The sequence below is a fragment of the Engystomops pustulosus genome, chromosome 7 (assembly GCF_040894005.1).
Source record: "Engystomops pustulosus chromosome 7, aEngPut4.maternal, whole genome shotgun sequence".
NCBI classification, from domain to species: Eukaryota; Metazoa; Chordata; class Amphibia; order Anura; family Leptodactylidae; genus Engystomops; species Engystomops pustulosus.
The window spans coordinates 141,766,280-141,908,959 of NC_092417.1; the positions used below are offsets into that span (position 1 = coordinate 141,766,280).

Genomic DNA, 142,680 nt, shown 5'->3' on the forward strand with positions numbered 1-142,680 from the left:
AGCAAATGCAATAGAATGCGTCAAAAACGCATAAAAAAACACGACACAACGCATAATGTGAATGCGCCCTAAGGGCCAATACTGGTCTTAGGTTCACTGCATCTGAAAATTACCAGAAGTTGTTGTTGCCTATGGAGAATATGGGGCACATTTACTTCCTAATTTCTGTCACATGGAAGCCGGCGCAGCTGCGCCACAAAAGGGCGACACAATCGCCGCGCACACAGTTCTTAAATACCTGCACAAGCCGTTTTAGCCATGAAGAATGTGCACTGTAAGGGCGGTGGCACACGTGGTGTTTTTAGGCCGTTTTAAGTCGTGCGTTTTCAGATTGTAAAAAACACATGCGTTTTTTATTAAGATAAATGGTAAAACCTTTCAAAAACGCGTGTAAAAATGTGTTTTTTTTACAATCTGAAAACGCACAACTAAAAACGCCACGTGTGCCACCACCCTAAGACAGAAGTGCATCACACAACCTGTAGTAAATGTGCCCCTGTGCCTTGAGGCCCCTGTACACCCCCTATAGCTATGCTATTCCCAGTGGCCGTCCTAAGGACAATTACTCAACATATGCTGGCGTGATTTCAGACTAGGCTGTAAGTCAGCAAGAAATCAGACAAGGACTATAGTGGACATCGCCTTTAATTAGTGCTGAGCCATTTGTATACACTCGTCAGTAATGACAGCCTTTCAGTTATAATAACAGATATAACATTGCTGCTCTCTGACACCATTTCATTAAATCTAAACAGGTTATATCTAGATGACGCAACGTGCATGCTCCATGTTACACAAACAAGTTTGTTTTGAAAGTCACGACCATGTGACCTAGCTCTCTCTGCCGCCATTTTAGTATGGGCAACATCTCTTCCAGCAACCTAATTCATGACATGTAATTACTATTGATATCATGATATTATAAGCTCTGCAAACTGATGACATTAGCTAGTTAATTTCCGTTTGATTTTTATTCCAATGATTCTGAGACAAGGTAAAGCTGCGTCGCACTGCCCTTAACAAATATGGCGACCGATTCGTTTGTCATTTGTCAGGGGGCGGGGCTGTTTCCTTGGCAGCGCTTGGGCTCGGTGACGTCACGCTTGCATATAAAGGACGGCAGGAGGCAGCTGCGTCAGACAGATCGCAGTGAGTTATAGAGATCCTTAGGGTTCCCGCTTCAACAGTGATTGGACGGAACCCGTTATAGCAGAACCATGAGCTCCCAAATCCGTCAGAACTACCACCAGGACTGTGAGGCCGCCATCAACCGCCAGGTCAACCTGGAACTGTATGCCTCCTACGTGTACCTCTCCATGGTGAGTGTCGCGTTATCTATGTCTTGCATACACAATACTCGGAGAACTACAAGTCCCAGCAGGCAGATGTGTAAGAAGGTCTCTGATTGGCTGCTGTAATCTTCTTAAAGGCCCAGTCCATCTGTGTGTGTAGTCACGTACACCTTGTGTGTGGGCGGGTCAGGAGAATCTGGATTTTCATTTTCTATTTGTTCATGAAAGGTGATGGGGTGGGGGTTCTGGGTTTAGTGGTCCCCCCCCCCCCAATTATGTTATGTATAGGGCTGGACAAGTCTGTATCCTATACACTTCAGATTAGGTCATTTGGCCCCCCCTAATTAATGTGTGTGTGGGGTTGTTCTAGCTTCACCCACCTGCAAGTGATCCTCCATTTTTGGGTTTATTTCTAGGGTTACCCTCTTGTTTACAGGCCACTGCTTGTGTGATGTTGTGATTTTCCTGGATTGTTTGGTGATTCCCATAGTGTAATTGGCAGGGTTCTTGCCCTACTACCTCACTCTAAATGATGCCCTGGTGCTGTCATGTCAGGGTGTACATTAAATGTGGGCAGCTGTGCATACACATCAGTGTTGGCATCTGGTTCTCAATGTGCAGTTCCCCGGTGATGTGTCTGGTGGGAGTTGTGGATCCAGGGGGCACCCAGTGTCTTGTCCGCCCATCACTGACGGCCTTATAATACTATAGGTGTTTTGGGTTTAACAATAAAGCTTGATCCACTCCTGTGATTTGGATTATGGGGGTAATACAATTACATAAGGTCCTCCTTGGGACACTGCACGGTCCACGATTCAGTCTGGTCATTCATCTCAAACTGCTCTAAGTGTGCCATATCTGCTAATGTAAATTTATACTGTTAGCCATAGACAGAAGAGTGATAATCTTTTGTGATGGTGCACTTTCAAGAATTCTAGTTCTCTCCATCATACATGTTATGCTGAAACATCAAGTATGAAAGCTTACCATCATATATACTTGGCTTCACTCATCTGCTACTCTCATCTTCCTTTCCTATTGCCCCTGCATCCTATATGTAGATAACATGTTCCCTTTAATGACTAAGCAGCCTTGTAAGGGTTAACTAGAGAAGAACCAGCAGATGTTCTTGAGTCGATCAAAGGTGAAGGGTGTGGACTGTTGGTGCAGCAGATGGCGACACATTAACACAGATCAATTACCTATCCATGTGCTGCATCTGTGCACAGTCCTAGGAGGCTCCTAAAAAGCACTTGTGAGATGTGAAGCTTCAGACATGTTTAGTATTGCATATAATGTGATCTTGGCCTCCCTCTAGCTGTGGAACTACATCTCCCAGCAGTGCCCTGACATGCTTTTGCTGGGATTAGTACTTTCTATAAAGGAGATTGCTGCCCCACTTGGAATCGGAGGCCTATAAATCGCCCCCGCTCTCACCAAGGATCCGAATGGCAGATATATTGGACGCCATGTTTACATGTCCTGATCAGCCGCCACGTACGAGGATTAGACTCTCCCCTTTTACCATTGCTTGATGGTAATGTGCAGTCTGATGCAGCATGTCTGAACACATCTTGCTTAACATGGCGGATGCCTGCAGCGGTGTTCTGCCCCATGTGCCCTCACCCCCTCTCTAGTGGGTACACCAGCTGCAGCAATGAAGAGGTTAAATGAGGCGCGGGCATGGTGTCTGGCATGAGATGGGAATACAAAGACGTGTTGACCTCTAAGAATGTTTTTATGTGCTTGGTGTGGGAGGAGACTTGCGCCATGTGCGGTTTATGTGTAGGGAGGGATTGTACTGCCATCTTTTGGCCACAATATATTACTACTGGAGCCTTTACATGGTGGTGTAAAGACTGGCATAACTGTAAAAGGTGATTGTACCAAAAAGAGCACAAGTCACTGTCTGGATCAATGAGTAAGTTTCCCTGATTTATCTTGATGTATTTTTGGGTGTCCCATCTAATAGACCAGTGGTTATTTGCTGTTGATAGTCGCTGTATACACCAGTCATGGTTTTGCTATAATCTGGTAAATTAAATTAGTCTGGTATAGATCTGGTCATCCAGGAATTAAAATATTGGGCAGATTCACTATCTATGTACTGGGGTCATTGTTGCCCATATTTTCTTAGACCCTTGTAATTGAGGAGTGAGACAGGAGGGAGGCTCTGGATGGGAAATGTTGATCTACTTTGGATATTGACCTTGCCAACTATTTCTTTTAGTCTTGTTACTTTGATCGTGATGACGTGGCATTGAAAAACTTTGCAAAATACTTCCTGCACCAATCCCATGAAGAGCGTGAGCACGCAGAGAAACTGATGAAGATGCAGAATCAGCGCGGAGGGCGGCTTTTTTTTCAGGACGTGAAGGTAAGAAGGTGTTAATTCGTGGTCTCATAAAATATATCATTGACAAAAGTTCAGGTCTGTGCGGTGTATATACACATACAAACCATAAAATCCTAAACATGTTGGGCATCAAAATGCCCATTCTATTAAACAAAATCTACCACCCAGGATGAAGGATTGTAAACCAAGCACACTGACATACTGGTGTTGTGCCCCCTCTGGCAGGATCTGCTCTTCTTGTAGCTTTGTATGCCTTTGTTTTTAAGAAAGAGGTTTAAAAATTATGCAGATAACTTCGGTGCTCCATTGACATCTATAGTCTGGAGCTCCTGAGGCTCATTTGCATACTTTATGAAACCTTTTTATTGTAAAAACAAGGTCCTAAGAAACTAAAAGAGCAGAACCTGCCAGAGGGGGAACTCTGTCAGTGTGCTTGGTTTACAATTCTTTATCCTGGTGGTAGATTTTCTTTAAATTATTCCTGGCCATGACATAACAGAAAAGTGTCCAACTCTACACATGCCACAAAAAAGAACTTGCATAGGGCCAACATAAAAGTATAAAAAAAATTGTTGGAAAAAATTTGGCAAATTGGAAAATTTTCTTTGTGCAAAAGATGTTATCAAAGGCATCAAGTAGATTTTAGCGTGTTAAAAAAAAAAAACCCCCACAAAGAATGAGAACAGTCTTGATAATCTTGTGATTGCAGAAGCCAGAGCGTGATGAGTGGGGCAGTGGGCTGGAAGCCCTAGAATGTGCCTTGCAGCTGGAGAAGAACGTGAACCAGTCCCTTCTGGAGCTGCACAAACTGTCCACAGATCGGAATGATCCTCATGTAAGTGACTGCTGGACATGGGCTGGTAACTAACTACAAATCTGCACCCCCCCCATCAATACAGCTGTTGTATAGTACAAGTCCTCATATATGAGCTGAGCTGCATATTAGGGAAGACTCTATTCCTGCCATTGTCTCTGGCATGTTTTATCTCCTAATGCATTGACATCACCAGTGACACCAGCTGCAAACAGACCATGGGGCAGCTTCTTGCAGTTGAGTATTGCATATGTTTGTATGCAGGTAGCCCGTGGGTTCATCAATGTGTGCAGCTCATAGAAACTTTAGTGGCATGAACCCACAGACGGTGCAGTGGACAGGAATACTTGCATTATATAAAAATATAATATGTCCAGATGTCCCCCCCCCCCCTCTTGCTGGCCAAATGGCTGTAACGCAACTGTAATAGCCAATACACTTCCAGATTGGATGTCCTTGTATAATATTCCTATATACCATATGGTCAACTTCCACAACCTGCACACTAACTTGGCCTGGGTAGACTCTATTACTCAGAACTGGTTTACAGTGTTTTGGGCAATGCTAAACACTTTTATATTTTGGGACCTTCACCTATCTTTGAAGCCAAGTAATGACTCTCAATGTCTTCCCACAGCTTTGTGATTTCTTGGAAACGCACTACCTTGATGAGCAGGTGAAATCCATGAAGGAGCTGGGTGACCATGTGACCAACCTCCGGCGTATGGGAGCCCCAAATAATGGCATGGCCGAATACCTCTTTGACAAACACACATTAGGGGAGTCCCACGACTGAGATCCCACCTGTCCTCCTTGATGTCTGCTTTCCTTTTCATGTTTGTTTCTGTGAATTTTTTTTGTTTCCTGCTATATTTTGCCACCAATAAAGCTCTTCTACTAGTATGTGTAGGTCTACAGCCCTCAATGTTGCTATATATTTAGGTCACTGCATGTCTGATTTCCTCGAGGAGCAATATTTGAGATCAGACATGTGTGGTATTGCAGTTGAGCTCTGTTTTATAGGGTTTGCCCCACGTTTTCAGGTTGTGGATAGGGGATAACAATTTATTGGGGGTCCTGTTCTCTAGTGGGTGGAGCAGAAAGGTGAGTATTTGTCCTGCTGTAACATCCACTTGTATTAGTGTTGTAGTTCTCCGCATTACAGGGTGGCACCACCCAGGAGTCAGACCCTCAGATTACCTCTTTATTCCCTATCCATGTGTATAGGGGAGATCTTGACAACCACATTAATTCAAGTTAATGCTGCAATACAAGGTGAAACCATCTGGACAGCTGGAGGAAAGTGCTACATCTGGCAGACAGATGGATTGTGCAAAGACCAGAAGACACAAAATAAACTTGTCTGACCTGTGATTAGACAAATTCTCCCAATGACATTTTGGAAAATCAAGATGCACAGATTGAAATTGGGTTTCCACACATTTCTCTTGCTGTGCATGGCTATAATGTAGTTATAGTAGGTAGCAAAATGAGTAAATTTATTTTATTTTTTTTTTTCTCCTACACTGTTTAACAATCGGCCTACTGAACCAAGGACTTCCCTGAAAGGCAACTAGTCACATCAGTTCTCCTCAGGTTGGTGTCCCATGGCACTATGTAGGTACACTGTGCTGCAATTGGTGCTCATCTGGTATGCCAATCACTAGGACTAAGTACAGGGCATGGAGCTGGGTCAGACAATGCAGGTCCTTGTTTGAGACATTTATATATTATAGGAAAGCACTCACCAGAAAACTGGTGTAGCAGTGATGAATCTCCCAGTATAAACTTGCAAAAAATTCTGAAGTATGAAATTTCCTTTTTAGATGTCTGTCCTATTTCTGATCTAAGGTTTTGGGCAAAGGGTGAGCAGGTTGCAGAGGCCCATCACACCTGCAGTGCAAAAATACCTCTGCTTTTTAGAAGCATTTCCATTACAAAATTATTTTTGTTACAACTTGCTTTACACCCTGACAAAATACTGGAGTAGTCACAGGGGTTGAGCTTTGGTTTGGGTGCATTTCAAAAAACATGTGACTTGTCTGTTACTACTTAGATTTTAGCCCCCACCTTTGTGCTCCTATATAGCTCTTCCCTCCCCTGCTCACCAGGCTGTGACCTCTGTGGACGTGGAGCTGTACAGGAGCACAAAGGTGGGGGCTAAGATCAGACAAACATTATAAAATATACAGTTCTGACTTGCATACAAATTCAACTTCCATAGGTTTGTGCATATCTTGTATGTAACCCAGGGACTGCCTGTATATAATTGCTTTCCTTCTCTTATTCCCCCTCTGATTTCCATTTTGCCAGTCACCTGTGTCCAGAACTGGTCGTGTGTACCAGCATTTGGAGCATCTTAACCTGATGCATACAATCAGCGTTTAGTCAGGAGAGAGTAGAGGACCTTAGAGTAGTGAGGACATATCATCTGCACTTGCCCCTACCTAGCCTGCACGGATGAATGCTTACATCACTTATGGAAGTTCTTGTTAGCCTCTGACCATCAGTGAGGGGAGGGCATAGCTTAACAGGCAGCACACCCCTGATTCCCCTTTTGGTTGGGATGAATGTGTGATTCACTTTATTACATGCTCAGGAGTGAAGCTCCTCTGCCATAAATCAGAGGAATTGGGCATTGGCAAGGAATCCTCACATTTGTCTCACACACTGCTAAAGTGACCAGGAAAACAGGACTGCAGAGTTAGAGAAGGGAGCTTGACTTCAGTGCTGAGCTCTTTGCCTCTGACTTTATACAACCAATTAACATCTCACTTCAAAGTTGTTTTTCTAGAAGATGGCAATTTGCTGGACAATGAAAAAAACAAGACCAAGGGGTATTCCAGGAATATGAATGTCTGACACAAAAACCCATGATCTAAATATATATGAATATAACAAAACTCAATGTCATTAGTCACAAAATGGAGCTTAAATAGTTTGATTTTATGATTTACAAAATGTTATGGTCTTTCCAAAGTATGCAGAGTTATCACCAAGATGGCCGGCACTGGAAAATACAAGTCCCATGATCCTTCAGTTCTCAGTAACTCCTCCTACCTCTTATGCTCTGCTCCCAGTGATGATGTAACGGACTGTCCTGCTCTGTTACCATAGTAATAATGTGTGTAACTGCCATCCCTGCACATCACCACAACACTGACCATACTGGATGCACTGCAACCAATCAACTACAGCCAAACTTAGTGGTGATCACATGACCTGCCCAGGCAGCTGCAGGACATGTGATGTGGACATGTTCTGTCCTGTGTCTTCTCCGTGTGAAGGAAATCAACGGACTGGTTAAAGGGCCAGTAGCATTTTGATTCTTCATTACAGTCTATGTCCACAGCATATTAGCATATTTTGAGTACCCATTTGTATATGAATTATGCTTATTCCTGGATTACCCCTTTAAGGTGCGCAACCACATTATTGTATTGTGTGCCAGCTTCTGCTGACAGGTTCCCTTTAAAGAGTTTTTACCCAGAATTAACAGAAACCTTGCATCATGAAAGTGACTGAATATTTGAACTGTTTATCATAGCAACCAATCTGCTGTAATTTGTATTTGGATTAAGGTTGGTGGGGGCCCACATTGAATGTAGACCAGGCAGGGAACCGCAATCCCCAGCAATAACTATATCCAGCCCTCCTATAATGACTATATACAGCCCCCTATAATAACTTACTATATACAGACTCCTAGTATAACTATATGGACCCCCCTACGATAACTATATACAATCCCCCTTTAATGACTATATACAGTCCTAGGTAAAATAATAGTACTTACCTTCCATCGTTACCCCGATGCGCGCCAATCTCCTTCCCTTCCCTCACGGTGTCAGGATAGTGGATATTGAAGGTGAAGCAAGATAGCGGCGCCAAGCCACCAGTGCCGCCATCTTTGTATACCTCCGATAGTCTATGGCAGAGCAGGTAACTTATTGTTCCCTCGCTCGGCCATAGACTGCCCCCCCCCCCCCCTATAATCCGGCCCTGTTTGTCACAATGGGCAAGTATAGAAAAGGATTGGCAAGAAATTACCAAAAACTTGTCATTTTGAAGTAGCTTCTGTAGGGCGCTTCCTATGGCACACATACAGGTATAACTTACCAGTTCTTTTTGGAAATTGAATCATTGTCTCGTACATCTTCTTGGATCATTTGTTCACTTGCAAAAAACTTGTGCTTGAATTATATTTCTTATGACCATGAGGCTATAGTCATACTAATTCATAATTTTAAAAAAATGCATATATTCTATGAAATGTTTAGGAGCTCTTTAATGAATCTTACAGTATACAATAAAGACTTTCATAGGAAGTCTCTGTATAATTTCATTTTGGGTTCTTACTAAGAAGTTGATTAACAAACTATGACGTTAAGACAGCAACTAGAATGTCTTCCTAAGCTGAAGAATATTGTAGCATCTTATGTGCATTCTCCATCTTTTCCTTCTTGTTGGCTTATTTTTTTAGTTAACCGCTCTTTCCTTCTTGCTGACAAGGTTCTCCAGCCTCCATGATTACTTCCATAAGTTGAGTAAAGTCTCCCTCTGTTAAGCTGATGCCAGAGTCTTTTGGAGAGGAACATTGGTGTCCATTCTGTTCTTTGTTTCCTCCTTCACAGTTTACATCTGGCTGTCCATGAGGGATTCTAGACGCCCTTTGTAAATTTGGGGAGTTCATTGGAGAGAACGAAAAAATTGATCGTGTTGCCTTGTGCCCTGGGGTGTGTAGAGCATCAGGTGAAGCCAGGGACTGAGTTCCTTGGAGTAATGAAGAGAAGCGCTGGCCTCTTGTTAACCTTCTAGGTATCTGTAAAGGACTCTGCATGGCTTGGTCACCTGTTTTAAGTGAGTGAGTACTTTCAACACTATCCATAATGGCTTCCTCTTGCTCTTCCATGCTGCCTAAAGGCCACACAAAACACTCTTTAGAACCAGGCGATAAACTGGTCGCTTCTTCTGCACTTTCAATAGATGTTCCCATCTTCTTGTTTCTTTGTGTATGACAAAGGTTTGGTGTTCCATGGGAAGGAAATCGGGGACAGTAGGTTGGACCTCCATTAAGTGGTGTTTGCGGAGCGCTATAAAACCCAGGCCTGTCATAAAATGGGGTAGACATAAAAACATTAAGATCTCGAAGGGCCTCTCCACCCCTGCTTCCCATGTCACGGTGTGAGGAATGTGAGAGACCTGGAGGAATCCCACTCCTTCTTCTCATTAGCAAGCTGAGTCTTGAGTTGGAACGAGGTGGACTTGGAGAGTGAACTCCCAGTAGACGCCCTATTGGTCCTATCAGTGGGGTAGAGTGATTGGCCTCTTCATTTTCATTTATTTGCTCAAGGGGAGGAAACTCCAAATCTTCCTTTTGTAAACTGTAGATTAAAAGTGATAACACATTCTGTAAAATGTAATTATTCATCATAACAGGTATATAATTCTATGTGGTTCCAATGAAACCTAATTACGACAACCAACCAAAGTTGTGAAGGGTGGCAATCCTGCTCCGTTATGTACAATTACATCATGGATGTTTTAAAGGGATCCTGTCACCAGGGACCTCATATTCACTAAAGGCTGGTTGCTGAAGCCCATCTCACCTGCAGTGCAAATATGTCTTTCTGCTTACTCTAAGCATTTGCATTACAATATGATTGTGTGTTTTAACTTACCTTGCACCCTGACAAAATCCTGGGGTAGTCACAGGGGCTGGGCTTCTGTTTGGATGCATTTAAAAAACAACATGTGACTTTGTGCTCCTGTACAGCTTCTCCTCCTGCTCCTTCACAGAGGTCACAACCTGGTGATATGACATCAGTGGGGGAGGGAGGAACTGTATAGGAGCACAAATATGGGGGCAGCCTGCAGCACAGACAAGTCACATGTTGTTGTTTTTTTAAATGCATCCAAACCAAAGCCCAGCCCCTGTGACTACCCCAGGATTTAGTCAGGGTGCAATACACAATTATATAGTAATGCCAATGCTTAGAAAAGGCAGAGAGGCATTTTTGCAATGCTGGTGTCATAGGCTTTTACAACCTGACAGGTTCCCTTTAAGTTGAACTGCCATAAAATTATGGTATGTACATGATGCTAGCTTAAGAAATCACTGATAAAAGCAATCAATAGCAATCTTTCACCACCATGGAAATAGTGCACTATTTTGGCCATCCATTATGATGATTCATTTTCACTTACAAAGAAATTAAATAATGTAAAATTGTAAACTTTTCAACAAACTACATAATAATACATGTAAATATGAGAAACTTTGTTAGAAATGTATCAAATGAAGGTTAAGTAAGTAAACTTACTTTGCAATTTTTTGTCAGTTTTATTGCTGTTTTTGCTCCTATCTTAGCCTAGGCTGGTCACTAAGATTCAGCAGTATGGGGCGGCACTGGCTGAGCAGACACTTCATGATTTATCTTTGCTATGAGATGCTGTGTGCTAACAATGTGCTTAGATTATCAGGGTACAGGATTTAGCTAGTCTGTAGTGCTGCATGCATCCTGCCCCTTCCCCTTCAGTATAAGAGAAGCTATTCCAGAGCAATCTGGCTGACCATAGACAGAAGTTTCTGGTCGTATCCAGGGACAACTCAAATATAAACACCAGGAGTGATAGAGACAGGTTGGAATTATATCTGTGATCCTTAATACTACTACAATAATACTATATAGGAACATGGTTGTTCAATTTCTTCTTTGTTCTCTAACAGATATAGCATAGTTTAAGGAATGGGGGAAAAAAACATTCAAATTGTACTTCCTGTTTATAAGATTTTTTTCAAACACACATACACTGGGACAAGATGTCTTTCCTATGATCGTTAGGTTCTGAACATGTACAGTATGTGTACATTGCTGAAAATGTGTTGATAGCATTACATTGAGAGCTTTTAGGTTAATAGTAACTAATCATTTATGTTTATTCTTTTGATAAAGCGTATATACAGCATAATAATAGAAATCATCCAGGAGGACTTTCTTCATCCTACAATGTGCATTGTTTAGGTTCTAAATTGTAGAACTTCCTAATTACCTTATATCAAAGGCAGATCCCATGAATGATGGTCTGCGGGTCTCTACCGTAGAAGCAGTATACGGGGGTTGGGGATCAGAATCGTTCCAATAGATATCTTTTTCCAGAGGAGGAAGATTTTGGTGCATTTCATCCACCGCAAGAAGAGACACCTGATGAAGGAGATCATTGAATAGCGGTCTAAATATTGTCACATGAATGATTTAGTAAATTACGAGGTGACTTAAAAGACAAATCCAGCTGTGGATCATAAATCATACTTATGACAGATGGTACTTCCCTATTTTTCCATGCATTCATGATTTTGGCTTAAAAAATCCAGAATGTGTTATCCCTGCCAAAATTGTGTAATTTACAGTGTGTATATTTCTATAAATCCATCTGTATAAATATACACATTTATTGGGATTTCTGATATTCTGTGCTGGAGGATATAAGAAGTTGTTACTATTTTATTTACTTCTATTTTTGGACCTTTGAGATTATGTCCTTCCATGTACCAAGCAAAGGGGTCGATCAAATTGAAAGTTACAGACTTGGAACTCCAATAGAGTACATGGCAAGAGTTTCATACAGATATTCAGATGTTTCTATAAGTGACTTTAATGGAAAGAACATTCCCGACTTGTTCTCAGCTATTTTTCTCCTGTTTCCTTGGCACAACAAAAAGAAATGAGACTTTTTGCAATATTCTTAAACTCAACTATATTTTTGTTCAGTTTTTACCTGGAAATTTCTGTCAATTAACCAATTGGTCTCAAAGTCATCATCATCTTGTCCAAAAGGGTTAATTAACTGCTCAGCCACCTAGAATACGCAGAAGGTTCTTTTTAGTCATGAGATACAGGCAGTCTCCGGGTTACGTACAAGATAGGTTCTGTAGCTCTGTTCTTAAGTTGAATTTGTATGTAAGTCAGAACTGTATATTTTATAATTGTAACGCCAGCCAATATTTTTGGTCTCTGTGACAATTGGATTTTAAAAATGTTGGGTTGTCATAATAATCAGGATTAATAATAAAGCTTCATTGCAGACACCACTGATAAATGTTACAGCTGATCATTGTAGCCTGAGGCTAACGTACATTAAATTACCAATATCCTGAGGTCCGTTTGTAACTAGGAGTTGTCTGTAAGTCAGGTGTTCTTAAGTAGGGTAGTGCCTGTATATGTCTACAAAGATGAAATACATTTACGCAATTTGTCTTTTAGAGACTTACCTTCAACCAACCAGCATAGAAAAAGAATTGTAAGAGGGTAAACACAGGGACATACAGGTCCAGGTCATGTCCAGGATATCCCCTCTGAGGGTCCAAGAACTGACGGCCAATGAGGCAAGCCAGAAAAAAGCTGTAAACAGCCACTGTCACCACCTAAGGTGGAGAATGGAAAAAAACAATATTTAGGGAATTTAAAGAGAATTTGACATGTGCATGCAGTCCTATCTGCGGCCTGCATGTTATAGAGCAGGAAGAGCTGCGCCTCAGATCCTGTGTGCAAATGCAATGTAAAATATAGGTAGTCATGTACCTGAGTGTAGACTAGAGGAATGCTGATCCAGTCATATCCAAACAATCGTCCACATTGTGTACGTAGAGAGTTCAGCTCCTGAGAAAAGAAAAAGGCAACATTGCTCAAGTAGTCAATTTGAGGTTAAAAAGACTAAGAAGCTGTGTCCATAAAGTTGTTAAAGGGGTTGGCCACTTTACCTTTGTTTTTTTGTAATTTGTGTGTAGGTTTGGAGGCAGGAAATTAGGTAATTTACCCTGCCAGCAGGTATGTAACTGGAGGTGGTGCAGAGGGCGCGGTTGCAACCGGGCCCAGGAGGCTTAGGGGGCCCATAAGGTGTCACTTTCCCAAATAAGAAGACTAGAAGTATAAACCATACATTCTATTCAGGGGTCTGACAAAGACTTTGCACTGGGGATCGTCAGCTTCAAGTTACTTCACTGCCTGCCAGGACCTTTATCTTATATTCATGAATACTATCATAAGTTCCTTTCAGGGCGATTGTTCAAGGATAGATAGAGATCACATGACCCTCCATCTGAAGCCATTTTATGGACAGGAATCTCTGGCGAATGAGGTAAAAGACCGGAGGCTTTACTTTACATATAAAGAAAGCACTGCAGAACTATTAGTAGATGTATATTGGTAAATTACCTTATATCCGGCCCCCCCCCCCCCCACACACACACTTACACACACATTACAAAAAACATGAGGTAAAGTGGGCAAACCCTTTAAATTTCACACAATTGGAAACTGCAAAACATGAACATATTAGGGAAGTTATTCTAAGCGAAAGAAACAGAATTTAGTTTAATTTTAACCAAAAAAAGTGACTTAATGTATGCCGATGTATACCAAAATTTACTCAACTGATTAATAATTTCATACTGTGGAAAATATTTATATTGTGATAAAATACATTTGAAAATTAAAGTTAGAAACCATTTAATTAATACTGAAATAACCTTGTACACTATTTGCCTAAAGCCGATGGGTGTAGAACTCAATTCACCTGGACCAAGTGTGAGCATCATGCGTTTTGCTGGTAAACAATACAAATTAAGTCTTGCTTGTTCTGGATTGCAAATGTTTAGGTCTAAATATTGCATATGCAATATAAATAGTATTACTAAACGTAATTCAACCACAGTGTGTAAAGGTAAAAAATATTTGGTATGGCTTAATCACCCCCTTACCTTAAGGATCAGAGTCAACACAACACTGTCACGTATTCTTCCCTCTGTCCTGGCCGTTACCGCTAGGTTGGCAAACCAAACACATGGAATCCAAAATTTGTTGTGAGGAGAGGAAATCAAATCAAATTTAAGTAGTTCAGCTGGGGTCATGAATCCTGTAGAGATTTAAGAGGTAAGAGTCCAAGGTGAAGCCATACATGGCAGAAGTTTGGTAGATCCTTTGTGCATATGACTAAAAAAGTAAAAGGGGTAGATCTGCCATAGATGGCAAAATATCTCAGTGACACTAGATACTGACATCCTGGTGGCCGTCACAATGATGCAATGTATGACCTGATCTTCTAACCAGCACCAAAATGGAGATTTAGCTACATTTGTTTGAGTCTCTTTGGGTAAAGATACACAATGTGGGTATCCGTGCCATTGGTGTTTTCCATTACCATTTGGATATTATTATTTGTTCTCTGGTTATAGACCACATCATTATAGGGCATCCTACTAAAGAAGGATGGATGTGCCAAAGAACACACCCGATTCTCCTCCTTCTTTGGGCTTTATGTGTCTTTATTTAGCCTGGAGACTTCTACTTTGGTTGGAGCATAAATCTTATATGACTTATAAAACAGTGTATAAGACCGATCATTATGCAGTGTCTTGTAAAAGTGATTGACATCTGCCCTGCATCTTACTTACCTGCATTGACAACATGCTGCAGAGTGGGGAATCGCTTATAAACAGCAGTACTAATTGAACGGAGGATAAGAACCCCAGAAAGACTGGCATAGCGCATAAGTGTCCGTCGCATCATCCGACCTCGTTCATCTGTGCCATGCACATTACTGGACACAAGGCACATGAGACGGTCTAACCAAGGTACACTCTCATATTGGGCCCACCATCGGGAGACCACCAATGTCACATAAAAACCTAACAAAGGGAAAAGACAAAAAGCAGAACACACCTTAAACCAGAAATAAAGAGAAAACCCAATTAAAATTATTTCTGGTACATTAGACAAATCTAAGTGATAAAATATAATGGCCAATCACATTAAAGGGATGTGTCTTTCTTTTAATGTGTTCTTGAGGATCCTCGACAAGACACCCCAAGATTCATAGCAACTCTAATTGTAAAATGTTATTCGTTACAACTTCCATTTTAATGCTTTGATTTTTGGAAAATTATAATAGGAACATATGAGACATATTGTACCACGTGTCCATATGGACACCAATCACCAGGAATGTCATTTTTAGCTGGTGACAGGTTCCAGTACTTTATAAAGATTTCTTTCACATTAGCTGGCTTCCTGTCTGTAGCATGTGGCAAGTCCCTTTGGCAGCTTGTGTCTCAGTTTCCAGTTTATACATTACTTTACTGGATGAGTGTGGATGAGAGGAGACTGAGACACAGGCTGATGCAGTTGCCCCGTCCCTTCAGACTCACCACATACTGCTCCCAGGAAGCCAGGTAATGTATAATAAAGTACTGAAATGATTCAGAATGCTGACAAAGGCATTTTTAAAATCAGCATAGCCTAAGCTATTGGAACCTGTCACCAGCTAAAAATTATATTACTGGTGACAGGAACACTTTAAGTCGCTGTGCTACTAATTGTATTTTCCCCTATTACATAGTTTATATGGTTTAAAAAAGACACAGGTCCATCAAGTTCAACCAAGGAAGGGAAGGGATTGGATGAGGAAGGGATTTAAAGGAAACAATTCTATATTATAACATAACTATCAATGTTATTTTTATGTAAAAAGGCATCTAGACCCTTCTTGAAGCTCTCTGCTGTCCCTGCTGTGACCAGCGCCTGAGGCAGGCTTTTAGTCCTTACAATATAGAAGCCTTGTCCCTCTGGTGATTAAACCTTGTTTTCTCTAGACGGAGAACCTGAATCAATTTTCTACTATATTTTTTGTATGGACCATTCATATATTTATGTAAACTAATCATGTCCCCTCTTTTGGAGACTAAATAAATCTAGTTTAATCTTTCCTTATAACTGAAACCCTCCATACCCCTTATCATTTTTGTTGCTCTTCGTTGAACCCTCTCCAGCTCCAGGGCCTCCTTTTTATGGACAGGTGCCCAGAACTGGACAGCATACTCCAGGTGAGGCCGAACCAATAGTAATATTAGATCCCTATCCCTAGAGTCCATACCACTTTTTATACATGACAAGATCTTGCTGGCTTTAAAGGCAGCTGATTGACATTGAGAGGATTGGAGATAGATATCTCATTGTTTGTGGTCCAACCCCTGAGGCCCCCAAAAACTAAAAACATGGCAATGTGAAAATACCCCTTAGTGCCGCATACGAGTGAAGGACTGGTGGCTCTGCCTGACCAGTGCTCAGTTCATTTCTATGGAACAGAAGATTCCTGCCCTGTAGAAGTAAATGTGGGACTGGTTGAGCCTGGGCATCAGTGGCCCATTCATAAAATAAAATTTAGTGCACTTTTAGGCTTTAACTGCTGGGTACGCTAGAGGAAACAAGGCTTCCTTAGCAATCATAGCCATAGTCAGCAGGGGTGCAAAAAGCAGGACATTAGGTTTTTTCCTTAGATTAAACACGGCATACAATTACAGTGGAAATTCTGTTTTTAGGGGGTTTCATTGTCGCACACATGTTGCATGATATGTGTAATAGAACATTCATTCTTTACTGGAACCAAGACATATACAAAACTCACAGTTCAGACTTGTAAATATCCTTTCTTTCAGGACAGAATTGTTGAATATAGCTAAGAACTTGTAATCTGATTATAAACTCGCTTAAACCTCTCATGCATGTGTAGGCAGTAGTGTTTACCACTGGCCATAGTTCCCTTACGCAACTGTTTAATGACTACTACATGTGTGATAAGTATAATGCATACAACAGTGGGATTAAGATGGTGATCGAAATCTATAGAGAAACAGTGATCGGGGTTAATCTGCAGCAATAATCCGTTTATAGTGAACACAGGGATCACTTGTATTCTTTTAGTGCTTACAGTAATAAGTGTGTATATACACTGAGTGTATAAGACATCCCAGTCTCGTTTTTTCTATGGGACCATTATGCAGCAAAATATACCGTAAAAATTGACTACACTATACCAACAAACATGTTTATTAGTCGCAGCGCTCTGCCCAGACCTTGTATTTGTTCTTTTATGAGACCCTATCAGGAACCTGATGCCTCACCCTTACCTCAGACTGTTCTATACGGGACTCAGTCAGTAACCTGATGCCTCACCCTTACCTCAGACTGTTCTATACAGGACTCAGTCAGTAACCTGATGCCTCACCCTTACCTCAGACTGTTCTATACGGGACTCAGTCAGTAACCTGATGCCTCACCCTTACCTCAGACTGTTCTATACGGGACTCAGTCAGTAAACTAATGCCTCACCCTTACCTCAGACTGTTCTATACGGGACTCAGTCAGTAAACTGATGCCTCACCCTTACCCCAGGACCCAGTCATTTACCTGCTCCCTCACCCTTACCTCAGGACTCTTCTATTGGGGACCCAGTCAGTAGCCTGCTGCCTCACCCTTAACTCAGACTTTTCTATATGGGACCCTGTCAGTAACTTTCTACCTCACCCTAACCTCAGGATTGCTCTATAAGGGACCCTGTCAGTAACCTACTGCCTCGTCCTTACCTCAGGATGTGCTATACGGGACCCAGTCAGTAACCCGTTCCCTTGACCTTACCTCAGGACTGTACTGTTAGGGACCCTGTCAGTAACCTGCTGACGTGCCATTGCCTTAGGCCCCATGCACACTACTGTATAGAAACGACCGTATATACGGTCATACATACGGTTAGAACACGGCCATCAATGTACATGGCTGTTTTGTCCACCGTACCGTACCATAAGTGAGCCATATAAAAATTTAGAGCATGTCCTATTTTCCACCATATTTCCATACCGTAAGGCCCATAGAAGTCAATGTGAACATATAAAATACAAACTAAATAAGTGCTGCATGCGGCTGTATATACGTGCAGTATCCTGAACCAGTGGGAGGTGCATTATGTCAGCCAGCCAATAGTCAGCCAGCCATTATTTTCCAGCCACTGTATATTATACGGATACATTGCAATTCATTGCCATAATGTTGCAATACATCTCGTATTTATGGCCAGAATACAGACGTATATACAGAACAGAAAAGACCATAAGGTCGTGTGCATGAGGCCCTTACCTCTGACTGGTTCTGATATTGGGGTCCTGCTAGTAGCCCGCGGCTTAGTCCTTATTAATGACTGTGCAGTTACGGGGCACTTCCAATCCCGCTGAGTGACTCGTGAGCTGGACTACTGCCCTTTAAATAGGAAGATACTAGATGGCTTGTATTTTCACCTAGATATAATTTCATTAACTTGATGAGATGTTGTATCCTATATTGTGCTTACTGTGGTACTGTGTGCCATGTACCACTTAAGCAGGTGGTGGGGTTTCCCTTTTAGCTCAAGGGGACCTTCTCTTCACAGGGCCCACCAGAGAATTCTGGGCTAGTCCGAGACTGTATCATGTATGATATCTTCTTCAAAAGTCACACATGCCTTACCTAGTACAAATGATACCGGGATCAGCTCTGCATAGTTGTTACAGTACAATGCCAACTTCTCAAAGTGAATTCTCTGCTGCTCATTGAGAAGGAGCCTGTGGCGCAAAGAGAGATACGTAACTGGACATTGATCCATGTTTTGACTATTACAAGCACCAAAAATCGAAATCACAAAGTTTAAAATGGTGAAAACAGTTATTTACACTACCTATACAATAGTATAATAAACTGTAGGCTGCATCCCATATTGGAGCTGTCAACGATATTTACCAAAAATATAGATCAGTAGACGACAGTTCTCCTTTAAGCCTTAATATAGGACCACTGTAGCAATGTAGTAGTGACTTAATGGGTGAGCAATGTAGTAGTGACTTAATGGGTGAGTCAATGACTGAACTTTAGAAATTGCTACAAATTTTAGAACAGATTGCTCATGTTTTTGTTATTTCACTAATCCTTATTTTTACGTCATTGCTAATTCATGCAGATCTAAAGGTTACAATACAAACAGTGTGAAGCTATCTAATACTGGCCAATTGGCCCATTGGGTCATAAAGAACAAATCCAATAGTTTTTAGTAACACACACTTGTAGATGAAACTAAGTTGCATTACTCTGCATAACTCTAAGCAGATCTATGATAGAGGAGAGCTTTTCAGTCTATTCCCTAAATGGTAATATGTAAAATTGTAAACCACAGAGTTTAGCGAAATATTTTACATTACAGGTGCGGATCCTAAAGTGACATTTAAGTTGGAGTATGATGGTGAACTTTGTCTGATCTGCAGGCAGCATGTCATAAAGCAGAAGGAGATGAGTAGATTGTACATTGTGTCCTATATGCAAGCAGCAAGTTATAGTGAAAAACCAGTGGAATGTTATAGAGCAAAAGGAGGAAAGCTCATTTTACATAGTGTCCTATCTGCAGGCACCATGTTAAAGAGCAGGAGGAACTAAGCAGATTGTAAACAGTGTCCTACACAGAGGAAATTATAGTACAGATAAGATATAATGTCCTATTTGCAGGTAGTATGTTATAGAGCAGAAGGAGCTGATCAAATTGGATATAGTATATATAGATATCAATTGGGAGTCATATCCATCTCCATGAAGGGGAGCATTATTGGAAGTCATACCTCCTCGCAGCGGTCAGGCTGTTCAACCAACAAGGCCCTGTCGGAAGTAAGCTGTGCTCACCACCTAAGCAGTCCCTGCAGGTCCCAACCACAGACTGAATACCAAACTGCTGATCAATGCTTGACTTTCTTTTTTGTCTTATTCTTATCATTTTTTCTTTTGTTCATTTATCTCTAATATTATTGTTCTGTCATTGTTCATACTGTATTCTCTCTACTTCTGTAACACTGTGAATTCTCCCAATGTGGGACTAATAACAGATTATCTTATATACTGTGTACTTTTTCCTTTTTTTTAAATTACATTTACAGCCATTTTAAAGTCCTTCTGTAGTATTGGCTGTTTGGATTCTCCTCTTTTTGTGCCATTTTCTTACTAAAAACCTTGGCTCCTATATTCTTTGTTAAATGGGTCCCATGTAGCATCTAGACTTGTACCTGTAGGTGATGCTGATGATGAAGTAGAAGCCAACAAAGATAAGAAACTCTCGGTATAGTAATTTGTAGATACTGCCTCGCCATCGGAGAAGCAACCTGGAGAAGGTCCCCAATTTGGCATCTGCCACACGATTACTGTATGTGACTGTCATGAATACGGGTGCTTCTACATCTTGTATGGAGAAAAAAAAGCAAACAATGAAAGAAATGCGAGACAGAAGTCTGACAAAATATTAAATTATTTTTTGTACGTTCAGAAAAACATGATGAAAAACTATTAGAAAGAGGACAAAGCCTTATAATAATAATATAATATCTGAGACAATCTACAAAGAAGCCTAAACTAAAATTCTTGAGAAATTTGAACGTACTGAATAGACAAATTCAGATGTTTGTCCCTCTGATGAAGGTTCTCCAGAGTCAACTAGAGTAACAGCAATGGGGTATGACTAAAGCCTTAAGAAAGGCGTTTATTGCTTTGCTGTGCCGAGGAACTGTCTATATACCTGTATACATAAAGTTTTCAACCAATAAAGAAAAACTTTTTTAAATGACGGTGGATATCGCTGGACTTTTTGTGGGAAGATTCTACTGAGTCTTTATATTTCTATAAAGCACATCTACCCTGTTTCCCCCGAAAATAAGACAGTGTCATCTATAGATGCTCTAGGTCTTATTTTCAGGGGATGTCTTATTTTTCCGTGAACAAGAATTTTCATTTATTGGTGAACAAAAAATCTACTTCTAAAACATCCTTATAACTCTCCCAACTCTGAACTATTGGAATATTTGTCCCCAATCTCTCATGTTTAGCAATAGCACTTTCCTTAAATGACCACTTCATGTCCACGTAGCTGCTTGTAGCGCATTTCTCCTGCAACCCATGTCACAACCTCTTGCAGCATCTAAAAGATCTACTAATACTAATGTATGGCGCGGGGGGAGATGTAATAATGACTGCTGCTAGTTCTTATTTTCAGGGGAGGCCTTATATTTCTAAGATGGAACAAAATTGTACTAGGTCTTATTTTCGCGGATGTCCTATTTTAGGGGAACAGGGTAATATTGAATTCAATGAAAGGTTGGAATTTCTACAGGCTCTGATCTTAGATTCTATGGTCAGTAAAATCATCAAGTTTCCATTAGGTTTACATAGCAGCAGAGTACGTTAATACATCTGCATCTTAGACCTGATAGATTACCTCTTCTTAAATAATGCTTGATATCAGCTATTTCACAAAACGATGTAAGTGATCAAAATGCTGCTATTTTTAGTCCTTTCAGGGAAAATTTAATTACGTTTCATGAAATTGAAAAAATATTAAGGAAAATATTTGTTGCATTTGAAAAATATTTTACTTCATAACCACACCTTTTTCTCTTTTGTATAAAAGCTACAAACACGGAAATAAAGTCAATCTTGCTGTCATGAAAGCTAGAGTGAAGAGCTTGCTTAAGATTAAAACCTGAATAATCTTATCTCAGATTTTATCTTGAAAATGTGCACACTTGCTCTATCTAATTTGGAGGTGACTGACTGGACCGGTTAATTGTCGATTACGACCCTGACAATTTGGCGCCCAACGTGGGGCGTGGCCTGAGCCTCTGAGCCCCCGGGGACCCGCACTAACACCCGGTGGATGACTCCTGACGCTCCCGGAGGAGATCTGATCAATCTCACAGGAACACGGTAAGTCTATGTATATAATATATATATAGTACTTATCTGTGTATCCGAGGGCGTGAGGTAGTAGTCTCCGGACTCTACGGGTCTGCGGGGTGACTGTCTGAGTGGTGGGCTCCTCTTTGTCTCAGCGCTACGCTCAGAACCGTGACACAGCAAGGAAGACGATTTAGTTTCGTTTTCAAACACCACCCCCGCTCCATCAGTCACTGATAATTTCTGCCTGGACAGTGAAGTAAATTTGTGTGTTGCCGTCTGGTTATTTAAAGTTGTATTGTGATCAGGAAAAGAATATTTAAAGACGTAACTAAGTAATGTCTAGTGACATCGGCCGTCAGAGTAGAGAAATACGCCATGACGGGTGTCTAAGCCTGAAATTAGGCGAGCTGGGGAGTATAACCCAGTAGGAACTTCTCACTAGGAGAGTTACCTGCATAGAGTACCGTAGTGGATACCGTTATTCTGGTTGGGGACCAGACCACCGTGTTAGCCTGTATATTGGTTAGGACAGAGTAACACCGTGGCGCACGTGTGGAAAGGATTTTGATTTAACGGGGATCGCTGTGTTGAGCGAGTGGCCACGCCAACATAGTACTCTATTTAGTTAGACCGAATGTTACGTCTCATGAGAAAGGAACACAGCCTCCCCCCGGGAGCACAGATGGCAACCCAGATAGTGGAGCAGAGAGAAGGAAAGAAATATGTGAAATATGCAAAAGACTTGTACAAGTTTGTAGAACAGGCAGGGAAGTCAGGGAGATTACAGCCCACACTGTGGAAGACCATCTTAGATGGTAGTAAAGGGTCCCTAGAGGACAAGGGGCTGTTAGAGTCAGCACAAGAAAGGAGAAGGTGGCAGTGAAGGGGCAGAAATGATTTACGGATATGTAAAATGTGAATCACAAAGTGTTAAAAATTGTAATGAAAAAGATGCATCTAAAATGGCCGCCGTTCCTCTTGGCTCGCCACCGCCCTATAATGGCGCCGGTTCAAGTCCGGAGGGGTGGACATGTGACGTATGTGGAATTCAGAACCCGGATGGGGTGGAGACTTGTTGTCAGTATGGTGCTCCACGCCCACATAGACACAGCCCCAAATCCAGCGGAAGTGGGGCATGCCCCTCTTCCGGTAGCAGCCATTTTAAGACAGTTTATTTTTCAGTGGCGGCCATTTTTAGTTATATTCCCTTCAAGTCCCTGAAAGTTAATTACCTATAACCCTACTATTGGCAGCCATAAACGCTGGTTGTGGGTAGCAGTGAAGCACCATTGAAGGGCCTGAACAGGGCTCAGAACGCCGGCTGAGATGATTTCATCTTATTTCAGTTCTCTGTTCAGATTATTCTTGGATGTGCAACGCTGTTCGTTTGGGTATGGTCATCTCTGATAGTTACAAATTTATTTGATCCCGACAACTGCAGAAAAATTACTATAAAAAAGTGTTGCAATGTGTCTGGTACCTGCTTTCTGGTGTTTAAGAGGTTAACGAGAGATAGATCTCGGGGGCTGTGTAGCTGCGTTTTGTTTTCTGAAGACATGTAAATGACCTTGATGCTGAAGTCCTCCAAAAAATCTACGGTTCTGCCTGAGCTGTGTTATCAGTGTGTGTTCTGTTCTGACCTTGACGCTTACAGCATAACAGACTAAGCAAGAACAAGCCCCCCGACTGTATTACAGAGCCTAGGACTGACTGTATTACAGAGCCTATGACTGACTGTATTACAGAGCCTAGGACTGACTTTTGTTCCTTTTTGATTAAAAACCAACTTAAGTGTACCTGGATTTTGTTGAGATGTTGGAGTCTGGCCAGTAGTTTATAGATAGTTAAGAGAATCCTATATGTCTGGATGAGATAAAGCAAGACGCACACGGTAATGGAAGATTTGATGACCTGAGAGTGTAGTGTACATCTGTTTTGTAATGGGTTGTTACCAAAGGTGTTAACGACTGGAGACATCTCTACCAGACTTATGTATACAGGGACTGAAAGCCAGAGGGAAACAGAGACCAGTTTCACAGACCACGGCAAAGTCAGATTGACAACGTTTCCGGAAGTCTCAACCGACCGACCCAAGTGGGCGTGTTTCGACTGTGGGGAGGAGACATTACTATAGTGAGTGGCGGAGACGGCCCCAACAGGGCAGGACAAGGGGGGTGATTACGGGCAAGGATGTCAGCAAGAACAGTCCCCCTCTTCCAAATAGAGTTAGTGCTTTTCATTGTAAAACTCTCCCCTGCTAGCCCGATGATGATTTTAACCCATTCCCGGTTAAGGAAAAGGCCCGGAAAGAACAGCTGGATACATGTAGCATGGTCCATGACCTCCAAGCTGCCAATGGGTGTACTGAAGCCCAGTGGTCCCTAGCCCAAACTGGCAGCAGTCCCTGAGAGTGACATATTATTCACTGTTATTGATTTGGCAAATGTTCTCTCTGGGCCCCTACATGAAAATTGCCAGTACCTATTTGCCTTTACCACTTCAATATTCCAGTATACCTGATGTAGATTCCCACAAGGGCGGTAAAGCTCACCCAGCCAATACCCCACGGCCCTACAGGGAGTAGACTGGCAGACTAGCCCCTTACTGGATGTTCTCCTTTTCAGTATGCGGAGGACCTACTGTTTTTGTTTGCCAGGATGCATTTATTGACCTTATGTGTTTTCTGTTCCAGAAGGGTTGCAAAGTTTCCAAAGACAAACTCCAGTACTGCCAGGAGAAAGTGGTCTTCCTAGGCCACTGCTTCTCAGCCACAGGCAGATACCTGACAGAGGAAAGAAAGCTGGCAATCCAGAATATGCCCCTCTTCCGGCAGTGGCCATCTTGGTACTCCTGCAGAGACCCGGGTGCAGCCACTGTATCCTCACTTCTTCCGGGGCCTACTACCAAGGCCCAAGCGCTTCGGAAGAAAGTTCATCTCACCTCTCACAGGCGCTAGGCCTGTTTCCAGTCCAGTATGACACCCGAGCTCACAAAAAGCGTGATCAGGATCAGCCGGCCCCTCAAGTCCAAATAACCCCTGAAATTTTGCAAGGGTCCCCACTCTACAGTCGCTTGCAAGATAGACATGCCGCTATAGCAGACAGCGGAGATGAGTGGAAAACTGACCCTCCCAAGTCCAGGGCCCGGCTCTCTACCGGACTTTCACACACCAAGGGACCGGGACCGCAGCCTCCACTGCTTACCCCACAGGCACCCCAGAGGGGGAAAGAGGAACAGTGTGGACAGCAAACTACCGAACAGTGGAGACCCTGCAGTCCCAGATGAAGAAAACCACAGTCACACCCAGTGTTCCTACACTCCCTGACCTAAACATGACTACTGTCACAGCAGAAGCTCCCCTGAAGAGCAAGACCCTCACCAGTGAACCTACTAGGTACGTGGCTTTCACACCCACGCAACTGGACACTATCATCAGTAAACTCCCAGACCCGGATAAACACCCTATGCAGTTTCTGCGGAAGTTGGAGCAGAACCGCCAGATCTATGGTGCCACCTGGAGGGATCTTTACAATATGGTTACTGTTAAAACTCCTGACACTTATCTGCAGGTCATCCTGAAGTATCTGGACGCCTCGGCAGTACCGGACCAGGACAGTTACCAGTCAGGGTTGGACTTCTGTTCCCAGATGAAGACTTGGGCACAGGAATGCCTCACCGACCAGGCAGGTTCTATCCAGGACGTCCAGCAGGAAAAAGATGAACCTATGGACGGGTACTCCTCCAGACTGTCTCAACAATTTGAGGATCTCGGATTCACCCTCCATAATAAGATCCAAGCCCACATGCTTGTAAAGGCCCTAGTGGAGGGCCTCCAAGATGAACTTAAAGAAAGTTCTTGCCACTCGTCCAGAAATCCTATCCGCAGGATTCAAGGATGCTGTAACCATAATCAAAGGATTCCAGAAAGCTCAACATAAGGAGAGAGACAAGAAGAAAAAAGGAAGTGATGCTGATGACCACCACTTCAATGGACAGTGATTCAGATGAAGAACCAGTCCCTGCTCCTATTATGGTACAGCAAGCCCCTACAGGACCACCTATGCCTGTCAACTACTACCCTCAGCCACCAGTACCCCATGCATCTCATCCGTGGCAGACACCACAACAGCAAGGACCCTTTGGATTCAACAACCAGAGACCTCGCCCTACCTGCTGGATTTGTGGAAGACAAGGCCATGTCAAAAGAGACTGCAGGTCCAGACCCAGAGATGACTACAGACCGCGCCAAAGTGGACCTAGATCTGATGACTATAGAGGGTCCCAGAATAGACCCAGACCTGATGACTATAAAGGATCACATGATGAACCCAGGTACCAGGACCAAAGATATCAAGAACCAAGACCACAGGATTGTATTGGCATTACCGGCACCACTGCTGAGTCTCCCCTCACTATTCCTGTCCCCGTTGGACCTTTCCCTGATGTCATGGCTCGCTTCCTGGTGTCAGATACCTGCCCCATCAACCTTCTAGGGGCAGACCTTCTTCAACGTCTTAGAGCTTCTATCAATTATACTCTCCAAGGTCTTCAGCTTGAATTACATGACCCCAGGTCAGAAGAGGGAACTATGGACAGATGTGTACTTAGAGCTCTCCCTCTGATGCTTCAGCAAATTCATCAACCTGATCTCTTCTATGGAGTCCCGGACCGGGTCTCAGCCCAACTCCCTTCCTCACTCTGGTCAACTGGACCTGATGACGTAGGACTTCTACCAGTCCCTCCAGTGATGGTATATCTAAAAGAGGGGGCTCAGCCCCCAAGGATACCTCAGTATCCTCTGAAGATGGCTCAAGAACAAGGCCTCTCCACCCAAATTCAGGCCCTTGTCAAGCAAGGTGTTTTGATCTACTGTACCTCTTCCTGCAACACCCCATTATTTCCTGTCCAGAAGAAGACCCCCAAGGGGTCACCACCCAAGTACAGGTTAGTCCAGGACCTCAGAGCAATCAATGCAGCTACTGTATTGGAAACTCCGGTGGTACCCAACCCCAACACTTTGCTGGCCAGCATTCCACCCTCTGCGAAGGTTTTCACGGTCATCGATCTTGCTAATGCCTTCTTCAGTGTACCCTTACACCCGGAGTGCCGTTATCTGTTTGCCTTTACCTCCTGTGGAAGCCAACTCACTTGGACAAGGTGCCCACAGGGTGCCCAGAACAGCCCTAACCAATTTACTCAGGCTATGAAGACTGTGTTGTTTCCCTGGATTGCTGAGCATTCACAAGTTACTCTCCTACAGTATGTGGATGATCTTCTCCTCTGTGCTGACTCCAAACAACTGCTGGAGCAAGAGTCATTGTCTCTCCTACTGTTCCTCTCTACAGCCAACTGCAAAGTTTCCAAGGATAAAGTTCAATGGTGTCACGCAAAGGTCATTTTCCTTGGACATTGTGTCTCTCAAGGGGCCAGACACCTCACCGAAGACAGGAAATCGGCCATTGCCAAATTACCATTTCCTTCCACCATTAACCAACTCCAGTCTTTCTTGGGACTCATCACCTACTGCAGACAATGGATTCCGGATGCATCCAGGCTTATGCAACCCTTGTATGACTGTTTAAAGTCAGGAGGACCACAAGGTGCTTCACCTCTGGTCCTCCCATATCTACAAGACTGTCACCACCAACTGAAGATGGCCATTTCCAGAGCGCCTGCTCTGGGACTTCCACACTATACCCAGCCCTTCAACCTGTTTGTTTCTGAAAGTGAAGGACATGCAACTAGTGTCCTGGCGCAACAGCATGCCGGGAGACAACGTCCTATTGGATACTACTCTTGCCGTCTGGACCCTGTGGCCAGAACATCTCCTACTTTTTTGAAAGCAGTTCATGCCGCCCATGCACTCCTAGACAAGACTGCTGACATCGTCCTGGGACATGACCTCATCATTCAAGCTTCTCATGATCTGGCGGCAGTTCTTTCTCAGACCCAACCCAGACATCTGACCCACCAGAGATACCTCAGACTTCAGTGTTCTTTACTTCTGCCTTCCCATATCACCTTCAAACGTTGTTCAGTCATCAATCCAGCCACTCTCCTTCCACATTCCAGGGGGGAAGAAGCTGACCCAGGAGTTGCTCCAGAAGTTGAAGATCCTCATGACTGTTTACAAGTTCTTCTTGATGATACCTCAACGCTTCCAGGGGTAACTACCCAGGAATTACCCCATCCTGACCTTGAACTTTGGACAGACGGCTCCAGGTTTGCAGACCAGTCTGGAAGGTACCATACAGATTATGCGGTAACCACTGAAACACAGGTGGTGAAAGCAGAAGCCATACCAGCCTCCATGTCAGCTCAAGAAGCCGAACTGATAGCCCTCAAGGAAGCCTGCACTTTGGCCAAAGGGAAGACTGTGAACATCAGGACTGACTCAAGGTATGCCCATGGCATTGCCCATGATTTTGGAATAATCTGGAAGAACAGAGGCTTCATCACAGCCGCAAGTACCCCAGTGAAGCATGCAGACCTCATCAAGAGCCTGATGGAAGCTCTACAACTGCCTACCAAGGTGGCAGTGATCAAGGTAAAAGCTCACGGAAAAGTGAACTCTAAAGCAGCCAGAGGAAACTACCTGGCTGACTGCACAGCCAAAGAAGCTGCCATGGGGAATGTGTCATCCGAGTGGCTGGAAAGGATCCTGAAGGACAAACAAGAGATGACCTACCCCTGTATGGTGGCCACTAGAGCCCAGAAGAAGAAAGAAGAAGAAGAGAAGATTATTTCTCCTACCCTTGCTCAGCTACAAGAGGAACAAAAGATGGCCCCAGAAGAAGAGCATAAAGCATGGAAAACATGGGGTGCTGCTTATAAGAATGGACTCTGGACAATGCAAGGACTTGTCTGTCTCCCTAGAAAGCTGTACCCCGCCATTGCTGCCTGGGCTCATGGGGTAATGCACAGAGGAAAGAACCAAGCACTAGGCTATGCCAAGAAGATGTATTTTGCTCCAGGATTATCTACAGCTGTGAATGCCTACATCAAGGCCTGTTCCATTTGTGCTACCTGCAACCCAGCTCCCACGACCAAAGTGCCCTACCAGCACCTGGCCAAGTCAGACTACCCTTTCCAAAGGATCCAAGTTGACCACATTCAGCTTCCCAAGTCAGGAAGATATGAATATGCTTTAGTAGCTGTGGACATGTTCTCAGGATGGCCAGAAGCCTACCCAGTTGTCAACATGACTGCCAAGCTCACAGCCAAGAAACTGATTACTGAAATTGCCTGTAGATTTGGAGTACCTCAGGTGATAGAGAGCGACCAAGGGCCAGTGTTCACAGGGCAAATCTACACAGAACTATAGCAGATGCTAGGAGCTAACATCGGACTCCACACGCCATATCATCCTCAAAGCTTCGGGAAAGTTGAAAGGATGAATGGGACTTTGAAGAACAAACTGCTCAAGATGACACATGAAAACCCTAAGGAATAGCCAGAACTCTTGCCCATTGCCCTGTACCATGTCAGACATACCCCTCAAGCCAAACACGGTCTCACTCCCTATGAGATTCTGTTTGGGTCACCCCCTAAGTTGTCAGAAGTTAGGGAGCAGCAGTTAGCTGAGGGGATGGATAAAGTTGTTAAGTTTGTTGTCCGTCTGTCTAAAAGAACTGTCTAACACACATTCTGCAGTCTCTGCTTCTATTTCTGAATCCACAGGTGACACGGTCCACGACTTCCAACCAGGTGACAAGGTATACGTAAAGAAGTACATCCGCAAGAACTGCCTGGACCCAAGGTTTGACGGTCCATACACTGTGATTCTTGTCACCCCCACTGCGGTAAAACTTGAGGGGAAAGCCACCTGGACGCACGCCTCCCACTGCAGAAGAGACCCGGCCTCACCATGAGGAAACATATCCTTTCTATATACATGATGTTCTTTAGCTCGTGCCACATTGGTTCAGGATTAACCACATTATGGGTTAATATGCCCCAAAATAAACCACGATTGCCCAATCCCCCATCCATGGAGCTAATTTAGGGTAAGATGGGAGGGCTCCATGAGTGTAAGTTAGCGTAGTGCAAGCGGGAGGTGAGGTCTTGCTGAAAGGGCAGGCCTTGCCCGAAGTTTGTGAAGCAGCCCCACGCCGACCTATCCCCACTCATGGACAACCTCGAAGGTACGTTAGAGGAAAAATTTAGTATTTAGGGGGGATTGTGAAGGGGAATATCTGTACATGAGCCTATAGTTTTATATTTTTTATACTTTTATATAGCTGGCAAATACTAAAGTTTTTCCTCCTCAGCAATATGCTCAGATATGTTACTTAAGATGGCGCCGGCATCCACACAGCCAACGCCCTATATCCAGGAAGAGAACAACATTCCTGATTCCAAAAAGGCTTCATCCCTCATATCGAAACTCAACGCCCAGGACATTATCTGTCCAGATACTGGAACTGACCAACCAGGGCACATCGGATGCTAGACACATTTGCTTAACCCTTGCCCACTATGATGCTGCATGACACATAACCACACCTTTTTCTCTTTTGTATAAAAGCTACAAACACGGAAATAAAGTCAATCTTGCTGTCATGAAAGCTAGAGTGAAGAGCTTGCTTAAGATTAAAACCTGAATAATCTTATCTCAGATTTTATCTTGAAAATGTGCACACTTGCTCTATCTAATTTGGAGGTGACTGACTGGACCGGTTAATTGTCGATTACGACCCTGACACTATAAACTATGAAATGCAATAAAAACAAAATAGTTTTTGTATTGTGCTGTATTATGTGTGACTTTCACATTATCCAGTAAATAAAAGACTATATAAAAATAATTTATCCTTATATCATTAAATTGATTAATGAAACCTTTTCTAACATCATAATTTCAGCGAGTCATGGAATTAAAATTATATATTATTTGTACTGCTAGGTGTATAATTTAACTGGGGAAAACCATTTTATATTTTTCACCCCCAAACCCATATCAATAAAAATGTTTTAATTAAGCATATGAATTCCAAAATTGTGCCAGCAAAACACATCCTAAAAAAAAAACTGAAACAGAAAATAAAATGTTATGGCTTTTGGAATTCTTTGATAAAAATAGCTTGTTCCTGAAGAATGAAAATAGACAATTCCTTCTAAAGGTTACACTTGGGCAACACCTAAGAACTGCAAATGTAACAGACCAATAGATGAGGAACATTAAGAATGTCCATATACTTTATAAGATCTTTAAAATTTAAATGCATTGTTTTTGTACTCAATAAATAGCAACCCTCATTGTACTGGGTCCTTAGGAAACTGCATACCCCTCGATCGGCTATGGTTTCCCACTTTAGATAGAAATCAAAAAAATAGGGACAGCACTCCAAAATTAAGTGAAAACATAAAAGGGTATTTTTTTCACCCAAATATGTCTTTTTGGATAGATTGATAGATAACAATTTACACAGAGATTTCTATAGTGAACTATAATAGGCAATAAATGCTTTACAAGATCTTCTGTCCAACAATCAATCTGTACCAATCCAATTCATACCATAGAAGGACACCTAAAAGAGAGTCATGAAGGAAATCACTGGCAATTACCATTGTACAGTTTATGTAATATTGTCACAATGTAACCTGACATTATCATCTATGTGTGGATTTTAGAGTAGCCATTGGTCCATCCAAATCTCCAAAAGTCAAAGTAATGGTGAATTCTTACAGGTTACTTACCAGTCACTACTTAGACTTCACATAGTTCTTGTTTCTGTCTTTACCCATTGAGCTCTGTAGCAAAAATACCCAAATCTGTTCTGTGGTCCTGTGATCCCGTAATCCGCTCTACAGTATTCACTTTGTTGTCCCTACAACGAACCACCCCCATCCCACAACGCACGGTCGTGGGCTTAGTTTAGAGCAGCTCCTGGCACCGCATGCTCTGGTCAGATGTAAATTGTTTGCTTTTTAAATCTTTTCCTGTTTGGATTTTCAAGGAGATTAATAATGACAGAGTAAAAAACTTCAGAGGATGTAAATTAGGCCTAAGATGTCCTAATGTTTTAATAATATAAAAATCATCTTTTCTTGACCAAGTCCAAATTAAAAGACAAGTTTTCAGAAGTGGACAGATTCATCTGAGAGCAATTATTAAGGGTATGAAGTAGTAATAGCATACAGAGGTTGGCATCGGATGCTGAGTGCAATGTATGACCTATTCTGGATACAATGGGGCAGATTTACTTACCCGGCCCATTCGCAATCCAGCGGCGCGTTCTCTGCACTGGATTCGGGTCCGGCCGGGATTCATTAAGGTAGTTCCTCCGCCGTCCACCAGGTGGCGCTGCTGCGCTGAAAAGCATCGGAACGCACTGGAGATCACCGCGCCGGGCTGAGTGAAGGTAAGTTCAAGCTCCGCGACATTTTTTGTTTTAAATGCGGCGGTTTTTCCGAATCCGTCGGGTTTTCGTTCGGCCACGCCCCCGATTTCCGCAGCGTGCATGCCAGTGCCGATGCACCACAATCTGATCGCGTGCGCCAAAATCCAGGGGAATTCAGGGGAAATCGGCGCAAATCGGAAATATTCGGGTAACACGTCGGGAAAACGCGAATCGGACCCTTAGTAAATGACCCCCAATGGGGATAAAAATATTTCATCCCTAAAACTGTGTCTTTGTGTTATATGGGCTGTCATGGTACCCATCAAGGTTAGTTATTGAGCACTTTGGAAGTAAGCATAAGGTCATTTGCAGGAAAAAGGGTCACATGCCCAAAATGTCTCTGGAATCAATGAGCAATCAAATATTGGGGCACATTTACTAAGGGTCCGAACCCTGCATTTTCGTCAGGTTTTGCATTTTTTTTCCATTTTGCCCTGAATTGCCCCGGGTTTTTGTCGCACACGATCGGATTCTGTAGCATCAGCGCCGGCTTGCATGCGACGGAAATCGGGGGGGCATGGCCGAACGCCAAATGGGGGGGGGGGGGCAAGGACGTCGGACAACCCAACTGATTCGGACAAACTGCGGAATTTAAAAAGCAAATTGTGTCGCACGATCAGCACTCACATGCACCGGGAGAAGAAGGTGAACTCTGGCGGACCTCAGCGGGGGAAGCGACACATGCAGAAAATTGGACACACGATCTTAGTGAATCGCGGCAGACCGAAATCCTCATCGGACAACGCGCGGAGGGGATCGCGACGGGATTGCATTGCATTTTGAAACGTATTGGGTAAAAGGCATCATCACATGTAGATGCATTTTCTACATAGCAAAGCTAAACAAGGCTGCTTAAAAAACGCATATGCATTTTGTGATGCGTTTTTCCTAATGCATTTGTATTGCAAACACATCATCAGAACGCAGCATCCGTTGTGTTCACACATTGGGCTTGAATTGCATATAGAATATTGGGGATGAGTTTATCCAGATCACATCTACATTTATACTGAAACACTTCGGATTGGGAACCCTAAGCCACTGAGCCACTAACACATACACAGCCTCCATAAGTAAATTGCCTTACATAATTGACCAGAGGAGTGGGAGGTGGGACTGTAAAAATAAGAAAGAAATTGCTCCCCTCCCACCTTGTGTCATAGTGTGTACACTGGTCTAGTTCGCGGGCTCCCAAAAACCGTGATTAGCAATCCATACAAACAATACTCAGACCAACTGTGCAATCCAACCAATTTCTTTTTGTTAACCTTGGATGACAACGGACATGAAGGCATATATATACATCACCAGTTCCCGGCTCAATATGCTTAAGTCCACATTTAAAAGTCCACACTATGGAATCCTGGCTCCACTGAGACGCCGAACGCCCGGTGTGTCCTGTGACGTTTCGGAGGTAACCCCTCCTTCCTCAGACATGCGCAATGCCGGTCAGGTAAGGGTTTAAATACATAAGGAGCAATAACATAGTGCTACATTTACAAAACCCTGTATAAACAACAATACAGCAATTACATCTTATTAACAATTGAACATAACATCGAAAAACATAAGAATCCCTACAAAAATGCACTGAAACAGCACTGTTCGTTCAACCCATGGGGTTGCAACGTATCCAACTTAGTAATCCAAAATGCCTCACGCTGCCAGAGTTTTTTTTCTCAGAAGCCAATCAATATCCTGCATAACCTCTTCTAATATTAGCCACCGCAAGTCACTTACTTGATGTTTATTTTCTCGAAAGTGCCTAGCCACACCAGCCACCCTCCCAAGCTCCAGTGCAGCAATGTGCCTCTCATCAACTTTGGTCTTTTTATGTATACAGAGGCACCTCAGTGACATCACAACCTTAGTGGGCAAAGGCTGCAGAGGGAGCATGCTGTGGTTTTGACATCACATCTGCACCCCTGTATACATACACAGACCAATGGTGACAGGTTACCCATCTCTGGGATGGAGCACTGAAGAGGAATAAGTGCAACTGCTTTCTTTATATTTCAGCCCTCCCACTCCACTGGTCAAAAATATAGACACGCTTTAGCCGCACTGTATGTTTGTGTATATATATATATAAAAATGCGGGCAGCACTCCAATGTTCAAATTTCAAAATAAAAGGTGAACTTTATTGAACAAGTGGCTGCTTGTTCAATAAAGTTCACCTTTTATTTTGAAATTTTAACCTTGGAGTGCTGCCCGCTTTTTACTTTATTTATCTACAAGAGGATCTAGCCAGAACCTTTGGGGGCGCTGCACCCCTCCTTATTAGGAGTCTATAAGATTGTGCTGACTTGGACTTTACTTCATCTATATATACATACAGTACATACATACATATTTACAGAAAAATATACATATTTTTCCGAAGTGTCTGAAAGCAGAACTGTTCCAGTTGCCCATGGCAACGAATCAGAGCTCAGCTTTCATTTTCCTACAGCAGTTTATAAAATTAAAGCTAAACTCTAATTGGTTTCCATGGACAACTGGAACAGTTTTACCTAAGACCCTTCTGATAAATATCCACCTATAAAGAGAGGATAATGGAACCTGCTGAACACAGGTAAGAAGTTACCCCAACACATACATACATGCATGTGCACACCTATCTATGTACACACACATGCCTACATACCTATCTATATACACACACATGCACTGCACACAGCTATCTATGTACACACACATGCACACAGCTATCTATTTACACATACATGCCAACAAACCTATCTATATACACATCCATACACACACCTATCTTTTTACAAACACATGCATACACAGTTATATACATACACACACCTATCTATACACACAAACACATCATGCACATACAGTTTACATAGACATCCACACATGCATAGACAACACATAGATAAATACAGACGGGTCACACATACAAACACTCACCTTTCATGATGAATGGCTGCACACTTGTTGGGTGGAGTATGGAGGACAACTGGGAATGAATATGCTGCAGTAGGGAAAGGGGCGAACACTTTGCTCCCCCTCCTCTCTTCCTCTGGTGTTTTGTGGAGGTAGACAGAGGAGCTTCGGTAGGCCCCGTCCCTTCTCCTAGAAGCCTCCGGCATGGGCAGCTGCAATAACTTCCAAATAGGGACTATTTATTATCTGTAGAGCAGGAAGGCTTAGCGGTAAATATGGCCCTGGATGTCGGGTGCATGAGCCATTATACAATGAATAACATATATCTGTGTAATCCCGTCATCCCCTTTTTATATGGGACTGGGTCATTTTACATTAATACATTTTGTTTCTCACTATGCAGTTAGCAAATTATGTATTATTCAAAAAAATCTAGGTTCTTTTAGAGATTTGTAGGTCATGTTTTTTTTTTTTTACAATACTTCAAGTACTTCCTAGTTCTTTGCAAAAGGGGAATAAAATTTTGCTTGAAATACTGACAAGCATTGATATATTTTGGTCAAAATAAACAAGAAACTTAGAGTTCACCTTTGGCCATAAGAACCTTCCAGCAATATAATTTTAATCCAATGTCTGTCATTTATTAATGTTTTCTCAGACTAAACTTTAAAGGTCAATGATGAAAAGCAATGGATTCCAGACTAGTGACCTCTGTCCACTAGGTGAAAATAAATCTAAACTATAGGGATTTACCAGTAAATAACCCATTTCATAATCATGTTTATGTTAGGTCATATGTCATGGGCATTGTGATTTCTCTATACTTAACAGATCTCTGCTGCACCAGATTAACCCCTGGATGATTAATCTGGTGCAGTAGGGACTGGTGAGTTGTACTCAGCATCTCCTATTAATTGGACTAATCAGGGGCACATTACTCCAATATTCGGGTGTAGACAGATGGATACATCTCCTTGACCTCTTGTTAAATACGCAGGTTCATGACAGACGATCCGCCGGATTCGTCATTAGAATTTGTGTTGCAAGTCATGCCCTTACATGTACCGGGAAGAAGGTGAACTCCAGCGTACCTGAGTGGGGAGGGACACATGCAGGATATCGGGCGCACGATCTTAGTGAATCGTGCCGGAGTGCATGATCGTCGGACAACGCATAGTGGGGATTGCGCAAGGGACGGGTAAGTAAATGTGCCCCAATATTTCCTATATGTCCATAGATCTTATATGTCTGTATTTGAATATTAGCAGACGGTCCCTAAGTACAGGGTGACAGAGGAGTGATTTGAAAAGACACAATGAAAAGACATAATGGGGATGGAGGAGTAGGGTGCACACCAAAGAGGATTCCAAGTAGTACGGTAGGTTACAAACATGAATTACTTTATTTGTAAAATCTTATCAGGCAAACCACAACGAGCTTCAGGATGTGAAGGATGTTTTTCTGTTGACAAGTAAAATGATAAAATGGTATAATAGAGCAGGACAGTGGTAACGAAATTTGGTAAAATTTAGAAGGACTTTGAGTAAATATAAAAAAATTAAAAAAAAAACCCTCAGACTTAATGCAATTGGTATAAAGTTACTTATTGAATAAATATAAATAAGACTAGTAATAATATTACTAAGGGTCCGTGGACCGTGATTCTGTCAGGGTTCCCGACTATTTCTGATTTACGCTGAATTGGCGGTTTTTGGCGCACGCAATTGGATTGTGGCGCATCGTCGCCGGCTTTCATGCAACACAAATCGGGGGGCATGGCTGTCAGACAACCCGACTAATTCGGACAAACCACGGAATTTAAAATTCAAATTGTGTCGCAAGATCAGCACTCACATGCACCGGGAAGAAGAAGGTGAACTCCGGCGGACCTCAGCGGGGAAGCGACAGGTGCAGGAAATTGGATGCACGATCTTAGTGAATCGCGGCAGAACCGAATCCTCGTCGGAAATTCTGGATCGGGGATCGTGACGGGACGGGTAAGTAAATGTGCCCCATTGGGTCGGATTTTGGTGTTAATAGCAAGACTTAATAAATTAATATTGTATAATAATGCTAATGCTAATAATAATAATGGTGATAATAATAATTATGATAATAATAATAATAGGCAATTCCATATGTGACACTTAATATAAAAGGGAGTTATTCATTAGCGAACAGTTGGTCAATGTGTTGAATAAAGCATTAGAAATTTTACATGATCTATAAATATACAAAGTGTAGAAAGGATAAGCATGAAACAGTAAATAAACAATAATTAACACGATCAATAAATATTACACAGGGTGAGCATGAGATAAAATAATCCCCGAGTGACATCCAGCAGGTATTGTAACTACAGGTAAGCCTGTACACCTAGGCAACTCCTTCTGCAGCAAACAGGGGAGGTTTTCAAAATTAAACAATATGAACTTCTCCTCCTCCTTTGATTTATCTACTAGAGTGCCCATGCGGCCTACAATGCATTGGCTGTACTTGCCTCAGTCTTTGTATACAGATGAACGGTCATCGCAGCAAAGTTACAAATGGTTATCTAAAACACAGTGTTTCCCGTCACGCAGCCACTTGTCACGAAAAGGACTTTGCATCATTCTTTGTGACACAATGGAACAAACACCAGACACCAACCAGGACCGTTTCCAAACACTTGTGTATATATATATATATATATATATATATATATATATATATATATATATGTATGTATATACAGTCGGTCCCCTAGTTAAGAATGCCCCACTTACAGACAAGCCCTAGTTACAAACGGACCACTGGATATTGGTAATTTATTCTACTTTAGCTCTAGACTGCAGTAAACAGCTATAACAGTTACTAAAGGTGTCTGCAATGAAGCTTTATTGTTAATCCTGGTACTGATGACAATCCAACATTTTTAACCTGTTAGCGCTCTGCGTCCGATATGTAGCCTTGATGTGCGCCCATAAAACAAGTAACGGCTACATGTGGGGGGTCTCTGTACTCGGGAGAAGTTGCATAATAGATTGTAAGATGGGTTTTTCTCTTTTTATCTTTTGGATCTTTAGGGCTAAATAAATGTATAACCGACACAATTTGACCATTCTAAATTTCACCTCCATTTTGATGTAATTACTATAAAGACCTCAAGGGGTTAACAATTTGAAAATGGATTGATTGTATGGGGGGTTTTTGATGTTAAATATGAAAAATTTCATTCAAAACAGTTATTATCCCCAAAATAGTCAATTCTGAAAATATGGAAAAGCGATATTCGATTTGTAAGCCACATGACATAAAAATGAATTATCCAACATTTTAAAAATGATGAAAATGTAAAGTAGACAAATGGGAAATGTTATTCAGCAACTTATTTAGGTGGTAAATCTATCTGCCTGAAAACGCAATGATTTAGAATTCCGAAAATTAAAAAAAAAAATCATCATTTTTCTTTTTTTTTTTGTAGATAAACGCAAAACTTATCAGCCAACATTTACCACTAAAATGAAGTACAACATGTGGGGAAAAAACAATCTCAGAATTGCTTTGATAAGTAACAGTGTTCAAAAGTTAGAACCATATAAAGCGATTCAAGTCAGAATACAAAAATGGGGCTGAGCCTTAAACTGTAAAATGACTGCGTCCTTAAGGGGTTAAAATCCAATTGTCACAGAGATCAATAAAAATTTGTCTGGGGTTACAATTATAAAGTACATGGTTCCGACTTACAACTTAAGAACAAACCTACAGAACCTATCTTGTACGTAACCCGGGGACTGTCTGCATATATTCATATTTATAGGAGTTTTAAAAGTTCTATTTTTTACAAACTCCCCACAAAGTGCCACATTTTTAAACTGCACCCCTCAAACTATTCAAGCCTGCCTGTGTTAGGCTTCTTAAACGTTTAAGCATTGAACATGAAATAAAACTGGAATTTTTAAAGTTTTAAATTAACAAAATTTACATGTTAATATGCAGGATAAAATGTGAAACACCTCTCAGATTTTTCTCTGCAGTTTCCCTGGCAATAGGAGTAGCAGGATCACATATAAAACTTAACTTTTAATATAACTCAATAAAATATTATACACCAAGATAATATTGAACAAAATAAGACACAATCGGGGTCATTTACTAAGGGCCCGATTTGCGTTTTCCCAAATATTGTTACCCGAATATTTCCGATTTGTGCCGATTTTACCTGTATTGCCCTGGGATTTTGGCGCACACGATCGGATTGTGGCGCATCGGCGCTGGCATGCACGCGACGGAAATCGGGGGGCGTGGCCGAACGAAAACCCGACGTATTCGGAAAAACCGCCGCATTTAAAAACGGAAAATGTGTTGCTTGGGACGCGCTTACCTTCACTTGGTCCGGGTCGGTGAATTTCAGGGCATCCGGATGCTTTTCAGCGCAGCAGCGCCACCTGGTGGACGGCGGAGGAACTACCTTGATGAATCCCGTCCGGACCCGAATCCACCGCAGAGAACGCGCCGCTGGATCGCGAACGGACCGGGTAAGTCCAGTGGGGCAGATTTACTAAGGGTCCGCACACCGCATTTCCGTCGGGTTTCCCGACTATTTCCCATTTACGCTGCATTTAACAGGGATTTTTGGCGCACGCAATCGGATATTGGCGTAATCACGCCGACTTTCATGCGACACAAATCGGACTAATCCGACTGATTCGGACTAAGCGCAGAATTTAAAATTCTAATTGTGTCGCAAGACGTGCACTTACATGCATGGAAGAAGAAGGTGAACTCCGGCTGACCTGAGCGGGGAAGCAACACATGCAGGATATCTTCGTGAATCGCGCCAGACTTCATCCTCATCAGACAGTCCGGATGGGGGATCGCAACAGGATCGGGTAAGTAAATGAAGTCGGAAAATTTCTAGTTGCCCATGGCAACCAATCACAGCTCCCCTTCAAAATTCTTATGAGCCCTGATAAAATGAAAGCTGAGCTGTGATTGGTTGCCATAGACAACTAGGAATATTCTGACTTTCAGAGAGCTTGATAAATATGCCTCAATTTATGTCACTGTGGTGACCCCTTCACACTACATGCCATTGATAACTAAATTCAAGCATTTTATTCACTTTCATGACCGGAATGCAAAAAAAAAAATTGATTGTGATACTGATATATCATATGTTATTTATGTTCTATGGGTCTGTAGGATTACTGTGATATCCCATTTATATAGCTTTTATTTGTTTCTTTAATTTTGCAGAATAAAAACGCATTTGGAGAGAAAAATGCTTTTGCATCGCCGAAAGATTCCGATTTTTTTGTTGATTGAGCTAATAGGGCTCATTGTTATGCAGAATGAGTTGTACTTTTTATTGTAATCATTGTGCTGTAAATGTGACATTTGGATCACTTTTTTATTGCTTATTTTGTTCGGTTGGATGTGCAAAAATCCAAATTTTCCGCTTGCTGGTTCTGGGTGGGGGCATTTGTGCTCAATAGTGGCAGGAGCAGATCCTGAAGGCCTACAGACTCAGTGGTCACATTTGACCACAGCGTTTACATGTACAGCCAGGCTCCCGTACTGCTGTCACCGTTGACTGTTAGGACCCGTGCACATGATCGTATGCTCGCCCAGGCCGTACCTGAACATAGCAGTAGGATGGCTCTTCCATTTATATGTTTTTTTTAAAACTATAAATAAATGTTGGATTTACCAAATTTTAACACCTTCTAAGAACTATCAGTTTTTTTATATATGTAAAGATATGTAAAACCCTAGAACTGCTGTGTGTACAGTAGAGTTCTGTACTGACTCCAATACAAAGTTTATTACTTAAAGGAAACCTACCATTTAGAATGGTAGGGGTAAGCTGTAAGTACCGAGCACCAGCTCATGGTGAGCTGGTGCCTGTACTTACTTTCGTTAGTGTTATAAACCGCGGTATCGCGGTTTTAACACTTTTTAAACTTTAGAGCAGAAGAGGCTTCGGCTGCGCGCGAAACATCTCCGGTATTTCCTATGTAGGCGCGCGCACGTAATGCTATTGACTATTGACCTCAGTATTAATTACTTTACACAGCTTAGTATCATCTGCAAATATTGAAACTTGAAAATTAATAACCCATTGCAAGATTATTAATAAAAATATTAAAAAGAAGTGGCCCCAATACTGACCCCTGCGGCACTCCACTGGTAACATCAACCCAATCTGAGAATGTGCCATTAATGACCACCCTCTGTTTTCTATCATAAATACTGCTAAATACCATACTGCTACATTACCCAGTGAGGTGCAACCAAAAGATCCTACATCATTTCAGACAATGTCCACTTAGAACCAAATAGTGTTTTTTTTGTTTAGTCATTTACTTCTTAAAGAGAACCCGTCATGCAAAATAACCCCCCTAAACTAAAGATATTTTCATAAACTGCCATTAGAGAGCATTGCCTCTATCCCTTCATTGTCCCTGTACATGCCTGTAAACCTAAGAAATGAGGTCCTAAAGCTGTATGCAAATGACCTGTGAAATGTCCAATGAAGCATTAGCATATTCAAGCTGTCCACTCTATTCATGAGTGGGAGGCACAGCCACACCCCCAGTGCTTGACTGACAGCCTGTATAATGATGTGAGGCTGTATAATGATGTGCTTCCTGGTGCTGGTGGCCACGCCTCCTGCAGCCCGTGTGTGTGTATAGGAGAGATACAGCAGCTCCATGCAGCCATGTTACAGCAGAACATGTCAGATTCATGTGTAGCTGATGTCTGTGTCTCTCACCTGTATATTAGGAGGATGCAGCATGTCAGCAGATGCAGCACACACACTAGCAATGCTTTACTATACATTATACACAGACATGAGCAGGGGGAGGAGAGGGGAGGGGTAACAGGGGTGACATCACTGCCTCTGACCATGTGACCAGCCTCATTTACATGATAAAGAATAGATGATTTTACAATGAATAATGTATGAAATAACTAGATAAAGGCTGGGGTGGATCCTTGTGAGCTGCTCCAACAGGTAGTAGTGACAGGACAAGTGACACAGACCTGATGACAGGTGTCCTTTAATGCTCCCAGGCTAATGACTGTGCCATCTACTGGCAATTTCTGTTAAAGTTTGAATTTTTGAAAATTCCATAAATTAATTTTCAGGAACCCCCAAAAAGCAGGTAAAAAACACAGTTGGTCCTGCAGAGAGACCTCATAGATTGAAAATGTAAAGATAAAGGGGTTCTCCACTTTTATATTCAATTTAGTTTACAGATTTGCATACAACAGAAAGAGAAAGAATAAATCAACTGGAGAAAACAATACAGTTTGAAAGTGTTGGCGGACACGCAGAACCTGGTTAATGCAAATTAGAACAAATACAACAAACTACCACTGAATATTCGTTTAAGTAACAGGCAAGTAGAACAGAATTAATAAAGTGAAATGAAGTAGGGGATAAAAAGACTAAGAGGAGAGAAAATGAGGGATATAGCGGAAGGGTAACACATGAGTGGAAGGGGGCAATTTTATAGAATTATTCCTCCCGATTGACCAGAATTTAGGATTCAAGCAATAGGTCAGTTCTCCACTCTTAGCAAATAAATGAAATAGTTAGTGTAATGAAAAGTTATACAATTTTCCAATATACTTTCTTTATATTGTATATAATTTCTCACAGTTTTCTAGATCTCTGCTTTGTGTCATTCTATAGAAAGTTTCATTACTTACTTCCTCTGGATGAACCCGGTCCCTGCTCATGTGATGTCACACAGGTGCACAGCTGGTTATAGCACACAGATTTGCGGGGGAATGAGGGAAAGGTGATTAATGTTTGATTTGTTTAATAACCATGAAGGGAAGGAGGCCACAATATAAGTGAGCATGAAGAAGATGGGGCCACAAAATTCAGAGGATGGAAGAGGACAGGGACCACAATATTCAGAGGAGGGAGGCCACATTATGAGGGGGTGGAGGACAGGTGGCCACTATATGATGGAGGAAGGAGGCCATAATATGAGGTGGATGGAGGACAAGGTGCTACAGGAGGAGGCTGGAGGATAGAAGGCTGCAGGAGAAGGCTGCAGAAAGAGGCTGGAGGACAGTAGGCCACGGGTGGAGGCTGGAGGACAGTAGGCTGCAAGAAGAGGTTGGAGGACAGAAGGCCACAGGTGGAGGCTGGAGGACAGGAGGCTGATGGACAGGAGGCTACTGGAGGAGGCTGGAGGACTGGAGGCTTGAGTAGGCTTGAGGCCTGGAGGCTACCAGAGAAGGCTGGAGGACATGGGGCTACAGGAGCAGGCTTGAGGACAGGAGGCTACTGGAGGAGGGTGGAGGACAGGAGGCTACTGGAGGAGGCTGGGTTACAGGATTCTGTAGGAGGAGACTGCGGGACAGGAGGCCACAGGAGGAAACTGGAGGACAGGAGGCTGAAGGACAGGGTACCAAATGAGGAGGGTGGAGGACAGGAGGATACCTGAGGAGGATGGATGACAGGAGACTGGATGAGGCTGGAGGACATGAGGATACCAGAAGAGGCTGGAGGGCATGTGGCTACTAGAGGAGGGAAGCTGGATTACAGGAGGCTACAGGAGAAGTCTGGAGGGCAGGAGGCTCAGGAAGGAGAGAGGCTGATTACAGGAGGCTGCATGAGGAGGCTGGAGGACAGGAGGCCACAGCAGGAGGCGGGAGGACAGGAGGCTGAAGCAAGAGGCTGGATGACAGGAGACCACAGGTGGAGGCTGGGGTACAGGAGGCCACAGGAGGAGGCTGGAGGACAGGAGGCCACAAGAGGAGGCCGGAGGAGAAGAGGCCACAGGAGGAGGCTGGAGGACAGAAGGCCACAAGAGGAGGCTGGAGGAGAGGAGGCCACAGGAGGAGGCTGGAGGGCAGGAGGTTGCAGGATGAGGCTGCAGGAAGAAGCTGAAGGACAGGAGGCTACAGGAGGAGGCTATAGGTTAGGGGGCAACAGAAGGAGGCTGGAGGACAGCAGGCCACAGGAAGAGGCTGGAGAACAGGAGGCCACAGGAGGAGGCTGGAGGGGAGCGGCTACAGAAGGAGGCTGGAGGACAGGAGGCTACATGAGGCCACAGGACTAGGACAGGAGGAGGCTGGAGTACAGGAAGCGACAGGAGGAAGCTGGATTACAGGATGCTGAAGGAGGAGGCTGGAGGACAGGAGGCCACAGGAGGAGTTGGGAGGACAGGAAGCTACAGGAGGCCACCGCAGGAAGCTTGAGGACAGGAGGCCACAGGAGGAGGTCTGAGGACAGGAGGCCACATGAAGGGGCTGAAGGGCGGGAAGCAACTGAGGAGACTGGAGGACATGAGGCTACCTTAAGAGGCTGGAGGACAGAAGGCTACAGGAGGAGGCTGGAGGAAAGGAGGTTAATGCAGGAGGCTGGAGAACAGGAGGCTACCGGAGGAGGCTGGAGGACAGGAGGTGGCTGGAAGATATGAGGCTACAGGAGGATGGAAGGTGTATTACAGGAGGCTACAGGAGGAGGCTGGAGAACAGGAGGAGGAGGCTGGAGGCCAGGAGGCTACTTGAGGAGACTTTTGGACAGGAGGCTACAGGAGGAGAGAGGCTGGATGACAGGAGGCTACATGAGGAGGAGGACAGGAGGAGGCTGGAGTACAGGAAGTGACAGGAGGAAGCTGGATCACAGGATGCTGCAGGAGGAGGCTGAAGGACAGGAGGCCACGGGAGGAGGCGGGAGGACAGGCAGCTACAGGAGGCCACAGGACGAGGCTGGAGGAAAGAGGCTACCGGAGGAGGCTGGAGGACAGGAGGCTACCGGAGGAGGCTGGAGAACAGGAGGCTACAGGAGGAGGCTGGAGGACAGGAGGCTACAGGAAGAGGCTGGAGGACAGGAGGCTACAGGAAGAGGCTGGAGGACAGGAAGTGGCTGGAGGACATGAGGCTACAGGAGGAGGGAAGTTGGATTACAGGAGGCTACAGGAGAAGGCGGGAGGACAGGAGGCTACCGGAGGAGGCTGGGTTACAGGATACTATAGGAGGAGACTGCCGGACAGGAGGCCACAGGGGGAAGCTGGAGAAATGGAGGCTGGAGGACAGGGGCCACAGGAGGAGGCTGGAGGAAAGGGGGCTACAGGAGGAGGCAGAAGGCTACAGGAGGAGGCTGGAGGACGGGAGGCTACCGGAGGAGGCTGGAGGACAGGAGGCTACCGGAAGAGGCTGGAGGACAGGAGGCTACCGAAGGAGGCTGGAGGACAGGAGACTACCGGAGAAGGCTGGAGGACAGGAGGCTACTAGAGGAGGCTGGGTTACAGGATGCTGTAGGAGGAGACTGGGGGACAGGAGGCCACAGGTGGAAGCTGGAGGAAAGGGGGTCAAAGGAGGAGGCTGGAGGACAGGGGGCCACAGGAGGAGACTGGAGGGCAGGAGGTTACCGGAGGAGGCTGGAGAACAGGAGGAGGCTGGAGGAGATGAGGCTACAGGTGGAGGAAAGCTGGATGCTGCAGGAGGAGGCTGAAGGACAGGAGGCTACCGGAGGAGAGAGGCTGGATTACAGGAGGCTACAGGAGGAGGCTGAAGGACAGAAGGCTACAGGAGGAGGCTGGAGGACAGGAGGCTATAGGAGGAGGCTGGAGGACATAAGGCTACAGGAGGAGGTTGGAGGACTGGAGGCTACAGGAGGAGAAAGGCTGGATTACTGGAGGAGGGGGCTGGAGGACAGGGGGCTTCAGGAGGAGGCTGGAGGAGATGAGGCTACAGGTGGAGGAAAGCTCGATTACAAGATGCTGCAGGAGGAGGCTGAAGGACAGGAGGCTACCGGAGGAGAGAGGCTGAATTACAGGAGGCTACCGGAGGAGGCTGGAGGACAGAAGGCTACAGGAGGAGGCTGGAGGACAGGAGGCTATAGGAGGAGGCTGGAGGACATAAGGCTACAGGAGGAGGCTGGAGGACTGGAGGCTACAGATGGAGAGAGGCTGGATTACTGGAGGAGGAGGCTGGAGGACATAAGGCTACAGGAGGAGGCTGGAGGAAAGGGGGCTACAAGAGGAGGCTGTGGACAGGAGGCCAATGAAGGCTCACAATCTATTTGGGAGAGAAATGTATGTACAAGGTGAGGGGTGACTGTGACTGTAGTAATCTTATACTTGTTATCCATGGCCTCCTTCCTTTTAAAAATCAACTTTTAACATTATACTAATGAGTCAGAAAGGCTCAAGTTGGTGTTACTAGAGCCCCTCAGTGCTCTGGCTTCACAGACTGTGACACTATCTCCCCCTCCCCCTATGCTCCCTCAGCATTTCCCCCTCCCTCCGCCTGATATAATCTCATGGCAGCAAGGGAAGTTTCAGCACACAGTTGTAGGAAGAAGTGCTCCTGTACGGTGTAACAGCAAGAAAAGGGGACATTATAGTGAGGACTGTCACAGGAAGGGGGTAATTATACAGCATGGAGGCCACCAAAGGGGGGAGGTAGACTTTGTTGGCGTACAAGAGGCTAGGTGAAATTAAATAAAGACCAAACAATGGAGATGAATGGATGCAATGCTCCTGTTCGTGTTCAGCCGCACAACTTGGACACATTGCCGAATTGTCAGCTGAACAGCCAATCTGGCAACTTGATGTCCTTAGCAATTAGCCCTGGCTATGATTGGTCAGGATTGGTCAGTTGATGGGGCGTCAATTTGGCAATGTGTTTGGGTCGCAGAACTAAATACACACCCGAACAGGAACATCAGGATCTCTTTTTATTACAATTTTTATTTATTCCATGGTGCTGTCCAATCAGGGTTCACATACATTACTTCAAGACAAAAACAAATGCAAATACATAGCTACAGAGATCAGGAGACAAGTGGAAGGAAGATCTTGCCAGTGAGAGCTCCCAATCTATATAGGTGATGGCACACATGGCGTTTTGAACGTGTTTTTGGCACGTTTTTAAGCACTCCGTCAAAAAACGCATGCGTTTTTGACCAGTTTGAATTAAAATAATTGGTCAAACCTGTCAAAAACGCATGCGGTTTTTAACGGAGTGCTTAAAAACGTGCCAAAAACACGTTCAAAACACCATGTGTGCCATCACCCTATGGGAGAGAAATTGAGACACGAGGTGAAGGTTGTCTTCTCGATCTATAAGGTATGATCAATGTTAGTCTATGTAAGTGTCACAGACTTTGTTGATTGTATTTAGGTTTATTTAGATACTTTTATTTGTTCTGTTTATAAACCCTATCCTCAGATATCTGAAATCCATCTCATTGACTGTGAAGTGCACTGCAGTTCAGCGCTCATACATGACACAGATGATGTGGTTATTTCTCACTGTACGTCTACTGTGAAAGTCTCTTCTATTTCCTCTCATAAAAGGAACTGAAGATTTACATTCACCTAAATACATAACATGTCCTGGATCCATCACATGATAACCACGTGATCTCACCAGGGAGGGTGGGGGGTTGTAGGCTTCTGCAATGGGGAACAGATGGAGGTCATGTGACCAGGTCCATGTGTAGGGATCTACAAGCGAACATACAGCTAGCTGAGCCTCACCAAAAGGGCTCAGCAAATTAGGATGTTCTGTAAGGGGGACGGACACCACTGGATATCTTTGTGTTTCAGTGCAGCGTAGAAAGTGTTATTGTACATCAGTGGATGGAGGGAAATCTTTTGTGTTCTTTTTGCAGCTCTGCATATGCATTTGTGGGGTGCGCTTAGTGTCCTTGTCTTATTTCCTGACACTTTTATGTGTGACCTCCTCTTCCTCCTGGCCTCTCCTCGTTCTCCCTCTCCCTGCAGCTGGAAGTGTTTCCTCTCTGTGCCGCAGAGAAGGGGGGAGGGAGGAAGTCACAGACTGGAGAGACGCACACATACTTGTGTGGGATGCACTGAAACTCTACAGGGCAACATCAGCCCCCAACATCTGTATCCCCACCGCCGCCTCCCATTTTCTCTGCCTTTAGCGTCCACCGGTTTTTGGCCTTCTGTTCTCCGTTCTTTGCACTTTCACCTTCCCCCCTTGTGTTCGGATTGACTGACCCTTCTGAATGTCCCCTCCCTGAGACAGCCTGGAGGAGAGCATGTCAGCTGGTGGGATGTGGAGATCAGGGTAAGATCAATTTATTTTGTATAGATGCTGTAGAATAATGTAAGGATTGATGAAGCCATGTGATGGATCCTGTGTCACCGTATCGCAGATTGCTGTGCATCGTCTGACAGCCAGCTGTGCTTTACAATTACATACATATCACACATTGACAGCCTCCTGAAATGTACAATATCCACACGTTTTGCAGTCACTAATATCGCCTTTTCCATTCCATTTAGGTCACAATTTATGTGTATTGAGGTACTACAAGGCTCAGCAGGCTCTCCCAGTCTCCCCCTTCACTTTGATCACTGTAAAATCCTTCATTATCTCATCGATAGTAAATGTATTGCAGGTGCAAACACTTAAGCGACACGTTCAGCTCTGCTACTCCTGTAGTAGTTTTACTCGGAATAACAAGTAGATGACTCAACAGAAAAGTGAAATTAGTAAGATGAAAACTTTGAGCGATCTGCACGTCTTTTATGTTGTAATATGCTGGTAGGACGGCTTTTGGGTGTTCATTGATTGAGGATATAGATTTCTCTCTCGTAGAGAAAGCGTTTGGATGTGAATGGCAGGAAATTTCATTCAGAGGCGGCTTCCTGGAGGGAATACCATTCTCTTTCCTTCTATATGATACATTGGTCTTATGCTGTTCCCTTGAGACTGACTTTGTGTATATCGTTACCACAGGCAAGCCTCTCATGTAGATGGGGGTCCCCAACTTCACTGCTCACCCTCATCTGAGGACTGGACAACTTCTCCAAGAACAGAGTCCCCGAGACCTGTCACTGAGCGACCAAAAGACACTCCGACATATGACCTATCTCGCTTACGCAGCTCCTCTGTGGAAATCAGAGAGAAGGGCTCCGAAATTCTCAGAGATGAACTTTTAAAAGCCCAGAAGGTAAAATTTTTTCATAGTGTGAGAAGAGTTTACGTTACTGATCACAGATGTAGTGATGCAAATATGGAGGATGTCAGAAGTTGCCAACTGTATAGTATTACTGTCCTCATGAGATTAGAGCCTCTCTGTATTGTGCAGGGTGTGGGCCAACGCAGGGGTGTGTATACAGATAAGTTTGCTACTTCTTCACTCTTTGAAAGTGAGCAATCGTGTTCTCCCTGTTCACTAGGACTTATATGTTCTATTTTCTTATATATATTACTTAATATAGTATCAAAGTTGAACCTTGCATGACCTGTGAAGCTTGCTGAGTATTATTAGAGTGCAAGCTCTGTGTCCGAGGCTTCTGCATTTACTACAAGCAGCCTGATAATAATAATCTTTGTATAGCGCCATCATATTCTGTAGTGCTTATACTGAAAGGGTCCATGTCTATGCTGTGCATATGTATACATAGACTCAATACAATATTCTGTGCTGTAGTAAGCGCGGTTATATTTAGATCTAGCCACAGATGAGAATCTGGGATTGGATGGGGATGGACTTTTCACCCGGTGTCCAGTCATGCAGTAAACTTGTGTCCTCAAAGTACTGAATACGAAGACAGAATAAGGGTATGTCATTAAAATGAAAGCAATATTAACTGATGCTAGAAGATTTTATATATGGAAGTCTTCCTCCTCCCAAATCACCCAGCAAGTAAAGCTAACATTGTGTAGGCATTTTAGAAACTTCCCGGATATTAGTGAGGGGTCGTTCGTGAACAAGGGGGCATGAAGACCCGGCTCTTTCGCGTGAACAATGGGAGTCGGTTCTCTTCGATGAGCCAATAGCTCACTTAACCCTGCCCCTAAACAGCTCACCAAGCCCCCTTTAACCAGATAAAATCCGGTTCAAAGTGAAGTGGAGAGGGTTGACTTTCTGGACTGAGGCTCCTTATTATATATTAAATCGGGAGCTGTTCAGGAGCCAGAATAGCCGGCTCATTTAGTGAGCAAAGGCTAATGATCCAGCTCACTAAGAAGAGTTGGACTTCCCATCACTACTGGATATATCTTTCACTCTTTCCAGTGATATATTATTTATTAAAATATATTTATGTAAATTAGCTTCTCGGTGCACCAGGGACAAGGCTGTGTCTGCCGTTGCTGCTGCCGATGCCGTTGCTCCTTTCTACAACCCCATTAAGTCTTGCAATACTAGGAATAGGGATCAGCTTAGAGTTTTATCCTGGTTGTAGAAGCCCCGTTCTATTAATAACATGAGCACATTTTGTACTTCCCTGTTTGCTTACATTGCAGCATCTGTGAAGGCTAGTATATATATATATATATATATATATATATATATATAGCCATTATGGGGGAGATTTATCATACTCTAGCGATTTTGCGCCGGCATATGATGTTATTCCCACCCCTCCAGCGGTGCTGGTTGCATCAAGAAGCTAGGCCTCTCACTGTACCCGGTGGGACGGCTGCAAAGCGTATATTTACACCTGGAGTAGATATATGCGCAGCTTGCGAACTTTCACATGTGGAAATGGCATAAAGTGGATAATAATTGCAATTGCTGGTGGTCCGCTAGTAATTGCAATTATATCAGGATTTTACACCGTTTTTGTGGCATAAGAGCACTGATTAATGTTCCTCTATCTGTCTGTTTACATATGTAAAATATCTGCAAAGAGTTTGTATGTTCTCTCCGTGTTTGCATGGGTTTCCTCCGGGTCCTCTGGTTTCCTCCAAAACATATTAGTAGGTTGATTATATGGGAGCCCCATTGGGGACAGGGGCCGATTTTGCAAGCACTCCGCTGCCCTGTCGAATCTGTGTGTATTATATAAATAAAAGTATTATTATTATTTTTATCTCATTTATCTACTGACCTTTCTCTGTTCTCCATTATAGGAGTTAAAGTTAAGAGATGAAGAGTGTGAGCGTCTTTCCAAAGTTCGAGAGCAGCTGGAACAGGAGCTGGAGGAGCTGACGGCTAGCCTATTTGAGGTATAGCTGGATCACTTACCAAACCTTCATACACATCGGTACTTACCCTTATAAGAGAGCAGGTATTTCCACTAATAGCCGCAGTGGTGTTAGGTATGTGGGCTATCTGTGACCAGTTTATGTAAGCACCATTTTAGGAAAAACAAGGCACCTCACGTCATGCAGAACTGTTATCACAGAACCGTCACTAACACCCATGTTTTGAAAAGCTCTAGTCCCGGGTGTTTAGTAGACAACGCGGTAAAACTTGAACCACAGTATCTGGGGAGGCTCCCTTTGTCACCCATGGGCATCCTTCAGTTGCGATGGAAGGGTGCCAATGTTATCACATCGCAGCCGAGGGTCCATTGATCTCAGGATCTCATGGCTACCTGTAGTAAATTTATATTAGGAAATACCTGTCAGTAGCTGACATTATAATATGCTGCACTTCATGTTACATGTGGTCCGCAACTTAACAACATCTGACTTACAGACGACCCCAAGTTGCAAACGGACCTCTGGGTGTTAACTGTACTTTAGCCCTAGGCTACAATGATCAGCTGAAACAGTTATCAAAGGTGTCTGAAAGTAAGCTTATTGGGACTCAAAGTAGAAGGGCAGGGGGCAGCGTTGTATAAAACATAGTTGTAGTCAAGGTTATAAAAAACTTATAACCTGGGGTAACACCTGAAATATTGGCTGCTTTTTTAGCGCAAATTTTGCTGCAATTTTTTTGAGCCAACTCCCATAGGGGTTTCATCCGGAGGGCAGAGTAACAGTCCTTCCTTTTTATTGTTAGCTTATTCTGGCTTTGCCTTAATAAACCTTCACCAAAATCTATCCAAAAATAGTCTGCAAGACTTTTTCATATTGTGCTGGGAAAACAGAAGGTTACCCACATCCATTGCTGTAAACCTGGCCCTATAAATGGCCACAGCTGTGAATATACTCTTCTAGTGTATCTGGAAAACAACCGAAACTTTACCATCCTCCTTCATTACATTCCACACATGACTCGTTCACATCTTACTTGACTTATGAAGGTCATAATTTCTTACAATGTAAAAACTTGAAGTCAATTTATCTGTCCTGTCTCTCTGGCATTTATCGGGGTTGATGTTCTTGTTGATCATGTAATTTCGCTGCCAGGACAATTTTATCACTTATGACAGACCTAAAAATACTTTCTTCATTGTTGCCTTCAAAGAACTTTTTATTTTATTTTTTTTATTAAGCAGTTTGGGGGCTTATTTTTTGAAGAAACACCTGTAGTTTTGATGTGCAATTATAAACTTTTTGCAAATTTTGTTGTTTAATAGACGAATACAAATGGCGAAAATTATGTAAATGTTTTTTTAATTGTTTTTCAATTTTGGTCTTCAGGATAAATATCATGGTAGTTATCTAACTGGGGTTGCTATGAGTGTGCAAAAGTAAACCTGTGCATGCTTTAACTTATTTTTTGGGGTAGGCAATTTTTTTATTTAATTAAATTACACTTTAAAGATTTATATTTTTAACACAACACTATAATATAGACCCACAAGGGTTAGTGCAGTTTAATATACTAAATGAAAAGACATATGATCTGATATATGCATATATTCTACATGAGAGGCTACTTTAGACCTCCGAATGTCATATGATGTCATCAGCGTCCCAACGATGTGCCCTGCGGAAAGCCAACAGGTGATAGGGGGAGTCCCCTCCACCTGAAAACACTTAGACGCCACAGTCCATAAATAAACACATCTTCTAAGGGTTTAAAGTCCCAGCCAGAATCAAAGCTTTTCAATCCTGAATGTTACGGCTGGCTTTGTACCGCTAACTCTGTTCTGAAGCTACTAAGGCAAATAGCCAATCAGAAAAAACTTCTTCAATGGTTTCAGTAAAAATATGACAGTTTTAAAAGGGACTCCATTAGACATGTAGCCCCCTCAGGTAGGATATGAAATGTCCTTTTTAGAATTCCCTCACCAGTTTACTTCTCCCAAGTCATGTGAAAATGAAAAGAGAAGAGTCATATTTGAGATGAGTCACGTCTTGAGGTTGTCGCTTGTTCTGTTTTAACTTGAAACATACTGCTGGTGTCATATTAAAGATAAAAATCTCATCTTTCCAATTGCATCAGAAATAGAGAGATGGGCAGTTCAAGACATATTTGGAAATGTGATCTGCAGAAATAGATACAGTTCCTGTCTATTTCTTTAACTGCTCTTGTCTGTAGATTACAGAACTACAATCCTGATGCTATCTAAAAAAAAAAGATTCTTATCTTTAATATGACACAAAACGCATGGTGTAAATGCATACTATAAAAACAAAGATGCTATAAAAACAAAGCCTCTAAATGTGACTCTTCTCTGCTCACATTTACCTGATTTTGATTTTATATATACAAATAGATTCATTTTATTAATTAATTCATTTTCTATAATGGAATACCCCATTAAGCATTATTGGCTAGCATATTATGCTTAATGGGGTATATTAGCATATTAGTATATTAATATATTATGTTCTAATGAGATAAAATCACTATAGTAACCTTAGGAGCTCTACCACATGATTATGTTACTTCGCTAAGGTGCAACTATCTGTGAAGTGGTTGTTTTATGCCCCAATAACGCCCCCGACTTCTAAAGGCTACACCTTCTCTATCTTTCTATAAATATCATGTCTACTCATTAAAGGGGTCGTCCAACAGTATAAAAAAATCTTGTAGTCGCCAGGGGGAGGGGAGGTTTGCAAAAAATAAACCAGTACTTATCTTTTCCGGAGATCCATGTGTTTACAGGGGCACGGTACCTCCGCTCCGACAACTTCTGGGCGGCCTGGCACGTCCAGCAGTTTTGTGTACCACTGCTGTATCAGGTGCTGGTACGGGGGACGGGCAGGAGGACGTTGGCAGAGTGGAGGTGCCATGCCCCTGTAAACAGCTCCGAGGGAGGGCAGTGCAAAACATCAGGAGCACCGGAAATGGTATGTTTATTCATTTTTTTTCGTAGAGGCCGCCCCCCCCCCCTGGCCTTATGCTTTTTATGCTGTTGGACAACCCCTTTAAACTTCTCATTCAGTAAACTATTTCACACTTCTAATAACTAAAATGAGAGGCATAGAGAGATACATTGAAGCTCTATCTAATATGAAAGCTCAACTTACAGCTCTGGAACTGACATACAATAAAGGGCTGATTATATATATTTTTTTTGCTTTAACGCCAATCTCTATGTTTTAAAGAAAGTGATGAATGAAGAAGAAACTGGTTTTCTATTAACTGTTACTTCATTTTATTCTCTTTACAGGAAGCTCATAAAATGGTGCGTGATGCTAATATCAAACAGGCAACATCTGAGAAACAGCTACAGGAGGCCCATGGGAAGGTAACTACAGACGGACCGGCTGCCTGGATGTCATTTACAATGTACTTCTTCATTTTTCCAATTTTGATGCTCGATGTCTTGCAGATTGACATGCTGCAGGCTGAAGTCACAGCTTTGAAGACTCTTGTCATCACTTCAACTCCATCATCTCCAAACCGGGACCTGCACCCCCAACTCCAAAGTCCATCAAGGAATGCACTACGTAAGGGGCATGCTCGGAACAAGAGTACAGGTTGTGCAGCCGTCTCACTTACTCCTCCTCCGCAGCCAATCAGCACAGAGGCCAAAGAGGTGAGACAAAAACACACCTTATGGGGACCCAACTTATAATATGTTCATATATATATAGTGTTTTGGGGGTATAAAGAATAGATAAGATACTAATCTTGGTGATAATTTCTCTAATTGCAAAAAGACTATTGCAGTGAGACAAAAAAAATTGTTCCTTCACAATATGTCTGTGGCAGAACTGCATGTAGTGTATACACATGGACAAGCAAGACAGAGCACATTCCCATAGTACCATGGGGTGGGCTTGTACAGATTCCTGCCATATCATACACTCTGTATACATTAGGCGACAGGAAAGGTATCTTTAAAGGGAACCTGTCATCAGGAGCCCTTTTCTGCCCCCCATATCCCCATAGAGAATAGTGTACACTTTGCCAAAGAGTTTATATAGTTAAACTGTCTTTTTCCAAAATAAGATAACCCAGATCATGGTTTACCCCAGTAAACCCTTTCCATAGTGCCATGGGAGTGGCCAGTGAGGAGTGGGGCACACACGTATGACATGCTAAGGGGGGAAGTGATGGGAGGAGGAGATATAGGGACATTGGAGGCATAGTGGAGCGGTTTCCCGAGGGGGGAAGGGGGCTCTTGACTGGCCAATGCTGTGGGACTATGGACACAGCTCTGCATACAGAAAGGCAAACTTTCATCTAACTTAGATTTTTTTTTAGAATATCCAGTGAACACTATTCTCTATGGGGACATGGGGGAGACAGAAAAAAGGGTTCCTGATAACATGTTCTTTTTTAACCATACTTATAATTAATTTTGTGTGAAAAGGTTCAGGTGAAATTTAGAAAGGTCCGATTTTGTCAGTAACATGTTCATTTTCCCAAGTACAGAGACACCCCACAACACCCCTTGTTGTATGGGCGCACAGCGAGGCACAGAAGGGAAGGAGGGTCATGCATCAGCCAGTTTTGCCCTGTAGAATTTAGTGGTTTTTAGTTGGTGCATGGGAGCACTTTTGTTTGCTATAAAATGTTAATTTTTCCGTTAATTTTGCCATGGCTTATTTTTTGTGGGATGAGAAACATTTACCAGTGCTACTCTTTTGGGGTGGTTATGTCCTATTGCTGAAAATGTATTAACTTTTTTTTTGTGGGGGTTTAAAAAAATTAAAAATAACTTTCATTCTGTCATTGCATTTTTTTTTTGTGTTCACTGTATTCCCTATGTTATATTTATTCTATGGGTCAGTATGATTGCGGAAATACCAAATTTCTGTATTTTTTTAAGTTTTACTAATTTTGTAGAATAAAACCTAAAGTGGGGAAAAAAATCGATACTTTTTCCATTGCCATTTTCCAAGTGGCACAACTATTTTAATTAGCTGATTGAGAGCTTGTTTTTTTGCAGAACTTGTACTGATACCATTTTTGTATTGATATTTTTTTGTTCACTTTTTATTGCATTTTATGTGAAACAAGATATGTAAAAAAAAATCTAATTATTTGTGGGTTTTGCAAAAAAAGTTTTTTTTACCATTCATTGTGTGGAACATTTTTTTTAATAACATCCAATTGAAAAAATGTTTACATATGGCAAATTTATTTAATTAAATGTGAATGCCCCTTCAAATTAGAAAGAAAGGCAGGGGGGAAACACAGGAACAGATTTCTGACACACAGCAGATTTGAAAAGTGGGGCAAATGGGGAGTTAATAAATTACAAAGTCACTGCATTATTCATTATTCATTTCTAAGATTTTGTAGAATGTTTATTTACACATAAAAGGAATCCACTATATCTACTTTTTTATTCTTGGCTGAAGTAAAATGCCATGGTCTCTAGTCGAACAACCTGTGCATGTACTTGCACCTGGAAACAAGTGGTAGTTTTGCATTCTGCATCCTGAATATGCCGTATCCAAGAAAGTTACAGCATTTTACCCCTTTATTGATGCTAAACAATCACATGGAGAATGTGGTTATGAAGTAATGGTTATTATAGAGTTATTAGCTTCAGTGCTATGATTGACGTCAGTATTGGCAATATATTAGTTTTATGCTTTATAATAAAAAGTGAACCACTTACTGTGACTGATGTGTATATCAGATAAAATACAGGCAAGAAGAGTGAGGTCTCTGTGGAGTGAAGGCTGCACAGAACTGCATATATATCTCCTGTCTTCTCAAATACTTCTAACTTTTTCTCTTTCTCTCCATTTGGTGTTAAGTCAATCATCACATTTCTGTTTGTGTTCTATTATTATTTGAGCTACATATCATGTATCATCTGTTTCTCCAGCAATTATTTTAATTAGCCTGTCCGCCTACTACGATTACTATATGGCTTTGGTTATACACTTTCTGTAACTTTTTCGACTGCATACAGGGGCGTAACTTGAGGGGGTGCAGAGGGTATGGTTGCAAACGGGTCCAAAAGGTTTAGGGGGCCCAAAAGGTGTCACTTTCCCATATGAGAAGACTGGTAGTATATACCATACATTATCGGTGGGGGTCTGGCATGGACTTTCCATTGGGGCCCATCAGTTTCCAGGACTGCATAAATTAATTTTGCTTTGGCTAAGCTACAGATTTTTCAGCAGTTCGCCGCCTTCCTATCTGAAGATTAAAATCCATATGCCCAGGACATTTAGGCTTTATTTCTTATTGGATGGGACTTAATCCTGAAGTCTACCTTATGGTCACCTGCCCTGTAGTTAGAGATTAAAAACATTTACAAGAGGGTAATAGTGTTGGTTTCCGACACGGATTATGACCTAAGTGCCCTATATACTAAGCTTCATAGAGAAACACCTCTCACTGAGCAAATACGCAATAAGTGTAACATAGTATTTTATACTATAAGCATACATAGTATAACAGGCAAGGCATCCGTGAGAAGAGTCATAGTGAGCACAGAAATAGCTAAGGACAACCATATAACTCGATATTCCTACATATAAAGGATTAAATGGAAAAGAGGGATCTGAATTTGCTGTAGACCACTGCTCCTTTTTTCTTAACATAAATTTGTAGAAACAAAATATATGTCTCCAATGGCCCAATGTTAAGGACAAAATAAAAAGGGGAATTTGTTAATACTGTTGCATATGTTGAAATTCCATACGCCTTATAATAAATTGGGCTCATCTCCTGTTTTCCATGCAGGACCGGTACCAGGTTTCAGTAGGCCCCTTGACGACAGCTACTCACTGGCCCCTTTGCAGTAAATTCCTGTGGCAGCATTAAAACTTCAGAAACTTAAACAGTCTTTTGTTCCCTAAAATATTCCCACATAAAATATATACAGCCTTATGTGCCCCCCCCCCAGCAGACCTGGACCCGGCACTTATGGAAGGATGACCAGTGCTGGTGCCAGCCCGGCTTCCATTCACTATGTGGATTTGAGCTTTATCCTGATTTCATATGTAAATTTTTAAGAAATTGTTGGGTTCCATCTAAGCCTTACTAACTTTTCAGGCTTAGGGGATTAATGAATTTCTGTTAGGCCCCATTCATATTGCTGTAACATAATGACCACATATAGGGATAGATTCCTATACTGAACACGTTTTCAGTAGTGAGTTGTAGTCTAGCGGAGAGATAGGAACTGATATACTGACGTATGATGCATATATATAGTTTATGTGTTTGTGTTACCAAAACCCTGGAAGCCCTGTAATATATCATAATACATATTGTGCTATCCATGTTATAAAAGAAAATTTTGTGTCTTTGGACAACTTAATTTTCCAAGTCATAAATCAACTTACATTTCATAATTTTTTTTTATTATACTTTTCCTACCTCCATCTTTGAGTATTTCCTCAGTTCTATCTCTGTCCCTGTGGTGTTGTGTGTTTTACCCATCTTCTATCTTCTTCTTTTCCTTCTTCTTATCTCTCAGTTTTCTGCAGTACCATCTCTTCTTTCTTTGCTTCTTTGTATTGTCCCGGGGAAGGTTGTCCATTTAACGTACGAGCCTGGATGGCCTCTATCTGAGGACTCTTCTTCCACTTCTTCCCGCCAGGTACTGTCAACAGCTCCGGGGACTAATAGCAAAGCTTAATGACCCTTGATGGCATATATTGGGGGACAGAGGGGTCAGGCATGTTTAATTTCAACATGTTCTATCCTTTGTATTGAAGGGGGATAAGTCAGTGACTCTTTATATTTGGAACACATGGCCTCTTAGCTGAGCTGAACATGCTTTATTTGGGGTCGTTGAAATGCTTGACTGAACCCTATTAAATATAGGGTCAGCTCTAGACTTTGTCATTGTAGATATAGGAAAACATCAGCTGTTATCCACAACTCACAGTAGTTTTCTAGACGGCTATGCTGTGCTTATTGGAGGACTTGGCTGATTCTTTGCCCCGAGTGAAGGAAAGCCTAATTACACTTCTGCTTAAAGAAAAATAAATGTGGTTGTTTTATTCAGTTTCATAAACTAAACCCAAACTAGTTCTATATGTTGATACCATATAACAAACATAAATTAGCAACTCAGGGTAATTTATAATTTATAACTCGTTGTGCTGCTTCTTCAGGTGGATACGATTCTATACTCCGAATTTATGGAGTGGAAGGAGAAGCCCACGCTTGACAAAGTCTGTCCGTTTTTGTGTCGCATTTACCAAGAGGATATTAAACCGTGCTTGGACTTTGCTAAAAAAGAGGTAAGTGGAAAGTTTGAGAATAGACACTATCCTAGTTACTGCAGCGGAGATGCAAGGATAGGTCCCACCTTAGTCATTATTTTGATTTGTTCTCCTAATCGTCATCCATCAATGCTCTATTTTGGACTTATTTTTTATTCTCCTGGGCCCTTCTCATGTTGATCTTTAGCTGTTGACTACTGTGAACCTATGACAGCCGGAATATATTAAGAATATTAAAACTTTTCCCCAGAACTATTTCACTGTCAATTGGCATAGAAATAAGGCAGACTGAACTTTTCTGCAATGTGTCCCCCAACCTGGGTAAATTCCCTTCAACTTCCAACTCTAAATAAATGGCTAAGCTGGTTGATAAATCTGCATTTTTCGACAAGTTTGTCTAACTTTAACTAACCTATTAAATCAACCTACTTGTAGATTTTGCTTCTGCCATTAGTGCAGCAAAATTTTTATAGCTTTTTAAATATTTTTTCCATTTTTGACAGCTTTCAGAGCAAGTTCTTATTGCAGTAGAAGATAATACTTTATCAGTAGAACCTGTGACACAGCCAGCTCTGCCCGTTGTGAAAGCCTCAGCCGTAGAACGTGGAGGACCCAGGTAAATGCTTGCCTAGAATTAGAAAGTAATTCAGCATCATATTAATACTTAAAATTACAGAGGGGCAACTGGCCCCCAATACAATATCAATAAGACCATCTCTCCCTGTTGAATTTGAAATGTGTTTAGAAAGGCAATTTAGCAACACAGCAAAGAGGAGCTATGCCCGAACCTATATGCATTTGGACCTAAGTGCTTGCGACTGGGAACAAGAAACACTTTATTTTGTTAAAAAATGCAAAATATGCATTGCTCATTCCAAATATTTAGTACCATATTTTTGGACTATAAGGCACACAAAAAAATCCTTTGATTTTCTCAGATATCAAAGGTGCGCCTTATAGTGCAGTGCGCCTTATATATGAACTGTACTTACAGATAACAGCTGCCTTGAACTGTGCACAGGTCTGCCACCTGCTGGTCATTCATCCTTATAATCAGGTGCGCCTTATAATCCGGTGCGCCTTATTTATGAACCTAGACGTTTTAGCAGGCCTTTATTGATGGTGCGCCATATAATCCAGTGCGCCTTATAGTCCGAAAAATACTGTAGGTCTAAAAGCATATGTGATAAGGAGAAACTCCTCCCCGCTGTGCTCGTATTCCATTTCTAAACACAAATCAAATGCAGCACGTGAAGTCGGCTAACGGGGTCTCCAGACTACAATTTGTCATTTAGGGTAGCAATGTCTTGTTATGTAGCAGAGGAGCCTTTGGGCTTACTTGGGTACTGGGGCCCAGGTGTGACTTGTAGCTCAGCACTGTAAATAGCTGTGGCGATGACTATAATTTATGTTGGAGTCCACCATAGTTAAATCATGTAGTCTACTGCTGACCACTGCCATGTTTTTTTTATCTTTTGCTTTCAGTGGGAGTCGGGTGGAGGTGTTAATGTAAGTTTTGAGGAAACTTGTATTAACTATTGAATAGGCTGTGACCCAGGAATGGCTTTTCTTAATCCAATAACTGAAGCACTAATAGGGTGCATTGACTTGGTGGAGGTTTTAGTTGAATGAAAATAATTTCCATTCCACAGATAACATGCATGCTGCTGGCACTAGAGCATCTTCTATTATAATAAATGCATTGTTTATTTCATTGATAAGACTTATCTGACTCCTGGGAATCAGTAAGTGGGTGATAAAGTCTCTAAGGCTTGAGACTTTGCTAACTTAGATGGTAGTGGATGCCCCTAGTTGGTTTATGAGGTCCTTCCAATTTCTCCTGTTGATTGAAGTTGCAAAAATATAGATTGGCTACTTGAAGTCATGTCATCTGACAGTCTAGGGTCGCTGCTAAAACCTGAGATGGGTGACGTATAGCTTTCCAAAGGCTAGAGAAATAGTTTCACCAGAATAAAACTTTTTAGAGGGGGAACCTGTCACCAGAGGGCCATTGTTAGTTGGGGACAGGTTTCCACAGGAACAGTAATGTTTCTAGGCAGTGAGGCCTGTTGCAAGGCAGTGACGGTAAGTGACTCAGTGCAGAGTTTGCGTATCAGCGGCACCTCATTGCCTAGCTCACAGCCCGAGTGCTAGAATAGCTTGCAGTGCTGAGCCGACATCAGGGGGAGGGAGAAGAAGAAAGGATGTGGGGGGCTGGAGGCACGATGCTGAAGGTCTCAACTGAGTCATCTGGTAGGGAGCCAGGTAAAGTTTCACATAGTTTATTTCAATAATGATATAAGGCACAGCTATTTAAAAAAACATGTGTGTGATATACATTATTGTATCTGTAGGAACCTGTCCCCAGCTAAAAATGGCCAACTGGTGACAGGTTCCTTTTGATACTAATAATATTGCCACGTAAGAGCCTTGATTGTGAGCAGAGATATACAATTGTTGCCACAAAAATATAAAGTAATGCAGAGTAAATAATAAATCAATGACTACGCTTATTAGCCTACAAGTGCACCAGTGATTTGCCACGTTTGCCTATAGACTGCATGCTTTACCGCAACTGTGACTAACCACAGTAAGGATTGTCTATAAGCTACTCAATTTACTTACCTTAAGCTTATGTCTATCATAAATACATTGCTTGGCTCGTCATGGTCCTTGGAATAATCCGCTTAGTTCTGTCTTGTTTTTAACTATTTGGTTTGTCACATGGTTAGGGATACTTGCATTGCAATATTGTTAATTTAGGTGTATTGTAAGGCTTGCATAATATCAGAATTGGTATGTATGTAAATTGGAGAACATTCATTGTCCATGAAATGAAAAGAGAGCTCCTTGGCCTCCTTCGTACAGGCACAGTCCATATTATGTAACTGGTCCATAGCATATACAACAATTTTACATTGGTAAAACATAAGAAGTGTCGGTGAATAGACCAGACTATATAATCGTATTGTGCGGCAGATAAATCATGCTGGATGCTGTATCTGGAGTAGTTTACGACTGTGGAGCACTTTAGACCGACTATTAGTTGTAGTTTCCAACTAAATTTTCTAGTGCACATCCTAAGACACGCCCATTTTCCTGGAGACCACACCCCTTTTAGACAAATCAAAATGATCTAAAACCCTTAATGAATGTGGTGCAAGCAATTTCGGGTGCATGTTACTCCAGAATTCTGGTGTACACAGATTGGTAAAGCACCACCAACATTTTTATTGGAGTTTCTAAAATACAAAAGTGATCATTCCAAAAATGTTGGGTTCTCCCTGGATAAATAGGGTTCTAATTACATGATGTGATATGTAGCTAATATTTTACTTTTTTTTTCTGTTAACCCACTTCATTTCAGGAAATGTGCACTCAGCGGTTTGTCACGGTCTTGTCGTCACCGCATCAAATTGGGAGATTCTGGGAATTATTACTTCATCTCACCATCCTGCCGGTACAGGGTAAGTGGTGAATAATTAGAAGGGTTGCTTCCAACTCAATAAGACTACAGTAAGATTACATCTCAGTCCAGTACCCAACTTTCTTAACTTGACATTAAAGGGAACCTGTCAGCAGAAAATGATCTAATAAACCAAGACCTGTTTATTGTCAAGCACATTAACACCTTCCAGATCATGTTTCTTTCATGGGCCGTGGTGGTGGCCCCATTATCCAGACAAATCAACTTTGAAATGAGATATAAATTTGTTTTATAAAGTCCCAGTGAAGTTGACATTCTTGGGCAGGGAGATGGTGACTTCAGTGGTGAAGTCTCTTAGACCTTATAAAACTAATCTGTATCTCAATTCAAAGCTGATTTTCTAGATGACTGGGCCATGAAAGAAACATGATCTGGAAGGTGCTGCGGTGCTTGACAAAATAATAGTAGTGGTTTATTAGGTCAATTTCTGCTGACAGGTTCCCTTCACGGATGCCATTGATCAGGAACTGATTGGCCATAGGAAGGTTGAAAAAGCCAGGACTAGGCTTCTCTATAAAATGGACAGATATTTCTGATTTTGAGCTGTGGCTGGGGACATGCTCATGCCTTTTAGGTATACCCCTACGCTTGCAGCAGCTCATTTCAGACTATATCTGCATCCTGGAAAAAACTAGACATTAAAATTGTACATAATCGATTAAAAACTCACATCATTACTGAATGACAAACACATTGCATTTTTTATTTGGTATCAGGGAAGTAACTATGCATACTTCTCCCCTTCTTAGTTTACCTGTGCAGAGTGAACAACCTTCCCCTCAAATACCTTTTTACGTCTCTATTTGACTTCTTACAGTTTATTTTTTTGATGCAATTGAAATTGTGTCCTGATTGTATTTTGACATGTTATTTCAGCTTTTTGGCCCAGGAAAGCAGTTGTGACTTTCCTCATTTTGCTATTTGCGCTTTATTTTATGCCCAAACTGTTATGTTGTGCTTTTCATAGCTTCTTATGTTCTCCTTATTCTGTTTCAATAAAAAATTGGTGAGAGGTGGGTTCACCCAGTATCAGATGGTCCATCCATTTGCTTTGAGCTTCCCTTATCTGTACCTTCTCTCTCCCACAGATAACTGCAGTTTGCAATTTCTTTACTTACATCCGTTACATACAGCAAGGTCTGGTACGCCAGGACGGTAAGTAGAAATCATTGCAATTTATATAATGTGTAAATAAAAAACATAATATTCAACAAAAATATGATATTACGTGCAGTCCTTGAAAAAGATGGCATAGCATAATTTTTTTACTGCAAAATGGCCAACTGCTTCCCACACTGCAAGATTTACCATGGCTTTTAAGGCAGTTTTTTGGCATACAAGTCAAGAAATGTTCCCCTCCTTTACCACCTGCAAGCCAAGAGGGCAGGGAAGGGGTGGGGAGTGGGACCAGGCGTACTATTAATTTGGGTGCAGGCCAGAGCTCTTTGTATATCTGGAGTGATGTGTGTTGGGGAGTATCATGGTGTACATAAAACATGATGCACCCAGTTATAATGAATCTCCCCAATGGGCTTTGGCAGCCTGAGACATTCCCCCCTGCTCTCATTGGTGAATCCGACAGTAGGAGGAAGTGTCTGAGACTACGACAACCCAGAATCGTAGGCTTAAAAACACTACCTCATTTTTCAAAACTCAAGAGGTAACTGTGAATTGCAGAGGCCATAGCTGAAGTATTAAATTGAAAGCATTTTGTGAAATGTTTGGCATAGAGGGTAATTTTTGGTGTGTTATAAGCTGATATTATAAATTGGATTTAAGACGCACTTCTCAAATGCATTTTGTATTGCAAAAACGGATGGCCCACGGACAGTTTTTGCAGTAATAATGCTTTTCAATGGATTGTGGCCGAGAACAGCACACCGTTTGTGTCCAGATAGCCTAAAGGGAATGAAACTGGTCATGACAATATCAAATATTGCAGTGGTCTCAAAGTTCTCCTTTCAGCACAAAAATGCCAATTTTCTTGTATTTGCTGGCTTTTTTGACTCTAAGATCTCTACTCTTTATCTGCATAGCGGAGCTGATATTCTGGGAGATCACGAGGCTTCGACGTGAGATGTCATCTGCCAAACTTGGGTTCTATCCCAACGAGCCATAATGGTGTCAGAAGAACCTGGTCCACTGGAAGAACATGTAAACTAATTCACCAAACTGCTGCTGCGAGTCAAGTAAGATGGGTGGGCACAAGGGTGTGCCTGTAAAAACAGAACTGGATCTACATAGACTCTGTCTTCCACCCTCCTACATGGTACAAAACGCAACAATTTTTGAAATAAAACATGGAATGCGCGTAGAATTGCAGAATATTTGCAGTATATTTTTAGATCATTGTAAAAATGTTCTAACCCCCTGCAACTAATCACATATTTGCTTCTAACATTGAATTTGCACAAGACGGATCATGTTTAACTTCTGACTTTGTTGCTTTGGGTTGTTGTTAATATACATTTTAACTCTTCTGTTATAAGTGACCCTGTGCTTTGCATAAGCTACATATTAGGGCTGTTTCTGATAAACCTGTATTATTACACCTTGTTTATGACCTAATGGCACCGAGGTCAGATGCTACTTGCACTGCTTTCATCCCAAAGTATCCAGATGATTATTATGTGATTCTAATGTAGTTATACGGCCTCCTCCAATTTGGAAAACTGTATAAAATTACATTTGATCTACAGCTTTTCCAAAATCTTTAAAGGGACAACCTTGGAAAGGTGTGTACAGGCCTAAAAGGGGAATAATTATTCTGGAGGTGGCTGCAAGATGCGTCCAGGTAAAAGGGTTTTCAAATTAGCTTTCATTCCATAAGAAAAAACAACAGTAAATTACTATTCGTAGTGACTTTCCTTTAAAGGAACCTGTCATCAGGGACCTAATTTTTAATAAAGGCGGGTTGCAGAAGCTTATTACATCCTGGGGTAGTCACAGGGGTTGGGCTTTGGTTTGGATGCATTTCAAAAAACAACATGTGCCTTGTTGTGTTATGTGTTACTCACTCCTCAGAACTCGGCCCCCACCTTTGTGCTCCTGTACAGCTCCTCCTCCTGCTCCTTCTCAGAGGTCACTGCCTGGTCAGCCTGACATGAGTGGGGGAGGGACAAGCTGTACAGGAGCACAAAGATTGAGGCAGCCTGCAGCTCAGACTAGTCACATGTTGTTTTTTGAATTGCATCCAAACCAAAGCCCAGCCCCTGTGACTACCCCAGGATTTTGTCATGATGCAAGAGTAAGTTATAACACACAATCATATTGTAATGCAAATGCTTAGAAAAGGCAGAGAGGCATTTTTGCACTGCAGGTGTCATGGGCTTTTACAATCTGTCTTCAGTGAAAATGAGGTCCCTGGTGACGGGTTCCCTTTAAATCAGTGTCCGGACCCTTAACAAGTGTCGCAACATGACATAAGTGGAGAGGACTCTTTTTTTGGCATATATCCATCCCCTCAGGTCCAGCACAAAGCCTAACATAGTTTTATTTCATTGTCATAGTAAAGTAAAAAGTACTTTAATCTGACATGTGATAAAGGTGCAAGTTTCCATATTCTGCAATTGATTCTTCACAGAACTGGCGGAATAAACTGGTAAATGAGCAAACTCAATTACAAATTTGGAGACCATCTTGTGTACCACCGCTGTACATCGTATACAATTTCCCATTTTTGCCTCCTGTGAGAAACCAAAAAACACTTTTGTGTACAGAATTAGGTGACCCAGTTTTAAACATTTAGAGCATAGTTTTTGTTATTATCCATAGTGTTTCTTCACACTGTGGAAGATTTTTTAGGTGCAGTCAGAGAATTGCATGGATGTAGGGCATGCTCACTTTTTTACAGGGACTTTGGGTCCACAAACCAGAACTGAAGTGTATATAGCTCTACTCACTACTATGGGTCCATGTGTTATCCAAGTCTGGTCTGTCAGATTCAGACTGCACCATGGACTTCAATGTGAGCCATCTGAATAATTCATGAATGTCACCTAACAGTAGGCTGAGGTCAGTCTACTCCATAGATCTAAAAAGCTTCCATAAAAAAGATAATGGACGAAGGTGAAGGCAAATTGGGCAAACTGTAAATGCCCATCTGCAAAACTCAGTCCCTTACCATGTAGACTCTGAATGTGGCACAATGTAGACCATCAATCTCAGTATTTATCCATGATGACTGAGGTTTCTTGGGTATGTTGAATAGTAATGAGAATGTGAACTTTTGTTGGAACTGCTCAACTAACTTATTTTGGTTGAACTTTTTGTAGGCATGTAACAGGTGAGAATCCATTAGATGTTCTTGAGACCATTGTCTTCCAGATTTTTTTCTATGTGTGACATTGATCTTCCACATATCCCTCTTACTACACGCCGCTGTCCTTACACCAGCTTCCTGCTATTCACTGTGACTTTCTTATAGGAAAATATTTTTGTACTTTCTTCCAACCTTACACCAGCACAGGGCAGTAGTGTAGTCAGTATTTTTTATTTTTGTATTGTCTTTATTTAGGAGCCAGTATTGTACAGAATGGGCTTGAATTTGGGCTTGAAGTCTATTGAAAATGTCAAAACAACGTTGTTGTTACAAAGTGTACTGTATACTGCAGGTTTATGTCATATACAGCTGAAGGATTTATTACGGTACCAAAGTATTCAGTGCAAGTCAGATTCCTATAGAAGACACTAAATAATACAGGTCAGAGGTGATACAATTTTGGCTGAAATGTGGCTGAACCACATCACTGCAGCTCAGCTACTAATCCAGTAGCAGATTATAGTATAGGCACTTTGGGCGGCCTCACGGGGCCAATAGCTTCTAGTGGGTCCATGACCACCTGAACCAATCTCTAAGTTTGATACTGCCCTGTAGAGATAATAAAGAGAAGGACTTCCAGCCATGAAATCTTCATGCTTTCAACACATACTTATACAAGGGTCCTTCCAGGACCTCTGAAGGTTCTCAAACTAAAAGTGGACAGAAGGGACCCCTTCCATTCCCAAGTAGCTTGATTCTAGTACCATATTAAATAAGTGCCATTAACAAATGAGACTTGTAATGATGGAAATGTTTATACAGCCCAGGGCCCATGGCCGTCCTAATCCACTCCTGTACCAATCATATGATCTGCAGTAACCTTGTCTGACCATCACACTTCCCTGTCCCATTGTTTATTAGATGCTAAAAAACCCATGGGGGTGTTGGGTGCTGGACCCCACCTATCTGATATTATGGGCCTATTCTGTGAATACTTTATAACCAAAATGTTTAGCTGAGAGTGCTCTTTAGGGTTCTAAAAGCTGACTTGATTCTAACTTGGGGTTCTCTAGAATTATAGCCCCCTTTATGGGTGAGCTCTTTCCATATACAGCAGGCACCCACCACTAACACTGGGTAATGGTATTACCCACCATACACTTAAAGGACATCTACCACCAGAATTAAGGACTGTATGCAAATGAGCCTGAGGGGCTTCAGGCTTCACAGTTGTTAATAGAGCCTGGAGCCCCTCAGGCTCATTTGCATACAGTCTTTCATCCTGGTGTTAGATGTCCTTTAAAGAGGACCTGTCACCAGAATTCTACCCCTCAAACAGTAATACCCAATAATCCCTGCAGGGCCAAGGGCAATGGGTGGGACCGACATAGACAAAGGCGGGAAACATTCGAGGAATGATTTTGCTGGTGGGAGGAGGCAGATTTAATCTAGGAAGCTAACGCTGCACTTTTCAACAAAGGAGAGCAGGGATTATTTTGTCTATTCGTGATGACAGGCTTCCTTCAAATGGCAAAAGCACATGCACTCCGCCATCTTTGTCCCGATTGTCGTCACCCCTATGATGTCACCAGGGACGCCAGTAGGTTTCCCTTACAACCGGGAGATAAAGCAAGTATAACTGCAGTATATTGTACAAGCAATCAGAGCCTAAAAAAAGGAAAAAAAGAAAAATTATAAAATAAAATGAAAACGAAATAATTGAAAAAATGAAAATGACTTAATATTTCTCTATAACGCACATACATACATACATACATACATACAAAATCCTAAACATGTTAGGTGCCCCGGGTTAATGAGTAAATAGATATGATGAATCCCATACAGTGAACGCAAAAACGGAAAAAAAAGTGATCAAATGTGGAACAGTTCTCATATTGCTATCACTGAAACCTTTAGCTTTTCCTGCAACAAAAATGACACCTTACCCAGCTCCATATCCCGTATTTTTCGGATTATAAGGCGGACCTGATTATAAGGCGCACCATCAATAAATGCCTGCTAAAAAGTCTAGGTTCAAATATAAGGCGCACCTGATTATAAGGATGAATGACCAGCAGGTGGCAGACCTGCGCACAGTTCAAGGCAGCTGTTGTCTGTAAGTACGGTTCATATATAAGGTGCACTGGACTATAAGGCGCACCTTTGATTTCTGTGAAAATCAAAGGATTTTTTGTGCGCCTTATAGTCCGAAAAATACGGTACTGAAAAAGTTGTGTGACAGAAAAGTTTTTCATTTTTTTTTTAAAGGTTTGAATTGGACTCGCCGAAGCACCAGGGCCATGTTGTAAATACTAGTGACTGTACCTAAACTATGCGATACACTACACAAGCTAGCATTCAGAAAAGTATTATAGTCCTCACAGTTTCCTAGGCCTGCTGCTTCAGCAAATCATAGGGTGTTAGGGAATTACATGGTGCTTATAGACCAGCAACTGCATACAGAAGTTTTACTATGACGCAAACTGTCTTATGAAGAGAAGCATAGGCACATGCCACCTCGCTCAGCTGTGGTAGAACTAAAAGTCTCAGCATGTCTAGTCCAGGCTGCTAGCACCACTTCCTCTGCTTCTATGTTATGATGCATGTATGGATGTATCACTATACTTGGAGTGTTCTGATCAGACATTCCATACAAGGGCTATTTGCTGGCACAAATCATAGTCCCTATAGATATATAAGTTGTTATTGTGACCGATGACTAAGCACAACCTCTTTTCTTTGACGTATTGTATATTCACATTTCATTTCCATTATACTGCTATACGTGTGTTTTGTATCTGTATCACACAGCCATTTATATGTAGTAGGAAAGGGAGGGGGGAGGAGAAGGGGAATGTTATGCTGCAGACCACCTTTTTGGGGGGCATTACTTATGTACCAGTATTATGCAACTTGAAGTGATATAGTACACATGCATCTAAGAAATTACATTAAATCATTTCTTTATACACTGTGTATGTGTGTCTTTTCTTTATTTTCAGTATTATTTGGAGTATTCAATTTCTGGGTTTAAAGGAAACCTACCATTTGATTTGATGCATTATGAAGCAAACATACCTTGAGAATGCTGTAGCTACACTGATGCAGGATCGTATATTGGTTAATCCCTGAACTGAGTGGTTTTGCTGAAAAAACAATTATAACATTCAGGACCTTGGGAAAGCTGGGTCAGGCTGACTGCCTAGATAACACATTTCACAGAGCTTGTAATTACAAATGGAGGTTAGTCAAGACATGACTAATCAACCTGAGCTGGATCACTCATACACAGCAGCCGGGGGGTGGTCCAGCAATTGATTATTCTGCCTTCAGGCACAACCCAGGGATTACATCATCATCTCCTGCAGAGAGTAACATAGAAGAGAAAGAGCTTCATTATCATAATGTTATATCTGTTTTATCAGCAAAACCACTCGGCTCAGGGATTAACCAAGCTATGATCCTGCATCAGTGTAGCTACAGTCATCTCAAGGTATTTTTGCTTCATAATGCTTCAAATCAAATGGTAGTTTCCTTTAAAATACAGCAGAAGTTACAAGCAGCATTGTCACTGTCTATCCACAAGATGTCGCTATAGCTTAAATTATTTTTACATTTTGGTGAGGTTCCACTTATTTTCTTATAAATCAATGTCCCATTCATATAATAAGCCAATATAAAATCAAGTTTTTTGAAATATGTGTTAGAGACTTTCTGATTATCCTAGATGTGACAGGCTTGTGATTGTCTACACAGACTACAGACTACACATGAGCCATAGTATGGGGAGTGAAATAGCAGCAGCAGAGTTAAAGTAAACCTGACATGAGAAATCTACTATCAGAAGTAGATGTGAAGATAGATTCCGCCTCCCTGCCTCTGCCCTAATCTGTAATTTAATCATCCTGGAACCTAACCGAAGTTTAAGAAAACTTTATTTTAGTAGTATGTAAATTAACTGCAGAGGCTACTGGGGCGTGTGCTATCCTTAGCTCCCAGTGACGGGCCAGGCTAGTAAAGAGGAATCTAACATCAGTTCTATTTCTGCGAGTAGAATCCTCATTGTTGTTTTCCTTTAATGAAGAAACAATAGGTGTGTCTCAGGTTACCGCGGACACTGTAACTAAGTTGTAGTCATCATATCATAACTTTTGGAGTGGTGAAAGAGGGCAAATTTTACACCCTAAGCCCCGCTGATGGCTCACTAAGCCCCGCACATAACTGGCTCACCACGCCCTCTTTAGCCCAATAAAATTGGGTTAAAAGTGGAGTGGTGTGGGGTGACTTACTGGCCTGCAGCTCCCTATTATATATTTAATAGGGGGCCGTTCAGGAACCAGAATAGCCGGCTCTTCTTAGTGAGCAGAGCCTAATGATCCAGCTCACTAAGAAGAGCCGTAATTCCCATCACTACTGCCTATCGAGAGTGTGTCTCTGGACATGGGCTTATGTTATGGAGGAGAGGCGAGTCTAAAGCCAGCTCTGTGGGAGGAGCTGACAGCAGCCTAGGAGGTCGGACACGGAGCACTGAAGGAGGCAGGTAACAGCTGTGCCCTGCATATCTCCTCTGTGTTCTGCCTTCTCATCCTGATGAGCGACTCTTGTCGGGGCCACGAGGCTGGGATGCAAAGGAGATGTTCAGGACACAGTGGGAAAAATCGGGACAAACACCCAACTGTCCAGGACGATTTGGAGCTATGGCAGTCATAGATCACAGCTGTAATCCAGAGAAATGGAGATAAAAACTTAGGTTCACATGTTTTTGTATACCCCCAGCATATATACACGCTCACTTCTTTGTCTGCGTCAGCTTCATAATGTGCGCGCCCCGGCCGGAAAGAAAAGATGGAGCTGAGGGGTGGAGGAGAAAAAGCCAAAGGTGAGTACAGAGGGTTTTTTTTTTTTAAAGACGGATGGCGGACCCACCCATACCGCCTACATGAAGATCCGCCATTGCCAGTAGCAGTCACAGTGATCCCACCCAGTAGCCAGCAGTCGCAGGGATGCGCCCAGAAAGCCAGTAGTCACGGTGATTCCCTCAGCAGCCACAGTGGTGCCCCTAGTAGCAAGAAGTCACCCTGAAGCCCCCAGTAGCAAATTGAAAATTAAAAACACGCTTACTTTGTTCCTCTCTGTGTCTTCTTCACTACGGCCACCTCACATGTCCACCTGCACCTCTGACACATATTTGTGATGGTCTTAGACGACCCCTGTGATGAGGTTGCGACCCAAAGGTTGAGAACTGCTGGTTTAAAGGGAACCAGCAGGAGTGATGTGATTATGGCTGTCGGCTTTAGAGCAGCACACAGTAAGTAATAAAGTAAAAGATCAAAGTTGGCATTACACAAGGGTATTTTACTGTACAGGAATTATAGGGTAATAAGTGAGGAAAATCTTTATTCCCTCTTTCACCTAAACAAAAGTTGGAAGGTATGAATGAATGTCATTGTAGAATCTTTGGTTCTATAATACCTAGAATCATGTCATCATTTTAAAGATAACAATCTCATCTTTCAGATAGCATCAGGCTTGTGGTTCTTTGAGCTACAGAACTGGAGAAGCAGACAGTCAAAAGACATGGGGGCTAAAAACAGTGCAGTCTGTACTATGTGCAGTTGCCTGTGTACAGGTAGTCCCTGGGTTACGCACAAGATAGGTTCCTTGGGTTTGTGCTTAAGTTGAATTTCTATGTAAGTTGGAACTGTATATTTTATAATTGTAGCTCCATACAAATATTTTGCCCCATTGGCAATTGGATTTTCAATATTTTTTGCTGTAATGGGACCAATAATTACCAATAAAGCTTCATTACAGACACCTTACAGCTGATCACTGCAGTCTGAGACTATAGTGGAGCATCCAGAGAGCTTCACCAGAGGGCACAGGGGGCAGAGGGGTCCTTCTGTAATTAGGGGTTGTCTGTAAGTCGCATGTCCTTAAGTAGGCGACCGCCTGTATAGTGCAGAGGGTGCCAGAATCAAGGATTGTGGCACAAGTTCTTCATTACTCTGGCTCCCCTTTCACTGCTCCGACAGAGTGCACCAACATTTTTTGGTGCACCTTTAACACGGGACTGCAACACATTTCTGTCTTTTTTGCATGTTAAAAGTGTTGCACAGTCCGACTGAGCACCAGAACACCCATTTAGTGCAATTTGTATGTTGCATTGGGAATAATGCAGCCACAACGCAAATTAATAGCGTGCAACTCATATGTGGCGTGGACTCTTCTTAAATACATGTGCAAGTAGTTTGCAGATAAAAGAATGTGCAAAGTATGAAATAAAACTACTGGCTTTAGTAAATGTGGCCCATAGTTGGTAATGCAAGCTGCAGATCCAGTTCCTGCCTTTTTTAACTTCTGTGTCTCTGGTTTTGTAACTCATAGAAGCACAAGCCTAATGACAAGATTATCTTTAATATGACACCAAAACCATGTTTCTAGATGCTATAGAACCAAAGGTAGGGCTGTTTGAATTGACACTCCCTCCTGTAGCCTATAAACTTGACTCATCTTTGGAGCGGATTTTTTTTTTAATAGATAAAAGGGTGAGTGTTCACATAAAAGAGGTAATTCTAGAAAGGACATTTCATTTCCTAACCGAGGGGTAGTTATGTAAGGGATAATATCCGCTGAAAGGTTCCCTTAACCTTTACACAGCATTAGTAAATTTGCCAGATTTCAAGCTCCTGGTTCTGTACTGCTCACATTTAAAAAGGTGTAACAAGAATCTGGCAGAAATCTAAAAAGTGTAAGGCCCCTTCCACACTTGCGTTGCAGATCACGTCAGAGTTTGATCAGGGTGCGATCAAGGTTTGGTCAGTGAAAAACGCGCATTTTGCATCAGAGTGCATTCAGTTTTCAGTCAGAGTTTGTTCAGTGTCTCAGTTTTTCATGTGCGTTTTCAATGCAATTTCAATGCGTTTTTCTGCGCGTGAAATGGACTCAGGACTGAGCTCTATCTTTTCTATGGCAATTGATGCGTGAAAAACGCATTGCACTTGCATTGCACTTGCAAGTGTCTCAGAGTGCGATGCGTTTTTTATGCATCTCCATAGACTTGTATGGTGCGTTTTTCACGCGCGTGACTTGCAAAAGTAGAGCATGTCGAGATTTAAACGCGCGTTAAAAAAAACGCGCGTGTGTGTGAAAAAAAATGCAAGTCTGAAAAGACCCATTGGTTACAATGGGTCAGAGTGCAATGCAAGTTCTGCACGTCAAAAGCACGTGCAGAAAACGCAAGTGAAAAACGCAAGTGTGAAAGGGGCCTAAGTGTTTGAATCCTATCAGTGCAGCAGTGTCCAGAGGTACGAGGATATGTAAAGTACTGTGTATCTGTAAATGTGTGCCCTCTGATTGTCAATGTGACATTTCAGCATTCCCATTATATCCATAGCGTGTAAACACTGTTCCCCTTGACACAGTGATAGACACAGAAAGATCCATCAGATAGTGGTGACTCTACCCTAATTCATTAGTTGGATGTTGGACTTTAATACACATCACACCACAGCTCGGCCATGAGTCTGTCCTCATCTCACTGCTGCCTGACAACTAGGATCAAAGTCTCATGGTTACTTTGACTGCCATGCGTGATCCCATGTGTGTCCCGAAATATAAAGGGCAGAATGTCCCTGGGAAAAACACAAGGAGACCTCAATCTGATACATGAAATTGCACGTAAGCCATGGAGGTAAAGATAAGATTTCCACTTTTTCATTTACATAGAGAAGAAAAAAGTCATCATCAAGTGGATTTTTAAACATAATTTTTTACAGTATTTTTACTTTTAATTTAGACAACTTTAGGAACATTTACTAAGAATGTGGGAAACTGCACTAAAAGTGCTCTTGCTGTGTATAATGCTCGTGCGCCAGATCCATTAAGAACGTGCACCAGAAATCATGAATCTGGCACCCCCTGCACTGGCCCAACAGAGTTCACCAACGTTTTTGTGGTGCACCTTTAACATAGGACGTGTGACAGACTTTGCATTTTAAATCTGGCGCACTGTCAATCTGAGCACTGGAACGCCCCGTAATTTGTGTCCCATGGTGACTAGTGCAGCTGCGCCACAAAACAGTCGCGCGCGACACATTTGTGGTTTCAGACACTTATTAAATACCTGTGCAAGCGTCTGCACTAGAAAGAGTGTGCAAAGTCCGACAGAAAACTGGCGCAAGGACCTTAGTAAATGTGCCCCATGTAGTCCAATTTACTAAAAACACTGAGAAGTGCCTGTGTATTGTGCAGGGGGTGTTGGATTCATGAAATATTCTTATATTTGTTATCCATGGCCTCCTTCTTTCTAAAATCAACTTTTAAAATGATGCCAATCAGCCATTACATCAGGCTTAGGAAACGGGGAATAGCTGGAAGAGTGAGACAGTGTAACAGCCTGTGAAGCTACAGCACAAAGGAGGACATGGATAACAAACAGAAGATTACCACTGTCACAGTGCCTGGATCTATGAGCTAGGCTACATTCATATGACAGTATGGGGGCAGCCGTACATATGTACCCCATAGAAAGCAATGGCCGCACGGAGCGATATGTGAGCGATACATGTCCTATCTTTCTCCGTGTAATGGGCCGTGCGCAACGGATCGCTATGGAAAGGGGCGCGGTCACCCCTCCTCCTCTCCATCGCGGCTGACGTATGTCCACCCGGCCATAGCCGTGCAGGCATACGTCAGTGTGCATGTAGCCTAAGTTTATCCATGCTTAATTTGATGATGGATTTGTTTAAAGGAAACCTACCATTTCAAATGGTAGGTGTAAGCTGTAAACACCGAGCACCAGCTCAGGGTGAGCTGGTGCCGGTGCTTAGTTTCGTTAGTGTTATAAACCGCGGTATCGCGGTTTTAACACTTTTTAAACTTTATAGCAGAAGCTGCTTCGGCACTGCACGATCGTGCGCGCGCCTTTATAGGAAATGCCGCAGGCGTTGCGCGCGCACGACCGTGCACACGCAGCACCGAAGCAGTTTCTGCTATAAAGTTTAAAAAGTGTTAAAACCGCGATACCGCGGTTTATAACACTAACGAAACTAAGCACCGGCACCAGCTCACCCTGAGCTGGTGCTCGGTGTTTACAGCTTACACCTACCATTTGAAATGGTAGGTTTCCTTTAATATTTTCAAATGGAACCAAAATGTTTCTAAAACGCCTTTCAGTTTGGCAAACTTTTTTGCCTCTTCTCTGTTCCCAGTGACTCCTAAAGACATTTGGATACTGCATTCAAAGTTATTTTTCTGTGTAGTGTTCAATCTCCCAGAATATATAAGGACACCATTGTGATCCGGGCCCTGTCCTGCATAACAGGTGGGTGACGGCTTGTGGGTCTAAGTCCGCAGGACAGGTTCCCTTTATATCCCTCCATTGTGCCACTACTGTTGTTATTCCTCCTGAAAATGTATGAATAAAATGAGAACTGGGTGTTACCATTACCTCTAGTCAGTGGCCTATGTTATACCCTCTACTCTCCCCCTGATTGCATTATATATATTTCTACCCTTCACAACCAATCACAGCAGAGCTTTCATTTTGAAGGGCAGCATAAGAACTGAAAGTCGTGCTATGATTGGTTGATATGTTCCATTTCTTATCTGACCGGAGCTCCAGACGTTCACAGAGGTTTTCACTCCAAACATTCACAATAGTTGTTCTCGTTTGTCCGCCCTAGGTCGTGTGAGGCTGGTGTCCTTTCTATAGATATGCACATTTTTACTAAACGTTTGTGAGTAGTATTTAATTTTATTAAAGCATTTTATGAAGACATTGTACACGATTGGAGTGCGTGTTTCTTCTAGTGGTCCGCTGTGGTGAACGGTGGTAACAATAGGAGGAACGAAAACTGCATCCACGTGGGTCTGAACAGTGGGCTACTATTATCTGGAGAATCTGTGGATTTGTGTTGTGAGCAGAACGGAGGACAAACAAGAACAATTATTGTGAACGTTTGGAGTGAAAACCTCTGTGAACGACTGGTGCTCCGGTCAGATAAGAAATCTATATATTTATATTTATATCCCTTTATATTTTAACATTGGGACTTCTGGATCAGTCCTGGACCGTTGTTTTAGCTCCGAGAGGGTTAAAGTTAAGAGTGCAGCACTACACCCAAAGGGTCATATATGTAAGAAATTGTGGATGCAGCAACATTGCCGGCTGTGCAATATAAGGAAGCTATAAGTGACAGAAGCGCCATAAACCTCCTTTCCTGTGATCCGATGTGTGTTGCCACCAGTGATTCCTGGGCTGACTACAACAATATTCAGATCAAGTAAAGATGATGTCCCCCTAATGAAAACACCAATGTGCCCTAGGGGCACATGATCTTCACTTGATCCTAACCCCCTACACTGTACTGATGTCATTTTACATGACTAATGTGAATAAGAAAAAGAGACCTCTTTTTCTTTGTGTCTTCTTATCACGACAGTTTGAGCTATAAATATAGTGAGGCGTCTGGCCCACATGCTAATGTAGTAATCACATCGAGAACCAACTCCCGATTTAGCATCCTCATTACTCTTGGGTGTTGCGCAGCATCCTGTTTCCATGACAACATTTCGTGACGAGAGAGCCGGCTCCATGTGCTCCCACAGACAGATCTGACAAGTGAGTGTGGGCTGTCGAGGCTGGATGTGCTCCCTGGAGATTTCCACTCAGAGAATAGCGTGCTGGGACTGTGTGGGAGGCAGCGAAGGATGAGGTTACATGCTATTGATTTTAAATGGGGGTGGAGGCGGCCTCCTTTGTTTTATTCTAAGCAGATACAATACAAGCCCTTCACTAATTTATATAACACAATGGCTACTGCTCTAATCTTTCATTTATGTTTGATAGCCTGGTATAGCATAGGTAGGTTAGTATTGCATTTATTTAATACAGCTCACCCCCGCCCCTCTCCATAGTGATATATGGCGCACTGCGCCGTATTCCAGGGAAAGATAGGACATGTCGTTTCTTTCTCTCGTCTACAGAACGGTACATGCGGCACCATACCGCTCCCGTACGGCGCAGTGCGGCGTATATATGTCAGCCGTATATACGTCCCCCATACGGCAGTGTGAATGCAGCCTAAACCTGAGGGTCTGGCTGACCATCTAATGTGGGTAGGTCTTCCCAACACTCCTCTCATGTAATATTAAAAAAATTATGGGGTTATCCTGTGGGCTACTTTGACTTTTACCTCTGAAAGCAGGGGCGTAACTTGAGGGGGTGCAGAGGTTGCGGTCGCACCAGGGCCCAAGAGGTTTAGGGGGCCCTTAAAGTGTCACTTTCCCATATGAGAAGACTATTACTACTACATTATAGTCGGGGGCCTGACACAGACTTTGCATTGGGGCCCATCAGCTTCTAGTTACGGCACTGTCTAAAAGATTTGTAGATATGTCCTTGCTTTTGTGTGATGACTACGGCAACAAAGACTATTAAAATCATGTTACATATAACATATACTTAATAAGCCACATTGATAGTGATATGGTTGCCCAGCTCTTTTATATCCTCGAGTACACCATGATTTACGGATCGGTCTTGCTCTTGTGGGCATTTAGTAATAATGTTCATGTGTGATGATTGAATCCTTATTACTGTATCTATAAAGTATAAAAAAATGACACAGAGACAAATTGATTTTGTTTGAAAATGTATTTTCTACCAATTCCAGTAACACAACCTCTACGCCTTGCACTCATAAATCAGCAAATATATTATTTTACTAAATAATAGCTATACAAAGAACTACTGTACATCCTCTCCTTAAGCACACTAAGGAACGTATTGAAACTGTCTGAAGAAACAGAATAATTTACATTCATTTATTACTAGACCCTCAAAAAGCTTTAGAAATGTTCTGGAAAGAGAACAGCAGAATTTTAGGACTAAATGATATAAAAATAAGCAAAATAACACAATCAGATCATATATTGTTAGGAGACATTCATTTTCCAAAGTTAATGTATTGCTGTGCATAGACTTCCAAACTTAGATATAAAAAAGAAACATTTTGATTTTGTCAAAACAAGAATATGAGTCATTGAAATACTGTAAGTGCTTCCAACATGTCTGATATGTATAGAGTAAGGTCATTGCATGCCACTACCATGAGAGTGCAATGGATTACAAATCTCTGTGCCACCTATTAATGTACAAGCAGAAACTGGTTGTCGTATACCTAGAGGGACGGGCTGTCGTGGATTGCTGTATACTATTTCTGATCTAGCTACCTCAATACAAATGGTATGTACAAAATAGATGTCTGGATCATCTAAGAGCACCATATGTAATAAGGCCAATACCTCATCTCAAGGGAAACTTACTTGTCCAAATATAGAAGTCACAGTCAACTCTGGACCAACATTCTAGGCCATATATGTTACATAAATGTTGGTTGATGAATATACTTGCCCCAGCTACAACCATAATACATAAAGTTGTCAAACTGGACATACAACTAAGAACATTTTTTAAGGAATCATCCATGATCAACTTTATTCCCATTGCCCAGGAGCTATTTCCATCAGAGGAACTCTGTTTGCAGGATTTCCCGTACCGGACTCTGAATCACAGGACTGGACCATTTAGTTAAGTGATTTGAGGTTTGAGTCAAAAAATCTCACAGGTGCACAGAGCGAGTTTATTGAATTGAACTTGCACGTAGGTAACTGGTTTTATTCTAATGTATATGGAAAACTAGAGCAGTGAAGCTGGCAATTACTTGTCAATCTAACCTACCATCATATTGTATGTTTACATCATAGGAGCAGGTTAAAGGACTGATGAGTCCTGGAGTAAAAAGTCAAGAACCTTTTACCTACTAATGGTAGAAAGATTCTATCATGTACAGAAGATTAATATTGTCAATAATGTACCTAAAAGATTCACAGGCAGTAAGTTGGGTAATGGCCATTTTGGAAATAACTTAGTCAATAGTACAGAGAGCAGAGATGTGCAGACCCAAACTTTCTGTTAAGGTTTGGGGTTCGGATGTGACCTGCACAACCCAGCCATCTTGCTGAATTGTCTGACAAGCAGCCAATCCAGCTAATTAACACCCCTAGTTACTAGCCATGGCTGTGATTGGCCAAGAGAGCAACCCTGGCTAACCAACGAGAAGTTCAGGAAGTTTGGGTCTGCTCATCTCTAGTATAGAGTATAATAATACAATGTAGAGCACAGGGCCATATATCAGTTATAAAGTCTTAAAAGGCAGACAAATACATTTCAATATGATCATTACATTTTTAGTTTTGGAGCAAGTTTATTTGTAATATTATCCTAGTATTTATTTCTGCCAATCCTAAAGGCCCTATTAATGCAAGAACCCAATGCATTGACAACCTGTATTATCAATGCATATCTGGAAATGGCTGCTTTATGGCTACTTCATCTAACTGGTCCCACTTTCATCTAAATTTTTAGGTAGCTCCTTATAGTAGATGTTTGCTTAGAGGAATAAAAAAAGATTGTCTACATTGTTATAAGTTTATTGGACACCGTCACATGGCCAATGGCAGTTTTATATGGAGAACAGACTACAATTAGTGATACTAATTATTGAACTACTATGTATGTAGCTACTAAGTAGCCTCAGAGATAGTACGCAGTATATCACCAAACACACCGCCAGTTGCATCTGTGGCATATATAATAGTGTTGGATGCTAAGAGTAGTAGATTATTTGTCATTTGGTTAGGTGAAAAGGCATAAGGTCAATGTTTAAAGGTCAATTAATAATGTCAATAGATTAATCTGGCAGATAGTAACTTTTGGTATTTAAGCTGTTCTGAAAATGTTGTAATTTTAATAAAATATTATCTGTGGGTTTTTCATTCTGTGACAGGAAAGGCCTGATGGGCCATTAATAATGCTGTTAGACTTGACCTACATTTTCAGGTCAAGAGGCACACAAGGTTAGACTAGGGGAGTGATTCTTGTATCTAGCTATGTTTCCATGTAATATACACTACCCACACAGCAAGGTCCAAACAGTAAAAAGAAACCAGTCCTTCCTACAATACTATTGTCATTGACATAATAGTCTTTTATGGTTACAGGTAATAGGAAACGTAAAAGTAAGACTGCCAGTAAGTTTAGAATTAAGTGATACAAGGTAATTCTTTTACAAGATTTGAACCCAAACTCTTCTCCGACCACTACCTGTCATTCAACTTACTTGACATTCACCCATTATTCTTCTTCATCTAACTTGACATTTATCCATTTTCCCCATTCATTATTGTGCCCAATTTTCTGTTACATACATAATCAGCAATATTCACTTGCCATCATACTTGCAATTTCACTTTCCTTCAAACCCTACATATTTAGGGTCTTTTCAATTTGTCTGCATACCTTATTTATGGAAATGTAATATAAAATATAATATCAACCCCCTCATTGTGCTACATGGTGGGAACAAATGGTTTAGACAGGGTTCAACAATAGTCATTAATATACAAATTCATCATCGTATTGAGAACATCAGAATAAGGAATGGTTAAAGATGCCATAATGCCCTGGTATACTTTAGTGTACCATAATAGAGTCCATCATAGTTAAGGCTGAAATGTAGGCAAAGTCAACCATTAACCTCATCAGTGCCATGGAGATCAGCAAGGCGTTGCACCGCAATGGAGTACTGTCATCTTGGCAGTGAACACGGTAAGAACACACAGAAAGATCCCTTGCCTTAAATTTTAGGCAGTTTATTACAAACCTAAATATAACAAATATAGTTGTAAAATGTGTTATTTTAAGTGATCCTCCTGGAAGGCAGAATCCAGCATGGGGTCACTTGTGGAGGTAGGCATCTAACCACAACTCGCCTGACTTTTTCAGAGATCTAAAAAGTGAAAAAAAAGTAAGTGATATTTTATTTTTTTTTTTACTTTATTTAGCTGTTATCCTACACATTCGGGGAGATTTATCAGAAGCGTCTGAGAGCTAAACTGTTCTTGTTGCTCAACGCAACCAATCAGAGCCCTGTTTTAATTTTCAAAAAGAGGTTTATAAAAGTTGAGATCTGATTGTATCCGCATCAGATCATAAATTACCTTTCGGGATAACTTTAACATTACTGTTGTAATCTGTTTTTAGGCCCTATTACAGGGGGAATACAGCCCCTAAGCCAACTGCATATCTGACCTAGACAGGGCTGGATTAACTGGCAAAAATTATAGCCCAAAAGTGGAGATCATGCCATAAATCTGTTCTTTTCCAGATTCCATTTTGGATACCGAATTCTGTCATTATAGTGAACTATCGATTGCCTGTTGCCAACTTTTACATTATATGTCTGTCCAGTTTAATCATTGTAGGAACCAGTGTTTCTTACCCAACAACATCACGCATTGCATTGTATAATTTCTTCTCCTCGTAGTGGACGTTATATTTCTTACACAATGAACGCACAAGTGGAGCAATCTTGTGATAGTTGTGCCGAGGCATTGTGGGGAATAGACTATAAAAGAGAAAAAAATATTCTATAGATAAATTGTGAAATACAACTCCAAAATCTATAATATATATTCAGTGGGCATGTCATGATGATGATGTAATGTGATGACCCCCTATCACCAATGCTCTGATTCTGCTGTGATGAGTATCCTCCACCAGCTTCTCATTGGATGTCCCTGTCCAGTTCTCTTGACCCTGCCTGAAAATTTGTAATTAGAGGGAACCTGTCACCAGGTTTTATCACTCTAAGCTACTAGTTCTAAGCTGATGTCCTGTCCTGCCCTGACTCTTTTCACTTAATTTTCACATGAGATGAGTCAAGTTTACTGGTTGCAAGTAGAGTGTCAGCATATGATAAATCCCCCTCATGAAGCTTATTTCTAGGTACTATAGAACAGAAAATAGATATATTATTAATTACTGAGTGACATTAGCGAAAAAAATAAAACTTTTATTAAATCTCGATAAAAAACTTGTATGTGAACACCCAATAAAGTGTATCATTTGCTACCACCAAATTGCATAAAAATGCTTCAATTAGCCTGCCGAGTACTTCTAGTGTCAGAGCGTTGAGGACTCAGCAGACGATGAGGTAATACAGAGGTAGGATAATGGAGGCACCTACAATATTATCAGGTTTTGGCTATTCTGTTCCTATTCTCAGCTGCCAAACTGACCTTGTTGACTCACTGGAAACTAGCTACAATAAACCTGGATGCCATCAAACTATCCTTCATTTGTCCAGGATCCTGGAGCTAATGTGGGTTGGACATGTCGGAGAGTATGGTTTAATTTTCGGGCCACTTAAAAAAACCAATTCTCCCCTGCATACAGATAGTTTCATAGTATATAGTCCAAAGTAGTGTTGATAAAAACTAAAAGGCCTTTTAATAATAGTATCCCTGCTCTTACAGTAAAGAATCCCAGTCTATGGCAAAGATAGAACCCCCTCTTCTCTAGACATAGAGGATGCCCCCTTGTTCTGGCTACAGGGCTAGGTATGAAAATACTGATGAAGAACTGATGACAAACACATAATACTAGTCATATACTACTTGTTCTACTTACTGATGTTCAATTTGGAAGTTGAGGTGTCCACTGAACCAGTCATTGAAGAAGGATTGCTCAATGTTGCATGTTGCCGCTAGCTGTGGTTAAAGAAAAGTTAATAGTCAGGCTACAACTATGTATTCTCTGAGACATATAATATATAACAATAACCATTGGGACATAAAGTCTGATCCTTAAGCAACATGTTATAGAGCAGGAGGGGCTGAAAAGATCCTGCAGGTGGCCCATCTCAGGGTTAATATCAGGAGTTGGGTGTTCAAAGATACAGTTTTAATAATATTAAGTCTAGTTGATATCCATCAGGTTTATAAGGTTGTACATATAAATTGAATATTTATAGTATATGTATATATTGGCTATACAATAATAAAGTCGTAAAAAAGGCTGTTTCTCACCTGACAACCAAGCCAATCTCTGTGTTTTTCATGGTCGATTTCCATGGGAATGTGATTCATCTGTGTGACCCAGACAAACCAATGGGACTCAATAAACCTAATAACAGTCAAGAGCAACATTTATTACAATTATGTGGTTATAATTATGGCTAAACCATTTACACAGGATAGGTAATAACTTGCTGATTGGTGAGGGTCCTAGTGGTGGGAACCCGACACATCATGAGACAACCCCTTTTACAGAGAAAAATACTTAATTATCTTCATTTACTTCCTCCTAAATTGAATTTTTAATCATTACATGATACATTTTGCTCTCCCAAGATGCATTACAAGCAAGCAAGTAGAACAAGTACAAAAAAAGTATTTAGGAAAGATGAGTAGTAAGAAGGAGCAGCAGCATATGCACAAAAACTCCAGTTGCTTTCCAGGAAAGCTCCAGGAGGCTTTCTAGTGCTTTATCAGTATTGTTCACCACTGCTGTATAATGGCCTTCACAATGCTGCTGAGTTAGTAAGAGAGACTTTAGGTGATTTACTTTAAGATCAGACAATGTGCTGTAAGTACTTCAGGCTGTTATCATTGGTTGTTTATCACAATTTACAGCCATGCACTAGACCAAGTTGGGAAAGCATTTACCTGATAAATGTAATAAATTAACTAACAAGATCAGATAAGTTCGGGGACACAATGACATGGATTCAGAGTCACACATTTTGCATACCTGACAGCAAAGAGCAAGGCGACGGATCCGAAGAATCCAAAGAATGGGACAAATGTGATTAAAAAACGGGTGTAATAAGACAGTGACCAAGCCAAATCCTGCAAAACAGGTCAAATATTTGAGAATTATGGGTCTACAAATTGAATACCGTATATACTCGAGTATAAGCCGACCCGAGTATAAGCCGAGGCCACTAATTTTACCACAAAAAACTGGGAAAACCTATTGACTCGAGTATAAGCCGAGGGTGGGAAATGCATTGGTCACAGCCTCTCCAGTATGTAGCCAGCCAGCCCCTGCCCCAGTGTATATAGCCTGACAGCCCCTGCCCCAGTGTATATAGCCTGACAGCCCCTGCCCCAGTGTATATAGCTTGCCAGCCCCTGCCCCAGTGTATATAGCTTGCCAGCCCCTGCCCCAGTGTATATAGCCTGACAGCCCCTGCCCCAGTGTATATAGCCTGACAGCCCCTGCCCCAGTGTATATAGCCTGACAGCCCCTGCCCCAGTGTATATAGCCTGACAGCCCCTGCCCCAGTGTATATAGCCTGACAGCCCCTGCCCCAGTGTATATAGCTTGCCAGCCCCTGCCCCAGTGTATATAGCTTGCCAGCCCCTGCCCCAGTGTATATAGCCTGGCAGCCCCTGCCCCAGTGTATATAGCCTGCCAGCCCCTGCCCCAGTGTATATAGCCTGCCAGCCCCTGCCCCAGTGTATATAGCCTGCCAGCCCCTGCCCCAGTGTATATAGCCTGACAGCCCCTGCCCCAGTGTATATAGCCTGGCAGCCCCTGCCCCAGTGTATATAGCCTGCCAGCCCCTGCCCCAGTGTATATAGCTTGCCAGCCCCTGCCCCAGTGTATATAGCCTGACAGCCCCTGCCCCAGTGTATATAGCACCCCCCCCCTTCCCTGTCGTGCAGCACAATAATACCGGATGGATCGCACAGAAGATCTATGGGTGCCGCCAGAAAGGCGGGTTTTGATTTATTTATTTTTTTGACTCGAGTATAAGCCGAGTTTGGGTTTTTCAGCACATTTTTTTGTGCTGAAAAACTAGGCTTATACTCGAGTATATAAGGTAATATATATTATAATTCTATGAAAGAATAGTATTTTGCTGTTATGGATGTGGATCCACTGTCTGTATCGCTACTTATATGCTGTCCTACTATTAGCACTGTGTGGAGTTTACACTATATTTGTTGCAGCGATCATACTATGCTGGGAGGAGAATGCCCTCGATAATCGGGGGCTTGCCCCGCCCTCCTCTGCCCTCCCACTGCCCTCTCACTGGTGATGATTGGCATCCAATTCTCTATATACAGCAATAGGAACAGCTAAAATATATATTTTGACATTTCTTCAGTAGTGGCCCCTATAATTATTTTTACTCAGTGAAGTCCTATCCTTGAGTGAAACAGAGGATATTTACCACCCAGTCCTTGCGAGTTATCATCGTCTTCATAATCTGAACTGTGAAGTACAATGGAATCAAAAGTGGAGGCCCAACTGCAAAAGAAAAAAAAATCACTTCTAGTGTCATATTAGGACAAGTTTGGTAAAATATCATGTGTTATTAGTTTTTTTAACCAGTTTGTTCCTCTTAGGCCCCAGCCACATGACCTTGGGTGGTGGGGGGGGGGTGCATATGTACGGCTGCAAGCTTAGATGGCATTGGCCGCACTCTGTACACTGTGCTACGGCGCCGTGGACCATGGATCACTGTGGGGTGAGGAGGGGGGTCACCACTGCTTGCCGGGCATACGTTCGTGTGAATGTAGCCTTAGAAAAGCAGAAGGCCTTTTAAAAGAGGTTCTTCAGTATTGTGATAGTGATGAACTATTCATAAGATAGGCTGTTAGTATCAGATTGGTGAGGTCCAACACTCGTGATCCCGACCTGTTGATTTTGGCAGCCATCCGTGCTGGATTAACAATGTAGCCTAAGGTCAACTCAGGTCACTGTGTATTGGCAAAACCCAGGAACTGCTATAGCTATTCTCATATGGAGGAGCTCAGCTGTTCTAACACAGCTCATGCACTACACAGAGGCTTGTGTATTTTTACCTGTACTCCTAGATAAACCAGTAATCCCATACTAAATCCAATTACTTACTCAGAAAGAAGTACTGATGTTGGTGATTATAGGGCAGATACTTTAACTTCTTCTTGCCATACTGTAAAGAAGACAAATAGATTTATAGCAATATCTCCATGGAGGTAGGGGCATCATCCTTTGATTGCTCCATAACTACAAAAAGGTCTACAACATTTCAGGTAATATAACCATTACTGTAGTCATAAAGGACTCATACCTCCACTGGCTGTGTGTCACCAAGCACGAAAATGTGTACCATGTTAACGTCTGGATCCTTGCTGAAGATGTTCGGTTTGGCGTGGTGCTGAAAATGGCGATGGTTCCACCAGTTGGCTGATGCTCCCTGCAGGTAGATGGACTCATATAAGCTGGGGAGTAGAACCAAATTCCAGTCCATAGTTTTTACCCCCTATAATCACTGAATGAAAGCATGGCCTGTATTCTGTATTTTGGAATTATGTTATGAGCTAGACATTGAGGCATTCGTAAGTACATTAAAATGAACAAAGGTGTCAACTATTAAAGAGGTGCTATGTCTGGGGGAACTCTTTCTGTAAATGTTGGAATTATGTGTAGCACCACCCATAGGCAAATAAAGCATTCAGGGCCAGATTATGGGGAAGGCTTCTGGGGCTCGCACCCGAGGGCCCCCACCAGATACTTTAACCCTAGATGGTCTGATTGTTTCTACCATATACTGCTATACTACTGTATTGCAGTATATGGTGTTTTTGCATAGGATTTATTACAATGAGCCACTGTAACGAATTGTAACGAATCTTCAGAAACCATGCAGGCTGCCATGGCAACTGATCGCCCCCGATGAAGTTCAGGAGAGAGAGGATCTCAAGAAAGATGGCGCCGTCGGTGGCATCGAAAGGGTTAATAGCCGCAATCGTTGCAAGTACCAACCACGGCTATTAGCGGTGGGGGTCTGCTGCAATATGCAACAAACCCCCCTGTGTATGAAGGGGTACGGCGCAGAGCGTTAAGGGGTTCATACCCGGTTAGCTGAACTGGTTACCAGCCAAGTCCTAGACAATGAGTGTCACTGCCACTGTGCCAGCCAGGCCAGCAGTTAGGCTAACACCACTGCCACTGTGCCAGCCAGGCCAGCAGTTAGGCTAACACCACTGCCACTGTGCCAGCCAGGCCAGCAGTTAGGCTAACACCACTGCCACTGTGCCAGTTAGGCTAGCAGCTAGGCTAACACCACTGCCCCTGTGCCAGCCAGGCCAGCAGCTAGGCTAACACCACTGCCACTGTGCCAGCTAGGCTAACACCACTGACACTGTGACAGCCAGGCCAGCAGCTAGGCTAACACCACTGACACTGTGACAGCCAGGCCAGCAGCTAGGCTAACACCACTGTCACTCCAAACATGTAAGATGGAGAAAGTTTAGAATATTAATGACAATTTAGAACAGTAACGTGTACCATTGTCTGGGCAACATTCCATATTTTGCGCCCAGGGGGCTCCACCAAACTTAATCAGGCTTTGAAAGCATTACATAGTCCCTATGAAACCAATAGCTTGTCTATCTGATTACAGACAGGACAAATCCTCTAGAACAATAGATGAGGATCCTAAACAGAGAACCATAACCCCATATTATCTCAAAACTTCGTTATAGCATATAAGAAAACTGCCTTCTGGACAGGGCTTACATGTATGTCCTAATTTTAAGAGTATGTTATACATTATAGCTTCTAGAAAGGTAGTACCCTAAATGGATACCCCCAGGATCATACACTAAATATTATTAACCCCAGTATGACATCACCTTTAGATGGCCAATGACAAATTTGTGTCCAATGTGGTTCCATTTTGACTTCTTGAAGACAGATAGGTGTCCAAAATCATGCTGTAGCCATCCAGCTTGGGCCTATAGAGGAATCAGAGATATCAGAGACTCAACCAATAGTACAAACATTACAAAACACAAGATTGGTCTATACCTCTTCAAATACAATGCAGGGTCAATAACTTACCTGAGAAACTGTCAACAATAGAATGGTTATTAGAGTTGGTATCCACCCGTTACCAAAGTAGTGGAGGTTAGCCCATGCAAGATATTCTACGACCAGGATGTGAGCTAGGTAAAGGCCAAAAAATACCCAACTTCCGTTAAAAAGGTTCATTTCTTCCGCTGTTTTGCGTAGTTTTTGGAAGTCTTCCACTTGCTGAGCCTGGTTGAGATATAATATAGCAGAGAATTGAATGAAGTTTCAACATTTGACAAGAGAGATTAACATTTTCTACAACATTCACATCAGAACAGGAAGGCCCTCAGACACATTAGTTAGTATCCTACCAAAATTGAGTTCCGTTAAACTTTCTGTAATGGGTTTGGGGGGCTTTTACCATGCCAGCATGAAACTACCAACATGACATCTAGTTATCCTATATTAAGGTGCTCACACACATTTCATAGCGTTGGGTCATCAGCTGTTACTTTTGACTCTACATTATCAAGTGTATATATACGTGTTCCATGAGTAATATAAACTGCTGCCAGAAATTTCTGTGTAGTGTTAGCATGCCAATCCTTTTTTAACCCAATATTATGTGTCGGAGTTGACTCGGTAGGTTCCCATAGATCATGTGTTGGAGTAGACCTCAGGAAGACCCTGTAGACATCAGATGGGACTGGCAGCTACTTTACCTTTTCTTTACCTTTGAATCCATTATCACTGGAGTACTCATTATAAAACCAAAGATTTGGCATTTTATAAGTGTATGGACCAAGCAGCTGTTATAGAAGGTTAGGGAAGGCCCAGGTCCTACTTGGTTCCATGCTCTATGGTGAGTACCCATACAGAATTTACTTTTTTGTTAGCAAATAAGGATCTCAGTTTGATGTGAAATGAAAATAATGGGGGATATTAATCATAGTCTGTTAGACTGTTTTGAGAGGTTTTTAGTGCAAAAATCTGGCGCATCTCATCAATTTGGCACATTTATGCGCCATTTTCTGGCGCACTGCAAAGTTCGGCACTTAGTGGTTTTGAGTCCCTGCGCCTTATCTGACATAGTGAGTGCCTCCTATACAGATGTTTGCATGGGGTCTATCACTAATTTGCGCCTAAAAAGGCGCAAAATAGGCGCAGAAATGCACCTACTCTGAGCAGGTGCACTTCCAAAAAAAATCACTTTAAATTACTAAAAACATTAATTTTAGGTTCCAAAATGAAAAATTCCCTCTATGCAACATGGAAAATACTTTGGAGCAGTTTTAAAATGTAAAATTTCTCCAGTAACGACTTCATCATTGTCTATGGGATCATCTCTGTGAGTGATTATTGTCTTATTGTACAGATCTGAGAATATTATCAGTCTCCATTTCATGTAAATTATAATAAAAAAGGAAAAGACTCGTTTCAGCAAGAATTTTTTTTTTTTACATCTCTGTAACTTTTAGTCCCTGCATTTGCATCACAATGATAGTTTTTTTGTGCAGAGATGAAGCCCTGAACGTTCTGTCACATTTTCTCAGTCTCCTTTCATTATTGCTCACAAATGAGATCTAACAATTTGAGACAAATTTGGCGCTCATTTAGGCGCAAATGAATCGGACATGCGACAATTCCAAAGTGCATTTACTAAGGCAGAACTAGATCCATCATAGATCAGGAGCCAAAAAGAAGAACAAACCAGGCGCAAAAACAGGCGAACCTGAGACCCACTATGATTAATGTCCCCCAATATGTGGGTTATTCTGTTTGATAAAACTCAGGAATAAAATAGCTTGGACCATATCGATATCTGCTTTGGACTCATCTAAGAACATCTTAACATATTGTTGGCTTGGTTAACAAAATTAGGATAGCAGATAAATCCCCTTTAATTACCTATTACCTAATAGTAACAGCTGAATTATCCTATACTGAAGTGGAGAAGTGCATTGATTTAGATGATATGGAATTGGCGCTTGGTATAACCATGCAGAACTGAGCATTGTATTTCTGGCATAGAATAAAGCAAACTAGGAATGTGATTAATAATAGAGGAGACCTGAGTGTCATTTCTTTGCCCTGGAACAATATCAGTGCATCAATAATGGAGAATTAAGATTACATTACTCGGTAGCACAATAAGCTTTTTCATTTACCCATTGTTACCCTTTATATGCAATTCAGCCGTTCATTATGGCCTTAATATTCAGTCATTGTGTATTTCTAGATACATCAATGAAACCATTATTGGAATATTAACCACAAATATATAAATGCACAACGTACAAAAATATAACACATTACAAAACCGAAAATACTATGTGTACATAGGCAATTTTTAGTAGATCAGCTTTAAAGTCAAAATATAATGGACTATAGCAGATAACTGCTGCCTAGGACTCTTGGGTTCAACTAAGGGAATGACCAAATGATTTGTAATGTATTTTAATTGTAATTCATAGATAACCTAAAAAATGAATTTTTAGCTGGCAACATCAAACCTCTATCGAAACAACTTTCTTGCATGTTGTGCTCTACATGTGTTTTAGGTACAGTACAGTAACCTCATCTGACAAGGCAAAGATGCCAAATTACTGGCACAATTTTTTGTGGCACCACTATTCTATCACAAGACATTTCCTGAGCTCATACTCAAAAAGTAGAGAGTAGCAAAGAAAGAGCAGCATCATTTTAATAAGTTTCCTGCAGTTACTATATGGAGCACAGAGCTAATTGATTCCTGTTCCATGCATTCCATGTTCTGTATTGTGGAAACAGCTGATGGCCAGGAGATAGGTGTTGGTTCCACAGCAAGTACAGATTGATGACTTGACTTGATGACTGAGGAGGGCCCTAGATTTCAACTCTATCTGCCAAGAAATATTTGAAATTGGTGGAGAAGGGGACCATCACCTCCCTGCTCCTCCATTTAACCTCCACCATTGCTGTGTGTGGTTCTGAGACTGGCAGATGCACGTGACTAGGAGGGTTGAGCAATGGGGGGGCCACTATGTAGAGGGTGAAAGATGGGTCACAATGGGGAGGAGAAGTTTAAGTTTTAGGGACATGATGTGCCCCAATGTGGAAAGGGAGAAGATATTTCATTTAGGGGGGTACAAATGCTGATGCCGATTAGGGAACGATGATGATAATTAAAAGTGGGGGGAAAGTGCACATGAAATAGCATTATACCATGACCCACGTGGGGGCATTTTATATATATATATATATATATATATATATATATTTATTTTATTTTTATTTTTTTTGGCAGGCATATCAGTTGCATTAGTCAATATGTTAAAGGTGACAACCTCTCTCATTTATATACAATGAATATACTGTTTATACTCACATTCTTCCCTCGGTCCTGACTGGGCTCATTCTCTGCTAGTTCACCAACATATAGAGGCTTAAGAAATTTTCTCACAAAATTTGGATCTGGGTGAAACGCTACAAAGGCATCCTAGACAAGAAATACAAAAAAAAGACATTAATAGTATCATAGGAGATGAGGAGACTGTAGTGCAATGTGTCATTCATCTGGTGTCATATAATCAGTATTAATAATACCAATTAATGTAGCATCTGCCAATGCACTGTCCAAGAATAGCTCCATACATACATACAACACTTTCAGAATGGATAAAATTTGATTTTCTCAATAATGGAGATACAGAGAGGGGGACAGAATCCTTTATATGCAATGAATGCTACTACAAAGCATGGCCCAAACACATATGGAATCTCTCCCTGTGCCTCCCTATAATTAGAGGAGCATTGTGTGATACATTAAATTACTCATCTCCACAATACATGGTCACAGACAAAAATCTTTTGATGCTAGACACATTGGAGGAGATTATGGTAACTCTCAGGTACTCTTTTGGGTGATATGGACCATTCTGTGTTTGCTGTTGTTTACCTACATATGTGATGAAGTGGCAAAAGATAATAAGAATTATTTTACGCTTTTAAAATCAGAGGTGCTCGGGAATAAGGATGCCTGGGTCATAGGGTAACATGGGGACAGCCTAGTGTACCTTATCACGTCGCCTGAGCATCAAGGAGAAGGGAAAAGCAGGAGTAGCTGAGGAGAAAGCCGGCTTATTTCACCACAGTGAGCTAGCAGGGGGTGAGTAATACCGTACTAGCTATTAGTAGCTTTAATAAGGTCACAAAGAGGCAACATAGCTCACTCCCTGGTTACATCCATGAGTCAAGTGTTGGATCATAAAATGGGTGGAATTGGTACCAAAGTTGATTCTGTCAGGTCCAAAAACTGCAGAACTGGAAGCTCCTCTTCTTGATCCATATCTTGATCTATATTTAGTCAGCAAATTTCAAACCATTAAAGGAAACATACCACTTTTAAATGCCACTTATAACCCACAAATACCTTGCACCAGCTCAGGGTGAGCTGATGCCGGAGCATATCTTCACTATTTGCAGAAACCACTGTAGTCCGTTTAAAACTGTTAAAACCATTTTATTCTTTATATTCCACCCCCCCCCCCTTGGACGCACCACCATATCACTGTGCGCACCATGCACACGACCGTGCTTGCGCCTTATTATGAGGTGGCTGAGAGCGATATGGTGGTGCGCTGAAGGGGGGTTGGAATATAAAGAATAAAACAGTTTTAAACGGACTACAGCGGTTTCTGAAAATAGTGAAGATATGCTCCGGCATCAGCTTACCCTGAGCTGGTGCAAGGTATTTGGGGGTTACAAGTGGCATTTTAAAGTGGTAGGTTTCCTTTAAAGGAAATCTACCATAAAATTCAAGCATGATAAACCAGGGGCACTTAGTCATAGATCCAGGCACTGTGACTTATATTTGTTATCCATGGCCTCCTTCCTTCTAATTTTAACTTTTAGAATTATGTTAACTAGCCAAGGTTAATGAGGCGGTTCCCAGAGCCCGTCCATGCTGTTGTGAGATTACATCTGGCGTATGGGGAGGGGGGAGAGTGCCGAGGAAGCAGGTGGAGGATGAGACATATATGTTTTTATAAAGTAAAGTGTATACATACAAAGTGGACATATATATATATCCTGGTTTATCATGTTTGATTTTGATAGTAGATTTGCTTTAAGAAAATTATGGGGTGGAACAATTTTTATAAAGCCCTAAGCTAATAGCAGATTTTTGGACCCTGATCGCCCATTGTCCCTGTCACAAGATAATAGTGGTGTAGTATACCCACACTACAGGACACTGGAAGCAGAAGCTGGGGTGGGAAACCCTTCTACTACCAAGATCCTAGTTCTTTTTTATTGACGCTTACTACCTCCATTACCATCCTACTGGGGCACATTTACTAAGGTCCTTGTGCCAGTTCTCTGTCAGACTTTGCATGTTCTTTTAGGTGCAAACTGCTTACACAGGTATTTAAGAAGTACCTGCACCACAATTGTGTCGCACTTGGCACCATACAACACAAATTAGGGGGGGGGGGCGTTCCGGTGCTCACTCGTACCATGCGGCAGATTTAACACGCAAAGTCCAACAGAAATGTGCTGCATGCCCTATGTTAAAGGTGCACCACAAAACAGTTAGTGCACTCTGTCGGGGCAGTACAATGGGCATCAGATTCATGAAGAACCTGCGCCAGAAATCCAGAATCTGGCGCCCCCTGCGCATAACAAACTTCCATTAGTAAATATGCCCCATTAGCTTAGCTTAGTAAATGTTCCCCATTATCTAAAGAAAAACGGCACAATCATCTGCATAAATCTCTATGGTTGTCATCTCTATGAGCAGAAGAAGTTGGGCTTGATAAAATATGTGTATGTTGGTGCTTTATTAGCGGCAACAAAATTAATGCATAGGAGGAGATTTATCATAGGCCTCTTAGAGCAGTACTGTTCTAGTTGCTCATGACAACCAATCAGAGCTCAGCTTTCATTTTCCCACAACTGTTTATAAAATTAAAGCTGAGCTCTGATTGGCTAGAACACTTTTACCTCAGAAACTTGATGCTAAATCTCTCTCATAATGACACGTTTCATTGTTTAAGATATAGCTGAGGCTGCGTATTGTCCTTGTGTTACTTTATATAGCGCTGTGTTACATACAGTCATGTAATATTATTCTACACACAGATGTTTTATTGGTTTTCTAATCTTCCAGCGTCTCTGCCAGGAACTGATCTCTAGTCGCCTGCATCAGTATGAACTAGAGTAACCTCGCCCTTGCAGTTCTCTGCAGCCCTTGTCCTCAATGAGCCACAGTCAGAGGCACTCCCCTAGATAGGCCGTGCCTACACGCTGGGAACGCCAGCTGTCTAAATGTGACCAGGGAGCTTATAGTCCCACCGCCATGTGGCATTGTTCCTACACACATTAAATGTATATATGCGGATACAGGATACGAGAATATTCACATCTTAACCCTCAAACCAGCTATGTATACATATGTCACTGATGCGCTGGAGCTCATGAATGTTTTACTGTAACCAGACAAAGAGTTGGTATTTTAGAGCGCAGCACTGCATCCTCCACAGGTATAATGCTGCTCCTGACACACTATTCCTGGAAAATTTTGGATAAACAGCAGATTTACTGCCTTAACATTGGTGTCCTACAAATCCTAACATCACAGCTTTGACAGATCATATGGACATTATAAAAATATGATAAGAAATGAACATCCATATAAAAGATCATGTGGACAAAGGTTTTTTTCTACCTTCTACTTATATGACATGTCTGATAGCTAATACGGTACTAATGGGAGAGGGTAGCTTGCATCACTTATTGGAAAATATCAGTCATTGTTGAGCAGTGATGTACCAATAATGAGGCTTGTCATCACTGACTGCAATGGGGGATCCATAGAATTTCTTGAAGTTCTTGCCATCCCCGGACCAGAATGTTGATTGGAAACAGAACAATGGGAGAACCATCAAGTATGCCTTCCAATAAATCAGCTCGGCCGTTTAAAATAAAAAAAATTACCCAGTGTAAAACCTCTTTAAATATCAGAACCCTGTTATTAATACTGGAAAACGCAACTTATTAACATTCTGAAACATTTTCAACAATGAAGGACTGTTTTGGATGTTTTATTTAAAGTAAAGATGCTTTTTTTCTTACCCTAACCCCACACCCTGAAGGCAACAATGCTTTTTAATCACCAAAAATAACTATTACTCAATCCCTAAAATATAAAACTGACAGCAGCCATGAAGCATGTAGCTCTTCAATGCAAACACCCCTAATGCAAATCCTAGGACCCAGATCTAACACACTTCTACAATGTAGAGGCCATACTCAAACAGCAAATTATTTGCAGAAATAGCCTGAAGTTTGAAGCAAAGTTGTATAAGATGGCAATGGGTGAAATGTGTGGTCACAACTGGGCTTGGAATTGCCATTACAGTGTAATATCTACTACTGTAGTTTATAACCTGTAGACAACAGTGGCACAGTTTCTGAAATAAAGCACTTTTTGCTTTTCATTATATACAACTCTTTAAAATACTGAATGATTAAGTTGTCTCCTCTCCACCCATCATCACAATTAGTCACTTCAGTCACAAGGCACAAGTCCCAAACCTCAGAATGACTACATAAAGCCATGAGCACAAGTACAAGTGATAGTACAAGGGCAGACAATAGGCAGAGCACATGCAAATAATGTATGTGTCATTGAGGCTACTAGGAATGAAGATCCCCAGTGTTAGTGAGGACTAGACAAGCCAACGATCATACACTACACAGCACACAGATATTTGACTAGCAAAGTGTTTTGTCAGAAAGCAGAGAGGTGGAAAATGGGAGAAAATGCACCATAGGTAACATGCAACACAGTGTAAGTATTATAGATTGTAGTGCATAGAGAGAAAAAGAGAGAAAGGGGTACATAGATAGATAAATAGATAGGAGATAGATAGATAGATAGATAGATAGATAGATAGATAGATAGATAGATAGAATATAGACACAAAGGTAGATGGATGATGGAATAAATAGAGAAATAGAAGAATAGACATATAAATAAATAGAAATATAGGTTAATAAAAGGCCAATGGAATTAATAGATATACTGTACACAGAATAAATAAATAGGTATCATATAGACATGTAAGTATTACATATTATATAGATAGATGAATGTACTGAAAATAGTTGCAATGTAGTTAAATAGTTGAATAGATTAATATTTATAGATAGATGATAGATAGATAGATAGATAGATAGATATGAGATTATTGATAAAGAATAGATGAATAGATTAAATAGATGAATAGATGTGCGATAGATAATAGATATCACAGACAGATATGAGATTATTGATATAGATAGATATGAAACAGATACACATATAGATGTGAGATATTTAGTACATGTATAGATATGAGATAGATATATAAATAGAGATAGATTAATAGATATGAGATATGAGATAGATAATAGATAATCACATAGACAGATATGAGATTATTGATATAGATAGATATGAAGCAGATGTGGGATAGATATTTAGTACATGTATAGATATGAGATAGATATATAAAATAGAGATAGATATGAAATAGATGAATCGATATGATATAGAGAATAGCTATCACATGGCTGGATAGTAGACAGATATGAGACAGTAGGAAGAGGCAGCAGTGTACATACTGGCAGTACTCACCGTGGCGTCCTCCCCGGCATAGTGGCTGATGACCCTGATGCCCCCCGGGTGCCTCCTCACCCAGTCAGTGATGTTGTACACCTTGCGCTCCACTACCAGCCACTTGTCGGTCTTGGTGTTGTGTTTCTGCACCTCCTCCCAGGTGTAGCGGGGCTCAGACTTGACACAACCAGAGCTGCAGCTCTCTCCATTCTGTCCCCCCTTACCCATGGCAGATCCTCTCTGGGGGGCACTGGTTACCAGCCTGCTCTCTCCTCCTGCTCCTCCTCTTCACACTGGCGGATAAGACATATTGTCACCTCCTGTTCAGTCCAGCCTTCTCCCTCCCTGACTGCTGTGCACTGTATCCTGCATATTACACCTGGATCCTCTATATTACAGCATTATGCTAGACAGTGCACCTCCTTTACATTACATGTCTTCTATATAACCATGAGACTTGTATCCTCTATACTTCTGAATTTACTACCATCATATCTATCTATATCATTCTCAACATCTCTATATTATATCACTGCAGAGGTTTATTTTCTACTTCACCTCATTTACATTATATCCTCATATATTACAGCTGTGCATTGTATATTACGACTCAATACATTGTATCAAATATTACATTATATATTACATTGTATTCTAAACCTCCATCCTCTATACTGATACACTGTATCAGACATTACATTGTATACTCCAACTCTATCCATTATACTACCACATTGCATCAGATATTACATTATATTCTAAGCCTCCATCCTCTATACTAATGCATTGTGTCAGATATTACATTGTACTACACCTCCATCCTCTATACTAACACTTTGTATCAGATATTAAATTATATTCTAAACTTCCATCCTCTATACTGACAGTTTGTATCAGATACTACAATATATTCTAAACCTCAATACTCTATACTAATACATTGTGTCAGATACTACTAATACATTGTAGCATTACATTAGTGCATGTACATCTTTTTATATGACTACATCATTGCTGTACATCATACTGTATATTAACACCTGCACCCTCTATAGTAACACATAGTTGCAGATGTGACATCCTCTTCTTAGTATGAGTTGCAGATGTTGTACCCCTGCACCCCCTGTCCCCTGCCCCCCCACTACTCACCCCGGGCTCCCTGGCTGCTGTCTCAGCCCCGGCAGCTCCACATGTAGCCGGCTGCAGGCTGTCCCCTCCTCCCCTCCTCTCCTCCTCTCCCCTGTTTAGGGTTTCCAGGGCAATCAGCAGAGAGGGAGGACCAATCAGTGGCCGGGGACCAGGGGCAGCCTCCTCGTCATTGGCCCTGGTGGATCTTTCGGTGCTGGAGGACGTGAGGGAATTATCCCTTTAGCTGGGAGGGAGCCAGATAACACCCCCGACATAGGAGGCAGAGAGAGGCTCCGCCGGCGCGCGAGGGGTTAACCAGCGGCTGCTGATGGAGATGCGGGGATAGAGGGATAGGAGCCTGGTGCAATACCGCGGAGCCAGCTAGGGGGCGCCACAGCACAGCATTGCAGGAGCTGTCACTGTACTGCAGAGATGCCCTATACACTGTATACAGGTAGCAGGGGCAGCCTGCCCTCTACTGTGCCCCCACCTGGCACTGCGCCCCACAAACTGATCACTCAGCTCCTTGTAGACAAACTGGCAACACTGACAAATTTCGGAATTAAGCTGACATGGCCATAACTCCCTGATATACTTGTAATAATTCCCTGATATAATTGTAATAACTCCCTGATATACTTGTAATAATTCCCTGATACACTCCTGAGCTGTAGGAGCAGGGGATGAGGCTCCTGTGCCCCATCATGTGCCGGCAATAACAGATCCATGGTGCATGATCCGTTTTCAAGCTGTATGTGCACAAATATGATCAGTATTTCAAACGTCTTTGCAGATCCAAGAGCTGACAAATGATGTCACTACCTTGTCCCAACCTTAATAATAATAATAATAATTCTTTATTTATAAAACGTGCACAGATTACGCAGCGCTGCACAGAACTTGCCGAATCGGTCCCTGTCCCCAATGGGGCTCACAATCTAATCAACCTACCAGTATATTTTGGAGTGTGGGAGGAAACCGGAGGACCCAGAGGAAACCCATGCAAACACGGAGAGAACATACCTTTTGAAGGGTCACAATTATGTTAGAGACTGATCCACAAATGCAGAGCGTGTGTAGATGACACCTGTGTGGCATCAGTATGGGATGGCACGAGCCGGACATGGTATCACAAGCGCCCACCTCCTAAATAAAATAATAAATAAATACGCAACGACGATTTTATGGAATAAGGTAGGCTGCGGCGTTTATTATGGGTTACATAAAATTAATTATTAAATAAACAATTTGCCGTCAGGCAAATTAACCTGCTAAACTAAATATATTTTCATAAACTGCCATTAGAAAGCATTGTCCCTATCCCTTCACTGTGCCTTTAAACTTAAGTTTTGTTGCTGAAGTTGAATGCAAATGACCTGTGAGATGTCCAATGAGTCATTATCATATTCAGGCTGTCCAGCTTATTCATGAGTGGGAGGCACAGCCACACCCCCAGTGCATGACTGACAGCCTGTATAATTATGTGAGGTATAAAGGTGTAATGACTCCACCATCTGCTTCCTGGTGCTGGCGCCCCCTGCAGCCTGTGTGTTTATGAGATACTCCTATACACATGACTGACATCCTGTATAATGATGTGAGATATAATGGTGTAATGGCTCCTCCATGTGTTTCCTGGTGCTGGCGGCCACGCCCCCTGCAGCCTGTGTGTATGAGATACTCCTATACACATGACTGACAGCATGTATAATGGTGTGAGGTATAATGGTGTAATGGCTCCTCCATGTGCTTCCTGGTGCTGGCACCCCCTGCAGCCTGTGTGTGTATGAGATACTCCTATACACATGACTGACAGCCTGTATAATGATGTGATGTATAAGGTGTAATGGCTCGACCATGTGCTTCCTGGTGCTGGCACCCCTGCAGCCTGTGTGTGTATGAAATACTCCTATACACATGACTTACAGCCTGGATAATGGTGTGAGGTATAATGGTGTAATGGCTCCTCCATGTGCTTCCTGGTGCTGGCGTCCCCTGCAGCCTGTGTGTGTATGAGATACTCCTATACACATGACTGACAGCCTGTATAATGATGTGAAGTATAAGGTGTAATGGCTCGACCATGTGCTTCCTGGTGCTGGCGCCCCCCTGCAGCCTGTGTGTGTATGAAATACTCCTATACGCATGACTGACAGCCTTATAATGGTGTGAGGTATAATAGTGTAATGGCTCCTCCATGTGCTTCCTGCTGCTGGCGCCCCCTGCAGCCTGTGTGTTTATGAGATACTCCTATACACATGACTGACAGCCTGGATAATGGTGTGAGGTATAATGGTGTAATGGCTCCTCCATGTGTTTCCTGGTGCTGGCGGCCACGCCCCCTGCAGCCGGTGTGTATGAGATACTCCTATACACATGACTGACAGCATGTATAATGGTGTGAGGTATAATGGTGTAATGGTTCCTCTATGTGCTTCCTGGTGCTTTCACCTCCTGGAGCCTGTGTGTGTATGAGATACTCCTATACACATGACTGACAGCCTGTACAATGGTGTGAGGTATAATGGTGTAATGGCTCCTCCATGTGCTTCCTGGTGCTGGCGGCCACGCCCCCTGCAGCCTGTGTGTATGAGATACTCCTATATACATGACTGACAGCCTGTATAATGATGTGAAGTATAATGGTGTAATGGCTCCACCATGTGCTTCCTGGTGCTGGCACCCCTGCAGTCTGTGTGTGTATGAGATACTCCTATATACATGACTTACAGCATATATATAATGGTGTGAGGTATAATGGTGCAATGACTCATCCGTGTGCTTCCTGGTGCTGGCACCCCCTGCAGCCTGTGTGTGTATAGGAGATATACAACAGCTCCAGGCAGCCATGTTGTAGCAGAACATGTCAGGTACTTGTGTAGCTGATGTCTGTGTCTTTCACATGTGTATGGGAGGAGAGAGCATGTCAGTAGGTAAAGCACAGACATTAGCAATGCTTTACTATACCTTACACACAGACATGAGCAGGGGGAGGAGAGGGGAGGGCTAACAGGTGACATCACTGCCTTTGACCATGTGACCAGCCTCATTTACATAAAATATGATTTTACAATGATTAATGTATGAATTGACTAGATAAAGGCTGGGATGGGATCCTTGTGAGCTGCTCCAACAGGTAGAGGTGACAGAAATAGTGACAGAGACCTGATGACAGGTGTCCTTTAAATAATTAAATAAATGTTCCTCAAAATGTACCAATAAAATAACAATTCATGTGATAACGATAAAGTTAAATTGAAATAAGCCAGTCCACCCAGGGTGACTAGGCACCAGCGACAAAATTACAATATAATTACAATAAATACAGGGCGAGCGGGTCAAGCCTTCTTTCAAGGCTTGACCACGCAGCACCTCTTTTTTAGCCTGCTTTGCGCTTCCCGCCTAAAAACAACTGCCAATCAGCTGTGAGCTTCCAGATGTTTGCCCAGATACTGGAAACTTCCAGAAACCGACTGTACCAGCTCACCCCAAAAAAAGGTAAGAATAATACAAGAATGAACCATTATTAATTAACTCTATTTATTCAACCAATGACAAATAAGATTACCTCATGAACAAGTAAGCTCCAAATACAGACTATGCCTATTAACCCTATCGCTACCAAACACACATATTTCATTAAAAACACAGCAAGTGTAATGGATATATCCTAGCACAAAAAACCTCCAATATACATATAATGCAGCATAAATAGGGGACAAAGTGGAGGATTAACGTGCTAAAATGTAACTTTTATTTATGAATCCCATAAAAGTCTCACACTATGGTGCAGATAATAATAAGTATGAACACAAAAGGAACCAAAAATTCTATAAAATGATAGCCTAGCGGAAATGTGTTTCTACGGTAACTATAAGAGCATGAATGCCCATCAAATTGGATATGAGTCACCAGAATAAACGGTCATCTCCTACCATGATTCAGGCGTCTCCAGCTCAACGGGTGGGTGTAGGGGGCACCTGGAACTATCCTGTCCCTGAGAGAACCCCTTTAGCTCCCGCCCTCACAAGGGCAGTCCACATCTGTCCTTATCACAAAAGACACATGCCCCCTGTCAGCGACACCTTCCCGGACGCGTTTTGTCACCTGACTCTTCAGAGGGATAAATGCTGATAACCGCCGTCCTTTTACCTGGATTGGTGTTCATAGGGCATATAATGGCATGCAGTGGTTGTGAAGCATGTTGTATGCAATGCTTCAGAGAAAACTGCACATCTCCTGTCCTGGTGGTGGACCCGGAGATTTAGTGTGCAAGCTGGCAGTTTGTAAGCCCTAAAAGACAGGCACTTCTGCCTTATAAGATCACTAACCCCACCCCCGTTGCTCCATGATTGGGCGCACCTCCAATGACCCGTTGTTCCTATAGGCCAAGCCACAGTTTGCCGCGATGTAACCACCTCCTTTGGCGGACTTGAGTGAGAACGGCCGGCCAGGAACCGAGTAGAGCAGAGGCGCGCATGCGCGGATACAGCGGGGATGATCTCGTAGACGCGTCTCCACGGAGACGCTGGTGCGTCCAACCCCTAGTGGGCGCAGTGTACCATTACGCAATATAGCAGGGCAAACGGCAGGTAACGAGATAGACACTAAAACACATTACCATTTGTGGGGAACAGGTAAATGTGTATAAAACACTGGGAAAAGAACCAAAACATTATACTAGTGGCAATGTGGACACAAAAACCATAGTCACTGTAGCAATATTCATGACTAGGTCCCATAGATAAGCGTAGTAGGTCGTGCTATGGGCAGATGCAATAGAGGATAATAGCATGGCCGCCAAACACAGCGCTCTCGCGCTATTTAACATGTGTACAAAAACTGAAAAGGCACCCAATAACATAGATAATAAGATCAACGTAATAGTATACCGAATCAGTCCAAGTGTCAATTGCAGCATAGGCCCACTGGTGGCAATGAGGATTTTCTAAACCACACTAGAACCTAATTAGCGGTAGTTATTAGAGGTGTTATTAGAGGAGTTCACAGAGAGTGCCAAAAAATAGTCAGGACATCCCCTTTTAAGGATATTATAAAAAGGGGGTAAAAGACAGTTGATCATTCAGGCCTTTGGGCAACATGGTGTCCAATCTATAGATCCACCTTGCCTCCCTCTGGGCTATATCCCCCAGATGCTCTTCGACTCTTCTGTGCAGCTCCCTGAAAGTCTTCCCCATGTATTCGAGGCCACATCTGCAAGTAATTTTATAGATAACACCAGTACTCTTGAAGTTTATATATTCTCTGATATTAAATTGGGCACCTGTCGTATTGCTCCTGAATATTTTCCCTGTCTGAATATACGGGCATGCTATACAGCCTCCGCATCGATAGCTGCCAGTTATCTGTCTATCCAGCCATGTGCCTTTGGGTTTTGGAGCTACATAGTGGCTACTAACTAGCTGGCCTCGGATAGATCGCGTTTTTCTATAGTTTATTGATGGGGTCAAGTCCACCAGACTCTTAACATCATCATCCATAAGTAGGATAGGCCAGTGTTTTTCTATGATTTTCCGGGCCTGATTCGACCCATTGTCAAAAGTGGCTATAACCCTTAATGTGTTGTCTTGTGTTTTCTCTTTGAGTGGGCTTCTCAGCAAGTCTGCCCTATTCTTTGTGACACTATACTGATACGCCTCTCTTAGAATCTTATCCGGGTATCCCCGTTCTAGAAATCTACGTCTAAGATCTGCAGCCTGCAGTTGGAAATCTTTCTCCGAACTGCAATTGCGTCGTACTGTGCCTTTGGGATACCTTTCCGCAGCGCAAGAGGGTGATGACTTTCCCATTTAAGCAATGAATTAGGTAGGTTTTCTGTAAATTGATGACTGGAGGGAACCATCCTCTGACTTTATGATTCGTACATCCAGAAAAGGGAGATCCCTATTGTGCATCTCTGATGTAAACCGAAGTCCTAAGTGGTTATGATTCAACAAATTTTAAAAAATCCTCAGGTCCAACCCTCCACAACACGAATATATCATCAATGTAACGTAAAAATACTCTACATTCTCAACACCCTGCGGTGGTTTTCTCCAAAGACACAAGTGGCCTCCCACCAGCCCAGGAGCAAATTGGCGTATGAGGGAGCACAAGGGTTCCCCATTGCCGTGCCCCTGAGCTGGTGGTAGATCCGGCCATCAAATAGAAAAATGTTTCTGGTCAAAGTAAAACGCAGAAGATCCTAGTTAAACATATTATGTGACCGATATTGCATGCTTCTAGTGGTTAGGAAAAACATCCTGACATCCTCCACCATATCGGAGGGGACCCCCAATTCCCTACCAGAGAAGCAGCAGTTTTGCGGTTTATGGGGATTGACAGGGTCCCATACCCTGAACGGGGTGGCAATTGGGACAAGCTGATCCTCCAGAGGGAGGATGTCCTGACTCTTTGTGAACTCTCTTTAGCACCTCTAATAACTACCGCTAATTAGGTTCTAGTGTGGTTTAGAAAATCCTCATTGCCACCGGTGGTCCTAGGCTGCAATTGATACTTGGACTGATTCAGTATACTATTACGTTGATCTTATCATCTACGTTATTAGGTGCCTTTTCAGTTTCTGTACACATGTTAAATAGCGCAAGAGCGCTGTGTTTGGCCATGCTATTATCCTCTATTGCATCTGCCCATAGCACGATCTACTATGCTTATCTGTGGGCCCTAGTCATGAATATCGCTACAGTGACTATGGTTTTTATGTCCACATTGCCACTAGTATAATGTTCTTGTTCTTTTCCCAGTGTTTTATACAAAACGCGTCCGGGAAGGTGGCTCTGACAGGGGGCATGCGTCTTTTGTGATAAGGACAGATGTGGACTGCCCTTGTGAGGGCGGGAGCTAAAGGGGTTCTCTCAGAGACAGGATAGTTCCAGGTGCCCCCTACACCCACCCGTTGAGCTGGAGACGCCTGAATCATGGTAGGAGATGACCGTTTATTCTGGTGACTCATATCCAATTTGATGGGCGTTCATGCTCTTATAGTTACCGTAGACACACATTTCCGCTAGGTAATAATTTTATAGAATTTTTGGTTCCTTTTGTGTTCATACTTATTATTATCTGCACCATAGTGTAAGACTTTTATGGGATTCATAAATAAAAGTTACATTTTAGTACGTTAATCCTCCACTGTCCCCTATCCCCTATTTATGCTGCATTACACATATTTCATTAAACAAATCACATGTAGCAACCAGGTAGGGGGGGGGGGGGGACTGTGACATGTGTCCCCTAGTTTATAACTGGGGGGCCCCTGTCAGGAATAGAATAAAGGACATCTACTACCAGGATGAAGGATTGTAAACCAAGCACACTGACATATTGGTGTGCACCCCCTCTAGCAGGATCTGCTCTGCGTTTTGCTTCTTATACCCTGGTTTTTAGAAATACAAGGCTTTTACAATTATGCAAATGAGACTGAGACTGAGACTGCGCTTCAGGCTTTATTAACACCTTTGGAGCCTGGAGCGCCTCTAAGGCTCATTTGTGTAATTTTTCTTAAAAACAAGAGCATAACAAACTTAAAGAAGAACAGAACCTACCAGAGGGGCACACACCAGTACGTCAGTGTGTTTGGTTTACATTCCTTGATCTTGGTGGTAGATGTCCTTAAAGGGAACCTGGCAGCAGAAATTTACCTAATAAACCACTTCCAATATGTTGCCAAGCAGCTGAACACCTTCCAGATCATATTTCTTTCATCACCCAGTGTGGTGGCATCATCCAAAAAAAACCAACAACTTTGAAGTGAGATGTAAATTGGTTGTAAAACATCAAGGAGGCGGAGATTTAAACACTGAAGTCAAGCTCTCTCTTCCTCAAAAAGGCCCTTCACTGTTATTGATGGTCCTCCATCCAGAGACATCACTAAACAGATCTCCTCAAGGGCATTCAGAGTTCCCCACCTTTACTCTTTGGAGGGCTCTCCGCCTACTTGACTTTATACACCAGTTTACTCACTATAAAGTTGATTTTCAGGTTGATGTCATCACACTGGATCATGAATGAAACAAAATCTAAAAGGTGTTACGCTGACAGTATACTGATTAGTAGTTGATTATTGGGCCAGTTGCTGATGACAGGTTTTACACAGCTTTTATCCAGATCCATGAAAAACATGTTCATGTGTATGGGTCTATTTAAGTTAATGGGGGTCATTTACTAAGATTCGCGTTTTCCCAACGTGTTACCCGAATATTTCCGATTTGCTCCGATTTTCCCTGCATTGCCCCGGGATTTTGGCGCATCGGCGCCGGCATTCACGCGGCGAGAATCGGGGGGCGTGGCCGAACGAAAACCCGATGGATTCGGAAAAAAAACTGCTGCATTTAAAAAAAAAAAAAAACCTTCTCCAGGTATAGGCTCGTGCATTCCGGCGGACCTCGGGGAACTTCAGCGCAGCAGCGACATCTGGTGGACAGCGGAGGAACTACCTTAGTGAATCGCCGGAAGACCCGAATCCACCGCACAGAATGCGCCGCTGGATCGCGAATGGGTCGGGTAAGTAAATCTGCCCCAATGTGTTCCAAAAAGAATTTGTATAAAAACAATGTTCATGTGCATGTAGCCTTAGACTTGGTCATATTCGGTTGTGTAAATTTTGCTTTTGATGAGTTGCATGTTCTTAGTGTTCATTTTTAAATGCACTATTAGAGAATTGAGGCTTAAAATGGTTGCATTATACAGTAATTGAAAATCATAACCACAGGATCCTCACAGACAGGGCCGGATTAAGGTTGGTGGGGCCCCCCATTGAATGTAATCTAGAAAGGGAACAGCAATCTCTATATACCACTCCCCAGCAATAACTATATACTACTCCCCAGCGATAACTATATACAGCCTCCCCAGTAATCACTATATACAGTGCCTAGACATCACTACATACAGCCACCAGACATCAGTATATACAGCCCCCAGGCATCACTAAATACAGCTCCCCCAGCAATCACTATATACAGCCCCCAGCAATTACTGTACATAGCTCACCCAGCAATCACTATACACAGTTCCCAGTAATCACTATATACAGCCCACAGTAATCACTATATACAGCCAACCGTAATAAATATATACAGCTCCCCAGCAATAACTATATACAACCCCCAACATTACCTATATACAGTCCAACAGCATTAACTATATACAGCCCCTATAATGACTATATACACCACCTATAATAACTATATACACCCCCTTATATTAACTATATACAGCCTCCTATAATTACTATATACAGCCCCCTATAATAACTATATACAGCCCTATAATAACTATATACACCACCTATAATAACTATATACAGCTTCCCTATAATAACTAGCTACATAAAGTCCCCCTATAACAACTATATACAGCCTCATTATAATAAATAACTATATGCAGACTCCTATTATAGCTATATACACCACCCCATAATAAATAAATACGATCTCCCTATAATAACTATATACAGTCCTAGATAAAATGCTAAAATTGTACTCACCTTTCATCACCCTCCCCCCATGTGCTGATCTTCCCTCGCAGTGTCAGGGTGTGGGATGTAAACAAAGATGGCAGCGCCCTGCTACAGGCGATGCCGAGACGTTGTGGCGCTGTGACGTCACAGTCTGTGCCCCCAGCGGCAGGGTGCCCCCATCTTTGTTCACATGAGATCGTCTATGGCATAGCAGAGAACTTATTGTTCCCTCGCTCTGCCACAGACGAAAGTCAGGCACATTGGCGAGATTGGGCCCGGAGAGTCTGTGTGAGAAAGAGCTAGCCACTAACTCTTTCTCAAACAGACATGCAGCGATACGAAGATGGAGGCAGAGTGGAGGGGTGTGTGGACGGGCAGGTTTAGGAGGTATTGCGGCCATGAGGAGGCAGGGGAGCTTGACTGGATCCAAGAGCTCTCCATCAGTTGGCATAAAATACAGCGTTCCAGCAACGAAGCAAAAAACATACCATTGAGATACCTGCACATGTACCTGCATCTTGTATAAGGTACTGTTTGGGTGTTAGTTGCCAGGTTTGAGAAATGTAAAATTTAAAAACCCAATCGGGACAAGATTTTAGAGACTGGCGGGGTTGTCAAATATGTCTATGTTGCAAGCTTTACAGATATAAGTCAACCTACAGTCATGGCCATAAGTTTTGAGAATGATACAAATGTTAATTTTTACAAAGTCTACTGCATCATGTTTTATAATGGCAATTTGCATATACTCCAGGATGTAATAAAGAGTGACCAGCTTAACAGCAATTAATTGCAAAGCCAATATTTGCCTGGAAAATGAACTTTTTCCCCCAAAACACATTTCAACTTTATTGCAAGCTTGCCTTAAAAGGAGCAGCTAACATCGTTTCAGTGATTGCTCCATTAACACAGGTGTGGGTGTTGATGAGGACAGGGCTGGAGATCAATCTGTCATGATTAAGTAAGAATCACACCACTGGACACTTTAGAAGGAGGCTGGTGCTTGGCATAATTGTTTATCTTCTGTTAACCATGGTTATTTCTAAAGAAACAAGTGCAGTCATCATTGCACTGCACAAAACGCAGATAGAAAGATTGCACCTCGGTCAACAATCTATCACATCATCAAGGAATTCAGGAGAGAGGTTCCATTGTTGCCAAAAAGGCTTCAGGTAGTCCAAGAAGGACCAGCAAGTGCCAGGACCGTCTCTTAAAAGTGTCTCAGCTTGGGGATCGGGCTACCAGAAGTGCAGAGCTTGCTCAGAAATGGCAGCAGGCAGGTGTGAGTGCATCTGCACGCACTGTGAGGCGGAGACTCTTGGAGCAAGGCCTGGTGTCAAGGAGGGCAGCAAAGAAGCCACTTCTGTCCAGAAAAACATAAGGGACAGACTGATATTCTGATATTCTATGTGTCAGATACTAGTACAATGTTCAGAAGCTAAATGATAGTGTATATAAACCTGTACTCTAACCACATTGTCAGCTCACAGCATCTCACAGCATTAGAAGGTTCATCAAGTGTCTGCTTAGAGAGTCCCCGTCCACACCCTGGAATTTTACAGTGACCATCACTGTGTGATTGGAGCTAATACAGAGTAAAATTGTAAAGCAAGGGGTTAAAAATTATCTTTATTGTGTTAACATCACTAGGGGATTAAAATGTAAGAATATTCTTTCATAGGAAAACCCTTTGAGGGTTTTTTTTGCAGGTGGTTCTAAAACAGGTAAAAGCACCAAGTGTTGACTTTAACAAATCAATTTACTTAAAGAGGTTGTCTGGCAGTTTTTACGGAAAACAGGTCCACCCCTGACCAGGGTTTGTGTTAATACTGTATCATTGCTGTTAAGAAATGAATGGAGCTCAGCAATACCACACATTAACCATGGCCAGATGTGGTCTGAAAAAGCATGTTATTCAACCCCAGACAATCCCTTTAATCAGTAATTTGTAGAAGCTTGTGATTCCTTCATGTTGCTCCAAGAATACTCTACAAGGTCCTTTGGTGAACAGAAAACTTCTAACACTAGTTTTTTTTTTTAATTTTTAAAATATTTTATTGAGTAAAAAGATACAAAATACAACAATAAACATACAATCGAACAGAAGAGTAAAGAGAGTGAAGTTCATTTCTTCACTGGTTACTCAAGGAACAATAGCTCTCCCTTGCCCTGATACTGGGCCTCTCCTGGAACAATATGAGGCTTCTGTGGCTTCAGTGTCTGAACTGAATGCAATGACCCAATTATAGGCTGTTACTGGCTGTATACAGGTCTCATTTTCTGGTAGAGGTTTACCCAGAATTCTTTGCCCTGTGTCTGCTCTGGACATAGGAAGGCATAGCAATGGCGTGAGCGAGCCTCATCCAGTGTGCGCCCACTAAGGCTTGTAATTATGTGACTGGAGTTTGAGTAGTTCTCTGGAGGTTATAGTAATGTCTTTTCAGTTTTAGAATTTAACCGGCATTTACAGTATCTAACAAAAGTGACTACATCCTTTACATTTTTGAACATATTTTATTATATCTTTTCATGGAACAATAAGGAAGATATGACACTTTTATGCAATGAACAGTAGTCAGTGTACGGCTTGACAAAGGCCCCTTCCACACTTGCGTTGCAGATCACGTCAGAGTCTGATCAGGGTGCGATCAGGGTTTGGTCAGTGAAAAACTGACATTTTTCATCAGAGTTCAATCAGTTTTTAGTCAGAGTTTGTTCAGGGTCCCAGTTTTTCATGCATCAATTGCCATAGAAAAGATAGAGCTCAGTCCTGAGTCCTTTTCACGCTCTATTTGCGCATGAAAAACGCATTGAAATTGCATTGAAAACGCGCATGAAAAACTGAGATACTGAACAAACTCTGACTGAAAACAGATTGAACTCTAATGCAAAATGTCGGTTTTTCACTGACCAAACCCTGATCGCACCCTGATCAGTCTATGACGTCATCTGCAACACAAGTGTGAAAGGGGCCTAGCAGTGCTGATCAGTGGGGTCACAGTGATGAGACTCTCATGGATCATGAGAATTGGGTTACATCGCACCCTGGGATGACCGGAGCAGCTACTCTGTTCATTTCTATGGAGCTGACAAAGATAGCCGAGTGCCGTACTCGGCAATATCCGTCAGCTCCATAGAGATAAATGGGGCAGCCCTTGATTGGCTGCTCCGATCATCTCAGGGTGCAGAGGAACCCCTCTCTCGGTCTATGGGGGCCCCAACACTTAGACCCCCACTGATTTGTAAGATAGGCCTCTGGATAGGGCCTAACTTTCTACTGCATGTTAACGCCTTTAATGTTTAAAGTGGAGGCACCAAAAGTGAGTACAAAATTGTGCCCATTTTCCCTGCATGGTTTGGATGTGCATGAGTTTATTAATAATGTTAAATATCAGCAAATACATAAACTTGAATCATGATACCACTTTTGCACTTCTGTTTTGTTGGAAAGAAGGACTACTTGCATCATATATCACTACCCTTCTCGGGACTGCGGTCGGTTTGTGAAATCCAACCAGAACGTTGTCCATTTTTCAAAGAACAACCAAGGTCATGTGCAGTTGGCCTTAGGATATTTCCAGGCAACTATAGGGGAAGACGGACCTTAATACTTTTACAAAGTTGCTACTATTGGGAACAGTTCCAATGATAACATTGTATTAGGTAATTTGGCAACAAGTCAGAAAACGAGAAGACCATTAGGGAGAGCTTTCAATCAGCAGCTTTTGATCCAGTTTATGAAGACTGTATGGCGATATAAGAAAATAATCTCTATTTTCCCTCTAGGTAGGAACAGAATCCTCCAAGACTTTGAAGCGCCCTGCCTATTCCTCAATGGTTCCAGCTGTAGTTGGGCCCAATATCATTGGATAGGCTCACATGACCACGGTAAATAATATGGACATGTCATATGTCACTGATGGCAGTAGCCTTAAATTTGATGATTGCTGTATATTCAGTCTTTATACGGAGCCTTTTTGCATTCCTGCTTTCTCTTATGTTTCTTCTCCCTCCCTCTCTCTCTCATGTCATCAAACCTGACGACTCTGATTCAGAAGAGGTGAATGTTTCTATGTGAGACCTGTTCCTGCTCCACCAACACCCCTTTGGGCAGGAGAGGGAAGCTGATGGGGTCCTAGGACCATTTTTTTTTCTTCTCTAAAATAAATAAAGACTTCCATGCTCCATCCCCCACTGTGTCCATGATGCCTATCCATAACTATGGCTCTGATTAGGGGGTTAATGTCTAAGCAGTTGCACCAAAAGTGAGTACACTCAAAAGAAAAAATAGACAAATTGGGGCACATTTACTAAGGGCTTTGTACCACACTTTGGTCGGACTGTGCACGTTCTTCTAGGCCAAAACGGCTTCCACAGATATTTAAGAAGTGTCTGTTGTACCCTTTTGTGGTGCAAATTAGGGGGCGTGCAGTCGGAATGTCCGACTGATTTGGACCGAGTGCCGTATTTATGTTAAAGATGTATATATGTTAAAGATGCACGACAAAAAAGATGGTGAACTGTGACAGATTCATGTTTTCTGCCGCACGATCTTAGTGAATTGCCGCAGTCAGCATTATACACAGCAGAGCACTTTTAATGCAGTTTCCGACTTTCTAAGTAAATGTGCCACCTTCTGCCCATGTTCCCCGCATGGTTTGGGTCTGCATGAGTGCTGCCAGCTGTAAGGAGCTAAATTTCATTGAGCGAACCATGAATGGCAACATGTACTGTCCCATGGGAACTAGCTATCCTCCAGCTACCCCTCCAGCTATACTTGAACATTTCCTACAAAACTATATATTAACTCTGCTCAGCTCTTTCTGCTCTATATAAGACTTTATGAAGATTGGAGAACATCATTAATATGATAGGTTCACTTTAAGCATTCAATCTATAAAACTTGTGAAGGGTCATAGTATAATTATCACTTTACAAGTATAAGCTGTAACTGGAATTACTCAGTTAAGTAGAAATGATCTTGTTTTACTGGTCTTTGTCCTCAAATTCTCTGAAATGAAACGTCAACTGCAAGATAAGGTGTCGTGTATTAATAATAAAACTTATCCGAAGATATTGATTTATTTCACGTAGAAACTGCAGAGTCTGATCTTTGCAGACACCAACTCCCTTTGCCAAATGATAAGTATTAGGCATCCTCTTTATGGTGTGGACAACGTGTCTGGGCGGCTTCATGTGAGTTCACTTGAGATGATATTCTGAAGCTCTGCAGTTTATTAATAATGTTAAATATCAGCAAATACATAAACTGAGACCATGATTCCACTTTTGCACTTCTTTTTTATTAGGAAGAAGGGACTTCTTGCATTATATATTGCTACCACTCTCGGCACTGTGGTCGGTCCGTGGAATCATTCCACGTTGCTATCCATTCTTCAAAGACCAACCAAGATTATGTGCAGTAGGCCTTAGGCGGGCTAGTTTTAGACAAAGCGGAGCCCTGGTCAAAAAGAAAAGTTGTTCCCCAAAATAAAACAATTTTATTAACAGTCACATTCAGTAAGAAGCTTCTGCAGAATAATAACACTTTGTAGGTACACATAGCAGTAAGTTTAGTATGTGTAGGAGAATTTTATACTGTAGGACATTGGTGGCGAACCTATGGCACGGGTGTCAGAGTTGGCACTCAGAGCCATTTCTGTGGGAATCAGCAACTTTCAACTTCCAATCAGCAACTTTTGATTCAGTATATGATATAGGACAGGGGTGGCGAACCTATGGCACTAGTGCCAGAGGCGGCACTCAGAGCCCTCTCTGCGGGAACCCAGGCCATAACCCCAGAATGAAGTTCACCAGACAAGACTCAGGAATCTTCCTGCAGAATCTCCCAACAATGATAGATGAATTTGCCCTCCTCCTTTCAACTGCATTAGTGTCCTTAGGAGGCTGAAGGATTGAAAGTTGTCAAAGAACAAGGAGAAATAAATTACTGCTTAAATTGCTGTGCTGGCACTTTGCAATAAATAAGTGGCGTTTGGTTGAAGTTTGGGCACTCGGGCTCTAAAAGGTTCGCCATCACTGATATAGGATATCCTATAGAATAGGATATCCTATATGCCAATATAGGAAAAATAACTATATTTGGTCTCCAGGTAGGAACAGAAATCTCAAAGACTTTAAAGCTGCCCTTCCTATTCATCAATGGATCCAGCTGTAGTTGGGCGCCATGTCATTGGATTGGGTCACAATGGGCATGACATTATGATACGACCACATAGGATCATGCTAATCATATTGCCATGACATATGTCACTGATGGCAGTAGCTTTAAACTTTATGATCAGACATTTATTCCTTTTCAAAAAAGCTTTTTATAACCTGCATTTGCCCATAAATATTTACTTTTAGCTTGTATTTCTTGATGTCTACTTCGGAAGGTCGAAATTTCCCCTATTCACATTTTGGACTATTTGTGATGAATTTTAGATACTTGTGTGTATATTTTTAATTTGATTAAATGATTTTATTTATTGGTGTGGCGGTGATGAACACCCTATTGTTATAGGGTATATACTAATATCACATGAAGCACCATAATCTATTGTAATGTTAATTCACAGGACATCTTGGAACTTCTTATGAGATCTGCCCTGTGTATGAATGCTTATGTCTTGTTAACTGAAATGGTTAAATCAAACCGTTCCGAATCCTATGTAAATCTCAGAGCAGCTACAAAGAACCAGGAGTTAACTTCCCATGGTCATTATATCAGCGATTCTTTGTTTCTCCGCTAGCCACGTCGCCCTCTAGCTTCTGACAGAATCAGTACCACTGCCAACTAGGTGAAAGGGGAAAAGATCTGCGGCCAGGAGCAGCGTTGCATATTAACAAAGCCGCAGGTGTACTTTGGATTGAGCTGTGTGCACACAGTGGTACAACAATGCAAAACTGAGGATTGATTAATCTGCATGTTCATGTATATTAATACCACTATTACTACTTCATGAATGAAGAAGCCATACATATAACGGCACAGCTAGGAGTATCCCGGGGCAATTCAATTTTAGCACACAGAAAGCAGTACCCGATGAAGCCAGGTACTTAGATGTATTATATATATATTTGCCTGTATGTTATGCAAATGCAAAGATTTTGTTAGAGAGTTCAGGATGAGACTCACAGAATTTAGTCTTTGAACTCAGAAATTGCAGACCAAGACATCCTTGGAGAAGGGATAACAACAGGGGTGCAGAGGATTAGGTTGTATACAGGCCTCAGGGGTACTGTCTCGGGTCGCCGGCTCACCCATGTCCCTCTCCGTGCTCCATGTGGTTCTAGCTTCACTTACCTGTTCCACTTCCTGTTCCGGCGGTCGTGCGCACGTGTCCCCATCTCCTAGGTCGTGCACACGCCGACTCCTGAAGATTTAAAGGGCCAACGTACCGTTGATGGGTGCTGGCCATTCCTAGATTCCCTTATAATTCAGCCTCTCTCTGCATACCCTGCCGGATCTTTGTGTCTCACAGCCTTAGAGAAAGCTAGTCTGATGTCCTTAGATTGTAATCTGAATTCCTGTTGTGACCCCAAATCATCCACTGTGGTCCAGTTGGTCCACTACCCCTGGTGCCTGACAGGCACAAAAGTGAGGACTGGTACTATGAATGATGTGTGATAATGCTGGTGGTCTCGGGGGCTGAGTTTCCACAAATCAAGCAAAGGCTCTACAGAGAGGCTATAAAACTGTTCATGTAAAAAAAAAATTGTGCTTTTTTTTTAATCAGCAAACTACTACAACTGATCTTGTCTAAAATTTTGACTTCACAATCTTAAAGGACATCTATCACCAGGATGAAGGATTGTAAACCAAGCACACTGACATACTGGGTGTGCCCATTCTGATAAATTTTGCTCTTCTTTTAGCTTCTTATTCCTTGTTGTTTACAAAAAATAGCTGGAGAGTGATAAACTGTCAGGTGTATATAGTGTCATCATCCAAATTAACTTTACTTACTAAATAGAGGCTTCCGAGTGTATATCTTGAGTTTCAAAAAAATCCTGTTCAGTGCCCATATCAGGATTTTTTTACACTTTTGATTTCTAGTGTTAAAAGCAATTTAAATGAACTGTTTTAAAATAATAACACATAATAATACAATAAAATAGTTGTGGGGAGATGCGTTTCGTACCTGAACCGAGTACGTCATCTGTCCATGAAATAATAACTTTTATAAAAAATAAAAAATTACTTGCATTATATCAACATCTAAAGACCTATAAACAGCTCCCTTAAGCTTTACTAGGGTAAAACATGCCAAATGGTGTATGGTGAGCTGTAAAGACTTGGCACAGTTTATTCTTATATATTATCTTATATAAATTCGCCTAATTAAAAAGGTAAGTAAATGGGCATCTACTAGTACCAAGTGTTGTCCCCTCTTTACCAAACAATGCCCTGATACGCTCCATACAAGTGACTGTCATGTTGATCCTTGGGCAGCTAATTACTTTTAGTAACGGTCTCCTGTGGGATATGCTCAGATATGTGCCGACACCGCTGTGCTCTGAGCCTCCACAACTCACTAAGCAGCTGACTGTGACTGCTCTGCGTCTCGGGCTTCCTGAGTTCACATTGGGAATAGTTGAGATAATGTAGTGTGGAGCTAAGCAATTAGGTCTTTACTTCCTAACAGGTCCTTAAGACAGATATAATATCTACAATATTGTAGCCATAAATTCGGATGTAACCTCTATGCTGCATTGATTTAGTCAATGGCGCCAAAGTCTTTGCATTGATGGTGATGATCACATTGTTTTCATCATCATTGTTTCATCATCTATCATCAGAAACTTCATTTTTAACATTTGCATGGTAAATCAAGCAGGGTGCTTCCATTATGTAGTAAATATTATTTAGATTTTTGGATTTTCCAAAGGATTTAGGAAATTATTAGTAAAATATAATAATTGTTGTTAAATAGACAGAACGCTTAATTTTTTAAAAAATACTCTAAATTCAGACTTCTCCACGGGCCAATTGACACAAAAACCTACCTAAAACTGAGCGGTCAAATTTGTTTTAGGGGTGAGGCTGGGAGGCCTGTTGATGTGGCTCCAAAATCCCTATTTTACAAGCTGTAAAGTTTTGTAGGTATGAAATAGTTTCAAAAGTGAGTCACATCATTCATGTGCCCCTTTGTATTACAGATTACCTCCCAGTATGTGCCTTATGCTGGTGAAGCTAAAATATCGATATCGCGGTTTAAAACACTTTTTAAACTTTATAGCCGGCGCAGGCAGGTACGCTCTCGGCGCTTACCATGCGCGCGGCTCTCCTTCACTTCCTATGTAGCCGTGCGCACGGTAAGCGCCGAGCGCGTACCTCCCTGCGGCGGCTATAAAGTTTAAAAAGTGTTTTAAACCGCGATACGGCGGTTTAAAACACTAACAAAAATAAGCTCCAGCACCAGCTCACCCTGAGCTGGTGCCCGGTATTTCCATCAGAAACCTGCCACTTCAAGTGGTAGGTTTCCTTTAAGGCCTCATGTACATAACCGTACCGTATTTTTCGGACTATAAGGCGCACAAAAAATCCTCCGATTTTCTCAGAAATCAAAAGGTGTGCCTTATAATCCGGTGCGCCTTATATATGAACCATACTTACAGACAACAGAGTCCTTGAACTGTGCACAGGTCTGCCACCTGCTGGTCATTCATCCTTATAATCCGGTGCGCCTTATATATGAACCTAGACATTTTAGCAGGCATTTATTGATGGTGCGCCTTATAGTCCGAAAAATACTGTATATACTTGTATTTTACCGTACTGCTTTCATCCAGGTAGCACATGTCCACATTCACTACAATGAGCAATAGGCTCGTCCATACGAATGGCTGTATTGCACACCATACAGTACCATACCATAGAAAATATAGCACATATCCTAATTTATCCTGTATCTCCGTTCCATACAACCCATAGAAGTCTATGGAAAAAGTCGTGTGCATCCTGTATATACAGTAGGTAGGCTGGAGACTTGGAGCTCTGGAAGGACTATTTTTTCAGCTACAGATCGATATGATGCCATATGTGCTCATACAGGTGAAAGCGTGCTTTATTTACAGCCAAAATACAGCTGTATATACAGAACAGAAAAACACATACGCTCGTGTGCATGAGGCCTAAAGTTGTAAATTTAAGATCTTGTAGAAAGAAAGAAGAAAGAAACACCATTAACCCCTTAAGGACGCAGGGTTTTTTGGCTCATTTCTCGCTCTCCAACTTCAAAAATCCATAACTTTTTCATTTTTACGTGTACAGTCCTGTGTGAGGGCTTATTTTGTGCGTAACAAATTTTACTTTCCCGTAATGTTATTTATTTTAACATGCCGTGTACTGCGAAGCTGAAAAAAAATTCCAAATGTGGAAAAATTTTAAAAAAAAAACGTTCCCGTCACGTTCTTGTGGGCTCAGTTTTTACGACTTTCACTCTTCGCTCCAAATAACACGCCTACTTTATTCTTTGGTTCGGTGCGATCACGGTTATACCAAATTTATACAGGTTTTATTGTGTTTTAATACATTTTCAAAAATTAAACGAATGTGTACAAAAAAGAAAAACATTTTTTTGCCATCTTCTGACGCTAATAACTTTTTCATACTTTGGCGCACGGAGATGTGTGAGGGGTCATTTTTTGCGAAATGAGGCGACGTTTTCATTGCTACCGTTTTGAGGTCTGTGCGACATTTTGATAATTTTTTATTTCATTTTTTATGTGATGTAAAAAGGTGTAAAAGTCGCATTTCGGACATTTGGGCGCCATTACCCGCCTCGGAGGTCACCGCCGGCCGTAACCGTTTTTATATTTTGATAGATCGGGCATTTTGGGACGCGGCGATACCTAATATGTTTGTGATTTTTACTGTTTATTATGTTTTATATCAGTTCTAGGGAAAGGGGGGTGATTTGAATTTTTAATATTTTATTAATTTTTTTTTATTTTTAAACTTTTTTTTTCTTTTTTTTTTCACTATTTTTTAGACCATCTAGGGCAGTGATGGAAAACCTTTTAGACACCGAGTGCCCAAACTACAACAAAGACCCGCTTATTTATTGCAAAGTGCCAACACAAAAATTTAATTTGTGATTTATACTCCCTTTTCTGTCACAGTTTTCATTGATACCAGCACCCTGAGGACACCAATAAAGCAGAAAATAGTCCCAGGTAGAGCTGTCACTTTAAAATAGCTCTGTGCACAGCAAGTCCTGGGCTGTCTGGGACTGTAGGAAGATACCCGAGTCCTCTCTGATGATGGCCTGAGTGCCCACAGAAAGGGCTCTGAGTGCCACCTCTGGCACCAGTGCCATAGGTTAGCCATCACTGATCTAGGGTACATTAACCCTAGATGGTCAGATCGCTCCTACCATATACTGCAATACTACAGTATTGCAATATATGGCATTTTTGCAGGTCATACATTACAATGAGCCACTGGCTCATTGTAACGAACCTGCATAAGCCATGTAGCCTCGTGTCAAAAGAAGACTCGAGGCTACCATGGTAACCGATCGCCGCCCCCCGATGACGTTTGGGGGCGCGGCGATCGTAATAAAGATGGCTGCGCCCGCGCGCCCCCGCGCGTTGAGAGGGTTAATAGCCACGATCGGTGCAAGCACCGACCGCGGTTATTAGCGGTGGGGGTTTTCTGCAAAATGCAAAAACCCCCACCTTTGTATGAAGAGGACTCAGCCCGTGAGCCCTCTTCATACATCCCTTATACCTCTGCGCCGTAGAGCTACGGCGCAGAGCGTTAAGGGGTTAAAGCTTGTGATCAATGATGTAACTTGAAGCTGATGGGCCCCAGTGCAAAATCCGTGAAAGGCTTCCAACTATAATGTATGGTTTATAGTACGAGTATTCTCATATTAGAAAGTGACAACTTATGGGCCCCCTCAGCTTCATGGGCCCAGTTCCTACCACATTCTCTTCACCCCCATCAAGTTACGCCACTGGGTGTGATGTATATTTAAGTGAAAGTTTCATTGAGCATATAGTGCTTCCTAATTTCCAGAGCCCCATATTTGTGTAGAAAATTGCCCCATATTTGTGTAGAAAGTATGGGAGAGAACATTTCTTTTACAAGTTATGACATACACACATCATAGCAGTTATACACTTCGACTAACTGCACACACAGTGGATTGTAGTGCAGAAAAAAATCTACACAAACTACAACATTTTTTGTGCGCATTTCATCCAGATTTGTGATTTGTGATTTTTTTTTCACTGATCTGATTTCTCAGAAAAATGTGGATAGAATCTGCAACAATAACAAGTTGGATGAGGATTTCATGCTGATTTTTTTTCTGATTGCCAGATTTGGAGTGGGGAAGCAATTGTACCTCCAATATGGGAAAAATATGGTCCTATAGAGGTTTTTGCCTTCCGCTGGATCAACATTGTAAAAATATAGGTTAGACTTAATGGAGGAGATTTATCATTTGGTGCATAAAAGTCGCATAGAGGATTTTGAGACTTTTCATTGGAAAATTAGATAACTTTTCATTACACAAGCAATATCAATTACCGGTATTAGCTGCAAGTGGATAACCCCTTAAAAGTCACTTTTATACGTTACAATTATCATGTTTGTTTATTTCTATGTAATTATAATGATTTTAGTCAGTTTTATTGAACAAAGCATATCAAGTATAAAACTCTCTTAGCAATATTCATCGACTTCATCCAACTTCATCCATAGATAACAACCAACTCCTAAAGATTATTACCGCATGTAACCTCTATTCCTATAGACTTTGACTCCTTTCTGCCTCACTACAATATTTTTTCCAGCTATGTCCCCAGTTCTATAGACTTATTACGTGTGCCCCACTTCTAACGTACTATGACACTCATGCCTTTACTGCTATATCGTATGAGCCCCCTTCCCCTCTTAGAGACCATCTATCAACCTATGTTTCTATACAGCTATATTATAAAGAGCTATACACATATATATTTCTTATAATCTATGACACGCTTTCAGTCTGTCAGCAGTCTGGCCACAGCACAAAATTCCACCCCAGAATTTATAAATACCACAGTACAGCACTAATACCACCCCATATATGAAATACTGCATTCAGATAATAACTACTACAGACACCAGACCAGGCAATTAATAATAATACAGACCGCAGAGCAGGCAATACATACATTGCTCAAACCGGACAATTAATACTAATAGAGACTGCACAGACGAGCAAACAAGCAATAATGCTGGAGACCCCAGAGCAAACAACTAATAATGCTGTAAACACCAAAGCAGGTAACTAATAATACTAGAGACCGCAATGTAAACAAGCAATAATGATGGAGATGCCAGAGCAGACAAGTAATATTGCTTGGGGTCCCAGAGTAGATAAGTTATAATGTCTGAGATCCCAGAGCAGGCAAAAAAATAAATACTCACCTCTCTTTTCCCCTCTTCAGCTGCCTTCTCTGCTCTCCTGATACTGGTAGTATGCCTCCATGTGGACCCAGAGTAGGGTGCCCTTGATGAGTTGATAAGTCCTCGCCACTGATGGATCCTCTCGTGCTCCAGGTGCCGCACTACCCTGGGTCCTGATGCCAGCACATACAAGCAGCGTTAGGAGACAGAGTTGGAGAGGACTTGTGAATACTTACAGTGAGCTATACTCGGAGTGCAACACATGGCTTTTACAGGCTGCTTGTGGCCTTTGGGGCACAGGTTGTCCACCGCTGTTCTAGACATTGGGCAGTATGCGGCCCATTAAAGTAATTTTACAAGATGTATGGCTCTATATACCTATACCTAAAACTTATATCACTTTCTTTCCTGATCAAACTTGACCTATTACACAACATTCCAACCATTTTTGACCCCGTCACTTATCAGCTACTGTTTATCACACCTGATCAACACCGCAGAGACTTTTATAAACCTGTGGGTGCCGTGGTCTGTATTTTAGCTTACTTTCCATGTCATGTAAGTTTACATTTCTCTTAAGGGAGAGAATAAATACATCACACGGAGCCTGGCATGAAGTTAAGTAATGGTGGGGTGTGTATCTTTCCTTCTGCAAGCGTCCTTGGAAAGTCTGCTGTAGTACTGTAAGCAATGTAATGTGGAAAATGTTGATACTGATGGGGTCAGGGGGGAATCTAATGGAGACATTCAAGATCAGCTATTATGAATGATAAAGAGAAAAAATCCTTTAAATGACTATTCAGTATTGTGAGATCTAACTATTCCTGAGACAATGTGGTTTCTCCTATTTGCTGTTTCCTAGATGATGACCCTTAGGCTACATGTAACTTTCCAGCACTGGATTTAATATTACGTTCTGTACTCTACAAAGATCATTTACATGTAGTTGAATCTGCATTTGATATAAAAGCTTCTAATTGTTCACCTCATGTTGACTAATAGGAACACCCACATCCTGTTTTTGGTATTGTTTAAACTCTGTGCAACCTTTTGCATGTCTGGGAGCCTGAAAACGTACAAATGTTCACAGACTAAACTAGAATTTTTACATTTAACTTACTTAAAGCTCCACCTAAGTTTTAAAGTAAAGTCCGGTTCTTTCAATATGAGCTCTGTTATGTCTAAAGAATTAAATATTTTATTGCAACTTTTTTTGTCATTTGTAAATACTTTACAGGAACCTGGAGGTTCCTTCCTCTACTGGATTGGCGGTGTTAAAGGTCAGAAAAGGGTTAGTAGAATAACACTTTAATCATACATTTTCTACACATGAGAAAGGTAATGACAGGGAACCAAATAATAAGCGTTGCCTGTGTGTGGATAGGAGGATATTGTGTAGTGTTCATATTCTGCTATATCAATATCTGTACCTGTCCAGAACAACTGTCAAATCATAAGAAATGTACATAAAGCTGTCAGTGTATGAATACAGAAATCCCGTTTCCACTACACCGATAGCATAAAACAGTTAATTCCTCATTAAAAACATGGAGCTGGAGACAACATGCAATAGTCCACAAATGGCAAATAAAATCAAAGCAGAATAACAGTTCTCCACTATTATGTTGAAATAGATGCAAAAAGGTTCCAAAGGTACCTCGATACCACAACAACCTTCAGCGTAGGGCCAAAAAATGGGTAAGAAGAATCACTGGTATTGATCACCATATTGATTGTGCGATACGATTTCCAACGCCGAGTGTGTCACTGCCACCTCCAGTAGGTTCCTCACTTGCTAGTGGTTTCCTCGGTCAGGCTTACACTAACAAACAACCAACAATAGTGTTCCCAGGCGTAAGCTTGACCAAAGAAAACCACTAGCGATTGGGAACTGAGATCCACCACCCGCAGGTTCCTCAGAGAGTGACACACTCAGCGTTGGAAATCGTCCCGCTCAGTGGTGGTCAATACCCGTTTTTTGAACTTTACTATGAAGGTTGTTGTGGTATCAGGGACGTATCTGCAGTGGTATCAGCCACAGCAGCTGCTATGGGGCACTCAATGCTTTACTTAGTTTCTCTGACCACTCAAAAGGATAGAAATGCTGCAGGGAGGACTGGATTAGGCAATTAAGTCAGAGCTCGGTGAGGCTGTTGTAATGCCCTTGAAGCATTCCCACCTAATTAGCATAATTATAAAAAATACATTTATAATATCAACTATATAAAGGAATGCCTGACTATATTCTCAAGCCTAAACTGCAGTATTGATAATTTTGAGGGGCATAAAACCTGACAGATTCCTTTTTAAGCAACCTATAGAAGCAGAACTCCTTTGATTCCAATACAAAATGCCTCCTAACTGGTCCATTCTCACCTCTTTTTGGTCTAGTTTACAGGACAGACCCGCGAACATGGATTGGACAGAATGTATGAATATTATTCATATAAAGAGAAATACAATGATGAGGAAACAGTTGACTATGACAAAATGGCTATGGCTTGTCTAACCTTTTTATTTTGCAAAGCTTCCTGGATATATAGCAGTCAATTCTGTATACTGTGATCTAAAAGCGGAACATAGCGTACTCCATGCTTGTTTCTTCGCCAGCCCTATTTGCATGAGAACTAAGCAAGCAGTTCAGACTCTGACCCCATGTCCTTTGTGCTTGCAAGCTGCCTAATATCCAAAGCCAGAGCTTCAATACTGTAACAATGGGGTCTCTTTATTGGGGGAACATAGGAGGCCAGAAAGAGGAATTAAAAAGACTTGTAGAAATCCTGTGCACTAAAGGAATTCAGGATTTTATTGAAAGGTCATTAACTGAATATGTTATTAACACCTTTGTTGCCAAAATACCACCAAAAGCATTAAAAGGTTTATAACTTGCAAATTTTATTGGTTTATAGTTTACAATTATTAATCATTAACTATTTCTTTAGGGGATTTTGTAAAATTTTTCAGGCATTGCCAAGGAACTGAGGGTGTCTAAGGTACCATCCTATGCAGGTTGATGATGTAAAAACTAAAACAAGAGAACCTGCAATTTGTACACAATGGGGCACATTTACTAAGAACAATGCAGTCTGTACTATGTGCAGTTTGCCTGTGTATAGTGCAGAGGGCACCAGATTCTGGATTTCTGGTGCACGTTCATCATGAATATGGTGCCCCCTTAATTGCTCCAACAGAGTGCACCACTTTTTTTTTGCACCGTTACTATAGAGTGTTCAACACAATTCTGTCGGACTTTGCATGTTCAATGTGGCTCACAGTCCAACTGAGCACCGGAACGCCCATTTCAGTGCAGAAATTTGTATTGCTTCGGGTATAGTACAGCCGTGCCTCAAAATGGTCGTGTGTGACACAACAGTGGCACGGACACTTCTTGAATACCTGTGCAAGCAACTTGCAAAGTCTGACAGAAAACTAGCACAAGCAGCTTAGTAAATGTGGGCCAGAGAGGAATGACGAAAATACTTTACTTATTGTTTAACAGTAGCTGTATAATATTTATTATCATTACCAGTTATGTATTATACTGATGACACTGGAAATGTTGAATTGTCTTCATTATTTTAATCTAAAGCTTTATGAACATCATTATCTTGTACCTGCAGTAACTTCCTCATCAAAAAAAACAGGATGCCCTCCAAACATCTACTGAATCCATAGCAGGAAGTACTGCAGAGCTACAAAAAAGTCAATGTAATTATAAGTGAAAATATTGTTGACTTCCAAATTTGGAGCCAGAACACATAGTCCAACAAAATCAATAGCTCTTGGAATGCATGGATACTTTGCCTATTACCTTTACTACCCATGTCCAGCAGTGTATGTGCTATCCATTTAAGTTTCCCTCTCCCTATGCAGTGGGTATATCTCCCCTGGCTGTGCTGCTTATGTTTGTGAAACCAACTAGATGGGTTATAGCTGCTGAAAGGAACGGGTTTACTGCTGAATCTGGAGGGTGGGTAGGTCATGTGATGCTGCACTGTGTAGCTAGCAGGAGAGCTGTGTCTCCTGCAAAAAATAGTGAGGTAGAAAGGTTCTCTTATTCCCTACCAGTCCCTCCATTCCAATCTGGGATCTACTTCGAGGAGGATTATTTCTTTAACCCCTAAGCGGACCAGGACGTTATAGTATGTCCCTGCGGCTAGATACTTAGCGCACCGGGACGTAGTATAATGAAAAGAGCCGGCACCAGAAGCAGCGGCTGTCAGCTGTCTATCAGCTCCGATCGCGGGTGTTAACCCCTTACACGCTGCGGTCTTACATATAAGATTTGGATGGAATTAGTCACTGATCACATATCAGAGCAGTATATTAGTATGTATGTGCAGTTCGTCAGACTGCCCTGAAAAGGGCAATTATCCCTAACTGACCTCATCTCCGGTAGTATCCTTTCCCTAGTATTATCCAGATCCAGTGAACATGGACACTGCAATTAAGCAAAATATGGATTCAGTTAAAAGTTTATTGTAAATAATTCTAAGACTGGTACAGTAAGGTATCACTGTAAGATGCAAATAGTACTAAGACAGGTACTATAAGATACTGCTGGATGATGCTGGAGCTACAAACTATACTGATACAGTGCCTTTAAGATTATGTTGAAACTGCAAAGTATACTCAGACTTCCCCTTAAAGATTTTGCTATAACTGCAAACTATACTGAGACAGCACCTTTAAGATTTTGCTCGATGATGCTGGAACTTCGAACTATACTAAGACTGCCCCTTTTAGATTTTGTTGGATGATGTCGGAACTGTAAACTATACTGAGACAGTGCCTATGAGATTTTGCTGAATGAAGCTAGACTGAAAACTATACTGAGACTGCCCCATTTTGCTAAATGATGCTGGAACTGCTTACTATATTTGTGCCTTAATTAAAAAGTTTACCACCAGGATCAAGGATTGTAAGCCAATCACGGTTATTTACAGGTGTGTACCCCCTCTGACAGTAACCACTCTTCTTTTAGCTTTAAAAATAATGCAAAGCTGTTAATTGAGTCCCCCAGGCTTATTATGTTTAACCCCTTCCCACTGTGGAAGATTTGGCCCGGTAGAGACCGTGGTAGCGGGGTGCTGTGATGCAGTTCAAGACAGTGACACCAGGATACAGTCCAAACAGGTCTTGCCTGCGTTTATTGCAGCAAAATAAACCAGCCTTTACATTCAGGTATTTGAATAAACAAACAAAAACCTACCCGTCAGGGTGCTAACTATACAAGTAGTCCACTAATTCACACTTTACAAAGATCACGTGGCTGCTCCAGACACAGAGGTCAGGGCTGTGTCCTCTCAGCCTCCTTCCACAGAGAGACCACACACTCCACTCTGCTGAGTCATTTTATGCAGCCTCATTAGTCTGCACCCATCACCTGTGTCCAAGGTGCTGGACAAACCCACCTCAGCACTAAGGCCTTGCATAGAAGCAAAACCTAGGGGAAACATACCGCCCATCCACAGTTAACCCCTTCAGTGTCTCACATACCCTCCCCCTCTGTTTGACCCTGTGGGGACGAACACTTTTGGCCATCAGACAGTGGGTACGGGATAGGGCATCGGCATTCCCATGCAGCTTTCCTGCTCGATGTTCCACCGTGAATTTAAAATTCTGGAGCATGAGGAACCACCTTGTGACCCTGGCGTTCCTCTCCTTGGCCTGACTCATCCAGGTTAGGGGAGAGTGATCAGTCACTAGCGTAAACTGCCGCCCTACCAAATAATACCTCAGGGATTCCAGAGCCCATTTGATCGCCAAGCACTCCCTCTCAACTATACTGTAGTTCTTTTCAGGAGGTGTGAGCTTGCGGCTCAGGAATGTTACAGGATGTTCCTCACCCCCCACTACTTGGGACAGGACAGCCCCCAAGCCCACGTCAGAAGCGTCAGTCTGTACAATAAAGGTCTTGGTGAAGTTAGGGGTGATCAGTACCGGTCCCTCGCACAAAACCGTCTTAAGTCGCTGAAACGCCCCCTCAGCCTCTTCACTCCACTTTACCATCACCGTCCTGCTACCCTTAGTCAGGTCAGTCAGGGGTGCCGCTATTGTCGCAAAATCAGGGATAAATCGGCGATAATAGCCCACTATGCCCAGAAAAGCCCTCACTTGCTTCTTGCTCAAAGGTCGTGGCCACTGCTGGATCGCCTCAAACTTTATTTACTTGGGGTTTGATGACCCCTCGCCCAATACGGTACCCCAGGTAACGGGCCTCTTCCAGACCCAGTGCACACTTTTGGGGGTTCGCTGTCAGCCCTGCTGCCCTCAGGGAGTCTACCACTGCTTGTACTTTGGCTAGATGACTCTCCCAGTCGGTACTATAGACTATGATGTCATCCAAGTAGGCCGAGGCATACCTCCGGTGAGGTTTTAGCACGAGATCCATTAACCTCTGGAATGTGGCGGGAGCCCCATGTAGCCCAAAGGGGAGTACCACGTACTGAAAAAGCCCATCAGGGGTAACAAAAGCGGTCTTCTCTTTAGCCCTGTCAGTCAGGGGTACCTGCCAATACCCTTTCGTCAGGTCAAGGGTGGAGAAGAACCTAGCCTGTCCAAGTCGTTCTATCAACTCGTCAACCCTGGGCATGGGATAGGAGTCAAATTTGGACACCTCGTTCAACTTCCTAAAATCATTGCAGAACCGTAGGGAACCATCAGGTTTGGGAATCAACACAATTGGACTCGACCAGTCACTTTTAGATTCCTCGATAACCCCCAGGTCTAACATCTGCCTGACTTCTTCGGATATGGCAAGCCGGCGCGCTTCAGGGACCCGGTAGGGTTTTTGGTGTACCCGGATGTGGGGTTCGGTTATGATGTCATGCTTGATGACTGAAGTACGTCCCGGTAACTTAGAGAATACATCCACATTTCGGAGCACAAACTCCTTCGCTTCCTGAATCTGGGCCCTGGAGAGGGACTCCGAGATCCATACTTCAGGCACCTTGGCATCGGGTACACCTACCTCCGGTGTCCCCTTCTTGGAGACAGACGCCTTCTCTACTCCCATGGCCATCAGGGACTCTCTTTCCCTCCATGGCTTTAGGAGGTTCACGTGGTATATCTGTTCGGGTTTCCTCCTCCCCGGCTGAGATACCCTGTAGGTTACCTTCCCCACTCTCTCCATGACCTCATATGGTCCTTGCCATTTGGCCAGGAACTTGCTTTCCACGGTGGGCACCAGAACTAGCACTCTGTCGCCTGGGTTAAAGGTCCTAAGTCTGGCTGACCTATTGTAGACCCTAGACTGGGCCTCTTGTGCCCTTGTCATGTGCTCCTTTACAAGGGGCATTACCGCCGCTATGCGGTCCTGCATAAGGGAGACGTGTTCTATCACACTACGGTGGGGAGTCCTCTCCTGTTCCCAGGTCTCCTTGGCTACATCCAAAAGCCCACGTGGGGAACGGCCATATAACAGCTCAAAGGGTGAGAAACCCGTGGAGGACTGGGGAACTTCCCGTATGGCAAACATCAAATAGGGCAACAAACAATCCCAGTCCTTCCCATCTTTGCTGACCACCCTCTTAAGCATCCCCTTCAAGGTCTTATTAAACCTCTCGACCAGGCCATCTGTCTGAGGATGATACACAGAGGTGCGGAGCTGTTTTACCTGTAGTAACTTGCACATCTCCTTCATCACCCTAGACATGAATGGGGTACCCTGGTCAGTCAAGATTTCCTTGGGGATGCCTGTGCGGGAGAACACCTGGAACAGCTCCCTAGCAATATTTTTGGAGGAGGTGTTCCTTAATGGAATCGCCTCGGGATACCGCGTAGCGTAGTCCAGGATAACTAGGATGTATTGGTGCCCCCTGGAGGATTTGACTATGGGGCCAACCAGATCCATTGCAATCCGTTCAAAGGGCACTTCTATGATTGGTAGGGGAACCAAAGGACTCCTGAAGTGGGAGACCGGGGCAGTAAGTTGACACTCAGGGCAGGAGCTACAATACCGGTTTACCTCCTCCCACACCCCGGGCCAGAAAAATCGCTGCAGGATCCTCTCTCGGGTCTTCTCAGCACCTAAGTGCCCTCCCAGCACATGTTTGTGTGCCAACTCTAGCACCAGCCTACGGTGAGATTGGGGTACTACAAGTTGCTCAACCTCCTCACCCCGTATCTGGTCGACCCTGTACAACAGTTCCCCAATAATCACCATTCGGGGGTATATTTTATCAGCCCCTGGTATTTGGAGTACCCCATTTATCACCTTAACATTCTCCCGTGCCTTAACCAAGGTAGGGTCCTGTAGCTGTGCAGCCCCAAAATTTTCACGGGAAATCTCAAAGTCCGGCATGTCGGCCACCTCCTCGTGGCCCTCGACCTCACCAGCTAGGACCTCTAGGGGAGAGAATTCATCACATGGGGTCACCCCTACTGCTGGTGTGGGTACATCGGCCTCAAAGGGTTCAGGGGCCAAGGCCGGACATACCTGATGTCCATTATCTGCAACAGCACCTGAGGTGGGTCTTCGTCTCCAGAGGTCCCAAAACACCGGTAAGTCTCTGCCGATAATAGCCTCATGAAAAAGGGTCCCCACCACCCCCACTTCATGGGTAACAGTACCACAAGGGGTATGTAGGTTGATGACAGCAGTGGGATATTCGCGAGTGTCCCCATGTATACACAACACTCCCACTCTCCGCCCACTGTATAGTCCAGGATCAACCAAAGTTCCCCGCACCAGGGTGACCAGACTCCCCGAGTCTAGCAAGGCTTCCACTGTGTGACCACCGATTGTGACCATGCATACTTGGGGTTCTGCATCCGTGACTGACTCAGCCGCCAGAACTGGCCGGGCAAACAGTGACACTCGCCGGGTCTGGTTGCAGTCCATTGGCTCCACTGACAGTGGACAGTTGGCAGCAATATGGCCCATTTCATGGCACCGCCAGCACTGGATACGGCCATGACCTCTGTCACGAGCCTCACTGGGTTTCTGGGTATCCACGCCCCCCAATGAACCCCCTCCCAACCTGACATGTCTCCCCTTTTCCGCAGTAGCAGTCTTACCAGCTGGTTTGGTGACCCTGTCACTGGCACTGCTTCGTGTCGGAGAGGTAAGTAGAAGGTCCTCCGTAGCCCGATACCTTTCTACTAGGGACACAAGCTCCTCAGCTTTTGTGGGACCGGCCTGTCCAACCCACCGTTGGAGCCGAGATGGCAGAGAACGGGTGAACTTGTCGAGGACCACTCTCTCTACCATCTGTGCGGGGGTGCAGTCCTCTGGTTGTAGCCACTTCCGGACAAGATGGATCAGGTCATGCATTTGGGAGCGTGGGGGTAATTTTTCTGAGTAAGCCCACTGGTGGACCCGGCTGGAGCGAACTTGAACGGTGACCCCAAGACGAGCCAGAATCTCCGCCTTTAGCTGGGGGTACTCACGGGCCTCCGTTTCACTCAAGTCGTAGTAAGCCTTCTGCGACTCGCCGGTCAGGAACGGTGCCAGGACATCTGCCCACTGCTCAGCCGGTAACTCCTCTCGCTCAGCTACTCGCTCGAACACTGTGAGATACGCCTCCACGTCGTCGGTTGTCGCCATTTTTTGTAACGCCTTTTGTACTGCAGCCCGTGCGGAACGCTGGACAACCGGGTACCCTTGTAGACCAGTATGGGACCCCTCAGTAGTCGTCGCTTGCGCTGCTGCCATAATGCCAGAAAACTTCTCCATCATCAGCTGGAACATGGCTCTGGACTCTTCCTGCTGCTGGCGGGACCTCTCCTCCTGCAGTTGGAACATGGCTTGCTGCTGGCGGGACCTCTCCTCCTGCTGCTGGAGCATGGCTTGCTGCAGCTGCCGATTAGCTCTGGCCTCCTCTTGCAGGTATTTAATAAAGTCCTCCATCTTGGCTTTATCCTGCACTTTCACCCAGGCCATGCAATGTTGCAGGATGTAGCAAGCCTTTCAGGTGTATGTCTTTTTGAACTGCCCGCAATCCGAAGCACCATATGTGGAAGATTTGGCCCGGTAGAGACCGTGGTAGCGGGGTGCTGTGATGCAGTTCAAGACAGTGACACCAGGATACAGTCCAAACAGGTCTTGCCTGCGTTTATTGCAGCAAAATAAACCAGCCTTTACATTCAGGTATTTGAATAAACAAACAAAAACCTACCCGTCAGGGTGCTAACTATACAAGTAGTCCACTAATTCACACTTTACAAAGATCACGTGGCTGCTCCAGACACAGAGGTCAGGGCTGTGTCCTCTCAGCCTCCTTCCACAGAGAGACCACACACTCCACTCTGCTGAGTCATTTTATGCAGCCTCATTAGTCTGCACCCATCACCTGTGTCCAAGGTGCTGGACAAACCCACCTCAGCACTAAGGCCTTGCATAGAAGCAAAACCTAGGGGAAACATACCGCCCATCCACAGTTAACCCCTTCAGTGTCTCACACCACACTATGACGTTGGGGAACATCAAGGTGACTTGTACAGTTGTTAAAGGAAACCTACCACCACGGATCTACCTATTAAGGTAGATCGGGTGGTAGGTGCCTCTATTGTATGTGAGGATAGCCCTTTAAAGGGCTAATCCTCACGTCCTCTGTATCTTTTTAGAAAATTAGCATATTAGGGGAATAAAAGTTATAAAGAGGCTACTGGGCATAGAGTAGCCGAGCTGAGGCTACATGGTACGGCTACTCCACGCCCAAGTAGCCTCTTTGATCCTCCTGCCTCGTCCGCGAAGACAGTGTGCTGCACATGCGCCCGAACGCGGGCCCGCGGCTGCACTGTCACTGCTTCAAAGACGAGGTCCCACAGCTCCTTGTAGTGGCGCGCCCAAAATATCTGGTACGAGGTATAGCTGCACCGTGTAGCCTCAGCTCCGGGTACTCCACGCCCAGTAGCCGGAAAAATTTGCATATTAGGGGAATAAAAGTTATAAAAAGAAGCAGGGGACCTGAGGATTAGGCCTTAAAAGGGCTATACTCACGTACAATAGAGGCACCTACCACCCGATCAACCTTAATAGGTAGATCCGTGGTGATAGGTTTCCATTAACATGACTGAAAGTGGGTTAACACATTTAGTTATCACAGAAAATATGCTTACTTACATTACAAAGTGTGTTATCATGGTTAATGGATTAAGCCAGTCATCTTACCAGTGTTGCATCTGCATTTGCACGAAATCATGCTCCACAGAAGCAGAGCTTGTGCGATCCGTGTAGGAGTCCGGCTGTATGTGACATCCAAACCAGGGGCAGGACTAAGCAGTGCATGTATCAGCCTATGCATATGGCTGACTGGTATAATACACTGCCATACATCCCCAAGAAGGGGACAAAAAAAGTGTAAAAAAAAAAAGTTTATTAGAAATAAAATTTCATATACAATGAAAGTCCCCTAAATGCCCCGAATACAATAAAACTCAAACACAATAAAAAGTAAAAATCACCACACAAATAGCACATATTGGGGCACATTTACTAAAAACAGTGCACTATGTGCAGTTTGCCTGTGTAGTGTGCAGAGGGCGCTAGATTCATGATTGGTGGCGCCCGTTTTTCATGAATCTGGCGCCCCCTGCACTGCTCATACAGAGTGCCACTTTAACATGGAACGTGTGACACACTTCTTGGCCTTCAGGATGCAGGAGAGGGTAATATTTTCAAAACCTTGTCTGATAATGCCGGACTACCAGTAAACTTATCTATCCATCCATTTCCATACCTAGAACTCTGTAGTCAGCCTTCATAATAGACATGTGTCCACAGTGTGCAGCAGAGACAAAGGATCGCAATGGTCTTCTACAGACTAAGGAACCATTATTGTTAAAGTCCCCAACCTGGAAGAGAAAGGTTACAAGAACATATCTAATGTTGTTTATTTGTCTGTTAGTAACTAAAAGAAATTCCCTCCATCTGTTCTTTATTACATATTTAATCCATAAGTGACAATGGTCATCAGCTGCTATTTGCTAAAAAATATCTAAACCCAGTTGTCTGTAATAAGGGGTCAACTAGCTTCAGTCCATAATAACACTTTGTCAATTTTCCAATGTGAAATCTACCATTTGTTTTTATGCACTATGAAGCAAACATACCTTGAGAATGCTGTAGCTACACTGATGCAGAAACATATCTTGTTAATCCCTGAACTGAGTGGTTTTGCTCAAAAAAACAATTATAAAATTGTGATAATGAGGCTCTGTTGCTCCTGTGGCTGTCCCGGCACTTCTCTTATCCCAATTATGCACTGCTCCAGCCTTGTCCTGCCCAGCATAAGTCGAGAATACGTCATCACTGTGTTGTCTCTGACAGGCAGAAATAATCAATCGCTGCACCATTCCCCAGCTCCTGTGTATGAGTCATCCAGTTCAGGTTGATTAGTCCTTTCTGGACATTTCAGGAAGCTCCGTGTAATGTGTTTAGGTATGCAGCACCCAGCTTTCCCAAGGTCCTGAATTTTATAATTGTTTGTTAAGCAGAAACACTCGGTTATGGGATTAAACAAGATGTGTTTCTGCATCAGTGTAGCTACAGCATTCTCAAGGTATGTTTGGTCCATAATGCATAAAAGCAAAGATTTTCTTTAAGGCTTACACAAGGATGGATTTTCCACAGTGTTACTCATACACATATCACCCTACTGGAAAAGGGCTCCTGGCATTTAAAAAGGGCATAAACGAGTGTCACTGCATTAAACAACCTTCTATTTATCCAAGATTATAGTATACTTTATGCCAAAGAAAGTGAAGAGTTCAGATGTCAGTGACAAACATTTCTAATACGATAAGGAAAAAAACATATTTGGTCTTCATTTCCTCAGAAATACTAAATTACAAAACAAACACAGAATATGTTGTGCCTGCAAATCACTATGTGACACCAGATAGTCATACAAGACTGAATGACCTATATTCTTCTCTCGTCACTCTATGCCTACTTCACAGGTTGCCATAAAGGGGATAGGCTTGGTTTCACTCATGTAGGGCCATGTATTGTAGGATAGGATTTCAAAGATTTAGATGTTTCAGAACATGACACTAGGCAAGCATTGTTCTGAGATATTATTAGAAAAGGTCAAGATTTATAAAACAAAGTGCTAATAGTGATCTGAAGGAGATGACTTTTTCCAAAAAATAGCATTTTCTTTCTATATGACCCTAGACCAGATTTTGAGGTCAAACATATATCATGGATAATATTGTTCTTATTTGAGAAGACCATATTCCATGTAATGTTGGGTGGTGTTCTCAGAGAGCTCTTATTGTATAGCATTAAGGAGTCATTGTCCCTAAATGCTATTTACATGACATTGTGTTCTTTTATAGATGTCATATTCATAGCTGTTTAAGGTAAAGCTTATAATCCTTTTATCAAACCCTGTTGAGAGCACTTTCAGGCCACCTTAGGCTTCAGTGTACCCAACCTCTGAACCTCACTCCTATCTGTTACAAGGGTTGTCTTAAAAATGATGCTCATCTCCAATCCATAGACCCCGTAGCCAACAGAGAAGTTGAGGTCCACCTCACCAGGCCACTTAAACATATGGATGATAGACATGACATTCACTTTTAGGAGTGAATGGAGGTTCGTATCACACTGGTGTCCCAGCAATTAGACTTCCAACGATCAGATAGTTATGCAGTATTTTTCAGATATAGCCTTATAATGTCTAGGGCAGCCACACACGAACATCTCCTGTAGGGGAAATATAATATTACATGCCATCTATTGATCAATTGTAATGCACTGGAAAAATCCACCATAATGCACCCATTCTTTAAAAAAGCAGCTTTCCATTCAGGGGGGTGGGGGTTCAATTGGAAGACCACATCTATGATGCCCATGAGGCAAATATATATAGAGGTGGTCTTCATGGGCCTACTTTATAAGATTCAACTAAATAATATTTATGGGAGGCAGTTTCATTTTACCAAATTCTTTACTTATGAGTCTTTAAAGGGGTTGTCTACTTTCAGTAAATAATTGATATTTTGTGAGCAAAGAAAAGTTGTACACTTTTCCAATATATTTTCTGTATCACTTCCTAACAGTTTTCTAGATCTCTGCTTGCTGTCCTTCTATCTTAAGCTTCTATCTTTACTTCCACTGGATGGAGATCTGTCCATGGTCTTGTAATGGACATGCAGGTGCACAGCTCAATATTATCACAGAAAGTAATTACAGTAATTAATTTCTATCCACTGGGAGTAAACTCATAAGCTTTCTATAGCAGGACAGCAAGCAGAGATCTAGAAAGGCACGAGGAATTGATACAGAAAGTATACTGGAAAAATGTATAACTTTTCAGTACACAAACTATATGTTTTTTTGTTTTGCTGAAAGTGCAGAACCCCTTTAATTAGTAAGAGAATAGGGAAGGTAAACAGGGAATCAAACATAGAGAAATGTGAATCATTAGTCTCATCAAATCCATGTCCCAGTTTTTTTCAATTCAATAAAACTCTTGTATAAGGAATTTACATTATAGGAAAATAAAAGAATATTACACACACACAAGATGCCCTCACAGTATTATAATATATATGAAGGTGTTAAGGGATGTATATTCTTAGCCGTACAACTAAGATGAGAATATCTCTTTCTCCATTACAAAGAGATGGTTGGAGCAGCAAAACACATGGGGGGGGGATTCATCATATTTTGGCAAAGTGTCTATTTTTTTTGGTTTAAAAATCATGCAGTAATTTACACTGTGATGGCGTTTGTACCTAAACGCTTCCGTTCACGAACCAGCAACACGCATTTGCTGGTTAAGAAGGCAAAACATGTGTTGCTAGCCGGGGCGTTGCTAGGATGGTAAAAGATCCGGGGCACGGGCCCCAATGCATGTGTATCGCACTTTCAGTAATGCCCGCTACATTTGGTTCTGCCAATAATAACGTTATTGAGGGTATATACAGCTACAGAAACACAGGAGAAATCCCTACGTGTTAGATACAGTGACTGCTGGTGACATGTCCACTTCACTATTAGGCATCACCACATGTCCTTCATTGTCCCAATATCTTGTTTCTCTGAAGGCGTGTTAACATGTTGCAATTAAAAATGCATCACCCCAATGATGTCAATTCTATATAACCCTGCCATACCAGACAGCTTGACGACTCACATGGTGAGACAATGGTCTAAAGCTGGTTTGTTTCACTTGGCGGACTTGGTTGATCCTTTTACCCTAGAGTTAAGACAGTTCGAATACCTCGCAAATGAGCGAAATTTACCTAGAAACGAATGGTATCACTATATGCAAATAAGACACTATGTCACCAATCAATATGGTTCAGCGCAAGTGTCTAGGCCCTCTGAATTTGAGCAACTGTGCAAGAGAGGCACCTCTTTTAGAGGATTGATATCAGATATTTATCAGATTTTGATATCCCCCTCGGGGAAACCCCCCATTACCCATAAGTACATGACTAAATGGGAGACGGACATTGGGCGAACTATTTCTCCAGCCCTCTGGCAGATAATTTGGAGTAGGGCGGCTAAGTCATCTATTTGTACAGCCTACAAGGAAACACAATATAAACTATTAATGCACTAGTACCATACCCCAATTCTATTACATGCATTGAACCCAGCAATTCTGGCTACGTGCTGGAGGTGCCAAGCTGGAATAGGGATGCTTTATCACATCTTTTGGTCCTGCCCCCTCATTGTGCCATACTGGCAGTATGTAATGGAACTGTTGGGGAAATTGTTTAGCTCCGATGTCCCGTTAGACCCATTGACATACCTTTTTAATGTGCCCCCAAATAATATGCGTAAATGTTGTGCGAAACTGTTCCTACACGTGTGCATGGCATCTAAGAGTTTAATAGCAAAAGCATGGAAACAGACTGTCCCTCCATCTGAGTTAGAATTGCTCAATCGCATTAAAGAAATTTGTTCGCTGGAGAAAATGACAGCTTCAATTAACAACACCATGGATGCATTCCTGTCAGTGAGGGAACCATGGGACTCTTTTTGTGCTCAAACAGGTTTATAACCTCCCCGGGCTTTATATTTTTTTTTTTTTATAATTGTATTTTTATTAAACGTTTAACATACAATGTGATGACACATGTCAGCATATAAACAGGCAATAAAATTTTTCAATTTAAACATATAAAAAACAAGATCTAGGAGCAGAAATTTACACCAATCTGTTACTTTGGCTAGAAATTATTCATTTATCAAACATAATAGGTAAACAACGATTCCAGGTGTGTTATCATGTTACACAGAATCCTAACAGTGCAGAGGCCTATAAATGGGCAGTCAGGAACTGCATCGGATTTATGAAATATTTGGCCTCACCGCTAGAGGTTACAATCAAACATACTCGCCTAAGTATTAACACCTTCCTAGCAATGATCCTAATAACCCATAACGAAAAAAAACAACCAATAATAGAGACACAAGGGTACCATTCATACTCACAGAAACGACAAACGACATGTAAACAATGAAAAAGGATTCCCCCCAATCCATTGGATGACCGCTTCACCCCTCCTCACGCCCCAACTCCTCTGCCCAGAAACGGTCCCACTGGTTCCACACCTTATCAAAAGCCTGAATACGATTGTCCAAGGAAGCAGTTAGGGATTCCATTGTGCGAATACCTCTCACTCTGGAGAGAAGGTCAAGGCGAGAGGGGGGGGGCCTGTCTCTTCCAAAATTGCGATATCAGGCACCTGGCTGCAGTGAGTATGTGCAGACACATTTTGGTGGTTGTCTTGGCCAGGGGTTGGGGAGAGACATTCAGTAGATAGAATAGAGGGGAGAGCGGGGCATCTACCGCTGTGACTGCTTGAACAAGAGTCTTTACCTCTTGCCAGAAGGGCTGTATGAATGGGCAGCTCCAAAAGATGTGCTGAAGGGTCCCGCCAGCGAGACCACAACGCCAGCAGATATCAGGTGTGTCAGGGAACAGTCTATGCAGCAAAGAGGGTGTGTGGTGCCACTGCAACATTAGCTTGTACTGGTTCTCCTTGTTCGTGGCACAACGAGACGTCTCTGCAGCCCTCCGCCAGATCAACTGCCAAGTCTCCTGTGATATCGTCTCCCCCACTATGGCCTCCCACTTGGTCATGTATGGATGTGCGATCACCTCTTCTGGGTCCGGGTGTAATAATACCATATAAATGTCTGATATAAGACCAGCCGTTTGAGTGGCATTTTTACATATGTGCTCAAAAACCGTAGGCACCGAGACTGTCTCAGTACCCTCTATGGATTGCAGCAGATGTCTGATCCGCATATAGTGCAGATTGGCGGAGGGCGGGAGGTTGAACTTGTCTCGCAGGGCCTCAAAGGGTAAAATCTTCCTATCCCGGTAGTCCACAATGTCTGCAAATCTGAATAACCCCTTCTCATGCCAGGGCTTGAAATCCTGCATAGCCCCTGCACACTGCAAGGAAGGAGTATGTAAAAAAGACTGCATCGGAGAACACTGTGACACCAAAGGGAATTTGTTCATACAAGCCTTCCAAACCCTGATCGTGAAGGCAATGGGACCTAGCAAAGAGCTAGGTGTCGGGGGTGGTTTCTCAGACCAGAGGTAGGAGTTGGGGTGGAATGGGGCTAACCACAATTTTTCAATCTCCATCCACTTGGAGAATGCCCACAAAGTGGACCAGGCTGGAATGCGTCTCAGGTGGGTCGCCCAATAATACTTAGTGATATCTGGCACTGACAAACCTCCCCTAGACTTGTGGGATAACAGGACTGACTTGGAAACCCTATGTCTCTTTTTGGCCCATATCAAATGCAAGATCAGCGCCTGTAGAGATCGCAAGGCGCCTAGCGGGATCGACACTGGCAACGTCTCAAAGCCATAAAGCAACTTAGGCAAGATGGTCATTTTGACCGCTGCTATCCTGCCAAAAAGAGACAGGGGAAGGGAATTCCATTTATCCAGTAAGGTTCTTATCTCCCTGAAAAGCCCAGGGAAATTCTGTGCATAGAGAGAGCCATACGAAGGAGTCAGTAATATCCCCAAATATTTAATAGCGTCCGTTTTCCAGTTGAATTTAAAGGACAGTTTGAGGTTGTCCACTAATGGTTGTGGTAAATTAAGCGGCATAGCCTCCGTCTTAGTAGTGTTGACCTTGTATCCGGATAAGCGCCCGTATTGTACCAGCCGCGCCTGTAAATTGGGCAGAGAGATAAGGGGCTGGGTTACAGGAAGCAAAATATCGTCCGCGAAAAGCGCCAACTTGAATTCTTTATCCCGGAGCGCAATACCATGAATATTAGGGTCTTGCCTGATGATGGAGGCCAGTGGCTCTATGCACAGTATGAACAGAAGCGGGGATAGCGGGCAACCCTGTCGCGTGCCATTGCGTATCTGCAGAGGTGGGGAAGATGCGTGCGGGAGCTTGATTCGAGTATAGCCCTTTCAACGCCTGAAGGAAAGGGCCCCGTATACCGGTTTGTTCCATGACCTGGAACATAAAGGGCCAACTAAGGCGATCAAACGCCTTTTCCGCGTCTAAGCTCAATACCAGAGCTTGATCCCCCCGTTTGTTAACCAGGTCAATGAGATCAATTATTCTCCTAGTGTTGTCTCCCCCCTGTCGACCAGGGACAAACCCAACCTGATCTTTATGGATCAGGTGGGGGATCCACTGAATCAAACGATTGGCCAGTAATTTCGTAAAAATTTTCAAATCTGTATTTAAGAGTGCTATTGGCCTGTAATTGGCACAATCAGTTGCGTCTTTTCCCGGTTTAGGGATGAGAGTAATGTATGAGTGAGTAAGGGTCTCAGGCATGGGTTCGCCTTTGAGGAAGGTGTTAAATAACTTCGTCATACGGGGCAACAACACATCGGAGAAAACTTGATAGTACAAGTATGTGAGCCCATCCGGGCCAGGGGACTTCCCATTGGGCATTTCCTTTATTACCTCTCCTATCTCATCTGGTGTTAGGTCATAGTTGAGGGCCTCTACAGCCTCCCGGGGTAGCCATGGAAGGGAGCACGATTCTAAAAAATCAACCAGCGTTGCTTTCCTGTGGCTCTCGTCTCGGGGCAGGGTATCTGGTAGAGAATATAGTTTGGCATAAAATTCATGGAAGCGTGATGCTATTGCCCTCGGGTCATGAAGTAAGCCTCCTGCAGCATCCCGTATGACATGGGGGATCTGATGGTCTCTCCTTTCCCTCAGCTGCCTCGCTAACAGAGAGTGCGGTTTATTGGCTTGCTCATAATATCTTTGTTTAGTGAACACAAGTAGTTTCTCCACCGCTTGCGTTTGAATTTCCCGGAGCTGCTCCCTTGTCTCTGTCAATCGGCGTAGGCGACTCCTAGTGGGTTTAGCTAGAAGTGCTGCCTCTTCTTTGCCTATCTCCTTTCGCAGTTCCCTTTCCAAGTGCAGCCTATTCTTTTTGAGTCTGGCCCCTTGCTCCATACAGTGTCCCCTAAAAACTGCTTTGTGGGCCTCCCAGATCATAGGGATGGAGGGTATAGATTCCTCATTAAATTGAAAATATTCTTTTAAGACTGCAGTAAGCTCCTCCTTAATTAAGGGTTTTTTAAGAAGGGACTCGTTTAGGCGCCAGTGACAAGCCCTAACTGAAGAGAAATCCTCCCTTAGTGTTAAGTGTACTGGCGCATGATCTGACCAGGAAATATCCCCCACCTCTGCAGATTGCATCAGCCGCAGTATTTGTATGTCTCCAAACCAGTAATCAATACGGGTGTGCGTGCCATGCGGGGCCGAGTAGAAGGTAAAAGAGCGGTCGCCCGGGTTGCCCACCCTCCATAAATCATATAGGGCAAAACGTCGGATGACCCTGCGGAAGGCCGTGGAGATGGAGTTTTGGGATCTTGCTGGGGGCGTTGGGTTTACTGCTAAGCGGTCCATGGTTTCTGAAAAAATTACGTTAAAGTCGCCCCCCAGCAGTAATGGCGCTGGCGGGAGTTTAGCCAATTTGTTCAGGACTTTGGTGACAAACCGAACCTGAGACTTATTGGGGGCATACAAATTGCATAAGAGAATTGTGGACTCAAACAATTTACCCTGAATGATAATGTATCGCCCATTAGGATCCGAGGTCACTGTTTCCGGGACGATGGGACAAGAAGTAGAGAATAAAATCGCTACTCCCGCCTTTTTATTATCGGTGGAGGCCATATAGGAGACAGGGTACAGATGCCTCGCAAAATTAAGGTTCCCGGTGGTATCAAAGTGCGTTTCCTGCAGGAACACTACATCGGCTCTAGATCTTTTCAGCTCATTAAGCGCGAGGCGACGCTTACGGGCCGAATTGAGCCCCTTCACATTCAGTGTCAGGAACTGGACCATGGTGAATTAAACAGCTATCGTGTGGGGTTGGTGCAGGTAGTGTCTCCTATGCAGATTTTACCTCAGGACGGTCTCCAACGGGGAGGATCTAATCAGTGCCTCTGGCACCCCTCTTCCAGGTGCGGGGAATGAGGCCCCTCGTACACAGCACCCTACAGCAGAAGGGGAGACAAAAAAGAAAACAAAGACCAACAGACAAAGACACAACAGACAATCGGGGAGACAGACACTCAATCAAGTACGACAGGGAAGGGAAAACAAATAAATAGGACAAACCAAGTAGGGAGGGAAAAAATAGAATGACAATACCGAAACTAGAGAGAGGAGAACCCTCCTATCTCCAGTGTAGGTCTATACAGCCGGTCTGCCCCTGAACTCGGGGAGCACAGTCGGCTGATCCAGAATCCTTAACCACCTAAAAACTAGGGGGGTAAGGTCTGAGCAGGACCTACTCACGGGGGGTAGTGTGGCAACGGAGACCTCTAAAGGTCTATAAACACTCTGAAGCACAAGTTTATCACACCCTAAGAAAAAAAGGGGGTTAAACAGTAAATTACAATGAAACGCTACACCGGGAGAAGCACCCCAGTGCCTTAGTGCACGTAAGTAGTTAACAGATTAAGAGAGGAAGTACCCTGGAAGTACAACTATATAAAAGAAACCCCCCTCCCCTGGACCAACATGGCACAAGAAGATAACTGTAAAGGATATGCAGCAGGGCGGTCAGTCGCCCTTAATCACGCAGGTCTC

The 142,680-nt window shown here is 42.6% G+C and overlaps 4 protein-coding genes across 9 annotated transcripts; 2 read left to right on the forward strand and 2 right to left on the reverse strand.

The window, feature by feature from the left end:
- Window positions 1-1,095: 1,095 nt before the first annotated feature.
- On the forward strand, window positions 1,096-5,365 carry FTH1 (ferritin heavy chain 1). The gene is made up of 4 exons (XM_072118026.1): window positions 1,096-1,319; window positions 3,523-3,669; window positions 4,358-4,483; window positions 5,100-5,365. The coding sequence occupies exons 1-4, from the start codon at window positions 1,218-1,220 to the stop codon at window positions 5,256-5,258; spliced, it is 534 nt and encodes a 177-aa protein (XP_071974127.1). The 5' UTR covers window positions 1,096-1,217; the 3' UTR covers window positions 5,259-5,365.
- Window positions 5,366-8,720: 3,355 nt separating this feature from the next.
- Window positions 8,721-31,839, reverse strand: BEST1 (bestrophin 1). Its single transcript, XM_072118027.1, has 10 exons — window positions 31,732-31,839; window positions 20,370-20,541; window positions 18,796-18,890; window positions 14,916-15,149; window positions 14,223-14,377; window positions 13,045-13,122; window positions 12,735-12,887; window positions 12,242-12,322; window positions 11,516-11,667; window positions 8,721-9,846 (listed from the first exon to the last, which is right to left on the reverse strand). The coding sequence occupies exons 2-10, from the start codon at window positions 20,519-20,521 to the stop codon at window positions 8,946-8,948; spliced, it is 2,001 nt and encodes a 666-aa protein (XP_071974128.1). The 5' UTR covers window positions 20,522-20,541; window positions 31,732-31,839; the 3' UTR covers window positions 8,721-8,945.
- Window positions 31,840-34,922: 3,083 nt separating this feature from the next.
- Window positions 34,923-68,481, forward strand: RAB3IL1 (RAB3A interacting protein like 1). Of its 6 annotated transcripts, none has more exons than XM_072118029.1 (12): window positions 34,923-35,011; window positions 49,063-49,276; window positions 51,187-51,282; window positions 54,570-54,647; window positions 54,732-54,938; window positions 58,794-58,916; window positions 59,437-59,565; window positions 60,051-60,163; window positions 61,033-61,056; window positions 62,915-63,014; window positions 64,123-64,189; window positions 65,071-68,481. In XM_072118029.1, exons 1-12 carry the CDS (start codon window positions 34,992-34,994, stop codon window positions 65,151-65,153), a joined length of 1,254 nt encoding a protein of 417 aa, XP_071974130.1. In that variant the 5' UTR covers window positions 34,923-34,991; the 3' UTR covers window positions 65,154-68,481. The 6 variants fall into 6 exon arrangements, with proteins under 6 accessions (XP_071974130.1, XP_071974134.1, XP_071974129.1 ...); XM_072118028.1 differs by lacking the exon at window positions 34,923-35,011 and adding an exon at window positions 47,760-48,387; XM_072118033.1 differs by lacking the exon at window positions 49,063-49,276 and having other exon boundaries at window positions 34,924-35,011.
- A 10,457-nt stretch (window positions 68,482-78,938) lies between these two features.
- Window positions 78,939-98,948, reverse strand: LOC140070933 (fatty acid desaturase 2-like). The gene is made up of 13 exons (XM_072118034.1): window positions 98,789-98,948; window positions 97,658-97,932; window positions 92,366-92,476; window positions 89,047-89,244; window positions 88,839-88,940; window positions 87,272-87,397; window positions 87,073-87,133; window positions 86,390-86,466; window positions 84,958-85,055; window positions 84,234-84,330; window positions 83,836-83,915; window positions 82,646-82,771; window positions 78,939-82,153 (listed from the first exon to the last, which is right to left on the reverse strand). Exons 2-13 carry the CDS (start codon window positions 97,865-97,867, stop codon window positions 82,102-82,104), a joined length of 1,338 nt encoding a protein of 445 aa, XP_071974135.1. The 5' UTR covers window positions 97,868-97,932; window positions 98,789-98,948; the 3' UTR covers window positions 78,939-82,101.
- Between the last annotated feature and the right edge of the window lie 43,732 nt (window positions 98,949-142,680).

Bases quoted from the DNA above. Each gene is read 5' to 3' on its own strand.
- FTH1 (XM_072118026.1), top strand. From the start codon at position 1,218: ATGAGCTCCCAAATCCGTCAGAACTACCACCAGGACTGTGAGGCCGCC. The intron at 3,670-4,357 runs GTAAGAAGGTGT...TTGTGATTGCAG, and splicing joins TTTTTTTTCAGGACGTGAAG to AAGCCAGAGCGTGATGAGTG. The intron at 4,484-5,099 runs GTAAGTGACTGC...GTCTTCCCACAG, and splicing joins CAGATCGGAATGATCCTCAT to CTTTGTGATTTCTTGGAAAC.
- BEST1 (XM_072118027.1), bottom strand. From the start codon at position 20,521: ATGACAGTCACATACAGTAATCGTGTGGCAGATGCCAAATTGGGGACC. The intron at 12,888-13,044 runs GTACATGACTAC...TCTCCACCTTAG, and splicing joins TTCCTCTAGTCTACACTCAG to GTGGTGACAGTGGCTGTTTA. The intron at 9,847-11,515 runs GTAATTAGGAAG...TTTAATCTACAG, and splicing joins GGATCTGCCTTTGATATAAG to TTTACAAAAGGAAGATTTGG.
- RAB3IL1 (XM_072118028.1), top strand. From the start codon at position 48,359: ATGTCAGCTGGTGGGATGTGGAGATCAGG. The intron at 61,057-62,914 runs GTAAGTTTTGAG...ACTTCATTTCAG, and splicing joins AGTCGGGTGGAGGTGTTAAT to GAAATGTGCACTCAGCGGTT. The intron at 64,190-65,070 runs GTAAGTAGAAAT...TTATCTGCATAG, and splicing joins AGGTCTGGTACGCCAGGACG to CGGAGCTGATATTCTGGGAG.
- LOC140070933 (XM_072118034.1), bottom strand. From the start codon at position 97,867: ATGGGTAAGGGGGGACAGAATGGAGAGAGCTGCAGCTCTGGTTGTGTC. The intron at 92,477-97,657 runs GTGAGTACTGCC...TTTCTTGTCTAG, and splicing joins ATGCCGGGGAGGACGCCACG to GATGCCTTTGTAGCGTTTCA. The intron at 89,245-92,365 runs GTGAGTATAAAC...TATCTCAACCAG, and splicing joins GTCAGGACCGAGGGAAGAAT to GCTCAGCAAGTGGAAGACTT.